General features: G+C 32.4%; 8 protein-coding genes and 2 pseudogenes across 14 annotated transcripts; 5 read left to right on the top strand and 5 right to left on the bottom strand.

The window, feature by feature from the left end:
• Window positions 1-671: 671 nt before the first annotated feature.
• LOC114400035 (alpha-L-arabinofuranosidase 1-like) lies at window positions 672-10,750 on the bottom strand. Its single transcript, XM_028362280.1, has 18 exons — window positions 10,435-10,750; window positions 9,486-9,703; window positions 9,069-9,123; window positions 8,115-8,326; window positions 7,751-7,872; window positions 7,494-7,647; window positions 6,661-6,730; window positions 4,951-5,096; window positions 4,784-4,829; window positions 4,520-4,572; window positions 4,262-4,406; window positions 3,904-4,022; window positions 3,725-3,796; window positions 3,535-3,638; window positions 3,011-3,067; window positions 2,297-2,495; window positions 1,537-1,683; window positions 672-1,029 (listed from the first exon to the last, which is right to left on the bottom strand). The coding sequence occupies exons 2-18, from the start codon at window positions 9,663-9,665 to the stop codon at window positions 880-882; spliced, it is 2,031 nt and encodes a 676-aa protein (XP_028218081.1). The 5' UTR covers window positions 9,666-9,703; window positions 10,435-10,750; the 3' UTR covers window positions 672-879.
• Window positions 10,751-19,860: 9,110 nt separating this feature from the next.
• On the bottom strand, window positions 19,861-21,578 carry LOC114399750. Of its 5 annotated transcripts, none has more exons than XR_003663813.1 (4): window positions 21,040-21,575; window positions 20,889-20,933; window positions 20,646-20,724; window positions 19,861-20,563 (listed from the first exon to the last, which is right to left on the bottom strand). XR_003663813.1 is itself a non-coding variant. In XM_028361965.1 (4 exons), exons 1-4 carry the CDS (start codon window positions 21,169-21,171, stop codon window positions 20,380-20,382), a joined length of 435 nt encoding a protein of 144 aa, XP_028217766.1. In that variant the 5' UTR covers window positions 21,172-21,578; the 3' UTR covers window positions 19,861-20,379. The 5 variants fall into 5 exon arrangements, 2 of the variants coding, with proteins under 2 accessions (XP_028217766.1, XP_028217767.1); XR_003663814.1 differs by having other exon boundaries at window positions 20,905-20,933; window positions 21,099-21,575; XR_003663812.1 differs by having other exon boundaries at window positions 21,099-21,572.
• A 6,799-nt stretch (window positions 21,579-28,377) lies between these two features.
• Window positions 28,378-33,393, top strand: LOC114398811 (annotated as a pseudogene).
• Window positions 33,394-41,378: 7,985 nt separating this feature from the next.
• LOC114400825 lies at window positions 41,379-63,513 on the bottom strand. 3 transcript variants are annotated; one of them, XM_028363467.1, is made up of 17 exons: window positions 63,303-63,513; window positions 62,375-62,495; window positions 62,085-62,173; window positions 61,542-61,677; window positions 61,332-61,461; window positions 58,917-59,010; window positions 58,666-58,806; window positions 57,380-57,480; window positions 55,852-55,965; window positions 51,071-51,306; window positions 50,071-50,129; window positions 49,795-49,980; window positions 49,582-49,705; window positions 48,825-48,883; window positions 48,037-48,176; window positions 47,792-47,956; window positions 41,379-42,034 (listed from the first exon to the last, which is right to left on the bottom strand). In XM_028363467.1, exons 1-17 carry the CDS (start codon window positions 63,367-63,369, stop codon window positions 41,732-41,734), a joined length of 2,265 nt encoding a protein of 754 aa, XP_028219268.1. In that variant the 5' UTR covers window positions 63,370-63,513; the 3' UTR covers window positions 41,379-41,731. The 3 variants fall into 3 exon arrangements, with proteins under 3 accessions (XP_028219268.1, XP_028219269.1, XP_028219270.1); XM_028363468.1 differs by lacking the exon at window positions 63,303-63,513 and having other exon boundaries at window positions 61,542-61,682; window positions 62,085-62,183; XM_028363469.1 differs by lacking the exon at window positions 63,303-63,513 and having other exon boundaries at window positions 62,085-62,183.
• Window positions 63,514-64,531: 1,018 nt separating this feature from the next.
• Window positions 64,532-68,526, top strand: LOC114399929 (histone-lysine N-methyltransferase, H3 lysine-9 specific SUVH1-like). The gene is made up of 3 exons (XM_028362159.1): window positions 64,532-64,739; window positions 65,376-67,751; window positions 68,131-68,526. Exon 2 carries the CDS (start codon window positions 65,572-65,574, stop codon window positions 67,690-67,692), a length of 2,121 nt encoding a protein of 706 aa, XP_028217960.1. The 5' UTR covers window positions 64,532-64,739; window positions 65,376-65,571; the 3' UTR covers window positions 67,693-67,751; window positions 68,131-68,526.
• A 2,774-nt stretch (window positions 68,527-71,300) lies between these two features.
• LOC114399990 (probable protein S-acyltransferase 1) lies at window positions 71,301-79,780 on the top strand. The gene is made up of 6 exons (XM_028362229.1): window positions 71,301-71,708; window positions 72,461-72,640; window positions 72,732-73,040; window positions 73,667-73,888; window positions 78,703-79,131; window positions 79,371-79,780. Exons 1-5 carry the CDS (start codon window positions 71,586-71,588, stop codon window positions 79,108-79,110), a joined length of 1,242 nt encoding a protein of 413 aa, XP_028218030.1. The 5' UTR covers window positions 71,301-71,585; the 3' UTR covers window positions 79,111-79,131; window positions 79,371-79,780.
• Window positions 79,781-92,939: 13,159 nt separating this feature from the next.
• Window positions 92,940-99,899, top strand: LOC114400694 (probable protein S-acyltransferase 4). The gene is made up of 6 exons (XM_028363273.1): window positions 92,940-93,591; window positions 94,296-94,484; window positions 95,402-95,710; window positions 97,039-97,254; window positions 98,366-98,956; window positions 99,467-99,899. Exons 1-5 carry the CDS (start codon window positions 93,496-93,498, stop codon window positions 98,918-98,920), a joined length of 1,365 nt encoding a protein of 454 aa, XP_028219074.1. The 5' UTR covers window positions 92,940-93,495; the 3' UTR covers window positions 98,921-98,956; window positions 99,467-99,899.
• A 1,322-nt stretch (window positions 99,900-101,221) lies between these two features.
• LOC114400696 (magnesium-protoporphyrin IX monomethyl ester [oxidative] cyclase, chloroplastic-like) lies at window positions 101,222-104,180 on the top strand. The gene is made up of 5 exons (XM_028363274.1): window positions 101,222-101,794; window positions 102,510-102,574; window positions 102,686-103,013; window positions 103,316-103,414; window positions 103,669-104,180. Exons 1-5 carry the CDS (start codon window positions 101,276-101,278, stop codon window positions 103,930-103,932), a joined length of 1,275 nt encoding a protein of 424 aa, XP_028219075.1. The 5' UTR covers window positions 101,222-101,275; the 3' UTR covers window positions 103,933-104,180.
• Window positions 104,181-106,131: 1,951 nt separating this feature from the next.
• On the bottom strand, window positions 106,132-108,218 carry LOC114399552 (annotated as a pseudogene).
• A 1,896-nt stretch (window positions 108,219-110,114) lies between these two features.
• On the bottom strand, window positions 110,115-112,552 carry LOC114398371 (probable aquaporin SIP2-1). Its single transcript, XM_028360558.1, has 3 exons — window positions 112,128-112,552; window positions 110,649-110,909; window positions 110,115-110,531 (listed from the first exon to the last, which is right to left on the bottom strand). The coding sequence occupies exons 1-3, from the start codon at window positions 112,410-112,412 to the stop codon at window positions 110,367-110,369; spliced, it is 711 nt and encodes a 236-aa protein (XP_028216359.1). The 5' UTR covers window positions 112,413-112,552; the 3' UTR covers window positions 110,115-110,366.
• Window positions 112,553-120,225: the final 7,673 nt, after the last annotated feature.

Here is a 120,225-nt window from a genome sequence, read left to right as displayed (position 1 = left end):
ACTTTACCTTAAGTATTTCTAATTCTCTGGCACACAATTGAGTGTCGAATTAAAACTTGAAATTGGAATTAGGCCTCAATCGTAATCATGATTCATGACATTACAAAATTCTTAAAAATTGGAATCTCAATTTTAAATCCATTGAATTTTAATATGATTTTAAAGAATTTCATTAAATAATTTTAATATAATTAAACTAACATTTCCTAATTTTCTAATCTTTATCATCTGAATAACAATTCCTAATCTTTTTCACATTGTGACGCCTTCTTTATTTTTGTTAATCTTACCCTCATCATTATATTACTACTACAACAATTATCATTATTTACAGCAAAGACAATAATCACCTCCACCACCTCCATCATTATTATCTTTAATAATCAATTGATATTATTGTAATACAACTATTCTTACCTCTTATTCCCCCTGTATTCCCCCCTTTTCACTATTATACATTCAGATTTGCATTATTAGAACATAGCTCGAGCTCTTCATCTTTCTTTGTTCTCTCTTCTACCTCTAACCCTTTTCTCCATATTTGCATTGTTAACAAGCTGAACTATACCCATGTTGTTCTATGTCAAAAAGTGAATGTTCCTAAAAATATGACTCAATTAAGGCCAATTGGCTTGTGGAGTGTTATTCGTAAAATTATTTCAGAGGTCTTATTAATTTCAGAATAACTGCTTCGTGCCTGGTGGACCAATTAAATTAAACTATACAAATATTATTTACAGCACAACATTGTTTAATTACATGGCAAAGTAGACCAACTAAGGTGTCAAACTTATTATATAGTTAATTGCAGCTATTGCATACATCCCATTCCTTTCCCTTTATTTATTTTTTCTGCTTTTGGTCAAATTTTTAATAACGTTAAATAGAAGACCACGTGGAAGAATCGCTCCCTGCCATCTTCAAATTACTGGATTGTTTCAGCAGATCAAATGATGTGAACGAACGAGGTGGGACTGTGACATTCATGTCCTTCTCAACATTCTGAAGTAGACTTTGGATTGGCACCACCTGAAACCATATTAAAAACAACAAAATCATAAGCTAATTTAACATGGTTCCTAAATAGCCATAACGATTTCTATCTTTATAATTATAAGCTATGTTTGACGTGAGGAACCCATGAAAAACTTTCATTGATAGAAACATCAAAGACAATTTACTTCACATTATTTAAAAGGCATTTAAAGTAAAATTAACAGTTATGCACAGTTACACTGTCATCCAATTAGAAACCATTGTTGGTATGACTTAGTTGTTCTGAAAGTCAACAAACTATTATACACGGTAATTTGTGATTGAATAACAGTGTAAAATTGTTTAGAACTTCAGTGTATAACCTATTTTCTCTTAAACTAATTGTGAAATGGTTTCCTTATAACACTATCGTTCATGCAAGAAGTTAGAACGTTTTTATAATAAACTAAATAATATTCAGAAGGGTGTATCAAAACATGGGGATGAACAAATTAGCTCAATTATAAACGAGAAGTTTGGAAAGAGTGAAGCTTGAGGTACCTTCTTTGGCTGTGAGAAGGAGTTCTCATCCATTACATTTGCAGATGTAAGCACAGTCTTTGTTGACCCAGATAACTGCAATGAGTTTGGTTCCAGTCCATCAAGAGAGATTTTGAGGTTCACGGCAGTGGTACCGAAGTTCACAACCTGCAAAAGTCAATTGATTCAGATTGATGACAGTGCTAATGAAAGCATAAATGGATGCTCTCCATTTCCTTTTTCCACCATTTTCTCCATTTCTTTCGTTTTTATAAGATTTTGGGAAAATAAATAAAATGGAAATGATACACACTTTATGGGAAGTAACATTTATTTTTTTCAAAAGCTTAGTAATGGAAAAATGGAGAGGACCCAAACCCAATGACAGCATTTAAAGCACAACAAATCTATTTTATTAATCTGCTCACTAAGTGTGTGTATTGATGCTTTGCACGTCTAATCTTTCGGGACGCACATCCAAACACTATAAAATAATTTGTCAATTTTATGGAAAATGGTGGAAGATAAGTTTTTTATCCTTAATTTTAAAGTATGCCTTGTTCTTTGAGAAGTTCTCAAAACTTACGATTTCATAGCAATGTCAATTTCCAAAAAATATAGAATAAATAGTGAGATCAATAAATTCAAAAAATTAAAATATAAAATGTTTCTACAAATCCAACTTGATGCCATTAACTATAACTAGGGAAATAGAACTGATTCTCAATTTAAAAAAAATACAGAAATATGTGTAACTGATGCAAAATTGTCTGTTACTTACCTTTATTCGTATGTAATTTTTCTTATCTACAGAATTTTGAAATGTAATTGCTGATGCAACAAGTGAATTTGAGGAAGGTGCTTGAAGTGATGTACTTAGAAGTGTTGCTCCACTTGACTCTGAGAAAAATAGTTGCACCCAATAGCTAGGAGTTCCATAGAGCTGAAAGGAGTTGAATACAATTGCATCCGGGTTCCACCTAACGACAGAAATTGACACAATCTTAGTTTACCATCAAGAGGAACAACTGTACATGATTTACCAACCACCATAACATTTGAAATGAAAACACTTTACTTCTGATATTTAGAGTAATGAAATCCTTCTGAAGACACTTTTTTCCTAAATTTGTTTATAAATTTGTGTGGAATAAAACGGTCACATTTTGTTCTTCAAGCAATTGTTTAGCTGAACAATGTTAATGATCCACTTCACCATCCTTTAGTTATGAGCTACTGTAACAGAATTATGTATTTCCATGGACAGCGTAAATCAAGCTACAATTTATTTCTGGCTCAATGGAAGGCTGGTCTTCACTTTCACAAGTACAATCATGTCTCCTCAGAGAAATCAACAAATTATGTCTATTTTCTCGTGGAGTCTTTTCATAAAACTTCTACTCAGAAAAGAACATAGTGCACAATAAGGCTAGACCAAAAATCAATGAAGAAAAATATATAAAAGAAATTTCCCGGTAAAATCATAAGAAATTACCTCCTATCATTGGCATTAACAAAAAGTGGAGCATAGCTGGCCATTTGGATAACATCACTGCACCAGAAATAAAAAATGAAAACAGTGAGTACATGCTATTAAGTGAACTAGATCAGAAACTCAGATTTCATACTGCTAGGAACCAAGAATAGAAACGGAATCTTGTTTAACAGATAAGTCAAGCTTGCTAAGCTCAAAATTACTTGCTAAGCTCAAATCAGTAAAGGCACTAGAACAAAAAATTCATTTGAAAGAAAAGTGATCATAAAACTTGAAGTGAATCTGGTTTAACAGATAAGTCAAGCTTGCTTAACAACACTCATAACTGACTTGATTTACTTAAGCTTATATGTTGCCTGTTTGGGCTTTGTTTATGGCCTAGCCAAACTTAGTTAGAACTTAGAAGGGTAACTTGCCCATATAATATAAAAAATCTCTTGCATATGTGGTTTGGGCAAAAGTGCAAAATTTCAAACCTGGCCCTAGATAAAATACTTAATGAAAACTTCATAATAAGTATAAACCTGTTCTTTTCCAGTCCAATTAGGAAGCCAGCTTCAGCTAGGGCTGCCAAGAGGCTTCCTGTCCCAGCATCTTTTCCAGTCACGGCATACTCACTTACAAAAGCCTGTAAAGTGTCCACAAAATAGATTCCATACAAATGGATATGCCAATAACTAATAAAACAGAGGTGTTTGATAGAGATCATAAAACCTTTGGACCATTTCGTGATGTATGATCAAATGTGTTAGCTCTAGAAAACATGTCATTCGCATTTGTATAAACCTAATAATAGAAACAAAGTATAAGAGAAGATACAAGTGGATCAATATTATATGTGCATGTGTGCGTGTAAGGGGTTTGTAATCAAAGACATTGTGTGAAGACATTACATGATAATCATACATATCAGCTGGATGATCTAAAGGTCGAGAAGAACCATCACAGTTTGAGATAATTTGGATATCTGGATAAGCACTTTTTATTGCACTATAGAATTTCAGGTAGTTTCCTGGCAATCAAAGATTTAACAGGAAAAGAAGTAGTGTCAATTTAGTCTGATTCAATTAGAAGGGGGGGAAATATGAAATCCAGAACTGTTTGTTAGAAATCTGCAAATCTCGTATATTAATAATAAGTTCACCAATAGCTGTCACACATCACCTTGGCATAAATAATATAAAGTGTTAGTGCATTTTAACAAAAAAAATATAAGTTTTTCTTAGGATAGAATAAAAAAAATATGCATACCTCGATAATTCTTTTTTCCACAATCTTCATTCCCAACAGCAACATATCTGAGGTCAAATGGCTCAGGATGTCCCATAGCAGCTCTAAGGGAACCCCATTTTGAAGTGGGATCACCTCTCGCGAACTCAATTCCATCAAGGGCTTCCTACAATCAGGATTTCAAGATCTTATTATATATTTCTAAGTCAAGTTTGTTTTAACAATAATGGAAAAAAGTAATAAGAGAGGAAAAACAAGGAAAAAAGTGTGACAACATACTTGCACAAGAGGTAAGACCGCCGATGTATCAACTTGATCATTATGACTGACACCTAAAACGAAATATTCAATTAGAAAACATAAAACAATTTTTTTCTCTTTGTAAGTAACAAACTTAGTGGATGTTTGGTCTAACTTATTTTGAGGAAATAATAGCTTATTTTTGGCAGCTTCTTCAGAGAGCTTTTGAAAAATTAGTGATTATTTTCTTTAAAAAAGAAATTCCAAACAAACACTTAGTTAACATAGAGAAACATAAATTACCATTATTAAATACCCATATTGGTGAAGCACCCAAGTCCTCTGCAAGCTGCTCAAAAATTATAATAATAATTATATATATCATTTCACTAGCATAGCACAACTAGAGTAATTCGACTAGATACGAACATCATAATCCTAAGCTACAATATATGTAAAGAGGCACTTACTTGGAGAAACTCATAATAACCAAGTCCATCATCAGTCCAGTACATCCAAACATCACCAAAGTGCCCAGGTCTCTCCTCCCATGGTCCAATGGATGTTTTCCATCGAAATGCATTTCTTAACCATTCTCCTTCAACAAAACAACCGCCTAATGCAATGTAATGAAAAATAACACTCCCAGATGTTAGTTGAGTTGCATACAAACTAGAAGAGTGAACTAGAATGCATTATTGTCAAACTATGCTTACTAAATCTATAATATGTATTAAAGAAAGTAAAACAAATATAGATCATCTTGGTCCAACAAGACTCAAAGCTGTAGCACAATCAATTCCTTTATAAAGAAGAAGAAGAAGAAGAAGAAGAAAAACAAGGAAAACATTCTTTAAAAACAAAATAAATGAAACAAAAATCACAATTAATCCAATACAAAGCCATAAATTAAAACAATGCATTCTAAATGTTAAGAATTGCAATTAAAATGTCCATTCAATACTATACCATTCATAAAATTGGATGTTGTCGACATTTATATTCCTGAAATTCCATGGCAAATTGGATGCTCAAACTTCTAACTGGCATCACAATTATTTTATATAATGTATCCTATCATATTGTCTCTTCTCATAGTGCCTGATTTAATTGCCGTATTCTATAAAAGGCAGAACACTTCACACTTATGCATGCCAGTTCAGAAAATGTTTGTCTTCAACTGACATCTAACAAAATTTCCCCTTAATTTCTGCTTTCACAGAGGAAAAATACATGATATTTTATCATAGTAGATAGATCTTAAGAAAAGTTAAATCTATTTGAGCATTAGCTTTGATTGTTATTTGGACAGTCCTTTTGAAACAGAATGATAAATGGAAATAATTAGGATATCATTAATTTGAATTCTTCACACTTTGTTAACAAATAAATAACCATGAGAAAAATATGCCTAATCACAATTTCAGACAGCATAGAGAAGCTCCATATAAGTAATTTTGGAGTGTGGAACCAAATTATAAAGCGACAACTAGAACCTAACCAAAAGCGACAGGAAAAAAGGAAATTTAGGGGACATTTGGTAAAGAAAATGTTCTGTTTGCACTTTTAATAACAAAAATGTTATCTTCATTTCCTGTTTTCAAAAGTTTATATCGAAAAAGTGAAAACAATAAAAGTTGTGTTTGTTGTTTCCTATACCAATCCTTCAAAACAGAAAATAAAATAAAAACAATGTGGTATTTTTGTAATTAAAAGTAAAAATAGAAAATGAAAACAAAAAACATTTTCTCAAACAAAAGTACCAAATAACTTGTTAAGTTCATAAATAAATAAATTTCTTGGCTCAAATAGCTCACTAAGGATTTGCTAGGTATAACTAAAAGTGAAACAAAATGAACCAATTGATGTTGATATGCAAATTATTTCACACTTCGACACGGGAGTAAAAAGTAGAATAGTTTAAAATAGATTAATAATACCTTTTTCCTTATTTTGTACACTCTCTACCAAGTATTTATGAATAATTATAGCTAAAAACAAATTCTGTTTTTCACTTTCCTCTCTCTTTTCCACCCTTTCACTTAAGCATGCCCTCGTTCAAGTATACACATTTTGGAGATGCAAGACTAGAGCACATAACACAGAACAAAAGTAATGTACAAGTGTGTTATAACAAATTCGAGTTTGAAATTTATCAATCTGAACCACTTTATGCATACCCGGAAATCTGATAAATCTTGGTTTCAAAGCTGTCAGCATTTCAACAAGGTCAGTTCGGAAACCATGTCCCTGCATCAAGTCAGGGTTGAAGATGTTATAGGGTGGGGGAACTGAAGCATAATTTCATCATTGGAGCTGAATCAATATTAACTATTTTCATTATAAATATTTTATTACTAAAGAATGGCTGTGTTTTTTAGATTTTAAGTCTTTGTAAACATCATTCTTTTCGTGTTCATGCCATGCATATGAAAGGTCATGCTATCACAGTAACGTATGAAGAGAAATATATAGTATAATTAAGGATGATGTATAAATAAAAAAATAAAGAGAGAAAAATTTTATAAACATGAAGAACCTAGATTCCTAACAAGCAATTTTTGAGAGAACAACTAATCTCCCTCCCTCCCCTTACAAGCACAAGTACTTGTGAATAAACAAAGTTAGTTTTACTATTATCAAGACATAAGTAATGTTAATGATTATAAAAATAATGGTTGCATAAAATTAACGCACTATATAAAAATCAAGTTTTGATACCTGTAGCAACATAATTAGCCATAAAACATTATAGGCTCAAATTAAACAATATAAGGCAGTCCATTTGCAAGGCTCCCACCATCATGAAGTTATGTGGAGTATTGGATATATGCAACCCCCATGGGTGGAGAGACAATTTCCACAAGTAGCACATGTGAAAGTCAATCTTTTTATTCAAACACATGAAGGAAAAGATATAAATTAATTTCTTTAATATATACACAACTCTGTTAGGGTCTAAGAAATATTTCATTTGGTAAGAAATATAAACAATTTCAGGATGTAACACAACCTTATATGTGTCCAGTGGCATAGCAGACACTTGGTCCAACCATATCACACCTTTGGTGGTGGTTGTTAATTGAAGTCTTGAGTTATTATCTGTTGCCTTGGCAACCAGTATCTTCTCCACCTTTGTCCAGTTTGAAAAATCAAGTGCAGAACCTCTGAAAGATCGATTATTAGTCATACTGATAGATGCAAATGATAATTTCTGGGATTAAATCTACTGCACATGAAGTCTCTATAGCACATAAAATTGGAGCTCACGTGATCACAGATGAAGCCAGGTTTCCTACACCATTGGATCCAGTCAATGAAACTGTTAGATTAAGTGATTCAGTTGAACGAACATAGAAGACCACTTTGTATTTCTTCCCTTGCTCAATATTCTGAAAGATCATAGTAAATATATTACTTGCAGTCTCAGCCATGAAGGAATACAAATAATCACAATGAAAGTAACCAGATAAGGGTCTAAATAAATTTTAACCAAACAATAGAAACTAAATAACAGCATAGACTTTTAGACTATAAATTATGTTATTCAGTTTTTTGTCTTTTTTTTTGTTCAGGAAATATATGCACATAAGATTTATGATATAATTGATGCAAGGGTATCAATTAGTCTCACCATGCCCCAGAAACCAGGATTATAAACACCAACACCATCAGCTGGGCAGATGTTGTCACCTTCGCTGTCACATGATACCTCCAATCGAAGTGCAACCTTATTACGGTCAAAGCAAGAGGTACGATCAGTTTCAACATTTATCAATGATTCATTTCCAATAATTGACCAAGGATCAATATTTGAAGGAGTGTTAGGACCGCCAGCTTCAAATCCTAAAACAAGAATTCATAATATTTCAGTTATACTTAAAATTAAAAACAGTGACATACCTATAACAAAACAACAAGTTAACCAACAAATCATTCCTTTGTTCACATTTGAACATTGATAAAGAAGGATCATTCATCATATCTAAAACAGAATCTCCTTAAGAAAATGATAAGAAGACACTTCAGGCCTCTCCTTTTCATCAAAAATTAGATTAAGATAAGAAAAAAATAAAAGGTGGAAAAAAGGGAATTCAATAGAAAGATGATTGTGGAGTGGCTGAAATTAATGCAAGTTGTTGGGAAAAAAACACCATAAATTACTTGAATAACAATGAAAAAGCTAGCAATATTCTGATGGAGACCATAAGCTCATAGCTAAGGAAAGAAAAGGCACAAACCCTTATATGTGTGTATCTTTAATTCAAAAAAAGCTCCTCTACATTGAGAAAGTAAGGGAGTAGCCACTTTTATGGTTAAAATCATGGAGCACTTTAAGTCAAGGGTGGATATACCTTTACTTGTCCACTTTTGTCTAACAAATTCAATGTTCTTCTCTTTTCTTTTGATTTTCTTTTTCAGTTATTATCACGTTTCCTATCAAGTACAATACAACAGATTGCAGGAATTCTGTGCTTGTGCATCTGAACATGTAAGTTGCATGAAAAATCACAGGAAAAAAAATATCCTGGAGAAACCTTCTAGTGCTAGATTTATCATTTAAAAGTTTAGAGAACATGAAAATGACCTCTGTTGCTCACAAGCTCAGCCCACAATCCCCCAGCTCCAGCATGATTAATCTCCTGTAGATGAAATTCCATAAACTGGTCATTTTCTGATAATTGGATAAGAGGCATCATCAAATTGAATACAAAATTAAATGCACATTTCCATAATCCCAAACTCTATGCAGTTTATTTGATCACTCATAATCCATATTACAATAGTTGATACATTACATACATAATATAGATAAAATAAATTCTTTCATATTTTATTTTCATACTTATCTCTTTCATAACACATGATCTATCTTAGCCCATTTAAAAGAAAACTCTCATAATACACCAGAAATAATAATCAGGTATCAGAATAATAAAAACCAATTAGAAAGGGAGTGGAGCAAATAAACAACAATGAGTGCTAGATGCAAGTTTATCTTCACCTCAAAGAATATGCCAAAAAGTGTCTCTGGTATTGGCTTTCCAGATGCATCAGAAGCATTCACAGTTAGAGTTGTGGTCAGGTCAGCATGGTTTTTAGTAGCAAAGCATTGGAAGACAAGGCAAACCACTATGAACAAATGGAGCAGAGAAACACTGCATAAGGCCTTGGATGAACCCATTGTTTGTTCACAACATTCAATCTATCTGCAAATGCAATCTGAAACAACACAAGGTAATGGAAATGAACAGGAACACTAGGATTTATATTACATAGGAGAAAAAAGAAACAACCAAAGTTAAAAAGAAAACAACCAACATGTCATGTGATCAGAGGTGGACAACAGAGGAAACAAATGCAACAAACAAGCTAACAATTATTGTGTCACCACCGCTTGATCCTACAATATGACAACAAAAACCAACCCTTTTCTCACCTTTTTCTTTTCGGTGTATCAATACCAAGGCTAGACTTATCTGAAACCCCACTTAAATTGGGATTAAAAAATAATGATAAAGAAAGAAATGGCATTTCAATAATTTGATGGAACTGTTCAAGTCAACTTTAATCAAAAAATGCAAAATCAAAAAGCTCTTGAAGAATTTGAATAACTTATCACAGAGAACACAAAACAATAAAATGGGAATTTAGTAAATTACAGTAGGAAGCAAGCACTGAGCTCGATTTTGAGGTTTTGGAATGCATTTGAATGCAACTATTATTATTATGAATTATGACACATATTGCGAACTAAAATAAAGTCCAAAAATTCGAAGAAATGAACAGTAAATTATTGCAGGTAGTTGCACCCAAACCATGTTACATAATAATAATAATAATAATAAGACCCGAAATATGAAACAGTTCTTATCCATAACATAATAAAAAAGGCAATCATTTAAATATAAAGGGTCTCTGATTTGCAAGTTTGAGAGCTAAAAGAAACTCACAGGTATGTTTGAATTTTGATTTAGGTGGAGTAACAGTAATAGTAACAGTAAGAGAGTTGAGAAGGGTAAAGTGGGAAGTAAGTAGTTAAAAAGGGGTGTGTGTGGTCTGAATCTGCAATTGTGTGAGCTCCCTTTATAGTTTATAGAGCAACAACTACAAGATTGGATTGGATTGGATCAGGATCAGTATCAGTGTGAGTGAAGCAAAAGGGATGATGATGCAAATATCTCGGTGATTTTTTGCCTTTGCTTCCACGGTTTGAAACTGTGTTTGGAATTGGAAAACAGAATCACTTGTGTGTTGTGAATGGATTTGCTTAGGATTTTCTTGAGTGGGGTGTGGGGGACCCACCATAGTGTTTTGTTTGCCTTCTGGCTATGCTATGTTTGACGCAATCGTGCAACCTGCGTGGCGTGGCGTAACCACATAACAACATTAACTTTTTTCATTAATTTTGTTTCTTCCTATATTTTGGTTTATCCTATAGTATACTCTCCCTCCTACTCCTAGCATGCCCTTTCTATTTTGAGAAAAAAAAATATCATTTATAAAAACGAACAAATTTGTTATATGCATTTTAAGTTATTATTATATAGTCGTGAAAAAATAGTCTGAAGTAATAACATAATCATTTTATACTATTATTAAATTATAAACTATTTTGTATAATAAATTTATAAATTTTTATAATAAGTATCTTAAAATTCATTTTAATAATAATTTTTTATTCATTCATATTGTAAAATAATAATGTGTTCATTAAACTCAATTAATATCAATTTTTTGTGTAGACCAAAAATATCTTTTACCAATAATCTTGTTTGAGTCGGATGACATTATTATGAGCGATAAAATTATTCATCTAGCTATTTAAAGACTTAAATTCAACTCAAAATCTTTGATTAAGTTCAAATAATTTTACTCTAGTTGATCCATGATGTTTTATAAATATTGATTTTGTATTCGGATAATAATAATTGATCCATTTTTTTTATTGTATCAGTATTTTTTTTTCCTTAAAATTATTAGTTATTAAATTTATTATTGTTTTCACGGTAAATCAATTTCAAAAAAGTAGAAACAACTATTTAATTTGTTGTTTTGCCCTCACCATGAAAAAATAATTAGCTATTTCTTATCATAAATCTAATCCAAAAACACTAAACAACTCCAAATTACAATAATGAAATTGTTGATAGAGTAAAAATTAGTTGTGAAACTACTAAGTTTATCCGTAATTTTGTCCCCGTTCCATTTTGTATGCAAGTAGATATGGGTGTAAGAACAAAGTCTAGCGGTGAAATTACACAATCTTTTTGCTAAGATTGTCACAAAAAGCAGGCACAACAAGGGAGGAGAAGGAGTTGGGGGTGGCTTAACCAAATGCGTAAACAATGATTTGTTGATTCAATCAAATTATTGTGGTGGTTGAAACTGAAGTGCATGACCGAAGGGAGATAGGATTGCCTGTAAATGAAAATGAAAGTACATTTACGGTTCATGTCATTTGCATTGTTTAACTTATCTAGTAATCTACGAATACATTGATTTTTTCGAAAAGTTTGGACGTTTAACTCAGTCCACTTTATTTTTGTCCTATTCTTCCATTACTATTGGGTATTAAGAATTTAAGAGACCCTTTGCCAATACTTTTTTAATATTTTTTAATGTTTAATATTTTAAATATGTAGGTTTTAAAACTAGATATCTTCTTAAAATACTATGTTTGAAAAAATTATAGTAAAATGGGTCTTAGCTTCTTAGATTTTCAGTTAAAATTGATTTTAAAACTTGTATTTTAAAATGATGATTTTGATCCTCATATTATTTTATGTTGATAAATTTTATCCCTCACCCTAATATCATAAATTCCATAACTTAAAGGATTGACGTGGTGGTGTAAGGTCTTGTTGTATTCACATGAATAACAACAGTCTATTTAGTATAAGAGCTCATATTCGATTCTCATTGCGTGTAAAATTTCTTTGAGTTAGCAGTTACCCTATTGGACAAGTGGTCTCAATAACTTAAGAAGGGAGTGAATTAAGTTTCAAAATTTCATACTAACAAACTTTTAACCCGCATCAAAATGATAGATTTAGAATGCAGAAGAAGAAACATCAATCAATTTGAAAATGTTCTTTAAACATGCAAGACAAAAATGATTGCAATGAAATAAATGAGATAAGGGAAAAGAGAAATACAAACTCGATTTATATTGGTTCGGCCACTTCACGTACCTATGTCCAATCCTAAAGTAACCTACTTGAGATTTTCACTAACTTTGTAAATCTCTTTACAACTTTTGAACCACCCAGGGATACCCTTCCCTTGTGTTCAGGAAACTTTACAAATCAAGAGACTCACTGTCTCTTGATCAACAATAGTTTTCTTTGAAGGACAAAATAATGTTTCTTTCTCTTTTAGAGAAGAATGATACAAGTTGAAGAACTTAGAAGAATTTCTCTACAAATTGAAGTTCTTAGATGAACTCTTAATACATTTGCAAGTGTTTGTCCAAGAGTTGTTGAGAGACCATTTGACAATGAAGTTCTCTTAGAATATCTCTCTCTTACTTTCTGAAGTCAGACACACATATATATAGGTCATTCGTGCTTTTTCAAAATGATTTGAAGAGATATGTCTTTTCAATAAGTTTTTTCTGAAATTTTTCACTAGTAATCGATTACAGGTTTCTTGTAAACGATTACATAGTTATATTTTGAATGATCATGACTTTTCAATTTGAATTTCAAGAGTTTCATTGTTGGTAATCGATTACAAACATCTAGTAATCGATTATAGGTTTAAAATTCAAATTCAAAACCCTTTTTAAAAACTGTTTTTCAAAATTGTCTTCTGGTGATCGATTACACTGCCTGGTAATCGATTACCAGAGCCTTGATATGTTGGAAACAATGTGTTTTGAGGCAAAAATTGATCTTGAATGAATCTTGAAGTAATGCTTGTTTGTTGAAGTAACCTTGTCTTAATCTTGAAGCAATGTTTAACGTTTGAATGTTTGTTGAAGTGATCTTGAAAGAAACCTTGTTTGATTAGTCTTTGACATCATCAAAATCATGTATTCATATATTCATAATCTCTCCCTTTTTTATGATGATAATCATTATCAAGTGAATTTTTCTTAGCATCATCAACACCTGCATTATTCACATTCTTTTTTTTTTTATGATGAGAATAATTATCAAACAAATTCTTTTCGGTGTCATCAAAACCTGAAACCTGCATGATGCACATTCTCCTTCTTTTTTATGATGACAATCATCACTAGGTTAGGAGTAAAAACAAAAGAATATTTATCTGTATAGTTTACCCCCCCTGATTTTGCAATGATTGCTTATATGAAACATTTGAAGATTTCATATATATAAAAATTGTCTCATAAATAAAAATAGATAAGTCCCCTTAGTATCTTATCTTTTATCTATCTCTCCTTCTTTGTCAACATTAAAAACAAATCATGAGTAGAGAGGAAAATAACATTAAGCAATTTATAATAAATTAAAAGAGTAGAGCATGTCATACCATTTAAAGTATCATTTCTCGGCCCAAAAGAAAATGTTACCGCTTGTTGGAATATATGAAAATCAAATACATATTCAGTATAAATAATCAAAACATATAATAATAAAAAACAATCATCAAAAGTAATCAATAATCAACATAACTTTCAAACCCAATCATCAAAGACAACCAAAACTCAATAAAAAACAATCATCAAAGATAATCAAAACTCAATCAAAAAATAATCATCAAAGACAATCAAAACTCAAGATCTACACTATTTCCAAAAAAAATGTATTTCTCCCCAGTAGTGATCCGCAGGAAGCAACCACCACGAAGGGGAAAAGTTAGAAGGAAAAGGAGGAGAGGAGATGAGCAACAAAATCCAATAAAAATGAAATATAAAAGAGACAGATCTGGGTTGATGAACACCAAATCTATCTTTGCATGTTGTTTGATGAGAACGAAGATGATGATCGCAAAAGGGAAGTAGGAGAGTTTGGGGGTCACGTCGGAGGGAAAATAGGGTGAAGGTTTGTCACGCGGAGGAGGGTGTGGGCTTGCAGTGGAAGGATGTAGGGATGCGGGTTTGGTTCACGGAGAGAGCAGATGGTAGTGATGGGGTTCACAAAGGGGAGGAGAGGGTATGTGGCGCACTAAAGGGTGAGGGGTGGGTGGTGGAGCTTGAGAGAAAATTGAAAGTGGAAGAATGAGAGGGTGAGTGATGGGGGAGCGTGAGAGAAAACAGAAAGGGAAAAAAGGAGTGGTGTGGGGGCGCGACTCAAAGGGAAAATTGAAAGGAGGATATGATTTGGGCATTCAATTTTTTCAAAAGAAATTGGCCCTTGCACGTCAAAAAGCTTGTTTCCTACCTTTTTATTTTGACAAAAGGTCGTTTCCTACCTAATAGCTATAAAAATATTATTGTTGCATTTAATATTGTTTAGAAAATATTATAAAATTAAAATTCTAATCTCAATTAAGTCATTAGTCCTAATTTTTTGTTCACACCATTTTTCATTCTCATTCTCTTTGTTACTTACATAATGGATTCAAATCAATTTAATTGGCAAGCTTATATGAATTTGTTGCAAAATTACGAACATCCTTCAAACAAAAATTCACAACATCCTCATCCATTGTTTCCTATGTTGCCACGTTGTTTTAAAGAAATTTAATTTTTGTTGTTCAACGTTGATTTTTGTATTTTTTTTATCGATCAATGATATGTATAATGGTAACTTTAAGTTTTCTTGATGAATAAATATTTTAATTATTAATAAATTTTCTTTTTTTGAATTAATTTTTTCATAATTAAATGTAATTATTTTAATTATTTGAAAATAAATATTAAAAGATGGAGTCCTCAGATAACCTTAACAGAAGTGTCTTTTTACAAATGAGAAGATTTGGAGGTTGTTTAAGACAGGAAGTTTCTTTAATGTTTATCTTTATTGCAAAATGACTTTCCTTCTTAGCTAACTTCTTGGAGCAGACACTTACCTCCTTACTCTCTTCGTTAACCATTAAAGGTTGTCCTTCTTCATGGGGGTATATTTTTTCACTAGATTCTCTCTCTTTTACTTCTTCGCTTTCACTAGAGGAAGGTGAAGTAGTAGCCTCATCTTAACTACTATAAATTTATTGGCCTCTCATAATCATGATTTTCATGGTGGGACATTGGGAAGTAATGTGTCCTCTTCCAAGACATTTAAAACACTTTATAGAGCTAGTATTCTCTTCCATACTAGCCTTAAGGGGTTACTTTTTTATTGTCTTCACCTTATCATCTTTGGGCTTAGAAGGTGTCACCCTTAAGATGCCTTGACCTTGGTCTTTCTTTGGATAAGATTAAGAGTCATAAGATTTTGGAGTAGACTTTCTTTTAAGTTGTTGTTCTACCCTTATTTCTCAATCTAAGTAAGCTTCTACATTGTCCTTTTCTCTCCTATGAGAGTGAGGTCTAAGATGTGACTTATGCCTTCCTTCATAATAGTCACGAAGTTCTTCACTTAGGCTCTTGCAAGTGTCATGACTACTATAGGAAGCATGATTTTCTTTTCTTTAGTATTTTCTTTCTTTCTTCTTCCAATATTTGTTCCCTCTTATCTTGATTTATTTCTACCATCTCTTTCCTTTTTCTTTTTAGTTTTTCTTTCCATAACTTAGAGGGAACTCAACTCATCTAAGATTCTAGATATAGGGTCCTTACGACTAGTACCCTCACCATTAACACTAGATGAATGATGACTCGTGTTGGTTCCTAAGTTGTGGGTCTTTCTTGTTGGGGGTTTGCAAAAGGTAAAAGTTAGGGTTCCAAAAGAACTCGAGATATGTGTGATAAACAAGAAGAAAGTATTATGCAATAACAAGATAAACTAGGCGTGACTAGTAAAGAAAATAAGCTATGAAAGTAAGCAAGAAATGTAAACTAGGCGGATCCTAAGAGTGTTTGGATCACTACATTTAAGGTTCCCAATAAAACATTCACTATCCTAAGGTAAAATTGCCTAAAATTATTACACAGAAATGAAAGTTTGGTAACCTATTGGAGGCTCCAACGCACTTCCAATGAAAGACCTTTTTGTTATAAAATTTGAAAGGAATGAAGGTAAGTAAATTGTCAATTACAAAGTTATAAAAAAGTCCTCAATTTTAATGGTTGTTCTTTCTTTGGTGTTTCACTCAATTTGAAGTGTTTTTTAGTCCAATAGCTCTTAAGGTGGTTGACCCCTTGCTTTTTAACTCAAATTCTCCAAGGGATGACATCAATCCACCTTTCTAGTTTCCTATATGGCAACTCACAAATAAGGAAGCAAATAGACAAGCAATAATCAAAGACCAAAAAAATGAAATGAAAGTTAAACCAATAGATTTTTAACAAGACAAATTTTCAAGGATTATTCAACAATTAAAGCAATGAAAAACACATAAAAGCAAGCTAAGACTCAAAGAAAAACCTAGAATGGTTGTAGAGTAGAGTAAAAAAACTAAAAAAAAAAAAACTTAAGAAACCTCTAGTTTTGACACTTGTTTTCACAATACTTTTCAATTGAAATTTTAGAATTAAGATTAGTATAAAATAGGCCCCAATTATAGAACAAATTTTGAGCCAACACAACAAGCACACTTCCTTTTCATTTCTTTTTTTCCTGGACACTGATTTTCTTATCAACTTGTGTAATTTTTCTTATTTTTTCTTTTATCCAAATCACTTGGTTCTTTTTTTCTAATTTTTGTCTAGATATTTAGAAAATTTAGTAAAAATGTTAGCTCAAAATTTGCAGTGACTAATTTCCAGTAATTTTTACAAGTTCGTATATTCAAGCTGTCAGTACCAATGATTTCAAACTTTGAATTTTTTAAGCATGGTATATTGATTTCCTTAAGCTTACTTTCAACCTTCCTATGTGTGTTTAACTCACTAGGCTTATTTACCACAGTTTTAGGAATTCAATATTCACTTAGGATCAAAATTTCAGTCAGCAATTCAATCACCAAAACTCAAATTCACAACAAACACAAGAAAAAGTTCACAATCAAAGACTCTCCAAGATTTTTGCACAAACATGTTAAGGACTAATTAGCATGAAATATTTGACTCAAATTAACTAATAGGCTAAAAGAATTTCATACACTCATAAACAAATGAGTTAGACAAATAAACAAGAAAAATAAAATTCAACACAACATAAGAAATCTTATGTGACAAGTTTGATGACTAAACATGACTTCTATGACAAAACTATAATAGGTGAACAAGTCACTTTAGATTTTTGAGGTTTTCTTCTACTGTAATGTTTTTGTAAGAATTTTATGGTTTAGGTTTTAGTCACAAAAAATAGCAAGACAAAACTCAAAGGAACCTAAACTCAACATAATTCATGGTTCAAGAACAAGAATAAGAAATATGAACCATAGAAAATCAAATCTAGCTTCTATAGCAAGTTTAATTGGTGGAATTTCTAAAGAATCATGTTAACAACATTTAGCACAAAACATACGAGGAGAACATGGAGAAAAATGAAGAAACAACAATGGAAGAGAGGGTAAAGCTGAAAATTAATGGAGGTTTAAGGAGCACCTACTTGAAGTTCTTATGCTTTGAGCCTTCATATAAAATTAATGGAGGTTTAAAGAGCACCTACTTGAAGTTCATTAGAAACCACTTGATGGAAGCTTACTTCAGAAGTTTCTATGAAGGTTGAATCTTTGAACTTCAATAAGGTCTTTCAATGTGATTTTCGTCCATGGAGTTGTAACGGAAGATAAAGGAGAATAGGTGAAAGGAAATGTAATTCACTAGAGAATAAGCCATGAAAGGAAAAGTTTTACCATCAAGGGAGTGTTTTGGATAAGAAGCTTAAAGAGGAAGCTTCAATAGAGCAAGAGAATGAGAGAGAGAAGGGGGGCGTGGGAATTGAAGGAGATTAGGAAGAGAAGTTGAACTTTGAAGTGTATCACAAGTTTCTCATTCATCAAAATTATGACAAATGTTACACATGCTTCTATTTATAACCTAAGTCACTAGCTAAATGAAAGCTTCCTCAAAAAGCTTTCTTGAGAAGCTCGAACTTAACTACACTCATCCTTCTAATAGTTCAACTCACCCCATGCCAAAATACATGAAAATATAAAAATTCTTACTATAAAGACTACTCATAATGCCCTGAATTACAAAGCTAAAACCCTATACTACCAGAATGGCCAAAATACAAAGGCAAACAAAAAAATCAATTCTAATATTTACAAAGAAGAGTGAACCCAACCTGACCCCATGAGCTCAGAAATATACCCTGAGGTTCATGAGAACCCTATGACCTTCTTTAACCGTTCTAGCTCAATCCTCTTATAGTCTTCTATTCAATACCCTTAGGAGCTAAAATTGCATCGGTTCCCCACGTCTATATAAAAAGGAACTAATTTCTTAAGTACTATAAAATAAAATAAAAACAAGTGAGAAATCATTTGAGGGGAACTGATTTTTTATGTTTTGAATCATTGGGATAAATATTTTTTGGATTATATTATTTGGATAAAAATTTATTTTTTTTGTATTTTTTTATGTAAAAAATCTAAAAAAATGCCCTACAAATGGTTTTCAATACTAATGGACTTGGGGATACACAAGTATAACATATACTTCAAATTGGAGGAACATTTGCTTTGTTACATTCTACAAAATCATACAATATAAATTAACTCCAAATTTTAAAGAAACTCCTTTAAATTATTTTTACCCAATATATTTTATTTTATATATGAAATCTATATTAATAAATTTATATTTTGATATCAATGTACAAAACATGTAAATTTACCGGGTAAGGTAAAAAGATAGTTAATAAAAATAATTTATTGTGGTCAACAAACTAATTTTAGACATTCATTTTGCAAGAAGATACGTTACTAAATCTTTTTTGAATAAAATCTTTAATTAAGTATAAGTAAATAAATTTCTTTGGATAAAATTATGGCCAAGAAACTAATTTTAGACATTCATTTTGAAAGAAGATACGTCACTAAATCTTTTTTGAAGAGAATCTTTAATTAAGTACAAATAAATAAGTTTCTTTGGATAAAATCTTTGAAGAGAGTAACACATAAGTATTTTTAAATTTTTTTTTTTTATGCAAACCCAAATGATTTAAGAAGTTATATCCCATAAATGATTATTTAAATTTTAATAGGTAGCCATCTAATTTTATAAATTATTTTACTTTTTATAGTTTTATATAAGTTGTGTCCAATAATAAAATGTCTTTAGATATACATGGTGTTATACGTTAACAGAAACTGCTATAACCAAAAGCAATATATCAAAAAGAAAATTAAAATTAACGCTATGTCAATAGTAATTTTCTAAATACAATATCTATTTTCTACAGTAAAATAATATATATTATTTAAGAGAGAAAAATATAAGGTGATATAAATTCTCCTTAAGTTATACGTTGACAGAAACTAAACTTATAGTACCAAAAGCAACATATCATTTGTGCTATCATAATAAGTTTCATAATTCGCTTTTGTTGCCTACACAAGAGAAGTTCAGTTAAAATGGTTGAAAGATTACATAATGCTGACTACAAATGTGCAGTGTCGTGTGATCTTCTTTTCACAAAAAGTGAGGGTAACAGTGCTGCTCATGTCTTGGCCTCCTTGTCTTTAAATTTGTATATATAATAGATACTGGTTAGAAGAAGTCTCATACAAATTGAACCTTCTTATAGCCTTATAGCTAAAGATGTAACTGACTCTGCTGCTTTGATCTAATAATAACCAGAATTTGCTTTAAAAAAGTTCAGTTAGAAGATAGAAATCAAATATTAACAGACAATAGAGACGTTTAGTGTGCATTATATTGTATGAAGCATAAAAATGCCTGCACAGTGGTCATACTTGTTTGAAATATATCCCTAGTGACCAAAATTATAAGGAGTTAGGAACCAAACAAAAGAAAAGAAATACACGAACATTAAATAAACTTTTATAATAGAATTAAGAAATTCTGTCAATAAGAGTCCAAAGATATAGCGGCTCACCTGGGATCGTTGATTATCTTTAAAATTGATTGTGGTTTTCCCAAAATTATCCAATTCACTGCATAACAACTGATTCTAGGTATCAATGTATCATAGATGGAGATTCTAAAAGAGAAATTGAAATTGAAGGATGGACTTACGCTATCAAAATTCACATTTCGACATTGACCAATCAACCAAGTTCTACCCAACCTCAATAAGCAGAGAATGAACCAAAACCTGCAAATTTTAATAGGCAGAATAAGGTATCTAATTATGCCATCAATTAATAGATTTTTCCAACACTGGAGACTTGTTGATATGGAATTTCGTCACTGATAGCTATATATAAGTATAAACAGTTAAACATTTAGAATAACAATTTAGAAATTTTTAAAAGTAACCTTGAAATATACTTACAGCAGCTCCCTCCCTCTCTCTCTCTGTCTCTAAATAATGGACATTGAAACAATGAGGGAGATTAGAGAATGATCGTCAAGAATATTTCAAAATAGAACAATTAACGTTTTAAAAGAAAAGTAGAAGAATCTGAACCGTTAGACGATGAAGAGGCTGGAAATTTAGGAGTTGAAGGGTCGCGATTAAAGAGGTACCTGAGGTCCTATACCAACCAATTAACCTTCCACAATTTCTTCGCTGAGAATCCAAGAACCAACCTTGTTCCATGATTGGTAGTGAGTTCCTTCTGATGGCCTCTGCTATTCGCTCCAGTGTTGCTTTTCAACGGAGATGAGTGGCATTAGAATCTCCTTCATCCCCATGGTGTTACGCCAGATGTGTTATTATTGGGTTGGACCCAGATACCAGTTCTGAAAAAGTTGCTTCCATTTTCTTCTTGCCAAATTCACTCGTGAAGATGTAGGAATAGAAAAAAGTGAATATGGATTTGGCGAGAAAAAGAAAAGGGAAAGTGAAGTAAATGTGAGCTCCAAAAGGCAAGGAGAGTTGCAACCATTTTTTATTGGAGAGAAAAGGAAAAATATAATGAGCATCAAACTGATTCCCGATGCTATATGATGAACGTTACACGCATTTGAAGAGAGGGAAGTGAATATCAAAGGCTAAATCTGATTCCCAATGTATAATAAAAGGATGAAGATTAGATTTTCTCACCCAAAGAAAGTTTACCAAACCAAAAAAAAAATAAAGTGATAATCATTTGAGTCCGTCCGATTTAACAATAAAAAATTAAATAGATTAGATTTGTTGATGACAACTAGTTTAATATGTAACAGAACAACAGAGGTCTCCTCTTAGGAATAGGGTTCCCCTCCCCTTTTGGTGTAATGTTGTACTAATAGAGGTCTCGACTAAACGATTGAAGTGGAAGGTTCTCCAATTTAGCACGATTAAAACCGAGGACGAAAGAAGGGTCTTCTATTTAGATTTTCTATTCCATTGTATGTCAAAGCTCTCTCTTTTTTTCCATACGCACCAGCTGCTTCTTCTTCTGTTTTTGTGCATTGGCATGAACAATGGTGACATATGTTGCAATGAAGCCCACAAAGCCCAGCTTGGAGGAGCCCTAGGAGCAGATCCACAAGTAACATTTCAGACCTATGGTAACTCATCTAATATGCAATCCTTCTATTATGTAGTAAGTGGAACAAGTGATAAGATTATGATTTACTATATCAACCTTGTTCACTTGACATGTTTGATGCGCTAAATGTTGTAATATTGTCATTAATTTACTGTTGCATATAATGATTATTTCTTTTTTTAATATTAGCTCCTCTCTATAAATATCTATTTGATCAATTCAGTATTTTCTTACCAATCATATAATCTTGTATATTGTAACACTTTCTCCATTACATTACAAGGTTGATACCTTTCACAGTTTCAATCTAATTCAATTGTTTGGAGTTATGTCATCACTACCCTTGTAGAATCAATGCATCTGATTAATTGATATTTTCTTCAAAAATATACATGACTTTAAGAGATATATAGTAAATAATATATGAGATAAAAAAGTAATAATTTGACAATGAAATTCATTTTGATGGGTGGAGAAGCCGAGCACATAAATGAGAAGACTAATTAAAGCTTTTTTTTTTTTACAGAAGATACTAAAATTTATAACACTAGAGATATTGTTGTTCTTATTGAACATTGACATAACTTATTATTAAAAGAACATTTGAAATGAAAGGGATAATATCCTACTAGAAAACTTAGTTGTATGATATTAACACTTAGATGTATAAATGTTTAGACAACTAAACTTATGCAAATTTTGCATACTCGGTAGTAACTTATGGTCAATGAAATGATGGTGTTGAGAAGAGAAAGAAGATAGATGGCCAAATTTCAATACCATTTAAGTATAATAAAGTGTTATCAACACATTATCTAACTTATTATTATTTATTAAAATTTATTAAATATTGTAAATTATGCACAAACTCATTAAATAAAATGTTAAATCTATAAATGATCTAATTGACGCCTTTAAAACACGATAATTTCTCTATCATTAAGTGGCTGCAATGCTACACAATAATGATACTAGTATGTTCCATTAACAAAAGAAGAATGACAGAATTAATCAGTTGTATTCATTCTTTAAGGGTAGTGATAACATAACTTCGAGCAATTGAATTAGATTAAAACTGTGAAAGGTGTCAACCTTGTGATGTAATGGAGAAAGGGTAGCATCCAACTAACCATAATCAGTCATGTCATGTTTAGAAATAAATCTTAAGACATGGTGGTTCAACTACACAAGATAATGAAATTACATTGATATTCATTGTACTAGGAACTTGGGAAACACAAACTCAGTACACAAACATGCTAATCTATAAATGAATATGTATATATTTTATAAACGCATTAAACATTTGCAACCACAATAAGTTGAAAAAGTGGTTTTGCTTCCTACAAATCCCTTCACTATACATATTCACTTTTTTTTTTTTGGGCGGGGGGAGGGAGAGGAGTTGTAGGGGGGTATGGTAAAACATAACTGTAGAGGTCAATCACTATCTTGTGCACACAAAGTTCAAATTTGTCCCATGTGTTGGTACCTAAAAAATAAGAAGTTTCATGAACACAAAGGCTTAATATCATTCATTGAATAAAATACTTCAAAAATCAAAACAAAAGCCAAGTAACACAACTATTGGTGTTCAGTAGAAAACATATGAACAACACACAAATACACAATTAAGACACTCGGGTAAGACAAGAAAACACAACATTTTTCAAGCTTTTAGCCACAACAACAGTCTTACGATGTTTGAGGCTGTAAGAATGACCATGCTCACAAGTAACATAAAATTAATCACATAATAACAAATGACAAAGGAGCCAATCTAGAAAACCACGTGCATAGGACAATTATTTACATCACAATTTGTTGAAGAACATTCAAACTTATGTACCAAATATCATTCAATAAACATGAATTAAGAAAATTATAGAAAAAACTCCCCATAATGCCACTAAAAGAATGAAAATTGAATCAAAAACACTTTTTTATCCCACAATTGGTACTTTTTTAGAATGATAGATCACATAGGTTCGGGTCCATAAACAATTGCCCGGTGAAGACTTGCTTTTACTACGGCTCCAGTGGCTTCCCTTAACCAAGCCACTGCCTATGAGTTTTAGTCTCATTCTTCAACTCTTCAATAGACACACAGTTAGAGTCCTGAACCTCCAAAGAAATAGATTACCAATGAAACCTCCCAATCTTCCCTTATTCATATTTATAAACATGATATAACTAACTTAATCTTCCTTTATCCTTCAAAAGTATCCATCCAAATTTTCCATTTAGCGTATTCCAGACCTTGCAAACTAAGAGATATAATGCAAAACTACTCCTTATACAAAGGGCATGCATGTTAAAAACTACAACACATAACATAGCAACATAGAAGAACATTGAGGCAAACCCAATTGCAAAACAAACATCATTCAAAAAAGCAATATAAGAAGCAAAGAACAAAAGGGACAAGTGAACCAAACTACAACCATAATAATAAAAAGTGAGGAAATAATGAAAATACCTTCACCACAAAGGGACTTACTAGTAGTAATGTGAAGAACCTTAGTGGGCATCTTGACAGGTCCCTTAACCTTGAGCTGTTTGTCCTTTGCACCGTGAACCAAGTCCGCACAAACTAAAGCGTCCTCTAGCAAAAGGTTTTTTAAAGTCATTCACCTAGTCATCTGCTCCACGAACACAAGGTTCGAGATCATCACAAGATCTAAAAACAAACAATACAAGGAGTGAGTTATCACATTTCTACATAAAATAAAGATAAACAAAGACATAATCAATATAAATTATAGAATTATTTATAACATAACTCAACTTAATACAATCAACATTACTTCACCACTTTATCATTTAAAATCCATTTTTCAATCACCAATTACGTTACACATGAATAACACACTCAAGTCAAGACGTAACAACACTCATCAATTTCATAATAAACAATTCATAGGTGTTATGCAACAATTATACTAAGACTCAAGCCTATATGCAATGTGATATCATGTCAGTGAAAAATAACACTAGGGCGCTTAAGAGTACATAACAAGACACGCCACACAATGAGTATGCAGGTCACTCTCACTAAGTAAAATCATAAGATGACCAGTCAGGGTCACTCTGTTTTGTGAGAATGCTTCAACCATATGGGATCAACATATGCTTAAAGAAGCACTAAAACCGAGTATATTTACCTACAAGGCCTAGACTCAGAAGAATCCATTAGGACCTTACCTTCCTGATTCAGGTCCAACCCCTAAAACAATTTTTGCACACAGACACTGCTCATGAATTATACAATATCCACTACCTCAAACTTGTTTTCAAACACATTTAACATAATGCGCTACAATTTAACACCTCAGGTCCCTAACTTGGAACCCTACACTTTCCTTTTAACACCTAGCATATAAAACATTTTTTCTTAAGGTAAACACTAGTCGGATTATTGTATAATTCATAACTCACAACACAAGTAATATCACCTCAAGTATTAATCACACACTTATTCGCAACCAAATTCCATGTCCATAATTTTAACATATCACAATATTATAATTCACCATCACATGTTTACGCATATCTCACCAATCAACAAATGCTCAATTTATCCATTACACACAATTTCAATCACAATTTCATGATTCCAATATAACAATTTATCACATTAATCTAGTAAATATTATCCAAAATACAAACAAATTATACGAAAATGTTTCTCACAACATGGAAAGTAAAACCCTTCAAACAATTTCACATAATCATATAGGAAGAATTATAATACAATAAACATCCCAAAATAAAATCCCAATTTGATCATTTAAGGATCCCTACACATGTTCATTCTAACCCTAATTGCAATAAACTTATCTTTTACCTCTAAGCGGGCACATGTGTGTAGTCTGACAGTGATAATAACATCTCTAGTAGGATTCCTCAAGTTTTTCCTCTGGTTGCTTTGGTAGGATTTTCAGGCGTTAGAGAGAAGGGATTGAAACTCCATTCCACTATCCCATGCAAGGAGAATTTATCTTACCACAAATATTATTTTGTAAATTCCAACGGTGAACATGCATTTCAAACCTGGGTGTATGCGGGAAAAACAAAGAGCTACATGCGAGGGACATTCTCCTCACCATAGACACTATTTCAAAAAATCCCAATGGTGGATATGTTCGAAAATATGTTTTGAACCAGGTGTTCCAATTTTATAATGATCCAACGGTTAACAAGTCTGGATCATAGTTTTACTGAGACAAATTTGGATGTATGCGGGAAAAAGAGAGGATTTTGGGATAGAAAGAAGAAAAAACAAAACTGAGAGGAAGATAAAGCGTAGAGATGTATCATCAATATGAAAACTGACCTAACATGTTTCTATTTATAACTAGGGTATGTGCCAATTATTTATTCTATTTTTCTTTATTTTATCATTTTATAAAAAGAAATTTTATTTTACTTCCTATCAAATGAATAAATAAAACATTTTTTTCTAAGGACATATATTTATTTTATTTACCTTAAAACTATTATTTTAATTAATAAAATTATTTCTACTTATTTATTTAATTATAAAAACCTCATTATTTTTCTAAAAATTCTATTTACTTTTAAATATTTTTTTTAATTTATTTTACAAAAAATGAAGTATTACAATTTAAGGACAAATTTTGTTCATATAAAAAAAAATGTCTCATTGATTCATTAACAATTAAATAATTCATCGATTCACAAATTACACAAGAAGTTTTGACATCTTCATTCTTTCATATTCATCCTCAACATCTTACACTTGAAAAAGAATCATCCATTGATTGAGATATTTCAACAAACATCCTAAAAACAACAACAAAAAAATAGAATTTCTTCAATACAAAATTTGGGACAACAAATGCAAATCCAACACCATACACAATGACATAAGGCTACACAAACACTAATAATTGCATTTGAACACCAAACCCAACATCCACCTCCACCAATAATTCAAAATGCAAAAAACAGAGAATGGGGAGAAAGAGAACACAATTATATGCAAATAATGATGCTTATAACATTTCATTATGTGATTAATTTGAATTAAAAACTAAAACGAAACTGATTTTGTTCACAAATGAAATCTTCTTTAAGAACTCGTGTGTTCCCTTGCTGTGTCTGTTCGTGCGTCCCTCTTTTCTTAAAGTTACTTGATGCAAAGTTTAAAAGAAAAAGATGATAGTATTTTTGTCCAATAAAAATTCATTAAAGAGCATGTACAGATCACATGACCTATTAACATTGATGTTATTGACTCTTTAACGTCTAAGGGGGGGCCGGCCAAGTGTAATGCACGGTAAAAAATTAATGTAGGAGTAAAAAAAAAGAAAAAAGAGATACCAAGTATAATTACTTAAACCTCAAGGGGTCAATGTAATTAACTTTTTAAAAAATTATCATATAATTTATATCTATTTACAGAAAATATATTTAAATAAAGATATTTTTAGTATTTATAATTATTTGAATTAAGATGTGTAAATATTATATTATTAATTATATAATGACACAAATTAAATATTTGAAATTTTAAATTATTTTATTATTATTTTTATTATATATTTTACATTTATTAAATATTTTCTAAAAAATTAAAAGTAAAATTAAAATAAAAAATCAATTCAATCTAACTTTTTAAATTGGATTGGATTCAGATCAAAAGTTTAACTAAACGATAAATTAATGAAATTAAAATGATTGGATCGAATAATTTCTCTATTTAAACGGGATGCAATCCAATTCCAAAATACTCATGCCTTTTCCTTGTATAAGCAAATCATTAATGATTAATTAAATCTTACTATTGTATTCTTAATTCATCAAAAGTTGTGTTAACGTGTACACGTAAATAAAAACATAACAGAGACAAAAAATTTCATGTAAATTCGGTGCCAAGCCACCGCAAGTAACAGTCAGCGCCGAACATGACCGTTTTAAGTTTGAGTTCCAATAAAAAACGCGAAACTTCCATGCTCTTGCTTCTCCAACACTCCCACAAAAGCCTTCAAAAAGGAAGAACAAAAAAGATCCTCTCCTTTTCCCTTCTCTGTTCTGCACACCTTTTCATAGTTTTCAAAAAAATTCCATATTCAAATCTCAATTATTGCTCTCATTTTGCGTATACACCATTCAAGATTCTCAGCCAGTGTTACTCCACGCACCATCCCTGAACACTCCAACATCATATCACGTTTTATTTACTCTTCATCTCAATCATCATAAGGTATCTTCAAGATTAAGATACATAAAGTTTTGGTGAGTTCGGTCTAGGGAAAGAGGAGAACATTCCTCAAGGTTATAAGAGAGCTTACAAAAATACTTAGATGTCGTCCACCAACAAAAAGGTTAGAACTCCCACAGTCGTTTCCACCTTTCTGCGCCTGAAACAGTAAACGCCGTTCAGTTTTAATTCCTTTTGTTGGTTATTCTGTTGACTATGAAGCACTTGAGGAATCTACGTTAGTCTCATCACGATCGTGTGTTCTTTATTCTAGGTAGTTTTCTAAGACTCTTCTCTTTATTTTTCATCTTTCACTCTCGTGGCGATTTGTTATAACTCTTCTATTTAGCTTATTTTAGCAAGTTTCTTGTTGAAACTTAAGCTCTTTTTATTTAAGTTTTCTGGGCAAATTTATGGAATAGGATTTCGTGTGATAAAAAATTATTGAATAAATGCTTAGTCAAGCTGTTTACTCAAATGTACCGTAAGATGATTTTTCTTTTTGTCTATCTTGACGTTTAGGAAGGTTATATTTTCAAAATAAAAAGCAAAAGTTACTACAATTGTGCAATGTTTGTCATATTGAATTTGTAGAAGGATGTGTATGTGTGATTACTTCTTTCTCAGATATAGATGCATTATGAACTAGGTTTCAGAGTGTAGATGGCAGCGTGTTCATCTTGCTTTGATATGTGCTTGCTGAACTATGCTAAATTGAATTCAATGAAGACAAAGATTAGACCTCCGTGTCTTTAGTTAGTTGCAATGAGTTTAGAACTATACAATATGCATATAGCCATTACGATATCAGAATGCATTTTCAAATTCCTTTCTCATTGACGGTGCTCTTGCCTATCTTTGTGTTACTGGAAAAGAATCAACACTTTGGAATTGTTTTATTTCTAAACTTTTGGTTGATTACAGGTTAGTGAGGCTCTTGCACTTGCAGGCCTTGAGTCTTCTAATCTTATTGTTGGTGTTGATTTTACCAAGAGTAATGAGTGGACAGGTAAGGCTTTATTTATATATCTTTACTAATACTGTAATTTATGAAGAGTGCTCTAGCGTAATTAATATGTTGAACTTGGTGTTCATATTTTAGGCAAGAATTCATTCAATAGGCGAAGCTTGAATCACATTGGGAGAGGTCTGAACCCTTATGAGCAAGCAATATCAATTATTGGGAAAAGCTTGGCAGCATTCGATGAGGATAACTTGATCCCCTGCTTTGGATTTGGAGATGGTATCTCTTTAAACAATTTAACTTAAGGAATGCATTATTTTGGAAGTTAAGATATGGCTAAAAGGATTTCTATGATATCATGGCAGCATCAACACACGATCAAGATGTCTTCAGTTTCTATCCGAGTGAAAGATTTTGCTGATGGATTTGAAGATGTGTTGAGTCGGTATAGGGAAATTGTTCCTCATCTTCGACTTGCAGGTTATGATTTAACTATTTTTCTTGCTACTAGGGATACTCTATTTACTCCAGTTATAATATTCCAATGTTGAGTTAATGACACATTTTAATTTCAGGTCCTACTTCATTTGCGCCAATAATTGAAATGGCCATGAGCATTGTTGAGCAGAGTGGAGGCCAGTACCATGTGTTGGTGATAATCACAGATGGCCAGGTATTCTTTTCTATCGCTTTCATATGAGGCTCTCTTTGAGTAAAGAATTGGCTACTTTATCAATGTGATTGATTTTCCATTTTCCACCGGGCTTATCAAATATCAGTTTTATTGTTTTTATTTGCTGGATTTAGATCGGGAAATATCATGGTGTGCAAAACTCAGTTTGTGCTTTTGGTTCATAGTTTTTTCTCTTCTTTCTTTAGGCATAAAACTTTGGACAAGAATCCATCTTCTTAATTTGTGTTGCTGCATTTTCCACTTAATGCATGATTTGTTATTAAACTGCATAAGGTTTGAAAAAAACTAGCACTGCTTCTGGAGTACTGAACTCTAAAGGGTATCAATTTGCCTCACAATAGGGTTGTTTTTGTGCAATTTTCTATGTTTGGTTGAATATGCATGGCTCAACCAAAGGCTTTTTCGTTGGATCCATTTCACTTACCAGTGTTATGTAAATAAATATATTTTTGTCTATAACCATGTCAGAACCTTTTATTTGGTGAGCTCAGGGTTCTAATATCCTTGGTTTGCTACTTTGACAACTTGTGTGTTTTTCATATCCAGCATTTTATCCAACATAGGATAGGCATACAGATAAATATATCTTTAACTGGAGATCTTTTCAATAAAATTGTGTGCAATACATTGAAGAATAGGATTATTTTGGAATTTGGGGGGCGTGTGTATGTCTTATTTACATTCATGGGTAACTTATTTGTGCTCCGTTCATGGGTTTTGACATAGGCTGAGAATATAGATATGTTACATGACTTGTTTGGGAACAAGTAAAACTCTTCTCATGTGTAATTTCATATATGGTCACAATTTCCATGCGAAACAATTGGTCTTCTTGCAGTTGCTATTATGTTCAGGTATGAAGAACAGACAATAAACTCATGCACTAATTTTTTACACAGGTAACAAAAAATGTTGACACTAAACATGGGAGACTAAGTCCACAAGAACAGAAGACTGTGGATACCATAGTTGCTGTTAGGTAGGTGATTCTGATGTAGTCTTTACTTGACAATGTTTCCTTTCCTTGAAACTTCTTGTTCCTTAATTATATGCCTGAGTTGTCGCAGTAAATTTCCTCTTTCAATCATATTGGTTGGCGTTGGAGATGGACTGTGGGACATGATGAAGGAATTTGATGACAATATCCCAGCTCGGGCCTTTGATAATTTTCAGGTAACTGATGACATAAAACTTTCATTATATTTACCAGTGGAAGTTGATCCAGTGAATCACAGTGGATTTCTCCTTCTTCTTCTGTAGTTTGTGAATTTCACAGAGATTATGTCAAAAAGCATCCCTCCTTCACGAAAAGAGGCAGCATTTGCACTTGCTGCATTGATGGAAATTCCTTCTCAGTACATGGCAGCAATAGAGCTTAATCTACTGGGGTAAATATTTTGGTTCTTTACTGTTTGTATTTGTTTTAAGATTCAATTACTTTGTGAGACCCTGAACTTTTTTTTGTTTCAATTGGGTCAAAGAACTTGTATTTATTTTTTAATTAAGTCTCTGAACTTGTATTCATTAGGGATCTAATTAAAAAAAAAATGCAAATGCAAGTTCAGGAACCTAATTGAACAAAAAAAAGTTAAGTAACCTAATTAAAATTTGTCAAATAGTTCATAGACCTGCAGATTAATTTAACCTTGTTTTAAGTTCTGTGTTCATTTTTCTGGGGAAGGTTTTCTGATCATTTATGCTTATATTACTCTTGAGCAGTAGTCGGCAAGCCAATGCTCCTCAAAGACATGCTCTTCCACCTCCCACATATAGTTCTCGTGCTGCAAGGTTTGAGCCAAGTATCCCTCCTCAACATGGCAACAGCCACCCATTTGCCACAGCTCCTTCTGCCCCAAGTTCAACTTATGACAATCAAGTACGAACATTTCTAATAGAATGATATGTTATTTTCATAAGTATATCTTTTTGAGAGAAAAATATTCTTGAGGAATTTACTTACGAATTTCAAGAAATTGTGTGGATATATATTTGTTTCTTATTTATTGAGATTTTAGAAATTAGGTTACTCATGTATCATTTCTACATTTTTTTACTATATGTTCCTTTTATTAATTTATTTATAATAAAAGAAAGGACAAGATCCAAGGCTAGGTTAACCAGTATGTTAGCATTTAAATATATCATATGTTGATCTTGCCAAAAAAATATAGGTTAATGTCTGTAATTCCTAATAAATATCTGAATTTTGTGTTTTCGTAATAAATTTTTTCTTCATTTTTACCGGATGCAAAAAAAATTCAGACATTTATTAGAAATTACAAACATATTTTTTAGCCAAAAATATATATCATATGTTGATTATGGTAGCAGGCACCAGGTGTACCATCATTAATAGGTATTGTAAAGTAGCTGCAAAATTTAAAATATTTGGTATGCTGCATTCTGGTTCTCTTTTTTGTCTATTAAAATGGTAAAAAGGATAAGTTAATCCAACACCACCAGTAAAGGCATTTGTAAATAACTTTTTCTGTACTATTTCATGATTTATAAATTCTATTTTTTGATAGGATTTGTGGTTAATTTTATTTCAAATGAATTCGTTTTAATTGTAAACTCACATGGTTGCAAACATTGGTCCGATGCACTTTTGAAAGCTAGTGTATGCACAGGGCCTAAGTTAAAATGACTGTTTTTCTTCCTTCCTTTATGGAAAAAAAATATAAAGTTGTTTAAATGTATTGGATCATTTTGCGGAGCTTTTTGACTTTTGGTTTAGTCTACTGGAGAGAGATATTCATGGCACCAGTTGCCTGAAAAATCTACTATCAAATGAAGCAAGCATGCTTGTTGATGTGAGTGATAAAACAGAATGTGTTAATCTAGAGTGTCATTTGTTGCATAATTTTGGTGTCTCTTCCGTGCGTCATAAGGTAACGTCAGAATATGAAATGTTTATTGTTGGATTTATGTTTTCAAGGGTTATTGTAAATTTGTAATCTACAACAATTGACAAATTAAAATTGGCCTTATGCAGCTTTGTCCCATTTGTCTAAGCAATGCGAAAGATATGGCCTTCGGATGCGGGCATCAGGTAAATACTCATTTTCTTCCTATATTTGTTCAGAAAACATCAAACAAAGTAAGTTTGCTTATCAAAAAATAAATAAATAAAGTAAATTTTATTTAACATATTTTGTTTCATTTTATGTTGAAGACATGCTGTGAATGTGGACAAGATCTTCAGTCATGCCCCATGTACAGGAGCCCCATAAATACAAGAATTAAGCTTTACTAATCGTATGTGGCTTGGGAATTGGTATTTTTTTTCTTATTTTTGCGTTGTGCCAGTCACAATTCTTTGGTTTTTTCTTGATTCGTTAAATTCATCAAAGGTTAGAAGTAGGTGTGGTTGGGTGCAACACTTGATCAGATGTATGTTTCCAGATATGAAACGGGGAATTCTCCATCAATTATTCTACATATATTCATTTGATGAATTATATTTCGATGCGGTACCTTTGGAACAAAAACCGGTAAAAGAAATGCAAATAGGACAATAGAAATAGCTTGATGCAAATGTATATTAGCACTCCGAAACCTCAACTTATTCCTACAAAGCCAAATAACCCATAATGAATCATTGTTGAAAAAACAACTTTTATTCGTATCTTATAAGTTTGACATTGGAATTTGGCATATCAAATTTTGTTTTGATCTAAAGCTTATGGTGTACTTACAAGAGAGATAACCTCTTGACCTAGTTTATTTGGTAGTTAAGATATAATAAAATCGAATATAAGAAAAAAGATAAGAAACGTGATATTAAAAAAAAATAGGATAATTGATCAATATACACAAGAACATTATTATGTTATTTAATTTTTTATTTTATATAATCTAGATAATCATAAATGGTGATAGTAGTGGTAACGATGATAATAATGATGATAATAGTTGTCTTAGCAACAAAGTGGTGATAGTGACTATGTCAGTGATGATCACGATAGTAGTGAAGGGATGGTACTAGCAATGATGGGTGATAGTATTGTCCAAGCTAAATGCAAGCCTGGGTGGTTATCCTAGTCCAAAATTTATTACACTCAAAAGACTTTTATTTCCTGTACCACATTTTTGCCTTATACCTCCTAAAAGACTTCAATGGATAAAAATATCCATCACCAAGCACCCATATTCTAGAATGATCATTTCAAAAGAGTGTCCTATTTTAAAATAGTTATTTTGGAATATGATTTTCATATTCTAAAATTTTCATATTCCAAAATGCTTATTCCATAATAAGATAAATAATTTGAAAATCTATTCCAAAATACTTATTTTAGAATATAAAAATCGTATTGCAGAATAGGATACTCTTCAAAAATGGCCTTTCTGGAATAAGGTTGGAGAATGTTGGACCCCATCAGCGCCCCCCGCCCCCTTCCCCTCAACATCAACATAATCGAAACACCACATTGATTCATTTGTGTGTGTTATTGGAAGAAGCGCACAACATGAAACACACACCTCGAAGGGGAGTTCCAGTAGGTCTAGCATCATCAACTCACCAAATCTCTGTAAGTCTAATGCACCAAAACCTCTTTGCAGTTCAAAAACATGGCTTTTGCAACCACCAAACCTACTCATTCAAAATAGATAAATCATCAACGATGAAGCAGACCTTTGTGAGAATGATGACATGGCACTTGTTGATGATAAAGCCAATAACGTAGTTGGTGGTGGAAAACTTGGTGTCGAAGGATCGAGTGATACTACTACAGAGAATGACGATGATAAGGATGACTCTATTGAGGGTTTTTCACTAGTCATCGATGGTGACGACATTTTCCTAAAATGACGGATCGATTTCAGTGGGTCAGTGGAGGGGGGCATGGTGACGATGGTTATGTGGAAGTGATGGTTTGGATTTTCTTGGGTATTTAGCCTAGTTAGGGGTATTTAGGTATGTATGGGTTTTTTTGGGGGTCACAGGAAGTAAAAAGGGAATGCAGAAAGTAATTCCCCACTCAAAAGTGGCTTAATAGGCCTAGACTTACACCCTGCTATTGATGCACATTGTTTGTCCCTTTTATTTTCCATGGATACATCACAATCCAGCTCCATCGTGCAAGCAGACTTTGCTTTCACATCCCTCTCCTCATCGCCTTTTTGATGCATGAGTTCACTCATATCCAATATCATTATCCAATACAAATTCTAACCATGCTTCATACCAATAGAGTAAGAGCAGAAGATAAATACAATTTACAATGATGGATTTCTCTTCCTCGTCCTTTAGTTTGGTTTGGAGAAGAAAAAAATGAAGTATTACAAAGAGGCACTTTTGCTAACACCAAGACTTCAAATGACACCAAAAACACCCAAAAGTAGAGCAAAAATCTTGCCTTCAGCCTTAGGCCTTGAGAGAAAATTATGGGAACAAGTAGAAGTCCAAATCCCTAAATAATGAAGGAACTCTAGCCTATAACTCTTTATCTCTTGGAATGGATGAATTGTAGCTTAGAACTTTCAACCATCAAGTTAAAGAGAAAAAGGAGGATTTGTGAGGAAGAGAGGAAAAAGTGAGGCAAAATGATGCATAGAGGCCTTATTGTCAATTTTATATCTTGGGTTAAAATGATTTTTTAATAACACTTAAAAATTAATTATGCAATTGTGTAATATTTAAAAAAAAATGCACTTTGGCATCCTTTTTGTCATGTTGAGTGTGTCATCATATTCTTGGAGAAGGGTTGGGTTAAAATGATTTTTTATAACACTTACAAATTAATTATGCAATTGTGTAATTTAAAAAAAAATTACATTTTGTCATCTTGAGTGTGTCATCATATTCTTGGAGAAGGGTTAGGATCTTCTTCAAAAATAATTAGCTAAATGTAGTTGCATTCAAGAAGGCACCAAATAGTTACTAAATTGGTGAAAGATTTCTTTTAAGCATGTGAAAGAATAAAATTGTCATTTTTTGCATGTCTTATATTGAATAGTATTTTATTTTTTTCTATTATGTTTTGTTTTGGTATACACTCAGGTTTTGTCTAAGTCTTACTTCGTGTAAAGCACGTATTCAATATTGAATAAAACACTACTATTTTATTCAAAAGTACCAAACTTGTACTAGATATTCTCTTAAATCTAAGTGTGATTACTGCAATTAATCACACTAAATTGACACAAACATCAAAACTATTCACTTAGTGAAGTTAGTGTAGGCCCAAAAGCCCATAAGGCTTGAAAATTTCATAAGACCTTGTAGGCTAAAGTTAATGCCTAAGCCATAAATTCTAATAATTTGATCTACTTTTTTAATACTCTAACCAAGATTGAGTTGAAAATACTCTGAATGAGATTAAGTTCAAAATACAATGACTGAGACAAAGTTGAAAATACTTTGACTAAAATCATGTTGAAGATACATTGGCAAATACTGATTTGAAGATACTATAGTCAAGGTCAAGTTAAAGATACTATGGCTAATACCAAGTTTAAGATTCCCTAGCGAGGTCAGTCGAAAGATGCCCTAATCGAAGTCAAGCCGAAGGTGCTCTAGCTTAGGTCAAACAAAAGTTTCCTGATTTAGGACATGGCAAAGATTCCCCGACTAAAAGATGAAATGGTCAAAGTTAAGCTAAAAATGTCATGGCCAAGACTAAGTTGATGATTCCTTTGTTGAGGTTGAGCTAAGATGCCCTAGTAAAGGCCAAGTGAAGATACTTTAGCTAAGGCAAGAGTACAAATATGTTGGTAAAGGTCAAGTTAAAGATACCCTAGCCAAGGCTAAGCTGAAGATGCTCTGGCTATGGCATAGGCAAATTTACTCTAGTCATGGCCAAGTTAAAGTTATTCTAGACAAGGTTAAATTTAAAATATTTTGCACACAATTGAAAAAAAATAGTTTTGAAATAGTCATGACTTGTTGGCTTACCGTTTTTAGGCAATGGCCCTGACTAAGTGAGGTAGTATGGGTCAAGGGCTTTTAGGCCCTCAAATTTGGTAGGTTAAAAAGCCTTACGATCATTATAGAGGGCTATGTAATTGAAACCTCTAACTCTAATACTTAAGTCAATACTAATTTTTCAAGAGTGGCCAAATGTAATAAATGTTTACCTGACCTTGAAACAATGATTGTATTATAAAAGTCTAAGAGCATCTTTAGTGGAAGAGCTTGGAGATGGATCTTGCACTCAAGATCGATTCTTGCCAAGATCCTGTACTAGAGATGTAGCTAGGATCTCCACGGTATAAGAATGGGTCTTACAAAAGAGTCTTGTTACCTGCAAAAAAGAAAAAACTAATGGCCATCATGTATCGACTTTAAGAAGGAAGGCAACGAACTGAAGAAGCAAAGGAAGAACAAATGAAAACCAAATCTAGTTCAAAACAACAATAATTCATCCAATAAAATAATTAAAATAATAAATGAAAATTTTAAAAAAATACATGAAAAAATCCAAATAGTTCCCTCTAAACGTCAATCCTTGGGCTTCTGGTGGCTTCAAGATAGTCGTGGTGAACATTGTCAACAATCTTCAAACACCATAACTGTGACCTTGTTTTCATTACTGTTGCTTTCTCTCCTCTCTAAAAGTGAGACACTACCATGAATAAGGCATTTCTCTTGTTGGGACGAAGAAAATCTAAAAAGGTACTATCGTTGCAAGAAGCCAACCAACGAAGAGGCATCGATAATAGAAGCCTTTCAACATATCACAGAAGATTGCAAGTAGAGAGAAGGGTCGAGACAAGAAAGAAGGGTGTAGAGGGCAAGTTGCATGGTGAAGCAAATCTCAAATCTATGAAGCAGAAAGAAGGTTGAAAATGGAGGAGGGTGGGGTGGCAAATTAAGGGGGCGGTAAAGGACTAGATGCTGTGGGCGATCGTGTGGAAGGAAGAGGCAGGGGAAGGTTTGTGTGGGAGGAAGTTAAAGGCAAGAAAGAGTTTGAGTGGGAGATTTGGGGGGAAATATTTAAAGGAATGCTTGTGTGGGAGATTTAAGAGACCTGGGATGCCTTGTGTAGTACTTGTCAAAAGAAACAAAGTTATTACCATTGTGGAAATTTGAAATGTTGTTGTTATTTGTAATAGGTGATCGGAGTAGTTGAATAAAATTTTACGATTTACAAATAGAAAAATTGATCGTTTGCTACTAGTTGTAGCTCATAAATGTTATGTTCACTATTTTTCATATTAAAAAAATTCTAAATATTGGCCATAAAGAATCCTATAAATTGTATCATTGATCTTCACAATTCCCACACAATTCCTCATTCTCATTCTCAATCTTAATTTCTCCATCTCTTCTTGCCAATTTAATTGCAATTTTATTTCTTTTTTGCCAAATGGATCCAAATCAATTTAATCGACAATCTTGTTACAATTTGTTGCACAATTACTAAATGTCTCCTTCGAATGAAAATTCCTAAAATCCTACAGCTATTTTTTTCATTTTTGCCACTACCAATGACTTTAATGTCAAATAATCAATCTACTTATATAAAAAATTCTCAAACTTTTCCTTCAATTCAACCAAACAACTCCACCATGTTTTGTATGCCTCCCAATAATTTTAGTGGTGCACAATCTTCCAATGATGAAGTTGAAATGCAATTTCCACAATTTTCTATCCAAGTTGGGCTATTAAATATCACATTCGAGGAAAGAGAAAATTCTACAAAAATAAACAAGAAAAAAGAAAACATGAGTGATGTATACAATTGAAGAGGATACACATCTCATTGTTTCATGGCTCAATGTCTCAACCGATCCAATTTTCAATCAATAAAGAGATAGATTTTGGTTGAGAATCATACAAAATTACAACACCTTCCGAGGCAATCTAGGAGAAAGAAGTCTGAATCAACTTAAATCTCAATGGCCAAAAATCAATCTTGGCATGCAAAAGTTCAAGGTCATTACAAGCAAGTAGTTGAATTGAAGAAAAGTGGTTGCTCGTTGTTGTGCTTCATGCATATGCAATTTGCAAGGAAGATGCAAAGTGATTTTGCTTTAGAGCATGCGTGATGCTTGCTAAAAAATAAACCTAAATTATTAGAATAATAAACAAAAAATTGTTCATAAAGAACAAAGCCTTTTGGTTCTGGGGCATCGATTGAAGAATCATAAACTAACACACCATCATGAATCGCCCACCCAATAGGACAAAAGGCAACATGAAAGAAGATCAAGGGGAAAGAAGTTGCAGTGTCTTCTCAAATTGTGGACTTGATTGACATGAAAAATGCAATCAGGAAAAATAATATTGTCAACACAAATAGCAAAGGTGAAGAATGGGTGATGCGTAATATATGTTAGGCTCGTGCAAGGACAAGTGTACCTTACACAATAATAATAATGTACTCGAAAGTCTAGATATTGAACTCAAAGGACCAGTTGTATTTCCAATTAGTCAAATTCATTAAAATAACAATAGAGATGATTAAAAAAAGATTTAAATATTTTTAGGATGTTGATTTTTATAAGGAATCAAATAAATGAATATAAAGAGATTTTGAGTTATAATAAGAGTGATAAGGGATTATGACTCACAAGTATCAATTTTTCCTCAACCCTAGTCCTAATAAAATTTCTTTCCTAGTTAATTCCAATTCCAAAAATCAACTAAAGTTTATGATCAAGGTCAAAAGATCTTCTTTTCCATAAATCAATATCCTAATGATCATGGATCTATCAATTTAAGTCAAAAAATATAATCAATTCTAGGGATGATTAATTAAATATTAACTAATCTATCAAAAATTACCTAAACAATTTAATCATGCAATTTGCTACAAAATATTTTCTACCTAGATCTATCAATTATATGCAAATAATCACTACTATGCAATTGATTGAGTATTAGAATGATCGATTTTAAATAAACATTAAAATAAGGAAGATAATTAACTAACATAAAACAATGAGAAATTTCATTAAGAACAAGAAGAGTACATTTGGATAGCTACATCATAACCCCGAACTAGAGTGACTAGTCACTCATGATCAGAGCAAAACTAACAATCCTATAAAAAATATATACCAATAAGATGGAACGATGATCACGATTTTTCATGACGATGTTGCCCATGCTCTTCAGTTCTCAAAAACCCTAAAGTTCTCTCAAATTCATAAAAAAAACTCTAGAATCCTTTTTTACAAAGACAAAGACCTTTATATAAAGCTTCAAAAAGATAACTGCACAAAAAGACACACTAAGATCGTGATCGAAAGTGACGCTAAAGCCTTGGACCATTATGAATTGACTACGACCCTCTTGATTGATCACGACCCTCATGATTTGACCAAAGCCCTCATGGTTTGACCACGCCTGTTGTCAGATCTTGACGTTATTTTGGAGGACTATTTTCACTTTATTGTGGTCATGATCAATGTACTATGGCCATGATCAAAATCTTCAAATCTCCATAAATTTGTACAATCTTTGACTATTTCACTCAATTAAGCGACTGTGCTTCTATAATACAAAACTAATGACCAAACGTGAGTTTTACTAATGGAAAGAATATAAAAATATTCTAAGAAATTCTAATAAAGGACATATGTACCATGTAGAAAGTTAGCACAAAGACCAGGAATTAACTTGTAGTAATATTAGGCACAAGTTAGGTAATCTTAATTAGATAACCATATTTTGATTAGTTGAATGTTGTTAGTTTTAATTAGCCAAAATGTTGTTGAAAGTTTTTTCATTTGTGCACATTTTCTTCAACTGCTACAATCTTTCTCCTTGATTTTCTCTAGCTTCAATCATTTGTAATATTAGTTGTTTCATAATTAAAATTTATATAATTAATTACTTAAATTTATTTTTAAAAAAGTGGAATCCATCATGAAACCTACAAAAAGTAATTTAAGAATTCAAAATAGGTTACACCATTAGAAAAAAAAAAATAAAAGAGATCTTGAATCACATGTAGTATTGTAGAACCTACAAAAAAGTAACTTGAAACCCCTAGATTAGATTTATGTTTGGAATCTTAAGTTACTTTCTCATGGACTTCACACAATTACATGTGATTCAAGATCTCTCCGTTTGTTGCTCTAATGGTAAAACCTACTTTGAATTCTTAAACCACTTTTTGTAAGTCTTTCAATGTCCATTTATTAAAATTTTATGAAAGAGAAATTTAAAAATATATATCTTATTTAAATGAAACAAATCTTGAGGATTCTTATGTAAGAACCGATCTTACACAGTGGAGATGTCATGTATATCTCTAGTATTAGATCTTGACAAGAATCAATCTTGAGTGTAAGAACTATCTTACTTAGTCAAAGACCAAGTGCTTTTGAAGTATTGTTACCTATTTCAGTATAGCAACACTATAACTTTACTCCAAGGCGAAGTGTGTTTTACTATTTTTTGTTGGAACTTGGTGCTTTGGTAGTGGTGTTGTTTGAAGTCAACACTTAAGATGGGCTGGTGTACACAAAATGTTTATTAGAAGAGGAATTCACTTTAATGATCTTGGAAGAATCAATCTCCTATCAGTTTGAACTTAGAGGATACAGTTTATCAACACCACAAAGAAAAAAAATATCCAAAGGAGAAACCCTCACTTCATTTATAAGCCATTGAGGTCTTCAAGAACTGACTCTACCGTCAGGCAACAATATAGTCCCGGCTAAAAAAGCCAAGCACATGAAATCAAATTTTCAAATAATAAAATGTATTTTGGTAAATAACCTTCTCCAGCTAATAAATAGCAATGAGACACAGGTTACTAAACACCAAGTGATGACACAGTACAAACAATAAAACATGTGATAGGAATAAAAAATGCAACTGTGCAGCTGAATCTACTGTCAATTGAGCAATACGTCCACCTTAATTGAAGAGTCTGTTAAGATAAAATCCCTTCCGTTATCAGCCTTTGGATGATCCTGACAACTTAACCTTAATCTAATGTGTAGCGGTTTCATGAAAATAAGATCTCTCAAATCACCCTTAGATTGCAATAAAAATGCCTTCCATAAATCTCTCTCTATTTTCCCAGATCTCTTGGAGCTCAAAATATCAAGAATCCTTGCTGCATGTTCCTCCCGGTTGCCTTCATTTGACTTTGGGACACTTCTAAGTTTACAATACAGTGCAGCATAAATTATAACCTGTATGAAATGAGTAAAATAAGTATATAATCCTTTGAAGCAGCTCACGACTTTTTTATATAAAAAAAAGATATCTTAGATATGTTTTTAGTCCCTCAAATCAAGGGGTTTGTGTTTTCTAGTCCTCAAATTAACATTTGCATTTTTTGGTCTCTCAAATCAAGAAATGTTTTTTGTAGTCTCTCCTACAGTCAAAAACTGCTACAAATTGTGCATCAAAACCACCAAAAATCAGTTAGGAGCAACTAAAAAAACATGTCACAAATTTTGGAGACTAAAAAATACAAATTTTAATTTCGGGAACTAAAAAGAGATACTCCTAAATTTGAGGGACAAAATATATTTAAGCCTAAAAAATTATGTAACGGTGTCCAGCCAAAAAAGGTGTCTGCTCATTGTCTTGGTCTGAGTCTGAGCCGTGTCCAAGCCAGGAAAAAAAATACATTTTTAATTCAGACACTTGCCGAGATGTGTCGGTGTAGGAGCAGTGCCAACACCCACAGGCCAATCTGATGCAGTGTTTCATGTTTTATAGTTTACAAGGAGATAATAATTATTCTAGTTCCTAATACATGCATGGTATTTTCTAGGCACAAGAATAGCAACAGAATACACACATGAATCTCAAAATTAATTGCTACAAATTCCAATAGGCATTTAACAACTAATTCCAACAACAGGATTGTCCAAGTCATTACAACTATTGATCTATTGACTAATGAAGTAGTTCAAAGGAAATTTAAGAGAATGTCATCATGACGAGAAGAGGAGCGCTTTGATCAAAGAACAAAACACATCATTCAAATTCCAGTCTTGTTATGTTCTGTAAGTGTATGAGTGATTAACTTGAGTTAGCTTAAGTAATTGTAGTTAGTTGACAGTTGTGTTTTCAGTTACAACTGAATCTCAGTAGTACAAGTACTACTCTTGTAAAAGATTGAGGTGGCTTTTGTATTTTCTCCTAAATCAATATGCAAATCCCTTTTCTCTCTTCTATCTTTTCTACATGGTATTCAGAGCCCTCTAATCCATTTTCATGGCTTCTGCAAACTATGGTTCGATTCCGATTAACACCGGTGAGATTCCGATCAACTCTGGCACGATTCCGAACAAATTCGGCACAATTCCAGTCAATTCGATTCCAATGAATCAAGATGTTCCAGCTTCGTCATTTCCAACATAATTTTTTTTTTGCATCAAATCACAGAAAAGTTGAATGATAAGAATTTTCTGCTATGGCGACAGCAAATCAAGCCAGCAATCACTGCACTTGGACTCAATTGCTTTGTAGCTAATCCTCAGATCCCTCCCCGATATCTTTCTGATGCAAATCATGATCTTGATCACGTCAATCCTCTGTTTTTGATGTGGCAGAAGCAAGATAAATTTATGCTTGTTTGGCTTCAATTCACACTTTTGAGTTCGATCCTTGCTCGTGTTCTGAGATCAACTCATTTGTATCAAGTATGGGACAAGATTCACGCTTATTTTCATCATCAGACTCGGACGAAGGCACGTCAGCTTCGATCGGTGCTTCATCACACTACTCTTGATAATCGTCATGTTTCGGAATTCCTTTCTCGCATTAAGGTGCTCATCGATAAACTTGCTTCTATCGGAGATGCTGCTACTTATCGTGAACAGATGGATTATTGCTCTCATTGAAAGTCGTCTCCCTCTTATCACCATCGTAGAGGCTGAAGGTCTCATTCTTGCACAGGAACTGAGACTTAGGAAATACAATAAACTTGATTCTTCAAGTAACACCTTTGCGCCTTCTGTGAATCTTACTCAAGCAAGTTTCTCGCAATTTACTGATAGTTCATATCAGTCCTCAGATAGTAATGCAGTGTATGTATTCCTCAGATTCTAGAGGTTCTGGTGGTCATAATGGCCGCGGAGAAGGAAGTTTCAACCGTCATGGTGGACGCGGTGGTGGCCGAAGCTCAGTTCAATGCCAGGTCTGTTTCAAGTATAGCCACATGGCTCTTACTTGTTACAATAGGTTCAATCCTCAATATCAAGCTTCCAATAGTGGAAATTATGGATTCAATGGAAATAGTGGCAATTGCTCTAACTGGTCTCAGAATCAGAATCAAAACTGGAATCAGAATTCAAATCAGAATTGGAATAATTCCAATTGGAACTCACCAAAATCAAAATCCTGCATCCTCTCAGTGGCTAACTCTGACTCTGCTGCTTCTTCATCCAGCTGGCAGACTCAGGAGCATCCTTTCATGTGACCAACAATTCTCAGAACATTCAACAGAATTCACCTTTTGAAGGTCCAGATCAGATCTTCATTGGTGGTAATGGACAATGTCTGAATATCTCAGCCTCTGGTCATTCAAATTTTACATCACCTTTTAGTCCTGATATAAAACCGTTCCTTAAAAACATTCTTCATGTTCCTCAAATCACAAAAAACCTAATTACTGTGAGAAAATTTTCCAAAGATAATCATGTTTTCTTTGAATTCCATGCTAATCAATACCTTGTTAAATCTCAGGATTCCAATAAAATCCTTCTCCAAGGAAATGTTGCTTCTGATGGCTTATATCAGTTTCCAAATCTTCAATTCTGCTCAGATGTGTCTTCTCCAGTTACTGATCCTTATTGAATAAATACTGTTTCTTTTGATGATTGTAATAATAAAGTGCCTAACTCAGCTACCTTAGGCTAGGACACCCCAATTTCCAAGCTTTAAAGCTTGTTCTTCATCACTGTAATTTGAAGTTTCCTGTTAAAGATGACTGCCCTTTTGTTCTGCTTGTTTGTGTTGGCAAGATTCATCACTTTCCTTCTAAGCCTTCTCAAACTGTGTACAGTTCTCCTTTGGAATTAATATACAGTGACTTGTGGGTCCTGCTCCTGTGAATTCTCATTGCAATTTTCACTATTATATGTATTTTGTTGATGCTTATTCCAGATTTACTTGGATATATTTTTTAAAGATCAAATCTGATGCTTTATCTGTTTTTAAACAATTCAAATCACTTGTTGAATTACAGTTTAACGAACAGCTTAAAGCTATTCAAACAGATTTGGGAGGTGAATTTTGCACTTCTTCATATTTGTCTGAGTTGGGTGTCATTACTGTCCACACACACATCATCAAAATGGTGTTGTGGACAGAAAACATCGTCACATAGTTGAGTTAGGGCTGTCTCTTCTTAGCCATGCTTCCCTTCCATTATCTTTTTGGGCTTGTTAACAGCAGTGTATCTTATAAACAGTTTGCCTTCAGCTCCTCTTAAATTTGATACTCCTTACCATGTCTTTTTCAAACTGACCCTGATTATCAGTTCATAAGAGTGTTTGATTGTTGTTATCCCTTTTTGCGTCCTTATAATTCACATAAACTTGAATTCAGATCCACAAAATGAGTGTTTTTGGGATACTCACCCAGTCGGCTATAAGTGCATGTCTTCTTCTGGTAGAATTTTTATTTCAAAGGATGTCATTTTAATGAACATTGTTTTCCTTATCCTAAACTTTTTCCCATCACTACCACTGATTCCATTTCTACCGATTCCTTTTCCACTGTCTTACCCATCATTGTACCAAATTCTTCTTTAAACACACCTCCCAATCATAATCAGTCTTCAAGTCATGTCTCACCATCTCATGTTGAGTCTCATATTTCTAGTATTGCTATCCCACAGTCTCCTATTCATGACACAGTGACTTCTCATGATCCTCAACAGTCTTTCATTAATGATAAAGCAGCTTCTACTGCTACTGGAAATGCCAATTCTGGACTTCTGGTACTGTACAGTCTGATGATCATCCTCAATCATCTGCAACTGAATCACCGAATTCATCACAGCAACTTCTTGCTAGACCAGATAATATTCATCCTATGATCACAAGAGCTAAAGATAGTATCATTCAGCCACAAATTCATCTTTCTTTACTGATTGCTCTTGCTGAACCAAAGTCAGTCAAACAAGCCCTTCAAGATTCTAAGTGGCATTCTGCCATGAATGATGAGTTTCATGCTCTTTAGAGAAACAAAGCATGGACTATGGTTCCTCTTCCTCCAAATAGAAATGCCATTGGTCATAAATGGGTGTTCGGAGTTAAAGAAAACTCTGATGGAAGTGTAAACAAATACAAAGCCAGATTGGTGGCTAAGGAGGTTTAATCAGAAGTTTGGATTTGATTTTCATGAAACCTTCTCTCCTGTGATTAAACCAGTAACAATCAGAGTGATTCTTACTCTTGCTATTACTAATAAGTGGCCCTTGCAGCAATTAGATGTGAATAATGCCTTCCTTGATGCCTTTCTAGAAGAGGAAGTTTATATGATTCAACCTTCAGGTTGAGACATCTGATAAATCACTTGTCTGTAAATTACATAAAGTCATTTATGGTTTAAAACAAGCTCCTAGAGCTCGGTTTGAGAGGGTTAAATCCACTTTACAACAGTTAGGTTTTACTGACAGTGTGATCCATCTTTGTTTATTTAAAGGCTTCATCAACGATCATTTGCATCTTAGTCCATGTGGATGATATAATTGTTACTGGCAATTCCTCTTTAGTTCAAAAACTGATTCAGCAACTCAATGCCACTTTCTCTCCCAAACAGCTGGGTTCTTTGGATTATTTTTTGGGCATTGGGGTACATTCTTTGTCCAGTGGAGCTCCTTTAATGACCCAATACAAGTACATCAGGGATCTGTTAACCAGAACAAATATGTTGGAGGCAAAACCAATTTCATCACCTATGACTTCTAGTTGCAAGCTGTCAAAGGATGGTTCTGATCTGTTACAAGATGCGTCTTTCTACAGATCTGTTGTTGGAGCTCTTCAGTATGTAACTATCACTCATCCAGAGTTAAGTTCTGCTGTTAATAAAGTTTGCCAGTTCATTCTTCACCTCTTGAATCCCACTGGACAGCAGTAAAAAGAATTTTAAGGTATCTTAAGGGTGCTTTACATTCAGGACTTATTCTGTATCCTGCCTCACCTCATAAACCTCTTCTCATTTGAGGTTTCTGTGAATCTGACTGGGCTTCAGACCCTGATGATAGGCACTCTAAATCTGGTGCAGCAGTGTATGGTGGTTCCAACTTGATATCTTGGTGGTCCAGAAAGCAGAAAGTAGTCTCTAAATCCAGCACAGAGGCACAATACAGAAGCTTGTCTGCTGTCACAGCTGATATTCTATGGATTCAGACTATTCTTAAGGAACTTGCAGTTCCTCATATTACACCTCTTGTGCTCTGTGACAACTCCAGTGTTGTTCAATTAACACATAATCCAGTTCTGCATGCTAGAACAAAACACATGGAGTTGGATGTGTTTTTTTTTCATTAAAAAGTTCTGACTAGGCAGCTAATAGTTCAACATATTCCTGGAATAGATCAATGGGCAGATCTACTTACTATGCGCTTGCCTCCTACTCGGTTTGCTTATCCGAGTTCCAAACTCAATGTTGCTGAGCTTCCTTTGGTTTCATAGCCCCATTGAGTTTGCAGGAGGGTGTAAGTGTATATGAGTGATTAACTCGAGTTAGCTTAAGTAACTGTATTTAGTTGACAGTTGCCATTATTTAGTTGATTCTTGTATTTTCAGTTACAACTGAATCTCAGTTGTATAAGTACTACTCTTGTAAGAGATTGAGGTGGCTTTTGTATTTTCTCCTAAATCAATATACAAATCCTTTTTCTCTCTTGTATCTTTTCTACATGCTGCTTCTAATATGATAATCAAATGACCAGTACCAGACAAGACCAAAATAGATAAGCATACCTCACTTGTTCCGGGGCTAGTAAAGACTCCAACGCTAAAGGGAACTTTCTCATCTTCCACTACCGATTTTTTATCCAGATTATCATCTTGAACATTTATTTCAGATTCAGGTTTTGGAGCAGCAAGATCATCTAATTCATCATACCACTGTTGTGCAAGGCCACTCTGCAGAAAGAAGAAATTAAGTTACTGAAAATGTAGAATCAGACTACTTCGCTAAAGAAAGTTCCCAGTTGTAAAAGAACCTTGTTTAAGGAAACCTCATCCATTCCAGAAGTTTCAGTAGCTGCACCTCTTGCTTGATACCATATACAGGATTCTTGTAATGGTACAACAAGCTCAATATCCATAGGAAGATCAACCCTCAAATTTATGTCAATTCTGCCTGTGACACATTGCAGAAAGGTTCTAGATCACCAGAAATAATATTGTTATAGCATTACATTGTTGTTGATGATTACGTACAAAACATAAGAATTTAAAAGATATAAAAACAGCATATCTAGTTCATAATACTCGATGTTTTAACAAGTCTACTGAAAGTATTATTAGAGAAATAGTAGCATAATCTGATGCAAAATCTAATTGTATTGGCTGCTGGGCCTACGAGTCCTTCTAGGTTGTTTAGAAATCTAAATATAGGCTGCCGGGCCTGCGAGCACAAAGTATTTTTCTAGGCTGTTCAGTTAGTTTGTAGGCAGCTGGCATGTCTGGGAAGTCACTATGAGGTCTGTTACAACTGAAATTTCAGTTGCAACCTCTTGTATCAGTATAAAAACTGAAATCCATCACTGTAATTAATGATCGTTTTAAATACAGATAATACAGCACTTGGTCTCTCTCTCTCTCTCTCTCTCTCTCACTGTTCACTTGTTCGTAGTCCAAACTATCCATAAACGGAGTGATGCCATAAGCACTATAACTGATATCAAATAATTTACATAATAACTAGAATGTTTCAATTCAACTGATTCATGACATAATGTTTAAAATTTTAAATTCATAAATACAAAATATTAAAATGTAAAATAACCTGGTAGCAAATCAAAATGTTGCAGATGATCAATTGGTGTACCCGAAAGTCCATTTGCCCTGTCAAACCAGTATGATAAAAAAAAAGTTTGTGTTTCTATTAGAACTGAGAACAGAGTAGGCTTATCTCTCAAATGTCGCTCATGGGAGAAGGATTTCCCAAGTCATTACAAGAAACACTACAGCCATATGCCTAGCCAAGCATCTTAACACACCCAGGACTAGATGTCTTGATCATGAAGTTTGTAAGACTGGATAAAAGTGGTTGGGTGGCCTAACATCAAGAATGGATAGTCTTTGAATTTAGAATATACTAGCCCTGACTCAATGCCAAATCTTACACAAGGGAAGAGGATTTCCCAAATCATTATAAGGAGTACTATGGGCATATGCCTACCCGATGCAGAATCTTAACAGTTTCCCTGGAAACAATTGTATATCAGATTTCTAACAGAATCATAAAAGGGGATAAGAGAGATATTTTTGAGACAGAGAAAATCGATAAAGAGAAGTGTAAAATGATATTAAGCCACTGAACTCTGTAATAAAGTTTGGTAGTATATAGGCTAGAATAGTTAGTTATAAAAACTAACTCAAGTAGTAAACTAACCCCTAACTGACTTACTTAACTGAGAGTGCAGTTGAATACTGCAACTCTCTGTACATTACTCCAATATCGTACATTTTAACATGCACTGAAACAGCAAAATGGGAATTTGTGAATAAAAGAATATAAAGTTTGATGACAAATAACTTACACAGCATAAAATGTCTCCAGGGGGAAATTCAGCCAATAAGGTAATCCAAGTATCCCTAAATTAGATAACCAGAAGTTTGAACAAACCCCAGATTCTCGATTAACCTTCAGAATCCTCTGTCCAACTAGTGAGACACAAAAATTGGGAGTGAATAATCTCTAACATTGTAACCACACAACAAGAAAGCATTGATTAAAAGGGGGAAAAGAATACCTGGATCACAAATGAAAATGTGATTATGCAAAGTTGCCAGTGAAGATAAAAGATCAGAATGCTGTAGGCCCCCCAGCAAAAAGCCATTCTTAGTTTGCTGTTGAAACCAATCACTAGGAATCTGATCTATGATGGACAAACTTTTCATGATTAGCTGTCCACAGATCTTAAGAATTCTAGGGGAACCTATTTTTAGGTAAGAAATATTACAAAGAACCCATCAGTTCTAGCTAGATGCAAGATTGTTTAACCAAATGAACCAATATTGAAACAAACCTTCAAAAACTTCATCTATCTTTCCTGAATTGATATCCATGACCCACAAAGTTTGAAACCTAAAAGTAACAATATACGAGCAACAAAATGAAACATCTACTATCACTCTTAACCCAAGACAAACTTAGTTATTAAAAAACGAAAATTAGAAGGAATCAAGAAAGATGTTCAACAGAAGGCAAGATTTGAAATTAAAATGAACAATGAGGCACAAGGGATATTGTGGAAGTATTCTTAAAAAAGCTTTCTATTTTTTACTTCTTATCATTTGTCTATGGACACACAACAGACATTTTGTTGTTAAAAGGGTTCAGGTAAAAAGGGTAAGAACCAGTGGCTTTCATTTTTACTTTATAGTTTCAATAAAAGACTCGTGCCTTTCTCTCATTTCAATGTTCCTGAGATGAAGAATTTTTTCTCTAACCTCCAATGCAGACACAGACAAAAAAACTAAACATATGTCTGGGCAAGCCATTCTTACATGATAGCTTGATTTTACTGAAAATATCAGGTGATCTAGACTAGGTTTTAGAGTTTCTGCATAATAGAACCATGGTTCCAAAACAAAGTTCATCAGGATGCATCCAAGGATAAGGTATTACAGGTTTACACATGAAGCCTAAGACTACTAGAGCTTAGATGCAAATACAAGTAACATTGTAATGTAAGTGAAGAAGGTTGGGTTGGAGTTATTGAGAGTATAGAATATGGAAGAGAAAGAATATAGATCAGACACAACATACAGAAAGAGGGGTACATTCTATTCAGTTTCAGCTTTTTACGTTGGATCATCCAAGACTAAGTGTGGCTGAGAGCATGTAATGCTCAAAATTTGTCTGTAATTCTATCCAAATTCCACCATCAATACAATCTCCCTTTCATAGATAGGAACTGTTTCCTATCACCCCATCAAATCTTTGAAACTTCTCAAGTCAGGCAGGGGTAGGGGACTGGGAGTTAGTAGCATTTTAACAAAAAGGTAATAAAAACACTTTTTCACCTTCGGTCCATAATGTAGAATGTGTCATCAGGTGATTTCAGCAAATGCCATGGGAAATATAATTTAGAATCAAATACTTCAGATCTTTCCTGAACACTGGTCTTCCCACTGCTTTCTAAACCAAGCTTACTCATGATCCAATTCCATATTTGAATACCTCCCTTGTTAGGGGCGCTTGTAGGATAGAGAGTCTCCACTGTCCGTGCTCCCATGTCAGCTTTCCTGATAGCATCGTTCTTAGAAAAGAACCAGAATATAAGAAATAAGAGACAACTCTATCAATAGATATAGCTAAATAAATATGTGATTTAGTATTACCATAAAAATAAATTTGAGGAAAAAACTATTTATTTTACATTGGCTAATAATCTATATACACCCAGTAATCAAAGCACTTCCAAGGATAAAGTGTTAAAAACTACTTGTCTCTCTGAAAGGGTGTGCTCCCTGTTAGGGAGGTCTACATGAGAAGCAAAGCAAAAAGGAGCTAGGCAATCATTATCTTTATCTTTTAATGAGATTATTATCTCTATCTTTTTAGGAGATCATTATCTTTTCTGTTATTAGGAGATCATTATCTTTGTCTTTTTAGGATTTGATTAGGATATTTGTCAATTACTCTTATAATTAGGATTGGGGAAGGGAGGCAGAAACTATATATATAGGAGATAATATTTAGAGAGGGGAGGAGAAAAGTATTCTGAATTGTTTAGGAGGCTGTAAGTTCCTCGAATTACCAGGGTAATATTGTTTCTCTTATTTCTTTATCTTCAATAATAAATCAGTTCTGCTACTTCTTTTGGTTTGGGTTCTATAACTGGTATTAGAGCAGCAGTTCTGTTTCCCAAGCCTTCGTTAATAATGGAAGTAACAGCAACACCGCAAGGGGCAGGAGTACCTTCCAATGATTGATGCAAGCAGAGTTGCAGGAAAAGACGAGAACAGGGGAGTCTTTTCACTGTAATGAGAAATTTGGGCCTAACCATATATGCAAAAACAAACAGCTTAATGTAATGATCCTTGAAGATTTTGAAGAAGACAGAAATCAGGGTGAGAACCAAAATCTGCAGGAGATTTGTGGCCACAACTGTCTTTGCACAACATCGAGGGATTACCACATAGAAATCCCTCAAGTTACTAAGGGGCTGTCAGGTGGTAGTATTGATTGACTGTGGTGCTACACACAATTTTATCTCAACAAAGAGGGTGGAAAGACTACAATTACCAGTCACTGAAACTTATCCATATCTTTTAGAAGTAGGAGATAAGGGTAAGGTTAGCTGCAGAGGGATATGCAAATCAGTGCACTTACAAGTTCAAGAACTCTGCATTCAGCAGGATTTCTACCTATTTGGCTTAGGGGGGAGTAGACATGGAGCTGGGGTTGGAGTGGTTGGCAACCTTGGGCGAAGTTAAGGCCAATTTTGGTGATCTAACCACGAAGCTGAAGGTACAAGGAGAGACTACAGTGCTGAAGGTACAAGGAGAGACTACAGTGCTGAAGGCAGATCCAAAAATGATCAAGGCATCGGCTTCTATTAAGCTCATCCAAGGGGCCTTACAAGATCAAGGCCTTGGCTTTATTTTAGAGTGCAATCAGGTTGAGCATTCTGAAGAACAAATCACTATTCCACAATATGTTCAGGAGGTGTTGGAGGCATACACGTCAGTTTTTCAGACCCCACAAGGGCTGCCACACATGAGGAGACAAGATCATGTGATTATCACCAAACCTGCGGCTCAAATTCCTAATTTGAGACCTTATAAGTATCCACATTACCAGAAGGAAGAAATAGAGAAGTTGGTCAGAGAATTGTTGTCATCTGGCTTTATCCAGCCCAGCACCAATCTGTATGCCAGCCCCATCATATTAGTCAAGAAGAAGCTTGAGAGGTGGAGATTTTGTGTTGATTATAGATCCCTTAATAAGTTGGCGGTGCCAGACAAATTCCCAATTCCAGTGATTGAGTTACTGGGTGAGTTAGGGAAGGCTGTTGTTTTTTCTAAACTTGATTTGAAATCTGGGTACAGATTTTAAAGATGCCCTCATACAGAGGTTCCAACCAGCATCCATGGTAAACTCATTTGAATCCTTGTTAACACTCAAACAAGATCAAGCTGTTCACGAATTCATGACACAGTTTGAGAAATATGCAAGGTCTGTGAAGGGGTTAGATGAGCAGTATTTGATGGGAATTTTCATCAATGGGCTAAAAGAAGAGATTTCTGCTGAATTATGGTTGTATGAGCCCAAGACCTTGTCAGAAGCAATGAACAAGGCAGGAAATTAAGAAGAAATAGAAAAACTGATTTATTATTGATTATAAAGAAATAAGACAAACAATATAACCAAGGTAATTCGAGGAACTTGGAACCTCCTAAACAATTCAGAATACTTTTCTCCTCCCCTCTCTAAATATTATCTCCTATATATGTAGTTTCTGCCTCCCTTCCCCATTCTTAATAATAATGAGAGTAATTGACAAATATCTTAATTAAATACTACAAAGATGAAGATAATGATCTCCTAATAACAGAAAAGATAATGTTCTCCTAAAAGGATAGATAATAATCTACTAAAAAGATAAAGATAATGATTGCCTAACTCCTTTTTGCTTCCTTCTCACGTAGACCTCCCTAATAGGGAGGCACACCCTATCACTCTCACTTTCCTTCAAATATGAAAAAAATATTCCCAATAAAATTTGAAATCTCAGTTTGTTGGATGTTTAAGCAACAAAAAAAAATATTCGATTTTGATTGTCATTTTACAACTAATATTAAATACTTTTTTCCTATTATATCCTTATCCAAATTATAAATGAGAAATATCTAATTAATATGAAAGACAAGGGATATATTAATAAATTGCATAATTTTTTTTGTTAAATATTAAAAATATTAATTGCATTTCTTAATTTCCATGCTAAAAAACCTTAACTGTAGACTTAGGGATATACTACTACTTTCTTTGTTCTGTTTTACGATTGATTGCATATGACACATAATATGACAATGATAGAGATCGAAATAAAAACTATATATAAAGGGGGGGCGAATGCTAAACCAAAATGGGTAAAAATTTCATTTTTTTTCCAACTGGATTTGTACAAGCCTTTTTTCCTTTTCAGGTATTTGAACAAAATTGTATCTTTCTCTAGCCTAATCATTTGGTTAAGTTACTTTTTTACAATGTTATATTAGTTTCCAAAAGGGGGAGAAACCAATGTCAACATGAACACAACAGACCAGCAGATCATCCAATGTTGCATCCTCAAGCATCGCTCCAATCAATTTCTCCAATTCTATACTACAAGCTCTAATTATTCCAAACTTACATAGGCCCCTGCCAGATAATTAGTACTCCAAAAAGGCCTCTGCAAGAAAGTCTTATTACCAGCAAATATGACCCCATAAGCAACTCTAAGTATATAAAATACTTACATCATGTGTTAATATTCTCTTATTAAATTGTTTACATCATATGTTACTACTCTTAATTAAAAAAAAAAAATCTACTTATATATCTTATATATTAAATTGCAATTTATTTCAGTTTTAAAAGAATATAGCTTTAAAATTCAGTACATCCTTATTAAAGTTATATGTAATTCTATTTTATCACAAGGATAATGTTTCCAGTTAATATCATTTATAGCAAATCATGTCATTCTTTGATCCATCTCAAAGACACCATAGGATAATTTAATTCAATTTGCAGAAAAGGTAACGTTGTGATTTATACAGATCCTGAAAGTTGGCTTAACAAATCATATAGCAGCCTTGACAGAGCTATAGATAAACATTGAAAGGGATATTGATATTAGATATTTAAATCAATGTACATAAAGTTTTCATAAAATGTGATTGTGATAAATCATCTCAAACGTAGAAATTCATACTATGCAAAATTAAAGAAGAATTTCTTTAATGTAAAAAGAACAAAATTACAAAGAAGAATTCTCTATGAAATATGAATAGAGAATTATTTATCTCTCACAAGTGTTCACTCTAAAGGATTTGTCTCCTGATGTTTCTCTGAGTGAATCGATACACTCTCTCTTCACTTATTTATACTAGAATACAAGCCTTGCATTATAAATTGTCAATTATCAACCAACCCATTAAATCAAGTAATAGATTTAATTATTTACTAAATATAGAAAACCTATTCAAGCCATACCTAACAAATCTCCACCTTGGCTTGAATTCCCTATGTCATTTAGCTTTAACTGTCTATCATTGTTGCTCCACCCTTTTCCAATGTCAAGTAACACTTATAAATCCAACTGTTTGGACTTAGTTGGAATTACAAGTGCTACTTGACACTAGAAATGCGTGGAGCAACACTGATAGACGGTGAAAACTAAATGACATAGGGAATTCAAGCCTATGTGGAGATTTGTTACGTATGGCTTGAATAGGTTTTCTATATTTAGTAAATAATTATAATCCATTACTTGATTCAATGGTTTAGTTGATATTGACCATTCATAATGGAAGACTTGTGTTGCTTGTATTCTAACATAAATAAGTGAAGAGAAATTGTAACAGTTCATTTAGAGAAAACATAAGGATACAAATCCCTTAGAGAGCACACTTGTGAGAGATAAAGAATTCATAGAGAATTCTCTTTGCAATTTTTTTTTTCTTTTATTATTAAAGAGATTCTTCTTTAATTTTGCATAGTATAAATTTCTACATCTGAAACGGTTTATCACAACATTGATGAACCTGGGTAGAAATCTTATAGTAATTAATATACACATCCAAATGCATACCTCTGAATCCACAAAATATAAGCAATCCTCAGTAGCATGGTAATATGAACCTGCAGGACGCCTTAATTTAGCAGATTCGAAATCTCCATCCTCAAATCCTGGGGAAGAGCCAATCTGGAGAAGAGAGAACATACCTTATAAGTTTTAGTTTCAATGTCAATACTAAAAACTAATATTAAAATGAAATACCAAGTTAAAGCTATTTTATCGTGACCAACATTTGCATCCAAATGATTGAAAAGAGTTGTCTGCATAACTTCTGATATATATCAAGCTATGAACTAAATGGAAAAATCACTTTTTGTAACATGATAGCAAAAGAAAGAGTGCCCATACAAAACATACTAGATAACTGGGATGCAGTGGTTCATATTCTTAGGTACATTAAAAGGCTCATGGACAAGTACTGTTATGAGTATAAAGGAGTTACCCAAGTTACTGGGTATTGGATGCAAATTGGGCAGGGTCTCCAACTGATAGACACTCTACTACAGGGAACTATGTATCCAATTGAAGGAGTCCATGACTAAATTGATAGATGCTCTACCACGTGATACATCATGGAGAAGTAAGCAAAATGTTGTTGTTGGGTCTAGTGCAGAAGCAAAATATAGGGCCATAGCTACAGCTACAAGTGAACTTATCAAGATTAAACAACTTCATTAGGAGTTGAAGTTTTGTGATTGTTGACAGTTGTATGTATATATTAAGAATTAATTAGACAGCTGAATGTTTATTTTTAGAATTAATTTTCTAGAAGATTGAATAATTAGGATCAAGATCAGATTATTCCGATTTGATTATTATTTTGGGTCAGAATCAAATCTCTCTGATTTGATCTGATCCCTTTTTATTTACTTTCCTTTTTGCATTTATTATGTAATTGGCATTCTTGCCTATATATGTAAATCTTTTATTCCTGAATAATATACAAGAATTATTCTTCCTCTCCTATTGTTTTTTCTCCCCAGCAGTCCCTAAAATCACAGTGATGTTCAACAAATGAAGTTGTACTGTGCTAATCAAGTAATTCTTCATATTGCCTCCAATCCAGTGTTTCATGAGAAGAGAAAACAGAGAAAAATTAACTGTCGCTTTGTTCATGAGAAGGTTATGTCCAGAGAAATTGTTATTGTGTTTGTCAACTCAAATGATCAACTTGCAGACATCCTTAACAAAATCTCTAAGAGAACCACTAATCCAATATATTTGTTCCAAGCTTGGTGCATTCAACTAGCTCGAGGCCCGAGGGGGGAGTGTTGGAATTAGGAAATGGTACCTATAATGTAAATTAATGTCTAGGATAAATGAATAGATAGACTTTGTATAATGCTCATCGTTGTTTATTACTCTTAATGTAATTTATAAATATAGGAGTTGCTAAGTGCTTTTTTTCTCAAGCATTTCACCAAAATCCAGTCTTCAACTATTATCATTAGATAGCATGGAAAAAATAAGTCAATCAATAAAGGACCTGAAATCAAAATTCATCTTGAAATGCACTTATTTCAATAATTAGTATACATACACAATCCAGAATCTCTCCATTTCCACCAGATACAAGAATCCTATGATGATTGCAATCAGAAAAGAAGAGACGGTTATTACTTTCATCTGTGGAGACGCAACCTGAAAAATAGGAAAAAGAAAATTGCAATATCTAAAAAGTTTCAACAAAAAAGAACCACAGACTTAAAATATATTATCTCTAAATATTTTTAGTTACTATCTAATTATAAACCTCCAGATTTAATTTTCACATGGACTAACGCAAATGATATTTTAAGCCAACTGTTAACATGAATAACTCTCCTTAAGGAAATTGGGTGAAAAATCAGTGCATGCATATATTTATACAAATACCTGTATTAAGCATAAGAGGAAACAACTAAGTTACCACACTAAGCAGTTACGAGTCAATAACAGCTAATGCTACTTAAAATAAATTGTACAAATATTAGGGTATCTAACTTCTTGTATTTTATAGCTAGGAATGGAAGTTTAAAACTACAACATGAGGAGGATAAAGCAAAAACAAGATACAACAATGAACATAAAAATGTCAAAATAATGTTGAAATCCCTTAGAATAACACCAAAAGGAAACATAATGATAACCATGTTCCATAAAAAGTTTACATGCAAAGAGCAAGTCTGGAGAGCACTCAGCTTCAATCAAATGCATCAAAGAATTGCACAATAGAACAAAAGAGTGTGTAATAAACTAAGAACTCAAATTAGGAGGAAATATGTAAGGAGGAACAGAAGAAAAGCAAAGGATCGTAGCCTCAAAACTAGTATAATTGAGTAACTTTCTAATAACTGCCCAATTAACAGCTGTAGTTAGTTAGGAATTAGGATTGTAACTTGTAATAGAAATAAAAGTGGGGAAGGGGACAAGAGAAGGGGAACTTTTCAGGAATCAAGATTTGGGAGAGCACTAATATCTTGAAAACCAGTATCTATATTAACCTTCTTCCAGTTCCTGAGATACCAAGTTCAAATGCCAGAAAGAGGGGAAACCTATTGAACAGCTAGAATTTTAATTAAGCAGCATAATGTATACATTGCCTACTGAATTTCATGCCTGATTTCACATCATTATGTTTCTCACATAAACAGAAACAACTTTGTATCCCTGGTATAACATTGAATTCACTCCACAAAGATATACAAAAGCACATTCTAAGATGTAATATTTGAAAAGGAAAGATAAAGGAGCAGAGACTTGATTTATCTGGCTCATTCTCAGGAAATTTGCCTTTCAACTCTAGTCTGAGATAGAAGAAATACAGAAAAATCATCTCTTGATTACCTGGGTAATATAGAAGTAAATTCTGAAGAGGAGAAAAACTACATTCATCCTTAATGATCCCATCTTGCTTCAAAGACGTACATCTCACTACATTAAGTGACTTAGAATCACCACCAGGTTGCTCTTGTAACTCCTGAACAGCTACATTTGAGACCAGCATCAAAAATTGTAAAAATGCAGACATAAAACATGAAAAATAGACAAATATCACATTGCCTGCAAGATGTTAATCATGAAAAATGAACCATTACCTTTGCTTAGAATTTCAAGACCCGCATCCTTCTCATGATAAATTACTGGGCTTCTAAAATTTTTAAACAATATGTAGCATGCACCTTTCTCTATCTACACGTATCAAAAGAATTACATTAAATAAATGTGCATGCCAACATCAAATATAGATTTGTAAACAAGTAAAAGATAGGGCAGTCGGTCAATATACACGAAAACCATCAAAGGACCAAACCAACTCAGCTAGAAGCTTAAGTTATTAGTTGAAGATTAATGCCTAGTTTATATTTTAGCATGCCCCCCTCATGTTTAACAAATTATCAGCAGCAGTGAGTTTGGCTTCAATGATGAGGATAATGATGGGAATGGACGCTCCAAGGATGAGATGGAGGTGGACGATGACTATTTAAAATGCAGGGCTAGGGATATTTTAGCAAACAATTAAACAAACAAAACTCATTATTTCTTTCTTTTTTTTTTGCAAAGGCAAGGATTATTATATATATGTATGTATGTATGTAAGTATGTATGTATATATGTATATATTTACATATCATTAGGAAGTGTGAGACAAAACTAGCTAGATGGAAACAAAAACACGTATCCTTTGGAGGGAGAGTCACTCTCATTAATGCAGTCCTAACAGCGCTTCCCATTTACTTCTTTTCATTTTTCAGGGTACCCAACAAAGTTGTAGATAAGCTGGTCAACATTCAGCGTAGATTCTTATGGGGTGAAGGAATGGAGCAAAGGAAGATTGCATTAGTCAATTGGAAAATAGTGTGTCTCCCAAAAGACAAAGGAGGACTAGGTATAAAAGACCTTCGGACGTTCAATATAGCGCTGCTTGGAAAGTGGAGAAGGGAATTATTTCAGAACCATGGAGAGATGTGGACCAGAATACTAATCTCCAAGTGTGGCGGGTAGAGATCCCTTGATGAGGAAAGAAGAAGCAGGCATCATTCACCTTGGTGGAAGGACCTTATGATGATCAACCAACAGCAGGACACAAATGTACTTAAAAATCAGATAGAATGGAGGGTGGGATGTGGAGACAAGTTCAGATTTTGGGAGGACATATGGGCAGGTGAAGACAGACCACTAATGGCAAAATATCCTAGACAGTACCAGAACTCAAATCAACAACAGCAAATCATCAGCTGCATGGGGAGTCATAACACTGTAGGGTGGGAATGGAATTTCAGCTGGAGGAGACCTCTTTTTGAAAATGAAATCGCTATGGCTGCAGAATTTCTAGAGGAGACAACACAGATAACAATACACCAAATCAGACCAGATTCATAGGTATGGAAGGCTGATCCAAGTGGGAATTTTTCAATGAAAACTGCGTATCAGTTATTGTTGGGAGCAATAAGGGGGGAAAATGAGGATCGGACTTTTGTGGACTTATGGAAACTTAAAATTCCACCCAAAGCAGCAGTGTTTGCATCGAGGCTCATTAGAGATCGATTACCAACCAGGACCAATCTGCGAAGTAGACAAGTGGAGATAAATGACTCACGGTGTCCATTGTGCAACATCTCGGAGGAGGACCAACCCATTTATTCTGTAATTGCAGCAAAACCCTCCCTCTATGGTGGGAGTCTCTGTCCTGGGTGAATACATTGGGTGTATTCCCACAAAACCCGAAGGACCATTTTCTGCAACATGATAGTGGGTCTGCTGTTGGAATTAAAGCTACAAGATGGAAGTGCTGGTGGGTAGCGCTAACATGGACCATTTGGAAGCATCGAAATGGGACAGTCTTTGCTAACCAAACCTTCGATGGAAGTAAAGTGTTGGATGATGCAGTGCTCCTAACCTGGACATGGCTTAAAGCTATGGAGAAGGATTTCACACTGCATTTCAACCACTGGTCCACTCATCTGACAGAAGCTTTTCATAATTAGGAAAGGATGATAGCTGTAGGAATATCAATAATTAGTGCAGGGCATTTGTAATCCTTATGTTGGGGTCAGCTAGGTTCCTAATATAAATGTTTGGTCTAGTATTCAGAACCAGCTGCAAACCCAATCTCTTTATGTATCTATAGTACCTCTGGTACTCTTTAATATATATAATACTTACTTTTGCCGAGCAAAAAAAAAAAAAAATATATATATATATATATATATATATATATATATATATATATCTGTATATATAGCCATGAAATGTGACCAGAGAACAAAAACAAAGTTACAACAGCTCAATATAGCTATTGATAAACCAATCATTAAAACAGTAAACCCAGACACAATAAGAGAGATGAGCGCCACGAGCCATAAGAGATACCACTAGATAAGGAGCCTTTATATCTAGCCCACGTCCAGGTTAGATAAAACAAAACTCAGTGTAATAGGAATAATTAGTCTTTGCATGCAACAAATTTTAAGGTACAATATTTTAGAACCTAAACAAGGGATTTACGTAACCTTAGGAAATTTCTGCCGAGACAACAAAATGGGGAATGTTATATTTTCTGTCATCAGTAACTGGATTAGGTGCACTTGATCAGAAGAAGAGTGAATTGTTTTCAAACCCATAATATTAATATGAGGGAACCTGCCACCAAAATGTATTTTTTATTATTATGAAAAATCCATTCCTACAAAGTGAGAAGAAAAAATTTAACTTCTGTATGCCTCTTTTGAATTGTCTTCAATTTTTCAAGCTTAATGCCACAGTCAAAAACCCTTGCAGAAAGAACTAAAAATATTCCATCAGCTCCAAAAAGTTGGTCGTTGTTGTCAGATCTATTTAACCAATAATGATGGGTGCCTGCACTTTAAAACACAGAACAAATTATTCAATAGGCAAGAAGTAGAGAGAATGGACTATTTAACTCATTGAATCTAAAACTCAATAAAATTGCAACACAAAAAAATGGTGCACACAATTTCAAAACTAAAAAGTATGAGCAAATAATCATTTCTCTAAACTGAAAAATACAAAATTTGCAAATCATAGAAATCAAAAGAAGAAAGTTCTCAGCAGAACTCCTATATCAATGTCAATGATGGGAAGAAATGAACGAGGTTTAAAAATATAATGAAGCAAAAGAAGTTGCTTATCAAAACAAAAAGTAAGCAATAGATTTAGATCATATAACTAACACTCATAAAATATTGAAGGATATGAAAGGCTCACAATTTAAAGAAATATGAAAGGACGTAGACTAGCAATACCTTCAAACTCATCCAGTGAAGCCTTAATGAAAGACAAAAGATCAATTTCAGTTGCAGGTTCACATAATTCATCAGACTTTGTTGAGATCCTGAATAAGACTGCCAATCAGAAGTCAGGAAACCTAACAAAGCTAGAAAATCCTAAATTATGATGCTTTGAAATTAGCATTCATAAATGACAACTAATGCTGCAATTTACTTTGTCTTGCTATGCTGTCAGTCACAAAAACTTCAGAAGAAACACAAAATCACCACACCACCAGATACTCTGAAGGGCAAAGTTAAATTACCTGTATTCACGAAATCCTCTCACTTGAGTCCAATTAGCAATTGGACTCTGAGCAGAAGGCATATGCATTATAGACAAAGCCACTAAGTTTAAAGCTTTGCTAGATTGCTGACAGCAGTTACCTGGAGAGAGGGGGGAGTAAAAAAAAAAAATAATCACATTCAGAAAATTAATATATTGAAGCGTTGTAGAAACACCATGCTGTAATCATCAAACTTCAGTATCATAAATAAACATAAGAGCGAGCAAATTAAAACAAAAGTAGAATAATCAAAACTTACATGGCACTTTCATAATTCTAACAACTCCTAAGAAAACAAAATATTCTCTGGCGATGAAGGAGAGAGATGCAAAGGCAAAACACAAAGGAAACCAGAACTAGTGACTAATTACTATACTGCAATTTAGGACTTATATATTGAATCTCTCACCTTTGCATTTTGTCCATGATATTAATGCTCTATTTTTCAATTTACTCATGCATAGCATAGACATGCAATGGATTTCTAAATGCTCAACAAACATATGGATAAGCTGGCTGTCGTTGATTGAAGAAAATTTATGTTCTCAGATATCAAGCTATAATCGATACAATGGGGAGATATAAGATTGGCCCATTGGGAAAGGGTGAAGGGAGAAGAGAGGGGGAAAGGTCGCGCACTCGAATCCCACAACTCATTTCTAACAAAACTAAAAAACTAACATTTACCGATAATAAAAAAAAATCATTCAGCTTGACTCTAGAACATTAAAAGTTATCTGCTATGATTTCTAAACGTCATACTAAATAGGCAAATAATCTTAGCATGGAATTTGTGAATAAAACAAAATATCACAAAGACAAGAATGATTTTTCTGTTTTAATAACTTCTTTTTTATGTTTGGGAGAAACCAAAAGAGAGTGCCTATGAATGAAGAAAAACAAGCACCTGCGTTGAGAACGGGAGTTAGAAACTTGGAGAGTTGCTTCGTAAGGCGGCGATGTCTCAAAGCCATCTCTGTTTGGAGTTTGTGGTTTCAATGAACGAACGGTGCTGCAGTATACTAGTAATGGGTTTTAACATTTAAGGTTTAAGGATTAAGAAAGTGAAATGAAACAAGCACAATAGGGTATGAATACGAATCGAGGGACAGTTATGAAGCGGGTTTGGACCAAACCCGATCCATTTGCTTCTTGACGGGTTACAAGGGTTATAAGGTGGAGAGAAATTAAGACCGTGATATTTAGCATAGACTCTTTGGGTTGTTGTTTTCTGTGTTTTTATTTTCACTGAGAATAGAAAACAGTGATCAAAATGTGTTTGGTTAAATTTTTGAAAATATTTTCATAAAAATGAAAACAAGAAACAACCAGAAAATGAAAACAATAAATCCTTAGTTAGAAGCTCATTTCGGGTAAAATGAGATTGTGGTGGCTGTAATTTTAAACAAATCTCAAAATACAAAAAAACAAAAAGTCAATATATTATACATTTTCAGTATTTTTATTTCATAAAAACAGAAAATAAGAAATCAAACCAAATATATTTTCAAAATTCTAATCTTTTAAAAATAAAAACAGTTTTCAGAAAATAAAAATAGAAAATAAAAAAGCAAACCAAACACATCCTTTTAATCTGTTAGCTTATTATTTTTTTTCTTTTACTTTACTTTTTCTCTTCATCTTTTTACCAGTTTGTCCTACTTCCCTTTTCTATACCTTTGTTAAAAACTAATTTATATAGACTAATTTGATTAGGATGATTTTTTCTTTAAAAACTAATTTAAATAACAAACACTCCTACCATAACAATAATCCATCTTAAGAGATATCTTATTTTTCTTTTTTTTATATAGACTTCAAATATCTTCCAAAATAATAATTTTACTTAAATTGAATAAAATCTCTATGCATAACAAACCAAGACATCATGTTATTATCAACATAAAAAGATTATTACACTTGGACATGTCCATTTTATCTGATTCATATTCTAGCATGCAATATTTAATTGTATTAATTTTCTCACATTCCCCCCACTAATTCTCCATTTGGTTACCCCTTTCATCATTCCATTCCGATCAAATCTGACCCATGGGGCCACCTTCGAAGCCTCCTTACAATAAAAACACGTTTTCACGCTTACCTTAAGTGTCCAACCAGATGTCGCCACACATACATCATAATCTAAGAAACAGCACCACTTGGTGCGTCTCACTTGCACATGATCATTTCTGATTTCTGAAACCACGTAAAGACAGAACAACAACAAAAATTCTCTCTCTCTCTCTGTCTTTCTCTCTCCAAAACGCCGAAGCAGCTTCGGTTTGGAGAAGTTTCATGGACTCTGATTGAAGCTTAGTTTAATATGCAAAAACCACTTCAGGTTTGCTTCAATTTTCACCTTTTTTGTCTGAAAGATTCCATTTTGTAATTCAAGTTAGGAGTCCACACCCTGGATTTGATATTCTTGCCCCTAAACCGATCTGATCGGAATTAGGATTTAAAGATTGTATTTTTTTCATCTCTCTTTCTCACCATTTTCTGGTTCTTTTCGTTCCTTCGAGGTGGTTCCTTTGCATGTTTCTTTTTGTCGTTAGATTATTTTTTTTTGTGTGTTGTTAGATTCTTTTTTTTTTCAATTTTCTCCTCTTTTATCTGAATGAGGGTGGCTGTAAGAAATTTTTGTGGTTTTATTCAGAGACCCAATTTTTGTCCCTCTTTCATCTGAATGGGGATGACTGTAAGAAATTTTATGGTTCTGTTCAGCAACGCAATTATTTTCCTCCTTTATCTTTTATCTTTTGAGCTTTGCTTTCTTTAGATTTTTGTTTTTCAATTTTCTCCTTTTTTATCTGAATGGGGATGGCTGCCAGAAATTTTATGGTTCTATTCCGCAATCTAATTTTGTTTGTTTGTTTGCTTGTTTTTTCCCCCCTTTTGTTTTAACATTTTGGATAGATTTATTTTTTGTCGTTTTTCTTGGCTACTGACTCCAAATTTTCTTGCATGTTTGTTTCAGGAACTGTGTTGTATTTCCCAGTGTTGACTCCAAGGATTGCATCTTTCATTCCTTGTAGTGTGTGGTCTTTTGTACTTTAATTTATATTATCTAGCATTTCATTGATTTTTCTGTACACTGAGATTGTTGGGTACTATACTTTGGGCAAGGTTGCTTGTAGAAGAGAGAGTATTTGTACTGCTTTAAAATTGTACCAATGGAACACCATTTTGGTCAAGGTACTACACCTGCATCTGAGTCCTTTGATAAGACTAGGGTTTTAAATGTGAAGCCCTTAAGAACTCTTGTTCCTGTGTTCCCTTCACCATCTAATCCTGCTTCATCTTCAACTCCACAAGGTGGTGCCCCTTTTGTGTGTGTTTCTCCTTCAGGCCCTTTCCCTTCAGGTGTTGCACCCTTCTATCCTTTCTTTATCTCCTCGGAATCCCAGAGGCTCTCTGAACAGAATGCGCAAACCCCATCTGGTCAACGCGTTCCTGCAGCTCCGGTATCTACTGCAGTTCCAATTAATTCATTTAGGACACCCACTGGTGCTGCAAATGGAGACGTGGGCTCATCGCAAAAGAATACCCGAAGTCGTGGATGGGTCACAGAGGAAGATGGCTATAGTAATGTTGAGATAGAGGAAATTGATGCAGATGAAGGAACTGGGACTGGGAGGTCAAAGCGCAAGTCAAATAAGAAGACTAAGGCAAGACAGAGTGGTGGTTCTGTTTCTGTTGATGTTGATCCGGATGCAGTCGCTGCTGATATTCTCAAATCACTCAATGCACTGGTTTTCGATGTACTTAGTCAACCAGAAGGTAGCAGGGATTCAGTTGCATATACACTCATGATATATGAAGTGATGCGAAGAAAGCTTGGACAAATTGAAGATTCAAATAGGGCAGCTAACTCTGGAGCAAAACGGCCTGATTTGAAGGCAGGTGCAATTATGATGAATAAAGGGATTCGGACCAACAGCAAGAAACGTATTGGAGTTGTGCCTGGTGTTGAGATTGGGGATATTTTCTTTTTCAGATTTGAATTGTGCTTAGTGGGCTTACATGCTCCTTCTATGGCTGGAATTGATTACATTGGCAAAACCAGTCAAGAAGAAGAGCCTTTAGCTGTAAGTATCGTCTCATCTGGAGGGTATGAAGATAATGTGGAGGATGGGGATGTGTTGATTTACAGTGGCCAAGGTGGGGTGAACCGTGACAAGGGAGCAAGTGATCAAAAGCTTGAAAGGGGTAATCTTGCATTGGAGAAGAGTGCGCATAGAGGTAATGAAGTAAGAGTAATTAGGGGTTTGAGGGATCCACAACATCCAACTGGGAAGATTTACGTCTATGATGGCCTTTACAAGATTCAAAATTCCTGGGTGGAGAAAGCAAAATCTGGTTTCAATGTATTCAAGTATAACTTAGTCAGGTTGCCCGGACAGCCTCAAGCTTATATGATTTGGAAATCCATTCAACAATGGACTGAGAAATCTGCTTCAAGAGCTGGGGTTATATTACCTGATCTTACTTCTGGGGCTGAAAATATACCTGTATGTCTTGTGAATGATGTTGATAATGAGAAGGGCCCTGCATATTTCACTTACATCCCAACTCTAAAGAATTTGAGGCCAACTGCTCCTGTGGAATCTTCTACTGGATGCCCTTGTGTTGGTGGATGTCAACCTAACAATTTTAATTGTCCTTGCATTCAAAAAAATGGAGGCTATCTTCCATATTCTTCAGCTTCGTTACTTGCGGACTTAAAATCTGTGATATATGAGTGTGGCCCTTCTTGTCAATGTCCTTCCAATTGCCGAAATCGGGTTTCTCAAAGTGGCTTGAAATTTCGTTTGGAGGTTTTCAGAACCAAGAATAAAGGTTGGGGTCTTAGATCATGGGATTCTATTCGTGCAGGAACTTTCTTATGTGAGTATGCAGGGGAAGTTGTAGATAGTGCTAGAATGGAGGAGCTTGGTGGTGACAATGAAGATGATTACATTTTTGATTCTACTCGCATTTATCAGCAACTGGAAGTTTTTCCTGGTGATACTGAAGCTCCGAAAATCCCATCCCCGCTTTATATATCAGCAAAAAATGAAGGAAATGTTGCTCGGTTTATGAACCACTGCTGCTCTCCAAATGTATTATGGCGTCCAGTCATACGTGAAAATAAGAACGAGTCAGATCTCCACATTGCTTTCTATGCAATCAGACATATCCCGCCTATGATGGAGTTGACTTATGATTATGGGGCAGTTCTTCCTCTCAAAGTAGGTCAGAGGAAAAAGAAATGCTTATGTGGATCTGTAAAATGCAGGGGTTACTTTTGTTAATTAATTGTCTAATGAATTTTGGAGGAGGAGGCCTCCGAATGAATATACTTAAGGATAAGGTTAGTCTACATTTTTCCAAATTACTTTCTTATAAACTAAATGATTATTTATATACTTTGTCCCTCCCTTTATCATGCTTTTCATGATCAATGATTAAGCAAAAGTTGTTGAAGGTACATGAATATTTTTATAACTAACATGCATGCTTGAAATCCTTTGCTTGACCTAACCTTGGCAATGCTGAATCAATTATTACTTAATGTTGTGTATTGATTGGTTAAAGGACTAACAATGTATTTGTTTTCTAAGCTAAAAAATTATGATTTCTGTCTCTCTGGTGTAGAAATAGCATAACTTTTTTTATATAATTCGGATTTCACATGGTTGGTTCACAAAAAAAGGAAAATCTGATTTATGTCAATGCTTTTTGTTTCTCAGCTTTAGCTATATAAGTCAGACAGCAGGATGGAACTGTGTAGAAAGATGTTAGCAGAGACCAACTTTTCTTTTTTGGCAAACCTAGTAAATTGGCACATGAAAGAGCAAGTTGTCTATTTTGCTATTGAGGGTAAGTTAAGGTGTAAAAGTTAACTGTAAGACACATTTTGTGTAGATTGTTTCTTTTTCTGCTGTTAGATACCCTTTTATTTTTTTTGGGATGGATTTTGAGTAGTAGGGCTTTTTTAGTAGTCCACATGGTAAAATTAAATTTGACCTGTAGAATTGAATATTTTGTTTGTTGCCCATCATTTCCAAAAACCATCCTGATATTCTATTCTTTTGCATATGCTTGGCCAGTGGATATTTTAATCCTACAAATAGTTGGTTTAAATTTATTAGTATAGTTCCCCTTGGATGGTTCCGAAAATTTACCGTGTTTTTCTTTTGGAAATGAAACTAGAGAAAATGAACCTTATGTTTAGAAATCTATACTTTGCAGAAAAGTATTTAGTTAAAATTTTCAAAATGACTTGTGATAATATTTTTTAGTTTATTTAGATATATTTCATTTTGAACCTCATAAAAGTATTATTGCCGTGGGCATTCACGCCAACTATTTGGTTTGGTTTAGTTTAGTTTTTTTTTTCCTTTAAAAAAAGCTGGATCGAATACTTTTATACAAAAGTTCTTTAAAAAACAACTTTAGGCTATTGCTTCCTGCTCCTCCAAGTTGATTCCTGCACCTTCCGGATTTTATTTTTTTTACCTTCTGGATTGGTAATTCGGAAGCCAAAAACGGGGTGCATTTCGGAAACCAAAAAGGGGGTGCAGGAAGCTCCTTGGAGGTGCAGAAACAATAACCCTAAGTTTATAATATTAAAACACAAATAAGAGCTTACAGAAAAAGCTAATGTATGGTGGTGTAATTTATGCTAAGGTTATTTTTTTCTCCTCATTTCTCTCTCTCATGACCTCACCTTGATTTCCGCATGTGCATGTGCATGTTTTATTTTATTGTGTGTAATTTATGAAACTCTTGGAAAATGTTCTCCCCTTTTTTTTCACTCATCTGAAACTTTTTCCCATGTAAATCGTTTTCCACTCCTTCTTCATTGGCATTTTGAAATGTTCTTTCCCCTCACTGTTTTCCGGTGCTCCATTTTAACATGACTTCAGGTCATAATTGTTTGTTTTTGTGATTTTCCATTTCATTAATAACTTGCATAAATGGTTATTTTTGGATATGATTGTTGGATTCATAGGTCAATAATCAATTCCATCTTGATATTTTGGGTGGCGTAGTGCGTTTGTGGACGTCATCGATAGAATTGATTGTAATTAAAAGCGTGTTTGAATAACATGATTTTTGTTTAGGGGATTGTTTACTTACACTGTTTCCATATTCAATAAAAATAGAGAAAAATAAAAAAAAAAGTTTTTTTTTTCATTTTGAGCTTTGGTAATAACTAAACATTTCAGAAAAAATTGAAAAGCATTTCACACATGAAGTAACTAAGAGTGAAAACCATTTCCTGGAAGATAAATGCTCTTTCTTTACGTATGAGTGTTTTTTCTGTTCTGAACGTGTTTTGTTTTTGAGTAAAATATACATTCCACTACAAAAAAAGAGAGTAAAAAATACACGAAAAAAAATGAATGGCAGATTAGATAGGATGCAACCAGTTGAAAGGCAAATCGATTTTGGATGAATCAAATGTTTTCTAGATAATTTATAATAACTTATCCACTTTCAATTAATTAAGTTAGATTTTATTGATAATTCACTTGATTTTAATTTTTAAGGTCTCTTTCAAAAAACTTCTTAAACATTTATAAGAGAAGTAAATAAAATAAAAAATAAAATATTTTTATAAAATAAAATTAATTTATACAAATTAAAAATTAAATTTTGGGGTTAATATGATTTTTTGGAAAATTATTTAGTCTTGGATTTGTAAAACATTAATAATTTTGTAAACAAAAACGTCTTATAAAATTTGAGTACTACTAGTATTTGTCATACAATATTTTTTGTCCAGTAATACTATAATATTATTCATCTTATAATATCAATTGTCCTATAATAAATACAAATTATTCTGTGTATAAAATAAATGTTATAATTATATTTTCTCTATATTCATGTTACTGTGTTTATCTCTTTTTTAATTTATATCTTTGAAGATGTGAATTATACTTTAAAAAATAAATATAAATACTTATAAATTAAAAAAATTAAGTGATTTAAATCTATAATATTATTATGTAAATTTAAATATGATACAATATTATATCAAATTAGTTGCATTACATCAAATTATTTTTTTACAACAAATTTATAAAATGATAAATTGTGTGAGATAAAGTTATTAATTAAATATATAAGTACTATTTTTGAAACAATACGTTTATTTTCTATTGTGTTAACTTTTAAATTTAAAAAAAATATAAGTTTTTACTACTGTTTGGTTCTGTCTAATATGTTTAATTATTTATTTTTAAGAAAATAATTATAGACATAAATTGTTTTAGAACATATGTAAAGGCAAATGATAGGCTCCAAGAGACTATTCTATCACTACTCCTAAAATTTACCATTAAAGCTACAAAGAAAAGATAATAAAAATAAACTTCATTTTTTTCATTGATACCTCAATAGAATGTAAACTCTTATATTATATAATAACCTTAATGAATGATAATCATGCATGTGTTATCATTTAGTATTTCAGAAAATTAAAATAAAAAATAACATTAAAATGATAATGTCTTTACCTATTTTATAAAAGCCATCTATTTGGATCTCCTAAGTCCATCCTATCGCCAAATGTGACTCGTGCGAATGCAAGAATAATTGATTAATGATTAGTTACTTAATAAAAAAAATACTAAACATTTGATTGCTCAAGACGGGGGACTCAAATGAATAACAAAAAAATTATGATGTTCAACTAGGGGTTGAGGTTTTGTAATGATGCAAGAGTGGTAAGATTTTCGAATGCAAGTGATAAGAAAAATAATGCCAAGTCATTCCCACTTACTCAAAAATAATTTCTTACCATATATATAGGATTTAGCTATGTTCTTTTCTAAAATAGTTAGTACCTGAGAAAAGACCGGTGAAATTTGAAAATTGGTTAGAGCAATGCTGTTTTCATGGGGGAGAAGAGAGAGAGATGGAGAGAGAGAGGTCAAGGGGTGTGGGAAAATGAGTTTGTGAGAAAGAAAGGGAAGGAACTTTAGAAGGGAAATTTAATTCCCTTCTTGTTGTTCCCCTACCACGGCCAATTGATCTCGCGGTGAGGGACAATAATAATTAAAAATCACACGAAGAAGCAAAAATCTTAAGTCAATACAACGCATGCAACACATGCACGTGGGTTTTTGCCAACAACAAAGGTGATCATTGCAGCAACAACAACAACAGAGACTCAATATTATCGTATGCCATTATGTTCACCAACAACTCCTACCTCCAAAATAACAACTTGGCCTCTCCCTCCCCTTCCAGGATCGTCTCAATGGAATCTTCCAATGTTAAACAAAGGGTCTACCGTGTTTGGAAAGGAAACAATGTATACTTTTTTTTTCCCCTTGTTGTTTTGTTGTTTCCTTGAAATTTTCATACACCCTTTTTAGTATTTGTGTCACTTAATGTTTTTCTTTGATCAAAATAAAAACTTTTGTCGTATTGGTTTCACAAAACATATTGGTTTTGGTGCAGATGTTTGACAAAGAAAGATTAATTGTTGGGGAGAATGAAAAAAGAAATATTTGTTTTAACCATTTTCGTGTTTTGTTTAGTTTATTGGATGTTACAAGTTTTATGTGAGATATTTGATGCTCTAAGGGTGAAAAATGAGATCTTACGATGATTGAAATGAAGATGGTGTTACTTGATAAAATTAATATGTGTTGCTTGATAAAATATAAAAAATTATATTTGTGCCCTTATTTTTTAGAATTTTTAGTTTTTATGGGTGAGTGGAGCAATTCCCTTAAGGTTACTTTGTTGTTCATGAGTAGAATTAAGAGAGAGAATTTTCTGTTTTTTTAGTAGATTTGGATTAGTGCAAGATGTTTGTTTTTGGTGTTTGAGAGATTGATGAACATCCAAATATTATCCAAAAATTGTTCCTTGAATGCTCAAACCATTTTCTATGTTAAAGTTCTTTGGAAGTAGGTAGAAGTGTTTTGAACACTGATTATATTAAAGTTCCTTGAGTTGTTTATTTAGGAACCAGTCTATAGGGCCTTAGACTATATATAAAGGTTAAGTGTAGTGTTTATATAAACTAATTTTTTATAAACCTTTTCTTTATGTCAGAAATTTCTATGTGGTGGAAGATTAGTTTTTGGTCAGGATGCATCATCTCTGTTTCTAACATCATTCTTGATTGGAGGTCCTGCAATAACATTTTGCATAAGAATGTTAGTATCACTAAAGGAAGAAGACCCTCACTTTAGCAACCCTGTACTAATTGGAGCAGTGATTCTCACAGTTTTGGTTGGTAAAGTTGAAATGTTTTCTTTTCAATAATGAGTATTTGGCATGGTGATGATATTCTTAACATGACAAATTTCATTGGTTGCGACAGGATTTTATTTTTCTCTTCATGACATCTGGTAGAGATCCAGGAATTATTCCCAGAAATGCTCACCCACCTGAATTAGATGAACCATTAGACATAAACACACCATCCATGGAATGGGTAAATAATAGGGCCCCTAATCTTAAGTTGCCCAGAGTGAAAGATGTGTTAGTCAATGGCCACACAGTGAAGGTGAAATTTTGTGATACTTGCTTGTTATATCGTCCACCACGTGCTTCCCATTGCTCCATTTGCAATAATTGTGTTCAGAAGTTTGATCATCATTGTCCTTGGGTTGGTCAATGTATTGGATCAGTAAGTATAAGTTATTCTTAATTATTATATTATAGAGTTTAATTTGTATGGACTTTTAGTTTAAATTTTTTAATGTTATCAAAATTTCAAATCAATATAAATATTTTTTATAAATATTTTTTTTAAATAGTTATTATAAAAATCAATAATCTTATTATATATGATAATTCATAATTAAATAATAATATAATTTTTTTATATTATCAATATATTTAAATTAAATCCTAATTATATATTATTTGTTGAATTTAATTAGAATGCATTAATAGTAAATGATTTTTATAATGCTATCGAAATATAAATTGCTTGCATTTATCTCATTTTTCATATAGTGAAAAATATATTAAAACATCAAAGACATTACAATGTTGTACATTTTGTTTTCAATTTAGTTGTAGTATTAAGATAGTTTCATTGCTTCAATGCACATGGGCAGACTAGTGTCCCTTAATTAACATATGATTAGAAAAGTCCTTTTTGTTTTTCTTCTTTACACTTTTACATATTGATAAATTTATGTATGTGTTTTACTATATTTAACCCATTTACGCAATAGATAGTGAACTTCACATTTCTCTTATCTTCAACAGAACCTAACTTTCTTCCTTGTCTTCATGTTTGTTCAGCGTAACTACCCATTCTTCATATTGTTCATATCATCATCAACCTTGTTGTGTATATACGTGTTTTCATTTTCCTGGGTTAACCTTCTTCGACAAGAAGGTAGATTGTGGGTCAACATATCACACGATGTCCTATCAGTTACTCTCATTGTATATTGCTTCATAGCTGTTTGGTTTGTGGGAGGGCTAACAGTTTTCCATCTTTATTTGATTTCGACTAATCAGGTATAATGTTTTTTTTAATGCTCTACATTATCTACTTCTATAAGCTATGGATGAACATTAATTATAATTCCAACTTCTATGAGGGAAAGGTGTTGTGGGTTCAATCCTCCCCGTTGATAAAAAAATAAATAAACTAACAATTAATATTTGTCTATAAAATAAAACCTCTACGAGTTGGTTTCTTTTTGTACGTATTTGTGGAATTTTTAGTTATAATTAATTCATTATTAGGAAAGTTTAGAATTGGTTGTTGGTTATAGAGTTTGATTTATACACATCCTTCTATTCATTAGTATGATGTGTGAAGTTTTTGTTTATAGGGACTGAAAATGAAGTGTATCGATAAAAGAAATAAACGGGGATATTGTGACTCCATAAGACTTATTTTATTAAGATATAAGAAACTTATTTACAAAACATTTTAACTTAAAAGAAAGTGGCTAACAAATAGAAAAAACAATAAACTAATTATGCCAAAAAAAAAAGAATAAAACAGTTTCATCCTATCCGTCAACATGACTGTTATTTTCCTAAAAAATAGCATAAAAATATGATCTTCTGTAGTTTGTTAAATGGTTCCAACAATCACATTGTTCAACACTCCTCCTTGACTTTGAAACTCAAGACTCCAAGCTTTGGTCTCATGTATTCAAATCTGGCTTTTGAAAGTGCCTTGGTTAGAATGTCAACACTTTAATTCTCTGTTTTGCCGTACAATAGCTTTACTTCTCCTCCCCTTTGAACCTCTCTTAGAAGAAAAAACCTAATCTTGAAATGCTTTGTTTTGCCATGAAATATTGGATCATTGGCAATTGAGATTGGAGTCTGGTTGTTCACAAACATTTGTGTTCTCTCTCCTTGTTCCATATGCAAATTTGTCATGATGTTTTTGATCCAAAGAGTCTGATTCACTACAACAACAACAAATGCATGCTTTTGCATTTGATTGAGCTATAACTTCTTGCTTTTTGGAACACCAAGAAAAAACTCTAGAAAACCAAAGTAAAACAATAATCAAAGGTGTTTCTCATGTCATAAACACAACCTAACTAGTCATTATCAGAGTATCCATGAAGCTTAAAATTATGAGAATGAGAGTACATCACACCATAGTCTAAAGTGCCCTTAATATATCTAACAACTCATTTGGCAACTTGCAAATGTACTTCACTAGCACAATGCATGAACCTTGAAAGTATACTTAATGCAAACAAAATGTCAGGTCTAGTTGCAGTAAGATACATTAAGCAATCAATCATGCTTCTGTGATGCATTTCATCAACTTTATCAGGTCTATCAGCTTTGCTAAAATTTTCCATTTGATTCATTGGAGTGGTAATACTTTTGCAATACTCCATTCAGAACTTTTTAAGTATCTCCTTTGTATACTTCTTTTGGCATATAAAGACTCCATCATGATCTTTTTTTACTTTCATCCCATAAAAAGTACATCAAACCAAGATCTTCCATCTCATGCACTTGGAGCATTTCAACTTTAAACTCCATTATTAGTTTTTCATTCGTGCCTGTCATAAGGAGGTCATCAACATAGATAGAAATTATGATTAAATTAGCATCAACCAATTTCACATATAATGTAGCTTCACTAGGACTTTTGACAAATCCAAGATCTTGAAAATGGTCATTTTTGTCTTGCTATACCAAGCCCTAAGAGCCTGTTTAAGACCATATAACGCCTTTTTCAACTTGTAACTTTCTCCTCCTCCCCTTTAACTTAAAACCCTTCAGGCTAATCTTCATAAATCTCCTCCTATAAGTAACCATTTAGAAACACAGATTTTACATCTAAAATATAAGTTTTCCATCCTTTATGCACAATCAAGGCAAGTAGAATTCTAATTGTATCAAGGTGTGTAACCGGAGCAAACATTTCTAAAAAACTCTTTCCAAACATCTGAGATGAGCCTTTCACCACCAACTTGGCCTTGTATTTATTTATAGAACTATTCGAATTGAGTTTGGTTCTATAAACCCATTTGACTCTTATAAGTTGCTTGTGTTGAGGTCTATCCACTAGCTCCTAAGTTTCATTTTTTTATCATCTTTAACTCTTCCTTCATAGCATTTACCCACTTTTCATCCTTCTTAGCTTTTTCAAATTTTACAAGTTCTAAGATAAACAACATTACTCCTTTGATAAATCTCAGATAAAGATCTTGTACCTCTAACATGAATGTCATCTACATTATCATCAAAGAATTGTGGGGCTTTTGGCAGGTTCGTCTTTATTGGTTCCCCCCAACTCCATTGCTGATCTTCCATGAATTTGACATCTTTACTCCCAAGAAATTTTCCATTTTGTGGTTGACATCTCTACTCCAGGTTCTTCCATGATGCTTCTATTTTTTCTCTCACTTACACTATTCTGTTGTAGGATGTAAGGCACAATGAGTTTGCTCTCAATGCCAACTTCTTCATAAAATTTATCAAAAACATCATTTGTGTATTCCTTCACATTGTCAGACCTTATTGTTTGCAACATACAACCACTTTGATTCTCTACCAATGCTTTATACTTCTAGAAAATATTAGCAACCTCAATCTTGGATTTAAAGAAATAAATCCAACAAATTTGGTATAATCATTGATAAATATAATATAGTATTTATTACCATTTAAGCATGATACTCTCTAAGGTCCCCCAACATCTATATGTACCAGCTGCAACTTTCGAATTACTCTCCAAGATATTTAAGAAAATAATTTTCTGACTAGCTTACCATATTGTCAAGCCACACAATCAGCCAACTTGTCTTCAAGCATTGAGACACCTTTCACCAAGGCATGCTTATGCATGTATCAAAGTTCAACAAGGTGGAAATGTTTGAGTCTTTTGTGCCATAGTTTAACACTGTGTTTGAGAAAACTATTTGCTCCTCGTCCATCAGATTTAGAGCATGGCTTTTAGCTTTCATGTCACCCTAAATGTGTCTTTTCCTTTTGTGTCTTTGATCAAACACCAATTGTCTTCAAATATGACTTTGTAGCCCTTTTCTACAAGTTGTGCAACATTGAGCAAATTTTGGTCAATGCTAGGCACATATAAGGCATCCGAGATATATTTCAAACCTATCAAGTTGTCAATAGCCATGGTCCATTTCCCTTGACTGAGATGAATCACCATTTCCAATATTTACTTTGGAAACAATGATTTTGTCAAGGTCTTTAAAGAGCTTCTGGTCATTGGTCATATGGTTTGTGTAGTCATTGACTATTAACCATAAATCATTTGAACTCCTCATCTTCTTGTTCCTTTGTAGTCACCTTTGCCTCCTCTGGTTTAAACTTGCAGATTCGCTCTACATGTCCTATATTGCCACATTTTTTGCACTTGACATTTGGCCTCCACCAACATCTTGCTTGAGGATGGTTTGTCATTTTGAAATGCGAACATGGAGGAAAGGTCTCATCTTGGTGCTTGTTGGAGTGTTCTGATTTTTTGTTCTTCCATTTGTTGTTCTTCTTGTCTTTGCCATCTCTTGAATTTTGTGCTTTCATACGAAAAGCACCTTGTACTAGCTCCTTTTGTCTCATTATTCTTCTATGCTCACGTGCCTGCAAAGCATTTATCAATTCTCCCAAGGTGATGGTTGACAGGTCTTTTGACTCCTCCAACACCAATATCTTCGATCCATACTTTTTAGGTATAGTAACTAGAATTTTCTGCACTATTCTTTCATCTGGAAAGTCTTTCCCAAGAAGTTACAATTTATTTGCTATGTTTAACAACCAATCAACATAGCCTTTAATTGTTTTAGTCCCTTTTATGCTCTGCATCTTGAATTCTCTTGCCAAGTTGAGCACTTGCATGCCTTTGGTTCTTTCATAGCCTTGATTATTTGAGATAATCCCAAATCTTTTTGGTAGACTTGAAGTTCATAATTCTGGTAAAAATTTATTTTTGACATAGCAGAAAAGGCAATTTTTAGCCTTTCTTGTCTTCCTCTCTTTGTGATTCTTCATTTGAGCTACCATTGGGTTTGAAGGTAATTTAAGAACATCATAGTTTTCTTCTACTGCCTCCCAAAGATCCAACGCTTAATGATAAGTAGTCATCGTTGCAGCCCATAACTTGTACTTCTCATCGTCAAAAACTGGTGGTGGATCCCTTGTGTATAATGTTTCTCCCTCCATTATGGTTTCTTTCAACTCATAGATCCCTCAAAGATAAGAGCTTTGGATACCAATTTGTTGTATTTTTTATATAAGGGCTGAAAATGAAGTGAAACGATAAAAGAAACAAGCGGAGATATTGTGATTGCAGAAGGATTATTTTATTCAGATTTAAGTAACATATTTATGAAAAATTATAACCGAAAGAGAGCTGCTAACAAATAGAAAAAAAGCATAAACAGTTCATGCCTAAAAAATAGGAATAAAGTTAAATGGTTCCAAAGTCACATCGTTCAACAATGTGATATTAAGGTAAATTCCTTTTAGATTTTTCACTACATTGACAATGTATATAAAAAAAACTTTTAGTTATCAATAGTAAATTTAGACCATATATTATGGGGATTGTTTTCTTTGAACTATGTTGCTGCTATATCATACAAGTTCTTGTTGTTTCCTTGGAAAGTGTTGTGAAGATATGAAAATGAAGCTAGAGATGAAATTTTTGTATGAGAATTTTTTATTATATATGGTTTGAACATTAATTGGGTTTCATATTTAGTATTCATTGTAATTTGCCTTTAAATTTGACCCATATGTTTGTGTCTTATCATGTAAAGTACCACGTGGCATATTAGTAGTATTAGACTAACTCTTTTTGACATGTTCTTTTGTAATAGACAACTTATGAGAATTTTCGGTACCGATATGATAAAAAGGAAAATCCATTCACAAAAGGAATATTGGCAAACTTCAAAGAACTTTCCTGTGCTAAGATCCCAAGTAAATTAGTCAATTTTAGAGAATGGGTTACAATAGAGAATAATATTCAAGATGAATCCTATACTTCAGATCTTGAAAAAGGTTTTATAACCTCAAAACATAAATTTGATATGGAAATGGGAACAATGTATGGTAAGGATGGTATGCGAGTTCCTTCCATTTTGAAGGAATTGGATTACAATGACATTGATGATCATCTAAAGAAGAAGGCAGGAGAAAAAGAAGTTGAATATGATATTTTTGTTCCTGCTGATCAATTGAAATCCAAAACTGAAGGAGCCAATGCTCATGAAGAGAAGCAATAATTCTAGCTGGTTTATTTGAAGGTACCATTTTGATGTTTGTTTTGATATTTATGTACACATAAAATTACTCATTATTCATGCATAACTTTATGTCCTAAGTAGTCAATGATCAAGAACTTGTAAAGTCATTTACATATCTACCTCATGGTCTGATTTTTTAAATTCAAAAGAGAAACACATGAGGAATTTGCATAACTTGTGGTAGTCACAGAAACTTAAGAACTTGTATGATTTAGATATCTCAATTGTTTTTGATGCAGATATGTTTGGGCATGTACTATAAGGGAATATTTGTAGGCAAAGTGGATTTCAAGGTTATAATGTTGATTTGCTTATGACTGGGGAGGCATGCAAAAAGGTATAGGTGGCTTGATTTATGATGGCAGTTGTAAAGTGAATGAAACCAATGATATGCTTAATGGAAACTCAGATACTTTCATCACTCAAAAAAGGAGAAAACAAATGACAAGTTACCAGAATTTGCACATGTTCACATATCAGTGCAAGACATATAAATGAATGAAGGCGCTAAATTAATGAATCATGAACAATGCTCGCCCTTTATTCTCTTTCTTAAACTTAGTATGGATTGTAGATCTTGTCTACAATTCAAACTGCATTGTTAGTTTTGGTAAAAGAAAATTTGGAATGAAATGTTTGTTTCACAAAATCTTATCAAATTCTTAGGAATGTGGAGATGAGAATATAATATTCCCATGTTTGTTACAAGTTTTGAAAAACATTTTTGGGTATTATTAATTCCTAGAAATGTTATAATTTTCATTTCTACCATGTTTTTCAACATTTATATTCCCCATGAGAAAGGGTGGAAAAGTGATTGACATAGGAATGTGAGAATTTATTGTCTAATACAAATGATTTTTTTTAAATATTTTAAATTTTAAAATTTATTCCCAGGAATGTTCAAATATAACCAAATATTTTTGTAAAAAAAAAACTCAAAAATGATATTCCAATGCTATATTTCTTGGAATAACATTCATGAAAATGTAAAAATAATCCATGAACAAATGCCCCCTAATGTTATATTCTTCTACTAATTAATCCTCCTACTTCCTTACAAAGGAAGCATTAAATGAAAAAGTAAATATATTTTAAAGTCTTAAAAATATAAAATACATTTAATACATACTATACAAAGGAAGTAAGATAATATAATAGGAAAATTTAGAATATTTCAAACAGAAATACTAGCATTACACTTTCTAATACATTTTTTTTTTCTAACACTAGTTAATGTTAGTTAAAATTTATTTAAAATCACAAAATTATGTAGTTCTCGGTCTTTATTTAACAAGACCTTACTTATAATTTTGTAATTTCTAGTATATTTTAACCAACCATCAAGATTGTGTTTCTAACACTCTTCTTGGTAAATGACTTGTTTAGCATGCTTGCTCTTCAATATTTGTTACTAATACATACTAGAAGAAGATAACTAAGGTTTCAACATCCCAGAAGGAATCGTGCTTTTTTCACTTTTTTTGTCTCCTCATATCCTTCTTTTCCATCTCACATTGACAAACATACTTCAAAATTTTATCGGTGGTTATAGAATTGTTGATTTCCAATTCAATGTTTAAATGCTTGTAACATCCTAAGTTTGTCAATAATAAGTGCATTTAAACTTGAACTCCCTTCGTTTTGATTTGAAATAGAACAAAGGCATTTACTAGCATGGGATACCTTTTTAATTTTTAATAAATTTCAATCAAAATTAATAAATGTATTAGAAAAAATACGATCCTAGTGCTAACATTTATCTCATTACTTCGAGGAACAAGCTTGAAAGAATTTAATAACAAAAAAAAATTAAATTACAATGAGAAGGAAGAACATTTTTAATCTAGAATTTAAAATAATTACAAATTGGTTCATTTTATTTTCGGATCTTGAGAAACTCTTTAGCCTTACTAGTAGTGTGTGATCTCGAGTTAAATTATTGAAATGTTATTGGTTAATATCTTTTTACTGTAACATTTATGCAAGTTACATTGTTAGTAGTATATACATCTTTTTTGTTTTTTTACAGCGTTCTATCTACTATAAGGAGTAATAAATAATTTTTCCTTTTCCTAAACTTAAAAATCAATTAAATCATATTGTTGCATATTTCGGGTGGAATGCAAATGATAATTAAGTCATGAAGTATTGGCTAATTAGTACATAAACTATCCAAATCCAATTTTAAAATACCAATAATTTGACTATTAAAAATCACAAAAAAATTATAAGTCTCACATCTTATTTTTATTTTTTACAAAAGTCTTCAATCATATTTAATGAAAAACTCACAATTTTACTAGGGACCAAAACATTAAAAAATTTATTAGGATTCAAACAAAAATTCAATCACCTAATCTTTTGGACACACCTTTTACCCTTGATTAAAATGGATTAGAAATCACATTTTTTCTTGTGAATTCCACTTTTCATTTACTAAGTTGCTTTCTTAATTTTATAGTTTTCAAAGAAATTTAATCAAATAGAGTGAATATTAAAAAATGTTAACAATTGTGTTGCTAATAATTTTCTTTTCAATAATTTTGTCCAATAATAAAAAAATTAATTAAAAAAAAGTATGTTAAAAAAGTTAGTAGTATTTATCTTCCAAAAAATCCATATATAATGTATCACACACGCGACTTAATTAATTGAATTAGACCCATTAAGTCAATAACATTCATCTATTCTTTTACTTCAATGTTAGCAATAGACATTTCATTATCTATCCATAACTACAATAATTACATTGTTAATTCCTATGCTAAAATAAAAAAATGCCTTCTTGCTCTTCATCTTCCAGATTGTTAAGCAACTGATCTTCGTCTATGAAATCATGATTTACTTACAATATCAATGAAATGTCAACATCAATAAAATACACATTCAAATATGGATGTATGTTTTTTTGAAACCTGGTCAATTTTGATTTTGGGGCACGATTTTGAACATTTTTTTAAAAAAAGGATGATATCATCATTATTGATACTTTTTTAAACTATCATTGTTGATACTTATATTATTAAACTTTCTACTGATTACTAATATTTTTTTTAATAAAACTAAAAAAGCTTTTAGATGGTAGACATTTACATGTTGAAAAGTTCAACAACCATGTCAAAATTTAGAACTGAAATTTTGACGGAAAGAAAAATGTTCCAATGAATGTGGCACCGATACCTCAGCAAACTCACAAGTCACAATATTAAAACATCATTGGTATTCACATATGTAGGAAAATTGGCATATGGGAAGGGGAACAACAACCATGCATGCATGGAACATCTCAAAGTTTCAACTATAATAATGAAATAAATATGTTGAGAAAATAGATTAATTCATGTTACTCGAGTGCAATCATTAATAAAGGAAACAAATTATTTAGCACTAGAAATGTTACAAACAAACACATGATCTCACACATAAATACGAACAAGATTATATGGTTTAACACTTTTATTATTACTATAAGAGGAAAAAATGAACAATGGTGCTTAGCAAATTAATAGACTTCACAGTGAAAGGCCTGAATAGCAAAATAAGGAAGGATAAAAGACTTAATAATACTAAAGGATGATGGTCAAGACACCTATGTTGAAGCCATATTAAAGTGTTTGCAAATTTTGAGCTTGTTTGATGACATGAAGAAGAAACTTGATGCACCACATCACTTTTTATTTATTTATCATGTTTCAAACAACATAACCCACCCCAGTCCAATCATTCTCCCCACTGAAATATCTTAGAATATAGAGCACATTTTTCAAGTGAAGAGATTGTTGATGTTGAATGTTACCACAACCAATAACAAAGATTTATGACCTGTTAGAAATATTTATATGGTGTTTACTAGGTGATTAAGAAGTGTAACATAAAAAATTAAGATAATGTGTCATATGAGTAGTAGCTCCAAAGTCCCAATCCAAATATGTATAGTATTATTAGAAGCATTAAAGGATAACAAGCTAGAACTCTTACTAGTCATAGCTAGAGAATGTTCATCAAAAGGCTTACTAAGAAAGTCTTTAAGAGTTTGTAGGCTTTCCATTTGAAAGAAATGATAGTGAACAAAGAAGATGAAAAAAAGTGATGAATAATGATAATGAATACTAATAATTGTGAAAAATGGGTTTAATTGATAATCAATTTTGACTAAGAATGATTAAAATTCCTCTACTTTACTATTGTTTTTAATGGAATAATGAGAATTTTAATATCATTTTAATTCTTGACCAGCAAGAGTCAAAAGAAGAAAAATTACAAGTGCTTTGAAGGAAAATTGATGCAAAGCCTTGAAGAAAAAGTTAAAGATTAGGACAGCTCGCTTAGCATGTCAACTCGTTTAGCGGCCAACTCGAGTTTAATGCGAAGAAGTCCAAAGGCGTGCTTAGCGCGAATCCCGCGCTAAGCACGTGATCATTGCCATACACGATAAGCCCAGACGCTGCCGCACTCAGCATGTGATCACACCGCCATACCCGCTAAGCCCAGAAGGGCACACTTAGCGCGAGGTCACGTGAATTTTGAACTACCTTAGGCCTATAAAAGGAGTAGGAAGTAAAAGAAAAAGACACATCGAGACTCAGAACTCTTTGTTGAATACACTTGAAGCCTGAACATCTCTAATAGGGGAACCACTCCTTCTTTAGCCATTCTCCCCTCTTCCTTTATCCATCCCTTTTCTTCTTCCATCCCCACAACCCCTAAAGTGTAAAGTCTCTCATAAAAATAAGAGGCTAAACCCCATTGTTGGGAGTCTGACAGACCAAACTCTTGTAATATACTCCCTCAGTTTCAAAATACATGTCCATTTTTGAGAAATTGCGGTAACCAAGGACAGGCTAATTTGACACAAAAGTTCCTATTTTACCCTTGTCCTTTATTTTCTCCATTTTATATTTATTTATCCCACCTCATAATTACTCCCAATACCAAAATTAATTAAAGTTAATCAAATTACAATACCAATACATACTGGCAATACCAATACTACTAAATGGCATTATTTTTGCTTCGGTATTGAAAAGCTCAATTGGCATAGTTCGGTTATCAAAGTTTTTTAAAACTCAATTGAAAAAACTTCCCTCCATTATTAATTATACTCTAATCTTAAAATGTTTACCACCAAAGTTAAATTAAAATTTGTATTTCCCACCATTTTTTCAAAAACACTTATAATTTCAGTATATATAAGAGTTAGGTACTCATTGATCAAATTTATATTATTAATGAAGAACAAAATTTTGCTATGGATCTCAATGCTTTTCCATTTGATTTAAATGAAGAACCATTGTTTGATTTAAATGAAGAGCCATTGTTTGATTTAAATCAAGAACTACATGATTTAAATGGTGAGGAAGAAAACTTTGCTACAGGAGAAGAAAGCAACACTCACATAACTGGTATGTACTCTCATTTTCTTAATTAGTAGGCAAGGGCAAAATAGTCAAAATGGGAATTAATTATTGTGGACAAAAAACTAGAATCCAATTAATTAGTAGGCAAGGGCAAAATAGTCAAAATGCATCCTTAAACTATCAAATGGACATGTATTTTGAAACAAAAAATTTCTCCAAAATGGACATGTATTTTGAAACGGAGGGAGTAATTTTTTTCTTACTATCTATTTAATGCAATTCCAATTTTTATTGTTCTTTTATGTGCTTTATTGTTATTGATTGTGGTTTGATCACTTATGCTCATTTATTGTTTAGAAAATAATGCATTGGAAAATGATTATTTTCTAGAGAAATGGGAAATGGCATCTAAATGAAATCATGTCTTGGAATAGAGTGATATTTGTTTAGCCTATTTCATGCATCTTTAATCTTAATGCAATTTACTATTTCATCTTTGCAAAGGAATTTGAGAGAGAAAATATATAAATTAGGCTCTTCATGCGGAGAACCAAAGATAGAGTATCATAGTAGATGCTACTAAAAACTGAAATAACATTAGATAGAGAAAAATTATTAACATTGCATCACAAGTAATTTTGATATGCTAAGCCCCAACACATATGCATTCTGAATTCATCTCTCGCATTTACATTATTTTTTATTTCTTGTCTTTTTGTCTTTTACTTTCTCCTTTAATTTCTCACTTACAATTCCTTATCTCTTTTACTCTATCAATTTTTTGAAAATTGGATTTGCACAAATCTAAGTATAAATAAATTCCCTAGACTTGACACTCGGACTTTCGTTTTACTTTACTACTTGTGACAAATTGATACACTTGTCAATGAGTTAACAAACATTAACTATTTTTTTAGATAACAATGAATGGTAGTTATGGACAATGTCGAGTGGGTCTAAATCAACATGTGCAAAGAAGGTGTTGGGAAACCCTCAACTTATATGTCAATTTTGTAGAGTTGAGTTAGGTTTAAATTTAAATTCTAAGATGATATCAGAGTCTATTCTAGTAATTATTGTTAGACCTATTGTGTCACTCACTATTTGGTTACAATCAAACTATGTGCATATGTCGAGACCATCCATAGATGTTCAATCCAGAAAATTTCAAGCTCTAAATGTCTAATCCTCGACATGAGAAATGTGTCTGTTGGAGATCCCAAAATGACTAGTGATGAGACCAAAATAATGTATATAAGTGAAGGAAAACTCTCTTTATAATTTAATTTTATCGGATTAAGTTAGACTCATAACTCAATACTAAGAAAAGGCATCCCAAACCTCTTGTTAAGAAGGTGTAAAAAATTGAGATGCAAAAGCAAAAGACCCAAGATGATAAGAGCTTTGGTATCAACTTGAAAACTAGGAAGATTTGAAAGTAGAAAATTAAAAAGTAAATTTTATTTCTAATATGATAATTTAAAAGTGGAGTAAATAATTCCTATTTATGAATTTTATAACATTAATTTAGGAACCTCAAGAGACTAAAAACTTCACAATTCCAAAGTGCCCACTAATTTTCATAGGCTAATTAAAGATAAAAATTAAATTGTATTATTTATACTTTACAACATAAAGAAATTACATCGGAATAAATAGATGTATGATAGTGAAACAAGTTACTAACTTCATCAATGTATTTCAAACACATACTTTAATCACCAGATAAATTATAGTCATTCAATAGATCCAAAAATTAATGATGTTTACTCTCAAGTTATTCTATAATCCTTTCACACTTATTTCCATGTAACATAAAAACATTGTTGTTGGATAATAATATGTAGTATTATCTCCTTGAAAGTTTATGAACTTGTTATAATGGGCTTACTATTCCAATGTACTGGCCAAGTGGCCAACAAAGCCACAATGATGATGATGTTCCTGGACACAATAGTTGCATATAGAAGAATGATAAGTACTCAGAAGGCGACAAAGCGATCACATATCACAGAACTTTAATTTCACTATGAAACCATTAATAATAACATCTTTAGTTATCGGTAGTTACGAATAAGAGATTGTGTCACTAATGCACTCCATGGAAGAGTCAAAATTAGGAAGTCTTGAATTTCTAGGGAGAATTCGAGGATCTGTCCCAGAAGTCAAGACAAGGAATATTAAATCCTGCACATAAATTGTCAAAATATCACTTTTTATTTTCAAAATAAGAAATGATAGCTCATCATAAGAAATAATAAAATGAAAAAGGATCAAGGATCAACCAATCATGAGTATGAAAATGAAATAACATTATTATATTTGACAAGACTTATCATGGTAAGTATTATTAGTTAGGCTTGTACTGTTATGCCATATTCACTTTACCTTGAATATAATAAATATGTGTATTAGGTAATTGTTCTCTATGTAACATACTAACACATTATTAGCAAAATTCTTCTTTTCTCTAATCTTTGTTTTCTATATTTTCCTTCTTTTCCTTATAATCTCAAAACGGTATTAGAGCCTGATCAAGAGTGACAGAGTTTAATCATTGTCTTTTTTCTCCATAATCAAATTTTAATTTCAGCATGGCATCAAGTGGACATGTATATAATCCCATGATGCATTGCAAGGGGAATAAGGGATCTTGCATGAGAAGGTAAGTGGGAGATATAAAACATTCTTAGGCTTTTACCAAATGGCTTAAATTTTTAGGAAAGTTGATGTTTTATCATTGTATTCAAGTTATAGAGAAAAAAAAGTTTGATCAAAACTAAACAGTTAGAAATGCATTTATTTTTCCTCATAAATAATGAAGTAAATGGACACTACTTAAATAACATTACAATTAAAAAAAAAGATCTATAAGTTTTGCAAAATAAGTTTTTCTTTTGTAATATTCAATATTATAATTTCTTAACGCCCATTATCTTAATCATACCTTATGCATTAGATAACCCTATGTGTATACAAATTTACATGTTAGACATTTTTGGCTTTCAATTTTTGTAGCTGAAAAAAGATAAAGATAAAGGGAACATGACAGAAAGAATGTTGAAGACTAGTTTCTATAAAATCTCCCAGGACAAACTACAAAAGGTATTTACCAAAACAGTGAAAACCGAACCGACAATAATTACAGGATACCAATGATCATGATCAATGGCCTTCTTGGTTTTAAGATATGCCTTTACACAAAATGTAATTGCAGGTATGACAATTAGGAAAGTTTTAACATGCAAGCTAGATGCATCAGCACCAAATACTAGCCTCCCACCACAGAAAGACTTCTGAAAGAAGTCAAACAAAAGAAGATTTGGTAAAGTATAACATGGTTGTCTTTGCTTCAAGATATCTAATCACACCAAAATAATATACATTTGTTTTCAACCCAATACAACAAGGTTAAAGCTTTGAGGCGGTAGACATTTACAAGCTTAAAAAATTCACAGCCATGTTAAAATTTATCTATTGAAATGAAATTACTGTCTTATGAAAAGCTTTCCAAATGAAGTGGCATTAGTACCCTAACGACTTCAAAATACCAAAACATCATGGATTTACATTCACATATGCAAGAAAAATGGATATATAAGAAGGGGGAAAACAATCATGCAAGATCAACCACACATTTGTAATCACTAATATTTGTTTGTGATTTACAAAGCCAAATTACCATCAACCCTCTAAAGTAAACTGCACACACAAAGCTTCCAATTATAAAGCAACATTCATGTTGAAACATCCTTACCCTGCCAAAGAAAGTGCTAAATTCCACAATTAGAAAAAAAATACGAATTTTTTTATTTGAAACAACGGCAAACAAGACAAGTTCAAATTGAGATTAAATTGTGACCAAACATGCAATCAAATCATCATATAATCCAAATTTGAGTCATAAAAACCAATTTAAAATAAAAGTTCAGATTCTCACGTCGTGTCACCAAAAACTAGTAAAACCCAATTCAAGTCCCGACCCAGAATTAGAATTCTCTTCGAAATATAAAATTTTCTTCTGGGTTCCTCCAATTAGCCTCCTTTTATTGTTAAAAGGGACAATGCAAATGAAAAATAAAAAGAGATAAAGAGAAACAAATGTTTGGTTTTGTTGTTGTTAATGGTGTTGGAACTGGCATTTGCTAATTCTTTGCAGCTCTTGTGCGCATAATGTCTCTCTCAAAACACATTACCAATTAATAGTATGATTCCAATGTTTTTTCTCTCAAAATACGTTATCAATGACAATGATGAAAAATAGTCGCAATCTTCATGATAGAAATACAAATTAAAAATACAAATGTATAAAAACATTAAACATTTGTAAAAATTACCAACATGACATTGTTATGGGACGAAAGATGTTAAATGTACATCGGAAAAATAAAAGAACACAAACTAGCAAATATGAAGAAAAAAAACAAAGAGAAAGATAAAAAAAAAAGAATTAGAAATGAGTTGTAAGAGAAATTAAATGTATGATATAATAACTTGTTGGTTAATTGCACTTTTGGTCTTACTATAATTTATAATCCACATTTATGTTCGTCTAATTTTTAATTTTTCGATAAATATAAACATACATTTAATTTTTGTAATATTATTTTAACATAGTATATATAGTAGGGAAAAGATTGAAAAATGGAGAGAAAAAAGTAATATTGAATGTTTATATTTATTATATGAAAAATAAAAAATGGGAAACATCTATTTATTTATTTTTTGTTAAATTAAGTTCTAGAGAAAAAAATAACATGATCATTTATAATTATTATTTTTTTACTATCTTCGTAATTTGAAAGATCAAAATTATTATTAAATGAACCTAAGACTGATGGATTTTTGGTTTCAGAACTAAAAGTGAAATTCAAAAAAATTTAGGGACAAAAAAAATATTAAGCACTAAAACCTAATCGAACATACAAAATACAATCACTTTAGGAGATAAGGGCAATCACTCATTTGCGGTAATGACTGAGGCTTAGGGGTGCTACCAAAGAGGATTAAGACAAAGTGTGTGTGAACAAGAAAAAACAAATGAGAGGACTTCGAACCTCACTTAATTGTGTTGACAATGACTTCTCTACCGTGAGGTTGATGACCAAGAGAGAAGAATGATCAAGGAAATGAAAGAATAAGCGAAGGAAGAAGACAACAACGATACGCAAGTTTAATACCTAGCATCATTCAAGTTGACACTAAAGTTGATGTTATTTTCAAATCAAACATTTATCATACATAAAATTAGCGTCAACCAAATCGACACTAATTTGGCTAACACTAACTATTTTTATGTTAAAATTTTAGAAATTAAAATAGAATTTGAAAAGTTGCACCAACCTCAGTATCATGATAGACACTGAATTTTTCATTCTATTGCGTGCTTTTCTTATAGTAATTTTCAAGTTCAATGACATGTTCGCTTGCCGTTTTATCTGCAGATATACCCGTTTTTGTTTTAAATCTCATTTTATTAATCTTAATGTGCCCCTTTAATTAGATATTAAAATCTGTCAGGATGTATGTCTTTAATTCCTAGGAGCAACAATCATATTATTTTACGTTTGACCTTAAGAGCCACTTTTTAATGGATAACATACACCAAAACAAGACAAAAAGAAAAAGAAAATGTCACTACTATATTACTATTTGTGAGTTGGAAATTGAAGTTTGAAACTTAACCGAGCAAGTTTTAGTTGGTTGCTATTGGATGCCACGTTGTGTCAAATGCCAGCTTCTTCAAAGCATAGTATATAGTTAGATAAGTTATATAATAATATATCATTCCATTGCCATGCTATCTGCTTGTCTACTATGTGGTGATTTGATCTATAAAAGCATATTCTAGACATTCCTTATCGCGAAGAAAATTCTTTTTCTCTTGGTAATTTCGACGACTTGGACATTCATGGCACCCACCATTACCAATGTGTGCATGTATACATTATTATATACATCATCTCCACTTATTTTATTAATTACAAATTGATTACCCATCCATGATAAGTTGATAACATTTATGTTTCTTCAAAGCAAGTCAATCCACTCACTTTTGTTCATTTAAGCACCTTCATAAAATCATAATAAATCATCAAGAAATTAAATACGAAAACTATTTGCATAAATGAAAAAGTAATCGTACTATAAAGATGCTTTAATTAGGAGACTTCTAGTATATCTGTATGTTATGCAGTGCTTAAAGTTGGTTCCCAAGTCTATTCAACAGAAGTTCTTTATAAAATACTATAAATTAATAAATTTTACGTACGTAAGTTTAACCGTCACAAATTATACTATAAAATTTTATATGTTCAATCAAGATCACTATTCACCAGTGCTCTCTTTTTTTTTATTTATAGAAATACAACTGGTCTTACATCCTCTTTATTAATAAATCACTTGATGGAGTAATTATTAGTTAGAATTGGTTAATTCTACAGCATTATTTTAAACACAAACGGACTATAAAATTCTACTTTCTTTTTTAAACATTTATTGGTGTTTCATTGCTTACCGGGCAGGTAGAAAGTTTTGATAGTAGATGAAATAATAATGTTAGACACATGAAAACAAATAAAAGATAAAAACTCATAATTAATATTATTTCAAAATAAAATTTATATGTAAATTTGTGGTCATCTACATATATGTTCAGAACAAAAATATAATTAAAGAATTTCACCCATTGATAATGCTTATTTAAATATTTCACCTACTTCCCGTCGTAGTTGGTACATTTTCGAAGGTTATGTGTCTTATGTAAACAAGAAAAACAAAATGGTATTTAAGGAAACAGGAGAAGGGCAAACAAGAGACTAATTCAAGCACAAAAAACATATAGATGGACACACCTAGTGTTCTTTCTATCATTGAATAAAATTTCTGTTTTTTCTTTCAAAAAAAAAACATTCAAGCACAAAAAGCTTGTGATGAGAGAGTAAGTTAGGGGACATAAATGCTACCCCGCTCTCATCAAAGAAAGAAATGCATAATATCATACGAAAGTAATTTTTTTTAATTAAAATTAGAGCAGCCATGCAATTTGGTGAAAACATTAGTTTAAAATTTAATATTTTGATTGTGGTTAAATTTATGATTGAACCAGTAATAACGAAATAATGTTATTTTAATTTTCAACACAATATATTAAATAGTATTAAACAAAAAAGAACATAATATTCATCAAAACTAAACTCCACTCATAAATGTCATTAATTAAAAACATATAATATTAAAGTAACATATGAAACGAAACTAAATATATCCTAACATTTAAGTTCAACAACATACAATGATATTCATTACTAATTATAGTTAGAAAATAAATAAATATAATTATCAAGCATAATAATATTGAACTAGAGTTTGTTAATAATTATTAATTATATGTTATTTCAATTTTAAAAAGGAAAAAAAATCAACAAATTGGTTCAAACCTATCGCAGCAGCACATGCGATCTAATTCCGACACCAATGCATGAAAGAATTGCTTATAAGAGAGTCTTCAGATCTTTCTATTCGTTTTTTGGTTCATCCATTTTTTGACTTTTGTAAGAATTGCCCTACTCGTTACATCATATCATGTCGAAGAGATTCATTGAAGTGCTTTGTAAGACTTACGGGGCAATAACTGTAATTAGTTTACTCATTATCCTCCCAACTGTACATTGTACATACTAATTAAAAATATAATTATTATTATATTTGATTCTAAAAATAATTTTTCCAACCAGATTTATGTTGCATTTGAATTGTTTTTTCAGTACCATGAGTTGTGCCTTTTGACTTTTGAGAAGTCTTTTTGTTTTAATTTCATAAAAAACAAATATATTTTTTATTCATCGTGTAAAATTTTAAGTTAATTAAAGCAAGTCATTGGTATAATTAAAAGTTTCATTATTTATAACATCATATATATCTTTTGTGATGGAATAACTTTAAAATCATATAATTGATATCAATTTTAAATTATTTATATTCTTTTTTACTTTTTTTATGAAAAATTATATATGTATTTTTTTTTACACTCTTATTTAATCACAAATTATTATATATAATAAATTTAGTTAACTTAACAATAATTACCTTAAGAATTACGTCTACACATCACAAATTATTATATATAATATATAATAAATTTAGTTAACTTAACAATAATTACCTTAAGAATTACGTCTACACAATTTCTGATTAGCTTACCATGTAAAAGTGTTTACATTAATTTAACTCTTTTGATCGTACGAGTGTATTAAAATGACTTTTTTCCCTGAAGAAACTACTTCATACGAAAGTTGTTACGAAGTTTAATAATCAACGATAAAGAAAGTATTTATGAATATTTTATTAATTTGTATATTTCATTATTGGTAATGTATTTTGAAAAGAAGAAAAACAAAAAACATTGATACCTTGGCTAAGCATTTTATAATGCTGTGTTGTAACGAATAAGAAACATTACGCGCGAAGAATTGGGAAATCCGTCCGAGAACCCCCCAAAGCTGTCAGCACTTTGGATTCGAAGGAGAAAGACAGAAAGAAAGAGAGAGAGAGAGACAGGAAACAAGAAAAAAAAAAACTTAGAAAAGAAGAGGGAGAGAGAAAGAGAAAATAATAAGAAAAAGAAAACTTGAAAACTTTGAGGGATTGATTAGAAAAAGGGACATGGAGATTCTCATCTTCCAATGATCCCTTCAACCCCACAAATTTTCCCGTTTGGATTTGGTGTCACAGCTTGATTCTCCATTGCTGCGATTCCAACATCAACAGCTAAACCAAACATCTCTTTCTTTCTCTCTCTCTCTGTCTCTTTGTGTCCTCTCTTTCTCTCTTGCATCTGCATTGTCCCTTTTCACTGCATAAGGAGGCTAATTGGAGGAACCCCAGAAGGAAATTTCGGATTTTTAAGAGGATTTCGTTTCTGGGTCGGGGCTTGAATTGGGTTTTATGGGTTTGGTGAAAGAGAGAGGGGAGTTTTGGTGACTAACGAGGTGCAGCTGCTGCCATGGTTGGGAATAAAATTCCGCAAATGGGGGGTTCTCCTTCTGGCAATTCGGTTCACAAACAAAGAAGGCTTTATCAAGTTTGGAGGGGAGGCAACGTGAGATTTTATCTCAACTTTTGTTTTGAATTGGTTTTCATGTCTCAATATTGGATTTTGATGGTGATTTGATTGAATGTTTGGTCACAATTCAATCTTTGTTTTAATTCTTTGTACTTGATTGTCTATGTTTCAATTATGTTTTGTTGAAAAAGTTGTGGTTTTTGGACCTCCCTTTTCTGTCATTATATATTTTTGTTTCCTAGTTGTGAAATCGAGGCCTTTTGTTGGCTTGTTAAGGATGTTTCTTTCAATGTGATGAATGTTGCTTTGTGATTGAGAACTTCACGTGTACTGATGATTGCTTGCTTGAGAGGGTTAATGGTAAACTGGCTTTTCTGGTAAATTACGATAAAAAATTAATGCTTGCGAATGTGTGGTTAATCTTGCATGCTTGTTGCTTCCCTTCCCATATGCCCATTTTCCTGCGGATGTGAATGTAAATCCTTGATGTTGTGAAGCTGTTGAGTTACTGGTGCCACTTCAATTGGAACACTTTTCTTATGGTTAATTATTCATTTTAATAGATAATTTTTCACATGGCAGTGGATTTTTTGAGTCTGTAAATGTCAACCGTCTGAAAGTTTTTACCTTGTTGTGTTGGGTTGGAAATAAACATATATTATTTAGAAATGATTAGATATCTTGAAGCAATAACAAGCATGTTATACTTCACTAATTCTTCTTTGTTTGACTTCTTTCAGAAGTTTTTCTGTGGTGGGAGGCTGGTTTTTGGTCCGGATGTAGCTTCCCTGTTTCTTACAACATTCCTAATTGCTGGACCTGCAATTGCATTTTGTGTAAAGATATATCTTAAAATCAAGAAGACCGATGGTCTTATTCATGATTACTGGTTTCCTGTATTGATTGTGGGTTCAATTCTCACTGTTTTGGTAAATACCCTTGGCAATTTATTCTTGGAGAGTTTACTTTAACTAGTCTTCAACTATGCATTTTTTCTATCATTTTCCCTTCTGTTTCATCTTTTTCCGGTTACAAAGTTGTTGACCAATTTTTCAATATGCATAGTTATATACACATGGGGTTATCTAATGCATATGTAAGATATGATTAAGGTAATAGGCAGTAAGAAATTATAATATTGAATGTTATAAAAAGAAAAATAATTTTTCAAAATTTACAGATTCTCTTATTTTCTGACCTGTAATGTCATTTTAAGCAGTGTGCGTCTGCTTTATATAAAGAAAAAATGAATATATTTCAAACTTAGTTTTGACAAAATATCTAGCTTTTCCCCCAAACTCAATACTTTTTTCAATGACGAAAGACCAACTTTCCTAAAAATTTAAGCCATTTGGTAAAAGCCCAATAGTGTTTCATATCTCTTACATGCCTCCTCATGCACCATGGATTATATACGTGCTCACTTGATGCGATACTGAAATTAAAATTTGATTATGGAGAATAGGGGCAACAATGATCAGACTCTTGATCACTGAGTCATATAAAGGCTTTAATACCATTTTGAGATTATAAGGAAAGAAGAGAGAAAAGAACACTCTGACTAATGCTAATGTGTCAGCAAGTTTTGTAGAAAACATTAAAACAATATCCTAATACTCCTACTTATTTTTTTCAAGGTCAAATTTTAATATAGTTCAACTAGTACAAGTCCATCGCAAGAGTACCCATATCATGATAAGTCATATGGTGACATTATTTCAATTTCATACTCATGATTAGTTGATCATTAATCCCTTATCATCTTATTCTTTCATCATAGCTTATGATGAGCGCCTCTTTCTTATTTTGAAAATAAAAGCTGATATGTTTAACAACTCATGTGCAGGATTTAATATTCCTCCTTTTGACTTCTGGGAGAGATCCTGGAATTGTCCCCAGAAATTCAAGACCTCCTGAATTTGATGAAACATGTGATATACCTACCCCTTCCATGGAGTGGATTAATGGCACAACCCCTCATCTGAAACTACCTCGAACTAAAGATGTTGTTGTTAATGGTCACATAGTGAAAGTAAAGTTCTGTGATACGTGCTTGCTTTATCGCCCTCCTCGTACTTCTCATTGTTCTATATGCAACAATTGTGTCCAGAGATTTGATCATCACTGTCCCTGGGTTGGCCAGTGCATTGGAATAGTAAGTCCAGTATACTGTAAAAAGTGAAATTTAGAAACTTTCAATGAGACAATGTTACATTGTTTTATCCAACAACTTTTTTCTTATGCTTCTTGGAAATCAATTCAAAAGATTTATAGAATAAACTTGAAAGTAGACATTGTTGATCTTCTGAATCTATTACAAGTACTGAAGTTAGTATGATGTTTCTTGAAGTGCAGTGACGAAGTTACTAGTTGGTTTCATACATATTTTTACTGGAATGTACAATTTCATTCTAAACACTCCAAACTTAGATCTAATCAATTGTCACTCGAACCTCACACTTGAACAAGAATGTTTGGAATTTGGATCAGTGTTATCAATGGTGGATGGTGGAAGGCTGAAATTCTGCCATATAAACACACCATTGCTCCTATTCACAAATTGTCTGTGGCGGCTGGCAAAAAATCCACCACGCCATTTTGCCCTGGCAGCACCTTGGCCGCTATTTAACAACACTGGTTTGGATTTTGTTATTTTCATATTATGCATGAAAAATTGAGGACCTCTAGGCTCTGCATGCTATTCCTTTTTGAAAAATTGTCTAATTAAAGTGATGATTACCTTGAACTGAGTGACTTATTGCTCAAATATCAGTTCATAAAAATCTTGAAAAGTAGTTATGCAAAAAAAAAATTCTAGATTTGGGATTGAGGAAGTTCTACATTTGACATGTTACTTAATAATGGGATGTCCATGCTCCTCCAGTGGAAGATAATTTAATTTAGATTTATTGTCTAATGTTTCCATGATCATGAACTCTTAGCATCTTCTCCTTGCACACTACAAAACTTCTGATACAAGCTACTACTATGTGGCTGGAGCTTTCTTGACCAATCACATTTCCCTAACAGAAGCTATGAGTAATTGAAGGTGCTGAAACTAGGAAACCTATGAGAGCTCTAAAATGAAATGTTTAATTATGGACGATAGTATCATTTTCCTAATAATACAACTGGCATGCATAAGGAAATAAGCAGGAGAATGAGGTTCTCCTACCCATAGAATATGTTCAGTGTTTTCATTGAATCATGTATACAGTTAGGCAGTAGTTTTTTAATACCATTTTGATTTTTAGTTGGTAAAGGATACGAGTATCACCTTTAGATAGGTCTTGCTGCATGTAACTCCCTCCCATCCTTTAAGGAGAGGATGGGAGAGAGGAGAATGTTCAGTTTAAATGTGTCTTCTTCTTAGAGATCCCTTTTCCTTGGCTTAATTGGTTAGAAACACCAACATGAATTAATGTTCTACTTCATTTCATTTCTTACAAGTTCTAGTTCTCTAACATACTGACATAATTGCAGCGAAACTATCGGTACTTCTTCATGTTTATTTCGACATCAACCAGTTTGTGCATATATGTCTTCGCATTCTCTTGTATCAATATTGCCCACAGTGGCATTTGGAAGACAATAACACATGATTATGTATCAGATTTTCTGATAATATACTGCTTCATAGCTGTCTGGTTTGTTGGTGGCCTCACAGCTTTCCATTTCTATCTCATTTGTACAAATCAGGTGACTATTTTACTTCAAAAAATGTAAAAAAGTTCTTAATCATTTCTGATTCTTTATTTACCATGATTTTGGGATTTTTCTTTCTTTGCTTCATCCTATTGTATTGCTTACAATTTAACATAAAACAAAATTATAATGTTTAATATTAATTTATTATTCAAGTGAGAGATGCATAAATTCTAACGATTGATTAACCATTATCTGGTAATCTTCATATAGTTGAAAGCTCAAAAAATATGCTTCAATGGTTGCCAACATTTGAGCATCAAATGAGTAACACTGGCAGGAACATATAATTTAGCAGGATTTAGTGAAGGGAAACTGCTTGGTACAAAAAAACTAGAAGATTATGAATTTTAATCTGTGTAAGTGGCACACTGGTTTTGGTATAATAAACTAGAAGTTTAATGGATACAATACTAGAAGAGGATGAAATTAATATAATAATTGAAATGATAAAAAGATTTATTATCTAAGAGGAGGGCAAATGGAGAAAAGGTGAGACAATAACTGAACACTAGGTACTGTGGCTGAGTTTGAAATAGATATTTAACTTAAATGCGACTACATTAATCAAGTTCATCTTTAATTTTCCACTATTCAAGGTAAAAATATTTTTTGGCGTGAGCTATGGACAAGTTATTGATGACATTGGGATATCTAGACTCTAGTTGACATCTGTGGCAGCTGAATAAATCGTACTAATAATTAAATAACATGATTGTGTAGCTTTTGTGATGAACTTTGAAAATGACATATAATATAACTAGGAAATAGAAAGCAATTCAAGACATTATTTCCTGCCTACTTATTTCCTGGCAACTTATTTCTATAGTGATGCTCAATTCAGGCTTGAGGTTCTCTTCAGGATTTTAATGCTTTCATCATGTTGAGTTTGGCCATTTTAATATAACCCCTTTTTTCTTTCTATTTTAAAGAGGATCTGTTTATTAGAGTTGATTTTAATTTTTTAATAAGCACCTTACTGGGACTCTTGTCTGTAATATGTATATCCTGTTCTTCAGTGTCTTGTCCACATGACCATTATTTTTATAGATTGTTGTTTATTGGTTGAAGATTATTTAGGCTTTTTGCCTTTGTGGTCATGCAGACAACTTATGAGAACTTCCGATATCAATATGATAAGAAGGGGAACCCATTCAATAGGGGATCATGCAGAAATCTTAAAGAAACACTTTGTTCCAGTATTCCCCATTCGAAGAATAATTTCCGATCATTTGTTGTGGAGGATGAACTTATGATGGTCGGGTCTCTGACTCCAAATATTGGGGATGGAATTTTGACCCCAAAGGAGAAAATTGATATTGAAATGGGATCTATGCGTGCAGAAGATGGACGTATGCCTGTTCCTGAACTTCTGCGAAATTTTGATTTTGATAATTTTGATGGTGACATGAAGTTTGCAGATGACGACGGGCAGCCTTCTTTTGATCCATTCTACAGTATTGAAGATGATGCAAAAGATTCAGCCCGAACATCCATTCAAACAGTTCTGAATTTCCAAAGCATAACTGAAGATGTAATGGAAGAGTCTGTGCAAAGCTCCCATGCTGGAGGAAACGTCAGAGAATCTACCCAAAAGCACTTTACTGGTGATGGAACATATACAATCAAGGAAACCAATGACAGGAATCACTCACATTAAGCCACGATGCGAGCTTTTGGTTTTCAATGCAAAGAGGTTGTCTTCTCACTCTTCATCCTTTTTTCTTCCCAAAAATTTTGGGTATTGGCTTGAAACCCATAAAACCATACTCTGGTTTAAGTCTCCATGGATGAAATGTTGCTTTAAGTTTGATCGTTATAAAAAGTGCATATTCTGACTTAAGATCAAGTAAAATGGTTCTAAAACAATACTCTAATCTAGTTAAAGTGCATATTCTAAAACGTAAATATGTCCGTGAATCAATTGTAATGAGGTTGTTTCAGTTTAATCAGTGGTCTCAAGTTAAAGTCTTGAGTATGCAACTGCATTAAATACCCAGAGGAAGACTGTTGTCACCTACTGTAGTTCTATTCAACTCGAGCAGGATTGTCTCCTATGGAGAATACTCGTGGTTTTGTACTAGGAAGAAAAAAATCTAACTAAAGTTACCCACACGTTGAATATGTAGAATGTAATGCAAAAAGAATGATTTTAGTTTCATTATTATTAAGCTGTTTTCTCTTCCTTGATTGGCCTTTATTTCAGGTTTGCTGATGGTCTTCACTTTGATTGCTTGTGTGCCTTGAAGTAGACACTGAGGATAGTTTGGTTCCATACTTCCATAGTTGCAGCAATTTGTGGTTTGTAAGAATTTCCAATGTGCTGACTCATGCAAGTTCATTGATACTATTCATGCTGGAATTGGGGAGATTGAACCTACACTTCTCTCTAATTTTAGCATAAAAAGTGTGGCAAGTGTTTGTTGTAAGCTGTAAACGCCACTTGCATTCAAAATAATGCACAAAGATTTTCTGCACCAGTTTATGATAGGTGCTGTGCTAGGTGTGCCTATCTCTTCCACTCGGTCCTTTGTTAAAGATCTCTAGATTGGATGATTTTTTTATTTACCACTAGAAATTTAGAATCTGTAAGTAGTGTACTGATTTTTTTTTTTAAGGATTATATCTTTTTCTCTCCTTAGGTCCTCGCTGGGTATGTTTCAATGCAATTGAAGGAACAAAGCTAAAATGATGTCATCCTAAATAATTTGTTGAGGGAACGTACCACTTAATTAAAATTAATCTAGGATTAGAAAAAGGGAAATGTCAGTTCAGTTTGACTTGGTGGAAAATTATTTTGATTGATTTATCCAATTCAATTCATTTTTTTTGTTCTATCAAGGGTATCCTTTAGTATATTAAGTCAGAGACTAAATTCGTTTGCGTTACTGTGATTGTCATTGGTCTGAAAGATTTTCTCACAGTTAAATAGATCATCCCACTCAACTCATTTGATAACCAATAATTACACTCTTTATATTTAAATCACCTCATTTTTATGAAATAATAAAGCCATGAAAATCCTTTTTTTTTTCTTTTGGCTTAGTCAAACTAATCTATGTTGCTTCCCTTACAAAAATAAATAGGGAGCTGAACGGAGTAAAAGTTCACACTTCTATTTGTGTTATTAAATATTTAAATGAATTGTCGTACTAACACTTGGGAAAAAGAAGGCAAATTTATATCTTGTGAAATCTGTTTTTTGTTTTTTCCCAAAAAGTTGTATATAATATTTTTTTTTGCCTAAAACAAAAAGGAGAATTTTTTGTGGTCGAGCTTTTGTGTTTTGTTTTCTGCCTTTTGGTCCATTGGTCCAGATTTACGTGGTTTGTATGTTTTCTGCTCCCAGTAGCAGCTATTGGGTGGTGTTTTTGCGCCCATCAAATATAAAATCTTTGTATTGTATAGGTTAATCTTCAAAAATATCAGACACGGTATCGTTGATGAAGGGCATTATTACCACAACGTGCCCCAATTTCTCTAGGGATAAATCATTTTATCTTCTTCGTGATTGGGTTTTATTTTGACAATTTATTTTTACTTACCTCCTTTTGGACCACACAATTTTGAAGAAATAAAAGTATGCAAATTAAATTTCATCTTTGTACCAACACATGTATACGGACACTAATTTGTCTACCTATCAAAATTGTTCGTTAATAAAGATATTTAATACAAATCACTTTATTTCAAATTCAATTCTCAAAGTTAAATTTTCAAAATCAAAATATAATTGTTTATATAAAATTTATGCAAGTACAATTTCTTTTTCTTTTATTTATTTATTTATTTATTACTATGAATCTAAGCAAACCTTCAAAGAAGCCACAAGTATCCAATGGAAGTAAAAGGAAGCCACAAGTTGTGATCTACATGTAATTATCACAACCAATCCTGAAGCTTATACCACCTGCCACATGTCAAGTTTCAATTAACCTTCAAAGATTTCATTGGATGAGATTCTATCACACTCCATCCAAGCTAAAACTCCCTCACTCACTTTTTCTTGTCCTTCATGCTCCTCCTTAGTCCTCAACCACCCTTCTTCACTTCCCTTCACATTGCAGAAGAGATGGCTCTTGTGAAACCAATTTCCAATGTCACTCCCAAATTTGGCAGCAGCCCCAGAATGGGATCACACTCCAAATTCAGCACCATAATAAGAATGTCTGCCACTGCCACCCCACCACCACCACCCTCCACCTCCACAAAGCCAGCTGCAAGCAACAAGAAGGGCAACATCAAGGAGACCCTCTTGACTCCAAGGTTCTACACCACTGACTTTGATGAGATGGAGACCCTCTTCAACACTGAGATCAACAAGAACCTCAACCAGGATGAGTTTGAGGCACTGCTCCAGGAGTTCAAGACTGACTACAACCAGACACACTTTGTGAGGAACAAGGAGTTCAAGGAAGCTGCTGACAAACTTGAGGGGCCACTCAGGCAGATCTTTGTGGAGTTCCTTGAGAGGTCCTGCACTGCTGAATTCTCTGGCTTCCTTCTCTACAAAGAGCTTGGAAGGAGGCTCAAGGTATGGTCCCTTTCTTTTCTTTTGAATTTGATTCAACATTCAAAGGGAAAATTTTAAAAATAAATAAATAAATTCTATGCACTGTCCGAATAAAATTTTTTGCACTGTGAACTAATCATAAATCAATTTTAGACCATCAATTAATCAGAAATTGTGGCTCTCACGATTTTCATAAACACGTTTTTTTATTGGATAACAATGTAAAAAAAATTAAAAGAGGAGTTTAAATTCTATTATTGGATAACAATGTAAAAAAAATTAAAAGAGGAGTTTAAATTCTATGGACCGTCAGAATAAAAAAAATTATATTGTCAACTAATCAAAAATCAATTTTAGACCGTTAATTAATCAGAAATCATCATTGTTATGATTTTCTAAGGTGATTATTGTAAAAGTTAACAAATTTAATATATACGAGGGTTTCTGATTGGATAACAGTGTAAAAACAAAAAACTCTTTACACTGTCACATTCAGAGAATTGTTTTGGAGGGGCCATTGAAAAGTATAGATAATCATTGAGACAATTTTTGTTCTTTCTCAATACAGTTCTAATTCTAAGTACTAGGATTCTGTTCCTATGATGTTGTGGTCGTTTGATGTAATTCTGCTACATTTCATTTCTTGTAATGAGCTGTCTTGGACAAGGTTGTTCTTTATGCAGTTTTGGTCTTTTGTTCTTGGCCTGATTTATTGCTTTGGATGTTGATGTTACAGAAAACCAACCCCGTGGTGGCAGAGATTTTCTCTCTGATGTCTAGGGATGAAGCCAGGCATGCTGGGTATGGACACATCTTGTGCCTTTAATTCTTAATTCTCATTCTTTCATTTCCTATTTGATATCTCGTTTGAATGTTTGTTGTGTATGGCCTCATTATTTTGATTCTGTGCAGGTTTTTGAACAAAGGTTTATCTGATTTTAATTTGGCTCTGGACTTGGGTTTCTTGACCAAAGCTAGAAAATACACATTTTTCAAGCCCAAGTTTATCTTCTATGCTACATACTTGTCTGAGAAAATTGGATACTGGAGATACATAACCATATACAGACATCTCAAGGCCAACCCCGAGTTCCAATGTTATCCCATTTTTAAGTACTTTGAGAACTGGTGCCAGGATGAGAACAGGCATGGAGATTTCTTCTCTGCCCTGATGAAGGCACAGCCACAATTTCTAAATGACTGGAAGGCAAAGTTGTGGTCTCGATTCTTCTGTCTATCGGTAACTTTTCCCTTTTGCTTACCATTATGCATTCCTTTAAGATTCTTAGATGAAACCTCAATACCTAGTGCCAGTTGTTGCTAGCTTAAGGTTGTGAGAATAGGCATACAGAATCCTACAGACCTTAATTTATAATGCATATATATAACAAGTATGCCCAAGATGCGAAATCTCATTCACCTTGTCATGGAACAGTTTGTACCAGCCAGAAGAGATCACATTTGTCACATCTATCAATAAAAAGTTGCTGTTTTAATCCTTCTTAACTGTACTTCAAACTTGGTTGCCAAATTTGTTTGCAGGTTTATGTTACAATGTATCTCAATGATTGCCAACGTACAGCTTTCTATGAAGGCATTGGACTTAACACAAAAGAATTTGACATGCATGTCATCATCGAGGTTAGTTTGTGTCTGCATTTTTCTATAATCACCATTCCCTCCGTTGATGTTTTGTATAATCGGTATTTGTTTCTATTCATTCAAAATTACTTGCGAATTTAGTAACATAATATGATAAAATGAAAGTAATGGAGCCTTGAGTTAGCATTGAAAAACTATCAGTCTATCACTAATAGAAGTTGATCAACAAAGAACAAATAAACTCGTATATTACAACCAGTTACTCAAACGTAGTTTCTGGATTGTTTTTGCAGACAAACCGCACAACTGCTAGGATTTTCCCAGCTGTTCTTGATGTTGAAAACCCAGAGTTCAAGCGGAAGTTGGACCGGATGGTGGAGATAAACGAGAAGATTATTGCTGTTGGGGAGAGTGATGACATAGCGGTGGTGAAGAACTTGAAGAGGATCCCACTGGTTGCTGCATTGGTGTCTGAACTCTTGGCAACATATCTAATGCCTCCAATTGAGTCAGGGTCTGTAGATTTGGCAGAGTTTGAACCACAACTTGTGTACTGAAGTTGTGTATAAATTGATTAAATTCCTTATGTCCTTTTGATCTCCATCAAAATGTTCATCTTGAGTGTTACTAGTATTGGTGCTAAAGTAAAATATGGTTGTACAAGACAGTGAGGAAACATTTACCATGATGAGGTCCTTTTTAGTTTTAATCATCTTTTTCTCCCATCCTTCCTTCTGTATTTCCTTTTTTGTTTTTTTTAGAAGATCAATACGAGTCTTACCCTTATGAGTTACTTATCAGGAAATGATTCTTTCCTCACTCTTATGAACCAATTGGAAGGTCTAAACAGCAAACATCAAACCTTGCTTTCTCTTGAATCTAGGGTTGTTTATATGTGAATGCAGGTACCACCAACTAGCAACAATATTGAAATGACACAGGAAAATAATTCCTTTGTTCTTATACATATAAAGGATTTGTGTCATCATAGGCTAACAAGATTAAAAGAAAACCAATCGATTCCTTATTAGTTAGAGATGAGATGGTTGAAGTAAGCAGATTAGTAAGAAGAAAAAAAAATAAATAAATATATATATATATATATGATTGGCTTAACATAAATTTAGGTCACTTTTATTTTTTTGGTTTCCTAAATTTAAATTTGTTTATTTTAGGCATCAATTTTAAAAAATATTTTTTTTAATACATCTTAAATTAAAATTGTCATAAATTATGTATCTAACTAGTCAAAAATCAGTTAAGAGTACTAAAACAAGCATCTTTTTGAAGTTGAGATACTAAAAAAAGTAAATTTAATTTTGGATGACTAAAAATAAAAGTGCCTAAATTTGAGAGACCAAAAATATATTTAGCTGTCATGTTTTTATGTAATTGCTGTCAATTATATTTAATTTTAACTCAATGACAGTACTAGAAATTAAAGCTTCTCTTCATTATAACAGATTATTTTACTAGCTACTTTTTTGTTTTCGGGTACACATCAAACGGATTTTTATTTGAAAATTGATCAGGGTTAGTATAACGCTTACTTAGTTTTAAAGTGAATTTTAAGATTTAAAGGGGATTCTAAGATGAGATTTATTAAATTTATATTAAAAAATTATAATTTAGTTGGATTTTTTAAATATATTATAATTTAGTTTAGGCTTAAATTTTTTTTATCCCTCAAATTTAGGTCATTGTTGTTTTTGTTCTCTCAAATCTAAATTTATTTATTTTAGTCCCTCAATTTTAAAAATGTTCATTTTAGTCTCTTATTTGTGATTTGGATGCACCATTTTGTAATGATAGAAGGGACTAAATAGAGCTTTTTTTAAATTTAATGGACTGAAAAAAATATTTTCCAAAATTGAGGGCCAAAAAAATTAATTTGGAGTCCAAAAACAATAGAAGCATAAATTTGAGAAACTTAAGTCTTTAGTTTAAATTTTATTTTTTAAACTTTTTAATATGAAAAAAGAGAAAGAAAAAAAAAACGTTGATAGCATTTGGTTTGTTTGTATTTTAATCTTAAAATCTAATTCAATTTAAAACTGAAAACTTTAAAATTAAGGTTCAAGTTGTTCATCAGTTTAAAAAAAAAGCTTAAAAGTTACTTTTTAAGTTAAAATTTCTTAGGTAATGTGTTTTTTTTTTTAGTTCTGAAATAAAGGAGAAGGACAAGTTTCTAAAATTAGTTTATCCAAAGTATTTTTTAAAATATTACTTCTTTGGAAAAAAAAAACTCATTTTATTTTTTAGAGCTTTTTTTACAATTGAACACAGATTTTCATTTTAAGAGCATGGCTTTTAGAACAAGTTATTTCAAATTCTCATAACAGATGGGTGGCCTTACTTTAGGAAAAGTATATTAAATTAATATTAATAGGTTAATATTATTTATTAGGTAATTTCTAATATTTTTATATAATTTAAAACAATTTAACAAGTAAAAATATTTTTTTGAAATTCTTTTTTTTTATTGAACATAAACACTTGTTTTGGGCAGATGGGCAAAGCTTCTAGGCGATTCCCACTTGTAAGTAGGCGTGGGGAAAAAAAAAACTAAACTGAATTAAACTGGTAACAAATTGAAGCGAACTTAAAAAACAGTTTACGCAAACCGAACTGAACTAAAAAAACAGTTTGGATGAACTAAACCGAATTATTCTTTGATTCAATTAACGGCATTCTAAAAGTTCAAACTGATTTGTGCTCTAAATTGAACTAAACAGCTTTTATGCTTTGAACCGAACTGAATTGCACTCTAAGTAATTGGTTTTTCATTCATTTTCAAATCAACAATTTTCATATTGTGGAGTATTTAATCAGTACAGGAGTGGATCTTAATTCACCAAATGAAGGAAAGAATTCACCTCTTCAATTGGCATGTCTCAATGGGTATGTTGAGGTTATGAAGAAACTAATCATGGTTGGAGCTAAACAGTCACGAGAGGACTCCAATGGATGATGCTGTGAGTAGAGGAAAGCTAAAAGTATTGGATGCAATTAATGAAGCAGTGGCACTAGTTAAACTTCGTGGTGATATGGTTTCTGCACAGGAAACTGAGTTTACGCTACTCTAAGTAGCTTGTAATCTGATAATTTGGTGATAGTTATACACGTTTTCCTATAATGCTAACTTTGTTAGTGTGAACAAAAAGAACAATTGTAAGCATAAAAGGAACTATCAGAGAGAAAAACTATTTACCTGTTACCCAAAAAATAGAACGAATTTTGATGATGTTACGTTATTTGATTTCCTCTCAGTATCCATATAGTTGTCTGGTTTGATGTCTCTTGTGCAAAAATCCCTTACAATGCAAGTACTTTATTCTTGTCAGTTGTTGTCAAGTTAATGAAATCAACTTAATTCTCAATTAATAATCTTTCATTGAAAATTCCTACGGAAGCAAGCATTAACTAAGATGTAAATTTTAAAGACAGAACGATCCAGTAACTTTCAAGAAAAATGGAAATATTCAGAAGCCAAATTAGAAGTCAGTAAAAAACAAATGCAGGTTCCTTAAAAACTGAATTTTTTAAACTTTCATAAGTGACAGTTTGGCAGTGCACTGAACTGCTCTTTTAGCAGTTCAACTTTTTAAAACTGAACTGAAAAAACAGTTCAGTTTTTTTCATTCAATTCGGTTGGGTTCAGTACCGGTTCAGTGCAGTTCAGTTCTTTTCGGCCAGCCCTACAAGTTGCTAGACAGAATACAGGCAAATATGTCTTATAGCTGAACTAGGGGTTTGTAAAGAAGCCCTGTGAAGGAAGGTGAGAATAACAATACAAGAATCTTATCTTCAAATCCCTATTCTCTTGGCAGAGAGAAATGAAGTAAGTAGAAGCTACAATGCAATGTGTGTGCGTAGTGAGTAGTGTAGGTAAGGCCCTATTAAGCATCAACACCTCTCATGTTTGCAATTGAAGTGTCCTCATGTCGAACACCCACACATTTAGACACTTATTTAATACTTCTTATGTGTCTGATTTAAAAATTACTTTTTTTTTTTAGCTTAAATACTCAAACCATCACGTACACACACCACTGATACAATTAAAATAAAACATAAAAGGTTGATTTCAAAAAATGAATATATTGTCAATTTACATATTTTATCACATGTTACCCATATTTCATTTGATCAGAATCTCTCTGATCGTGTGCGCATGCGATTTCCCCATGGAGAAAAACGCCTCGGTGCACATCCTTATGTCACACGCCGTCACGATATCAATTCCACCGCCGATGCACGCCCCCTGTATGCTTGCAGTCACCGGCTTACGGCACCGTTCCAGGGCCGTTACCGCGTCTTGCATCGCCAGTATCTCTCGCCGGAGGAACCCGAATTCGCGGCGGTTGATCCCAGGAGGGAGATGTCGATGCCGGAGCAGCAGTGGGCCCCGGCGCTCGACAAGACGATCACCTTCACCTCCTGGTTGTGATCCAGTGCATGCAGAGCTCTGGTCGTGACGGGCGATTTAAGATAAGAAAGAACACCCCTGAATTTGGGCTCTCCTCCGAAATTTCCAGGTTTGAGTATTTCTCTTCCATTTCCCCACCTTCTCTAACTGCAACCACAAACATTTTCACCCTTTCGCACTAATACCTAATTTATTTTTATTTTGATTCACATATCTCCTCCTACCAATGTAATCGAGCCGCAATTTTGTTTATATGTGAAAATTAAAAACGGTGTGAGAGAATCTACAACATGATGCATGCTTACTCACTGAACTAAGCTAGAACCTTTGATGTTCGAGCCACAATTAATAGTTGGTCAGTGAAATAAAATGATAATTTTTTTATGGGATTTACTTAGATGAATTTTCCTGTCAAAAGAAGGTTGAATTGAATATAATTGCATTTTAGTTACATAAAAGTTTGTATAAATTATAATGTTGGTTCTTTTTTATTCTTAATCATTGATTTTGGCTCGTCTATTGTTTTTCCGCAATTTTAATTTCCATGTTTAAAAAATTTGTAACTTTTGTTGAATCCTTAATTTCTCATATGATTATTTCTTATATTTCTATATTTTAATTAATTAAATTCATTTCACGTATACTTTACCTATCAAATATCCAATACATAATATTCACTCTCGTCCTTAAAAGTTATATGCGTTTCTTCAGTTTATAACTCACACTAACATATATATATATATATATATATATATATATATATCATACAATAGCAATCTTCTAACATTTAAGACATATAATCATTCAGTTATTCATTTGGTTAATAATATAAAACACTCCAAAATTAATGTTAATTTGATCCTGTAAGGATTCCTACGAATATTCACTTTAACCCCAATTGTGATAAACTCATCTCTTATCTCTTATCTGTAAGCGGCGCGTGTATAATCTAGCAGCATAGCAACCTCTCTAACGGTTCTCTAATATTCCTCAAAATTTTATTTGGTTGTTGTGCTAGAGTTTTCATGCGATTAGAGATAATGAAGAAGGATTGAAGCTTCAATTTCAGTGCTGTGAGAAGGGCATTTCGCTCTCTACATGCATTATTTTACAAATTCCAATGTATAGATGTGCAATAATGAGTTCCCAAGGTGGTGTCCAAATTTTAAAAACTCTTTTCTTTCATTTATTTAATTGCCAAAAACTCTATTAATTTTTATGTAAAACTTTTTTTATTTATTTTACTAAAAACGGAATTACAATGAGAAGCTGAATACTTTAATCATGATTTTAAATAGTATTTCACAACAACAATTACAGTCCCAATGTCAAGTATTTTGACTCCCCACAATGTCACTCTAATTGCAATTGCGATCGCATCAGCTGTATTTTCCCGATAAAGTTTTCTAACTCATCACAACACACCCGCGACCTCAATTTAAAACCATGACTTGAATTGAATAATAACAACAACTAAGGATAGGAAATAACTAATTAACCAGAAGAAGGCAATCTGGAAATATTACAGGGGTCAGAGGAATTAAAATCATCATGATCGTGGGTTTCCTGATCCACCTTCGAATCCAAAACATGAAAGACTAATTAAACAGATTCTATGTTTTGTCTATTTTAAAGACATGGGTATTGGTGGTATTGGATTCTGTAACTTCGACGCAGGAACTTATGTTGCCGTTCTTCTAATTTGGACCGTTGGATTATTGATGGGGTGAAAACTGGGATAGTCCGTGACAATTTGTTTCATGGCCAATTTGTTTTTATAAAATATACTTTTAGTTCGGTTGAATCTTATTTTTAGTGTTCAAATTTTCATATTATGCAATTTAGTCTACTAGAAAACTCATTATTCAAGACAAATATAACTTTCAATTTACAGAGTGCATATACTTCCACAAAGGAAATATTGGAGTATTTGGTGTTAAAAACAGTATAGCTTTTAAAATATTGACTATTAAATTTTTTTTCTGCATAACATGATAATTATATTCATGCATCTATGTACAAATAGTTATTAAAAATAATCTCTGATTAAATATATTTTTCGAAAATAATTTTGTGACAAAGAAATAAAAATATAAAAATGTTTGGTATAATAAAGTTATAAAGTTATAAATAAAAAAAATTATACATATTTAAAGTTTGATTTTGGATTAAACTGAATTAATTTTCAAAATTAAATATAAAATTTGATCCAATCCAATAAGAAAACTATTTTCTTATTTTTATTTTTGACTTGTTCGGTTTTCAGTTTATTTAGATGCACCATAAACTAACAAAAAAAAGTAAAGAAAATCAGGAACTAAATACAATATTATACTTCCTAAGTCCATGGTCACGTCGTTTGAGAGTACAAGGAATGGAATTAGACAATTAGTAGTGTATGATGTAGTATTACACAAACCCCAAAAGTTGATAGCACAATACACTAACCAATGATTTATATGTACAAGTTCTTGGCTTGCCATGCATTCATCCCACCAACTGTACAAATAATATTTGAAAGCAAGATGAAATCATACACTTAGCACACAAAATAAAGCTCCTTCAATCCGATTTACTTTTTGAGGTTGATTTATCTTCTTTTCCAGGCTGCACTAGAAATTTGAATGTCCACACTGCTAAAATAGTTGCTTCTATGGGAGCAAGCCAATATACAAGGAAGTGCTCCTTTGTTATGTGATCGCCTCGAGCATATGCCCATCCCATTACCTGAACAAGTCAAACAAGGTTTCTTAGCAATAAAACAACAAAGGTTTCTTCTATTCTATGGTTCACAAAACCAAAGTTTTTTTTTTTATCTTTGGTGTCTTTTGTAGCAATACTTACAGATGCAGGGTTCATGCAACCACCAGTCAGATCAGAGCCAAGTATATGAAGTGTTAACTTGGAGAGGCTGGAGATCCAAGTCTTCATGAAGAAATTTTCACGGATTTTTGAGGCGAGTCCAAGTGAAATGGTTACAATTGCAAATGTTAATAATCCTTCTGTCAGCGCACCCCGATGAATGTCAACATTCAGACGTGGTCCCAGTCCTACTTCAGGAATGGTATCAATAAGAAGTTTAACTCCAACAATCGATCCAACCACCTGGAGAGATTGAAAACCATGCATATTTGAATGATAATCTTCAATTCATTTTGAGTAATGGGATAGACATTCACGGCTATGGTTGAGATGTGTAATAAACAAGAAGCAACTACAGGAAACAGTGATGTAATGAGGTTACTTTCTAGTTTCTAGCTTAGCCAACAATTATTACATAGTTGTGATAGGTAAGAGAACACTCAAGCCTCCTCATTAATCTTCATCTTCAATGTTTGCAAATGGGGGCATATATACAGAACTGCAAACTCTATTTGCAAGTGTGTGAAAGCATGTGAGCCTCAATTAACCATGCTTTATGATATTAAGACAAGTAAAATCAAAACATAAGAAAAGCAAGTATAGAGCCGTCAAAATGGCCCAGCCCAGCCCTGACCTGTGTGGGCCAAGGTAAAAAAGGCTCACAGGGCCAAAAAAAAACCCAGGGCTAGAAAGCCTGCAGTGCTGCACGTATTTTAAATCTTCAGTGAAAATTCCAAACATCAAAAAAGGAATAACATTGCTTCAAATTTTTAACCATCCAAGTATCAAAGAGTTGACTGCCTATAAAAGTTGTTAAGTCATCTTCTGCACATGGAGAATTTGAAGATATTCAAATAATTATGATCTGAAATGCTCCACCCAACACGAGATTATTTCAAGTCAAATAATTGCCAGTGCAAGCAAACCGGGCACAATAGCACATAGACACAGGTAGATAATAGAATCTTGTAGGGTGTAAACAAGCTCATTCAATCCCAAAAACCTAGTCAAAGATAACAATTCCAATACAAAAAGCACCAATTGACTCATAACCCACAACACAAATTCAATTAAGAGAATTAATTCATCAACCACCAATTTCAAAAAATCTACTAGCATCCAATTTAACTAAAATTCTGAACTTTTTAATCAAGCAAATAAGAAGAAAAAAGGAACACAATTAACCAGCAAGCAACAGCATGAAATTTAACACCGGTCAAATCTAAGTCTTCACCACACAAAGGTTCAAAAGAGGGCCAAAAAAACTCTCAACTTTCAGATACGGTGTCTATGTTAATTTACATAACAAAAATTTATGCAAGACCCCCACAATTCCGCTTTCACCAAATTTTATTCAAATTTCAAATCCAAGCCATTGAAAAAACCATGTTAGGGGCAATAAAAAAGGAACCTAATAGAAAGGGTATTTATTTATTGGTAATAAGAGAAGAAAAGAAGAACCTGAGTGGGGATTCTGGCACCAGCGCAGTAGAGGAAGTTGTTAAAATCCCTGGAGATAGCATCGGCCAGAACGGTGAGGGGGTTGTAGGCGCCGCCACGTGTAACCTTGACGAGGAAGGCGAAGAAGAACATGTTGGCGATGGAGAAGGTAGTTTTGATAACCTCACCGAGGGGGCCATGAGCGAAGCCAAGGTGGTTGAAGACGATGATCCGAAGGAGAACACCGGACCATACCCACATGAAAGACAGAACGAAGTCTGAAACCAGAAGCCTGGCTCGTCCCATCTTCTTCAACGATGATGGGGTTATTGGGGTATGTATGTGCCTGTCTGCTACATGCCCGTGTTTGTTTATCTTTGTTTAAGGCAAACTGGGAATGCTCCTGTCTGGACAAAGGAACCTGATTGCCATATAGTAAATTGAAACTTGGCCGCATGGGTTTTAGACTTTTTAGCACTTTCTAATTTCAAAAATCACAATTTTTTGTGAGTATCTTTAATTTATCTTCATTTCTCTCTTTCTTTCTCTTGGTTTTATATTTTGTTGTTGTACAAATATCATTTTTCTAAAAGATGTATATCAACAATAAAATTAAGAAAAACAAGTAGGCTAAAAATGAAAATAATTGTGTTTTTGAATTGGACTTGGACTTGTTTCCCCTCTAACAAGACTTATGCGACCTACCAAAGGGAGTTACTAATTATCACTTTTATTATTTTCACTATCATCATTGATGAAAAAATATTCATACCCCTCTTTGTTTATCCCCATACCCCTTTCCTTTTATTCGTTCAACAATCGTTCGAGCATCAGGGCGTCGCGCTACCCTCTCCTGTCCAGATCCAAGCATCCACCAGTCCTGACATCATCACCCTCCCCCGTTCAGATCCGAGAATCCACTAATGCCAACATCCAAATCTGAGACTGTGTCAGCGAAATCCACACACCTCCACCCACATCGTTGAGATCCAGGCACCCCTTGCCCCGTCGAGATCAAGCACCCATGTTTCTTGTTTCTGAAATTTTTTGTCGGTTTTGTTGAGGAGTTTATAAGGTTTGGGAGTGAGGTGTTTGAATCTATGTTATTGGTGTCAATGGGTTTAGGTGGTAGGTTTGGGATGGTGATTGGGTTTGTGGTGTCGAGGTGGTTGTTGTTCTAATATTGATGATGTTAAGGTGAGGTTTTTTTTCACTCCTATGTGTGTAACATAAACATAATTTCATTGTAGACCTGTTCAACAAATTCATGTTTTCATGGGAAGGATAATTTTGGAATAAAATGAAAATCCACCTGCATAGGTAGTTTAAATAGCACTTTTGGTAGTGTCAATAGTAGCTCCCCCTAATAAAGTCCAATCACAACTGGACTTAGTCGCAACTTAGCTAAATACACATCTCGACAGCAACATGGCCCATGTCTAGGCAAACATTAACTACCAACGTCTAACTTATTCTGAAAAAGTTTAGTCGTTGGAGCCTTGAACTAGCACAGTCACTTCTTGGTGTCAAAAGAATGGTTAAATTCTTGGCCTGGTAACACTCAATACATTTTTTATAAAAATAATTCAGATCATTCCTCTATTTTGATGAAGAATATAGTGATTGACTGAGGCACTAAGTCTTTTAAGGATTTGGATTGTTGGTTTATGGATAAGAAGTATGGTGAGTTTGTGAAAAAGGGCTTAGGAGGATTTGAAGGTGTGCATGATCATGGAACCTTTGTACTTGAGAAATTAAAGCTTTGGAGAATCGATTGAAAGTTTTGAATAAAAATATTTTGACAATTCAAAAAGAAGATATCATATTATTGGGAGGGAGATGAATGAATAGGAGACGAAAGTGGATCAAATAGGCTTAAATGATGAGAAGAGATAGTTGAAAAATGAATTACAATAAGACTTTTGAAAGGTGGTCAATTATAGTGAATCGTTATTGAGACAAAAGTCAAGAGTGAAATGGGTGTTGAAGGGGGACATAAATACTAGATATTTTCATACAATGGTTAATTGGAGGAAAAAGAAATATGTTGAGGGGTCAAAATATTGAATGACAGTGGGTGAAGGAGTCACATAGAGTAAAAAAGGATGTAAAACAATTCTTTAAGAAGAATTTCAATGATCATGCATGGGTAAGGCCTAACTTGAAGAGGGTGGTTTTCTAGAAGATTTCATAGGAAGAGTATTCCTTGCTAACAACTAAATTTTATGAGCTGGAAGGTAAGGAGATCGTGTGGGGTTATGGGGGTGAAAAAAGTTTGATTCCATATGGCTTTAACTTCAAGTTCATCAAAGCATTTTGGAATATGATGAAGAAAGATTTAATGAGATTTCTTGATAAATTTCATGACAATAGGGTGGTTCCAAGAGGCACCAGTTCTTCTTTCATGATACTTATCCCAAAAACTAATGATCCACAAGCCAATCTCTTTGGTGGACAACATGCATAAAATATTAGCTAAAATCTTAACAATATAGGCTAAAGAAGGTGTTTCATGGAGTGATTGATCAAAGGAAGAGTGTCTTTTTAGGTGGTAGATACTTGTTGCATGAAACTTTAGTGGCAACTGAAGTTATTGATGAAGCAAGGAGGACTAAGAAGCAATGTCTAATCTATAAAGTTGATTATGAAAAGACATATGATTTAGAGTGTTGGTACTTCTTGTTATATATGTGCCAAAGGTTGGGGTTTGATGAAAGATGGATCAAGTGGATGAAAGGGTGTTTGAAGTCTAGTTATGTGTCTATTTTGGTGAATGAAACCCTTACTTTTTAGTTTAAGATTAAACTAAAAAGGGACTTAGACAAGGGGATTCCCTAACATCATTCATTTTTACCATAATGGTAGAGGGTTTGAATGGAATAATGAAAAAAGTTATTTTTTAAGAAGTTAGTTGATAGTTCTTAATGGAAAAAAATGTGAAAGTTGAACTCCTACAGTATGTTGACGATGTAATCCTCCTAAGAGAGACAACATTGTCTAATGTCATAGTTATAAAGAGCATGTTAAGGTATATTTGAATTGACTTATGTGGTTAAAGTTAACTTCTCTAAAAGTAATTTTGGAATAGTTAGGGTGGAGATGTATGTCTTGGGAAGGTTTGCTAACTTGTTGAATTGCAATATCTTCCCATTGTCGTTTGTGTATGTTGAAATTTCAATTAAATCTAATTTGAGAAGTGAAGAAACATGAAAGTCAATTATTAGAAAATTTTCCAAAAAAAATTGGCAATATGAAAGCACAAACTTTATTTTTTTTTGTCAGGATAGTATGCTTAATTAACTATGTTCTTTCATCCTTACCTTTATTTCATCTATCGTTTTTTAAAATACCACAAATGTTGGTGAGGAAAATTGAGAGTATTCAAAAAAAGTTTTTTTTAAAGGCATGATGAGAGAAAAGAGAAAATTTCATGTGTTAACTGGGAAAAGGTTGTGTTATCCGAAAAGTCATAGGAGTTTGGAATAAAAACTTGTTTATCTTTAATGATATCTTACTAGCTAAGCGGAGATCAGAATTGTTTTATAAAAAAGGTTCTCTTTGATGAGAGGCAGTGGAGTCGAAATATAAAAGATGGAGAGACATTATAAGAGGAAGGAGAATAAAATTATATATATATATAAGAAAAAAAAATCAAATTTTACCTATGTAACTTTGACTATCTATTTAACTATTCAATAATTTTCAATTTGATAATATTTTTTAAAAATTTATTATTATATTACAAATTTCATTTATATAGATCACATGTAAAAAATTTAATATTAATCTAATATTATTTTTTATTTTATTCGTATATATTAAAATTGATATTGATGTAATATAAATTTTTTAAAATATTTTATAATATAAATTAATTGATTACTTTTTTATTATTATTTAATTTTAACAAAATTTAATACAAATATTCTTAATAATATATAAATATAATTCAACAGTTAAATCAATTAAACTATGTAATATAGTGTAACAGTTATAAATTATATATACCGATGTAATTGGTTTTCTTGCCTCTGTATGTATAGGATAAGACCTGTTTACACACGTGTAAATTTAATTGCTTACACCAAACCTATCATTAATTTAAATACATCTAATGGTTTATAATTTTTAAGCAAAATAAATTAAAAAATCAAAACAAAACAGTCACGTGTGACGTGACTTTTCTTGCCTCTTTTTTTTTTTTCCCCTCAAATTTCCTTATGCCAATGATCGGAGTGTGTTCCTTTCTTTGACTCTCATGGCACAATTGAAAGTAACAATCTTTTTTAATCCAACTATCAATGAAACTAACAATCGCCTTGAACCTCTCGCTGGAAAGTTGTCTCTCACGAACAACTTATCTTCCTCTCTGGCTTCTGGTTGAAAATTTATTTCAAACGTTGATAACATCTAAATATAATTTAACAGTTCGATTAATAAAAATTATATTTTATATTAAATATAAAAATAGTATAATAATTATTAAAATTATATTGATATAATTTAATATTTTTTTCTCTTTATATGTATGGATAATCAAGTTAGTTTATATAATTTTCTCCGTCTATTTTTAATAATTTCTCATAAATTTCTGATTAACTAATTTGACTTAATTTGATTTTTTTATTAATTTTGTGATTAATTAGGATTAATTAGATCTTTAACTTACTCATTCTCCTCGAAGGGACCTTTTAGCAATTTTTGCACTTAACCCTTATTTTTTTATTATTTACAAATTAGTCTCTACATTAAATTTTGTCAATTACACTGTTTTTTCTTTCTTATAAACTAGGTTTTGACTTGTGGGATGCACCAGATAAATAGTTAATTTGTGTGGCTAAATTAATGTATTTTGACATAATAAGTAAAAAAGAAAATAATTATAATTAATTAAAGTAGTGTAACATATATTATTGTTAACAAAGCAATAATTATAACTACAAAATATTGTAAATGTATTTAAATTGTTGGAATATATAACTAACTCTTAAATTATTTTTCGCATGTCTCAAACACCTTAGTAAAGAAAATAAATATTAAAATAATTCAGTGGCATATTGTTATACAAGCAGGATTATTAGGTGAATTATATTTTGAGATTTTAAATAAAGAAAACTTTTGTTGCAGCATGTTTGTGACAACAACGATATTTAATTTTCAATGTGATGTTGCATTTCCCTGTTAATGTGTATCCGCAAATTAATGTTAAAGTTTACACAAAATAAGAAATAAGGAAATTAAATTTTAACAAATGTTGAAATACTATATGGGAATATATAAGAAATATATGATAAGGAATAACTTGCCGTGGCAGTATCTCTAATTTAGATTTTGAAAGACTTCTTTATAAACAATATTATATGAGGTTCACTTCCGTCATTTTTGTAAACATTTATTTTTCTATCAGAGAAGTAAAGGAAAATATCATATTGAAGGAGCAAATGTTCTCTAAAAACAATTTGTTCTTCATATCGTTGTTTTCAAATAAATCCTTTAAAATTTAAGGTGATAGTTGAAGATTTTCTAATTTGATTTTTACTTGCATGTAACATAGACAAATCTTGGTTTCATAGGTTTCCATTGTTTTTGCATCCTCTTGCATACCACATTTGTGCTAAGCAAAATTCACACTCCCGTATAGTATCTCCAATATTCCAAATACCTATAAAAAACAGAATAATTTAGACTTATTTTTTAATTATTGCTAAAATCTTAATTGTTATTGATAAGATTCTTTATCAATAATAATCATTAACATTGTCATCATTTATCTTTCCTTTGCAAGCACTTGAATTTTCTTCGGCATCTATTTGAAAAAAATGATTAAGTTAAGATTATTATAATTTTTAAAAGACAATTTATATTTAAAATAAAGATTGAAAAAAATTAGTGTATACCTGTCATGGTATTCTAACCAATCAAAAAATAAATGCATGGTTAAAAATATATTAATAATTTCAATAGTTTTGTGTGTGTGTATATATATATATAATGGCGTTGACTTGTACATAAATTTTAAATTAGCTCTTAAAATAGTATATCTTGTCAAATAAATTTATTTGTTAAGAAAATAAATACAGGAATGAATTTTTTTTGTATGAATTAGATATAAATGCTATATTTTTTTTAGAAACTATAATAATATTTTTTAAAATTTTTTTACTACCCAATATTAGTTTTTGAAAATGTACTGATTGCAAAAAATAGGAGATAAGCTTAACCTTAAATGAAATAAAAAAATCACATGTCAAACATAATTAAAATCACATAAAATGTGAAACGAAATACAAAAATGAAATTAATTTTTTAATGGATTTTAAGGATAACATTTGTTTTCATTCAATTACACGTGATTATAAAAATCATTATTTGTTGATTTAAATAATGGTAGCATTTTTATGATTAATTGTTTTTGTAAAAAAAATGATACTAATCTTATTTTTTTACGTTTTTAAAATTTTATTTTCCAAACTAAAATTTTACCAAAAAATTTATATTTGAAATTAACTTAATAAGTTTCTTTTTGTTTGGTATCAACTTTCTATTAGTCTTAGGTCACTTGTCTAAAAAAAAATAAAGCATTAGTCAACACCCTTAATAATTCAAACAAAATTATTCAATGGCAGCATGCAAACACTTAGATACAATTACATCAATAACTTTATGTCATTTTTTTTGTTGCATTTTTTAATTTTTTTTGTAATACATAAATTTAATTAAAAATTCAAATTATAAAAAAAATTGTTTGTCTTTGGTGTCAGATATTCTAAATGGATACCAAAATTAATGTCCCAATTTGAATTGAAAAAATTGATTCAGTAAAAGTAACTGAATTTGAATTTAAAAAATATGTATTTAGGGATCAAATCCAGCTTAATTATTCTATAGATGTTATACCAGCTTAATTATTCTATAGATTGTTATTAAAATTATTCATACATGATAAATCTTCTAAACAACCAATTGAATAAATAATTTCATAGACATTCATATCAAATATCTCAGGTAATAAAACATAACAATGTGATCGAATAACAGTTAATAAAAAATTTCAAACGCTTAGCCACTTTTGTGATAATAAACCAGTTTTGTTGAACACAGATGTTCATCTTCATCATATTTTTGCATGTGGGTCTATTAAATTAATATCCCTGGCGTGCAACTTGACTCCGTAATACCGTAAGAAATTCGGTGGAAAACCTATTTCTTCCTGTGTGTACAAAATTTGGTATAAAATTAATTTTAACATGTAACTGAATATAAACTTCAATGTGAAAAAAATCACATATAACTACAGGATGTGGTAATTAGATGTTTAACTTATGTGGGATGAATTTGACAGCAAAACTTTTAAACCAATTCGTGAATTTCATATGTAGAAGGTTTAAGTAGGTGATTGTGGAAGCAACAAAATATGGAAGAAAATTTCCAAACAATGATGAACAAAAATAAAAGAAAAGATAAATAACAAACAAATCACGTTAAACTATGTTATTTATATAAGGCAAAAAAATGTGTAACTCCACGATTAAAATTTAATCATGCACCATAACAGTTTAGAAAAATTGTATATTAAAATTAAAATTAAAATATTTTATTTATTGTAATATACATTTGATTTTAATATGTATTCAATGGCAGATAAGTTTCATTTTAATCAACCCTATAATTTTGCAACGATTTTTAAATATGGAACGCATCATGGATTTTTTATTTTATCACAGGTCATAATCATATAAAGATTTTTTTTTCAAGAAAATCACACCCACTGCTTTTTCTTTTCTTTCCAAAACTACCTCCACCAATATACTTTTATAAATATAAAGATATACTAATTTTTATTCATAATCTATTTTAATTTACTCTTCTAATTTATTAATTGTACAATATAATTTTAGGAAAAACCTAAAAATCACAGTTTTCATAAAAAAATCAATCTTATTTTAAATTACAAAATTTTGTGTTCATTACTTATATTATTTTTAAACATTTCTCACTTCTTACATTTTTATTTTAAATTATTCTATCATCTCCATTATAGTTATTAAGATTAGAGGTTGGATTTAGATCGATGGTATGTGTCAAATTAAGATTAAGGTGTAAGATCGAAATACAACGG

The sequence above is a fragment of the Glycine soja genome, chromosome 19 (assembly GCF_004193775.1).
Source record: "Glycine soja cultivar W05 chromosome 19, ASM419377v2, whole genome shotgun sequence".
NCBI lineage: Eukaryota > Viridiplantae > Streptophyta > Magnoliopsida > Fabales > Fabaceae > Glycine > Glycine soja.
Note: the sequence above shows the minus strand (reverse complement) of the source record. Positions and strands in the feature narration are given on the sequence as shown.

What these genes read in the sequence shown, in the direction of transcription:
- LOC114400035 (XM_028362280.1), bottom strand. Translation starts at nt 9,665, where the DNA reads ATGGGTTCATCCAAGGCCTTATGCAGTGTTTCTCTGCTCCATTTGTTC. An exon ending in GTTATTATGAGTTTCTCCAA is followed by an intron (nt 4,830 to 4,950) that starts GTAAGTGCCTCT and finishes ATTTTTGAGCAG; the next exon opens with CTTGCAGAGGACTTGGGTGC. An exon ending in CTGATATGTATGATTATCAT is followed by an intron (nt 3,797 to 3,903) that starts GTAATGTCTTCA and finishes TTCTATTATTAG; the next exon opens with GTTTATACAAATGCGAATGA.
- LOC114399750 (XM_028361965.1), bottom strand. Translation starts at nt 21,171, where the DNA reads ATGGAACAAGGTTGGTTCTTGGATTCTCAGCGAAGAAATTGTGGAAGG. An exon ending in AGCCTCTTCATCGTCTAACG is followed by an intron (nt 20,934 to 21,039) that starts GTTCAGATTCTT and finishes TCCATTATTTAG; the next exon opens with AGACAGAGAGAGAGAGGGAG. An exon ending in GAGAGAGGGAGGGAGCTGCT is followed by an intron (nt 20,725 to 20,904) that starts GTAAGTATATTT and finishes TAAAATTTGCAG; the next exon opens with GTTTTGGTTCATTCTCTGCT.
- LOC114400825 (XM_028363467.1), bottom strand. Translation starts at nt 63,369, where the DNA reads ATGGCTTTGAGACATCGCCGCCTTACGAAGCAACTCTCCAAGTTTCTA. An exon ending in GATAGATGAAGTTTTTGAAG is followed by an intron (nt 49,981 to 50,070) that starts GTTTGTTTCAAT and finishes ACCTAAAAATAG; the next exon opens with GTTCCCCTAGAATTCTTAAG. An exon ending in ACATTTTGATTTGCTACCAG is followed by an intron (nt 48,177 to 48,824) that starts GTTATTTTACAT and finishes AATGTGTCACAG; the next exon opens with GCAGAATTGACATAAATTTG.
- LOC114399929 (XM_028362159.1), top strand. Translation starts at nt 65,572, where the DNA reads ATGGAACACCATTTTGGTCAAGGTACTACACCTGCATCTGAGTCCTTT.
- LOC114399990 (XM_028362229.1), top strand. Translation starts at nt 71,586, where the DNA reads ATGTTCACCAACAACTCCTACCTCCAAAATAACAACTTGGCCTCTCCC. An exon ending in GTGTTTGGAAAGGAAACAAT is followed by an intron (nt 71,709 to 72,460) that starts GTATACTTTTTT and finishes TCTTTATGTCAG; the next exon opens with AAATTTCTATGTGGTGGAAG. An exon ending in TTGGTCAATGTATTGGATCA is followed by an intron (nt 73,041 to 73,666) that starts GTAAGTATAAGT and finishes ATGTTTGTTCAG; the next exon opens with CGTAACTACCCATTCTTCAT.
- LOC114400694 (XM_028363273.1), top strand. Translation starts at nt 93,496, where the DNA reads ATGGTTGGGAATAAAATTCCGCAAATGGGGGGTTCTCCTTCTGGCAAT. An exon ending in TTGGCCAGTGCATTGGAATA is followed by an intron (nt 95,711 to 97,038) that starts GTAAGTCCAGTA and finishes ACATAATTGCAG; the next exon opens with CGAAACTATCGGTACTTCTT. An exon ending in ATCTCATTTGTACAAATCAG is followed by an intron (nt 97,255 to 98,365) that starts GTGACTATTTTA and finishes GTGGTCATGCAG; the next exon opens with ACAACTTATGAGAACTTCCG.
- LOC114400696 (XM_028363274.1), top strand. Translation starts at nt 101,276, where the DNA reads ATGCTCCTCCTTAGTCCTCAACCACCCTTCTTCACTTCCCTTCACATT. An exon ending in AGCTTGGAAGGAGGCTCAAG is followed by an intron (nt 101,795 to 102,509) that starts GTATGGTCCCTT and finishes TTGATGTTACAG; the next exon opens with AAAACCAACCCCGTGGTGGC. An exon ending in GATGAAGCCAGGCATGCTGG is followed by an intron (nt 102,575 to 102,685) that starts GTATGGACACAT and finishes GATTCTGTGCAG; the next exon opens with GTTTTTGAACAAAGGTTTAT.
- LOC114398371 (XM_028360558.1), bottom strand. Translation starts at nt 112,412, where the DNA reads ATGGGACGAGCCAGGCTTCTGGTTTCAGACTTCGTTCTGTCTTTCATG. An exon ending in GTGCCAGAATCCCCACTCAG is followed by an intron (nt 110,910 to 112,127) that starts GTTCTTCTTTTC and finishes CAATCTCTCCAG; the next exon opens with GTGGTTGGATCGATTGTTGG. An exon ending in GTTGCATGAACCCTGCATCT is followed by an intron (nt 110,532 to 110,648) that starts GTAAGTATTGCT and finishes TGACTTGTTCAG; the next exon opens with GTAATGGGATGGGCATATGC.